Source organism: Pinus tabuliformis, chromosome Q (genome assembly GCF_031772625.1).
Source record: "Pinus tabuliformis cultivar Carrire ecotype Pingquan chromosome Q, CPIR1, whole genome shotgun sequence".
Taxonomy (NCBI): Eukaryota; Viridiplantae; Streptophyta; class Pinopsida; order Pinales; family Pinaceae; genus Pinus; species Pinus tabuliformis.
The window spans coordinates 263360378-263502955 of record NC_142296.1 but is presented as its reverse complement, the minus strand read 5'-3'; the positions used below and the strand labels follow the sequence as shown (position 1 = coordinate 263502955).

The 142578-nt window shown below is 39.4% G+C and overlaps 1 protein-coding gene across 1 annotated transcript; it reads right to left on the bottom strand.

Moving 5' to 3' along the window:
- Positions 1 to 35048: 35048 nt before the first annotated feature.
- LOC149219186 (uncharacterized) lies at positions 35049 to 68964 on the bottom strand. The gene is made up of 7 exons (XM_089386733.1): positions 68688 to 68964; positions 68389 to 68442; positions 68110 to 68166; positions 38400 to 38546; positions 38101 to 38154; positions 37808 to 37878; positions 35049 to 36299 (listed from the first exon to the last, which is right to left on the bottom strand). The coding sequence occupies exons 1-7, from the start codon at positions 68962 to 68964 to the stop codon at positions 35391 to 35393; spliced, it is 1569 nt and encodes a 522-aa protein (XP_089242859.1). The 3' UTR covers positions 35049 to 35390.
- Positions 68965 to 142578: the final 73614 nt, after the last annotated feature.

Below are 142578 nucleotides of genomic sequence, written 5' to 3'. Positions count from 1 at the left end.
GTTGATAAGTGTACCCAGGGTACAGTTGATACTGATAAAATGGCTGCTACACAGCAGGACCGAATTGGCTGTCCCTAGTACGGTTGATACTGATAAATTGGCTGCTGCATAGCAGGACCGAATTGGTACTGTCCCTGGTACGGTTGATAAGTGAATTGTGGTTGACTTGTGACAACCGTACTTAAACCAGGTTGTCCTACAGGCATTTGAACCGAAGTTTGAATCGTAGATCCAGACGGTGGTAAAGATGTCTGAGGAGTAGATACAGAAAAGTAGAAACAAGAGATGTCGATACTCCAGAAGTAGGTGGGGTAGATTGAACAGATGTTGCGGCAGTTGTAGTAGTCGTTTGAGGCAGGTACAAGGTGTACTAGGCCAGACTGAGAAACTACCGAAGGTACAGAAGTTTGAATGTTGGACTGGACTGGTTGCTGGGATGAACCAGAAAACTAAGGGTTGTCCAGTTTGAGATGACAACTGTACACTTGGCTGCAACACCTGTTGGGTTTGCGATGGATCCCACACTATATTCTTCCGGGTACTGACCCATAACTGGTTGAGATTACTGAGGACCATAACTAGGTTGAGTGGTAGGATTGATAATTCAAAGGTACATTTCCGTTCTTGAACAAACGTTTGACCTTAGGGTGGTTGGAAACCTTGGTTCGAGTATTGACCTTGGGGTTGATACCCTTGAGGCACATACTGATACTGGGGTTGACCTTGAGGTATAAATTGATACTGGGGTTGACCTTGGGGTACATATTGAGTCTGGGGTTGACCTTGAGGAACATACTGTCCCATAGGTATGTACTGTCCTTGAGGTTGCCCCCCAGATGCAAATTGTGTACCTTGAGGTTGCCCCCCAGGCGTTAATTGAGGCTACCCCCCAGGCAATAACTGGCCACCTTGAGGTTGAGGATTGGGAATAGAAACCTGACATCATAAGAATGTCTTCTACGCTCAACGATTTGTACCATTGCTTCCAGTTAATAACCCTTGCTCAATGGGTTGAGGAGATGCTCCCAAAAAGGTACCAGAAAGAGACTGATACCCAGAGGGAACAGATGGACCGCCGTACAAAAAGGATTCGGCGATTGAGTAAACATGGACGACTGTCTTGACATATTTACGGGAGTTAAAAACCTCTAGGTGTTGAGTGATAAGGAGCATGAAGTGGTGAAAAACTTAACCCTGAGTTTTCTAAATAATTAGTCAAAGAAAGATACCAAGAACTGCTGCTAGGTGGACTGTAAAAAATTGATTCACGCTCCCTTAGTTCAATAAACTGTTGATTTTCAGGGATAGGGATGCCTACTTCTTCTTCTTCCGGAGCAAGTTCTTCAATAGCAATAAGTCCATAAGGAAGATCTTGAGTGATTACTCTTTCTACCCTAGGTGAACTAGGACCACTAAAAGTTGGAGAAACAAACCCGATGTCAGAGTAGCAGCAAATTCAATTTCAGGCTCAGATATTTCAGGTTCCTCACCTATATCAGTAGTAGATGAAAAGTTACCAGCAATTTTGGAAACAGACACTGACTGCGGATTATAGTCTGCTACTGGCGTTTGAAAATCAGGATTTACTATCAAAGAAGATTCTCCTTCTTTCGGTGACCCAACTCTACTGTCTCTAGGAGTTACGAGGACTTTCAAGCCTTCAAGCTGGCTTGGTACTTCCTAAGGAGGTTGGCCCCGAAGTCTATGGGACTTCCTCAGTAACTCAACCACGTTTACAATCTCAGAGACTGGCCCTGAAGTCTACGGGACTGTCTTAGTAATTCAGCCACAGTTAAAAACTTTTAACTACTTCACACGCAAACAAAGTAAAATCTCAATGAAAAGCACCTAAAGTCTCTAAAGAACCAAAAAAATTTGAATCACACGCATAAAGAATCTAGGAGATCAAACACACACAAATAGTAACTTTCGGACTGAAAACACTAGTTGGTGATGAAATCCAACATCGCAGAGTTCAATACAGAAATGGTGGTTGGAACAGTTACCCCGACAACCTACTTAATGAACAGACTGGCACAATTTCCTCCACTTGACCATCTCGAGTGAAGTGAACCCCCCAGAAAATCCAAGTGAGTCTAGTTGACGTCTGCTCCAGGTACAGTGGGATCTTCCCACCACTGTCACCTCAGGAAGAGTCCTAAAGAATATGGCCACTAAGGTTACCAACTGAGACAAATACACCTGGGGGAACAGTCTACGATCCGATACGCACGCAAGGGCAGAGTAGCAAGCTCAATCCCTTTGAAGGCTCCTTGACATAATCTAAGGTTTACCAACAAGTGACCCCAGGCTCCTCGACAATGGTTAATCCGAGGTTTACCGTTTTTAATAGGTGAATATCTGGCGTCGTTCCAATGAGGAAGGATTGATTCCCACACTGGTTCGGACACGATCTCGTGCTTCTCCTTTAAGAGGAGCTTTCCCAGAGCATAAATGCAACAATTGGATTTCTTCCCTACCACAAGATACAACTACTTGTTTTGTTTTTACTGTCTTGGAGAGTTAATTACTCTCCTACTCCAAGACACTAGCCTAAGCTACGTTGGTGTATCAGAACCCTAGCAATACAAATGTTACTAGGTGAATTTTACTTTAAGCGTTAATTTTAGTGGTTTTTGTTTAAGTCCAAAGGTGCGGAGATGAAAATCGCGGTATGAAGACTCGACTCAAAATCACTAAAAATGCACCTAAGATGATCTAAACAATCTTTTTCTCTTCGATGAACTTCTAAACTAAGAAAGAGTTTGAGAATGCAAATACTTTGTAAACACAAATCTTTCTCAATTAAACAAATTAAAACAAGAGCTTTTCCGTTCCAAAGCACTCAAACGAGACAACTAGTTATTTCACAAAAAATTCCTTTTTCATTTCAAAGCACTCAATCACTATAAAAACAAACTTTTTTTTCAAAAGAGATTTTTTATATTTTTTGATAAAAGACTCAAAACTAATGAAAATGACTAACTTTGAGATCTACAAACTATAAAAATCTATTTGAAGTCAAAGCCTACTAAAAGTCTTTTTAAGGATGTTTTACTTAGCTAGATGCAAGCTAAGGACTAATTTATGAAGAATCACAAATCAGTCAAGAACAACCAATTTTGTTTTCTTTTTGAAAATGAAAATCCAAACTCTCAAACACAAGCTTTTCGAAGTTTTGTAAAGAGAAAACTCAAAGCGGATTCCTCAAACAAGGGGAGATTTCATAAATGGTTAGACTCATAAGAAAGCTGGTAGACACTAAGGTGATCTGAAGTCCCTACAGCCTCTAAGCTCAGAGCCACTACACAACCAAAATGAAAAACAAACCAACAAGCAAAACTCCTAGGAATTTCACCTAAAACCCTAATACTAACGAAACCAATCCAAGGAAAGCTTCTGACAAGTTATATGTAGGTCTGGGCAGTGGATAACAATTTCTAAAAACAAACTAAGCTGACTAAAAGAGGAAATTTTAGGGTTTTCAAATTTTTGACAGGGTCCCCAAGCCCACAGTTGGCACAGGTGCGGTCCCGCTCTGTGCTAAAAGACAAGCTGCGGGTAAGTACGCACTGTGTCAAACAACTAGGGTGCGGTTCTCTCCCAAAGCTATGAAAAACTAAAAATAACCCTGGATCTACAAACTCTACCCAATTTTACACACAACAAGCCAAAAACAGAAACAAAATAGAGTTTCTCAGGTCAAAGTAAAAACAAGGAAAACAATCAAGTCCCCAGTGGAGTCGCCATTTTGTCACACAGAATAAGTCGATCTTGCGGACAAGATAGACCTTCCTAGAATCTAAAGAAGACCTAATGACAAGCAAACCAACCAGACACTATCTTTCTCTAAATATGCTTTGATAAACAATAGCAAACAAGTGTTTTTAGGGCCTACCTTAGGTCCAACGCAAGCTTGTGGATGCCCTCGCTTCTTCGATCCAAATGAGCTCCTTTTCGCGAATCTGCAAACACAAACAAGGCAAACAAATTAAATAGCACCTGAAAAGCCAATTGCATAAACATATTTAACATGAAATTCAAGGAGTCCATGAAACAAATAACATAAGATACTTGTTGAGAAAAATGAGTTTGATTGTATTAATTCAAAAGAAGAAGAACTTTACAACCTTTGCCTTGACGCTGTACAAGCTCCTCCCAGGGTCCAGAAAGAAATCTCCTCTACTTTGACAAGTTTCACTCACTCCCCAATGAAACCAAAAAGGTATTTGATCTCTCCTCTTTAGGCTTAACTAGGAAGTCTTGATTTCACCAGCATTTACCCTAAAAAATGTTCAGCTTCTAACCTCCCTAGCAACCAGCCCAATGCCTGTATTTATAGTGCAATGGAGGGAGGTTACTAGGTCCTCCTTCAAAGGGATAAAGCCCTCCTTCAAAGGGATAGCTCCTCTCATCAAGGGATTAGCTCCTTCTCTTTTGGTATGCATGAACCACCTCATAGCGAACAATCCACATCAAAATTCCTTCTAGAAACCTCTAGAATTAACCCAAAGTGAGTTTTTTAAGATAAAACTTGCGCCTTTTGACTTTCACAGGGGTTCGCACCTACACCGTTAGGGACAGAGCAGGTAGGTCCGCAATTTTGTACACAGAAGGTGCGGGACCGCAGGTGACCATGAGAGAAAGTGCGGAACCAGAGTTACATTGATTTTTAATGTCTTTCTCTCATTTCCAAAGCTTGATTTGAAGAACTGAGGTCTGAAACCTGCTTAGGAGGAAAGTACAAGTGATGATAGACTCATACTGACTGCAAATAATCATGGTGACGATATTTTTGTGTAACACCAAGTATCATTAAATGATGTAAATAAATGTTTGAACAATGTACAGTTTGAAACTAGAACGATTCATTCTTATGCCAGAGAGTCATTAAACAAAATAGAAGGAGTAGAAGAAAAGTTAGTTGGTCATTTAGACACAACTAAACAAATTATATTTGGTTTAACTGGCAAAGTTGAAAATATAAGTCTGTCTAAAATTGAGAAGCCAGTTCCAAACTCCTTTCTTGTAAAAAGAAGCATAAGAATACAGGACCCTGTGAAATCTATAGACAGGTTTCCTGCATTATTTCCTAAAGAAGTAGCCATGTCTTCATCAGATACTCAGGCTACAAATAAAACCACAATTGCATCCCTCTTTAAGGATGAAGAAGTAGAAAAAGGAAAAGAACAGACAGACCAGATCTTTCCCATATATGAACCTCTTGAACATATGTTCAACAAATATCTTGCACCTGACATAGAAGGCAAAGGAAAACTTCCTAAAACACACACCTTTTTCCTTGATTCCCACAGAGAGTGGAATATAGATAACATGAGTATAGGCCAAATAAGGCAGATGATTGATATCATGTATACATAATATAAGCTCATGTGTCTGCGAGGGAAATCTGAAATTGATGCTTGTAGGACAATTATTTAGTGTTTTACAGGGACACTCCTCAGGTGGTGGGAGATAGAATCATCTCCAAAGCTCAGAGAAACAATGGAAGCAGAAGTGCTAAAAGATGAGAAAGGAGATGTGATACATAATCCTGATGGCACAGTTATCAGCAACATGATAGGGGCACTTACATGAATGATCTTGGAACATTGGAGTGGAAGTGAAACAGAGATCGCTGATAAAAATGAAGTCATTATGATGAATTTAAAGTGCCAAAAAATGTCTCAATATGATGACTTCCACAGGGATTGGATGAAGAGGATATATGAAGTCAAAGACTCAAAGAACCTGTTATGGAAACAGGTATATCTTGCAGCTCGGCCATCTAAATTTGTTGATTATATAAGAATGCAGGAAGTCTTTCAATTACTCTTTGAGTCATATACATGGGGAGAGATTTATTCTCTCACTACAAAGACACTGGTCAGTCTATGCACTAGCTCAAAGGTAAATAAGTCACTGGAAAAGCTTTCCAGACTGCCTGACAAAAAATCCATATGCAGTAAATATGGATTAACACTGGATGATCCTTTGGTAAAGAAAAGGAAGGCTAAGAAAAGAGCCAAAAGAGAGTTTAAAGAGACTTTCTACAAAAATCGAAGAAATTATCCACACTCCAAACGCAGATATTCAAGCCGAGGCGAGGCCAAGCCTCTGGAACAAAAAGAGGGTATTATAAAAATGTTCCCAAAACGCATTATTACAATCCCTCTGATATACATCTGCATACTCATAAGCAAGACAGATGGAATAAAATTACTTGTTGGTTGTGTGGGAAAACTGGACACACTTCCTCCCGATGTCCAGAGGGTGAAGCATCAAAACTAAACAAGGGAAAGAAGTCCCAAATCTTTGCCCAAAGAAACAAACAAGTAAAGCAAGAAGGAAGAAGACAAATTGTGTGCATGAAATGTGGTTCTCATGCTCACAGCACAGAACACTGCCCGAATGTCACCATCAGAGAAATAGCTCAGCAGCACCAAATTGAAGAGTTTTTTTATGCTTCTTTCAGTTCTTCATTTGCAGAAGAACTTCATGCTCATATCGAGTAATGTTTAGATTCAAATTCTTCAGACTGTTTATGTTCTGATTCTGAAGAATGTGCTTGCCATGTTCAGTATATTTCTGATTCTGAATATTTCAGCGACTCAAGTGAAGAAGAAGGAGAAAAGCCTAAGCCCCTGAAAGAAAAAGTCCTTATGGCCGTGACAGAAGAAGAAGAACTGAAGATTTTGTCACAAATTCGTGCCATGGAGGATGGAGAGATGAAAAATCGGCTGACGGAAGCTTTTATGGATCAGCTAAAAGCAAAAGCTTCAAACAACTCAGGTAAGAAATCTCTTTTTGTTGATGCATCATATGAGAAAAATACAAAATCATTTCAGAGGCATCAGCAGAAGCCTGATAGAGTAAGGTCCCTTACTTTAGGAGAAGTCAGTCGAGAAATTCATATCCTCAAGACTAAAATTTCTGAATTAACAGCTCAAATGGCAGAAATACAGAAAGGGAAATAGATGGCAAAAGAAGAAGATAATGATCAGCCATTGCATACTGCTTCTCATAGCAGTAATCAAGAAGTTCAAATTGCTGAAAGGAATGAAGGATCCAAATTTTGGGTTCAGGGATATGAGGTTACTTACTATCTCCTATCAGCAACATCATGTTCTGGTAAATATCTGTATAAAAGGGCAAATGTTTGAAATGGTTGCTCTTATTGATTCTGGAGCAGATATTAACATTTTAAATATGAAAAATATCCCAGCAAAATATTGGGTGACTGCAGAAAGAGAAGTGGTGGGATTGGGTAATAAAAAGCTTAGATATGAAGTACCCAAAGCATCTGTTTGCTTTGATAGCCACTGTGTTTATGTGAAGTTTGCAGTAGCTGGCATTCCAGTAGATTGCATACTTGGTAATATATTTCTTGCAGCAGTAGAACCTCATGGGTCACTCAGACTCAAAGGAGGAAAAGTTGAATATTTTATTTCTATCCCCACTTCAAAAGGGACAAGAAAGAAAATTGAACTTCCATATATCTCCAGTCCTAGAATTTCTACAATGGTACATACTGTGCAAAATCTGGATAGGGCCGAAGCTAGATTGTCGGATCTAAAAGATCTGAAATCTACTTTGAGGATCGAAGAACAGTTTAAAGCACCCCAGATCAAGACTAGAATTGGAGAATTGAAGACACAATTAGAAGAAGATTGCTGCTCAGAAGAACCTAATGCATTCTGGCATAGGAAGCAGCACACAATCGAGCTCCCTTACAAGGAAGGATACGCTGGTAAGCCTTGTAAGAGTAGAGCCATTCCAATGAGCAAAGAATACAGAGATCTTTGCCAAAAAGAAATTCAGCAACTCCTTAGTAGAGGACTAATAAGAGAATCTGATAGTCCCTAGAACTGTTATGGGTTCTATGTAAACAAAAGAGTTGAACAAATAGAGGCATCCCGAGACTAGTTATCAATTATAAGCCTCTCAATTTAGTCCTAGCTAATGACACCTATCCGATACCACACAAAGGAGACTTAATCAGAAGGATAGCAGGTGCCAAGAGTTTTTCCAAATTTGACCTGAAAGAAGGATTTTGGCAAGTGGCCATTGCTGAGAAAGATAAGTTTAAAACTGCCTTCAGCATACCAGCAAGACATTATGAATGGAATGTTATGCCTTTTGGACTCAAGAATGCTCCATCAAAATTTCAAAAGGTAATGGACGGTATTTTTAAGCCATATTTTGATTGGCTGATTGTATATATTGATGATGTATTAATATTTTCCAAGAACATCCAGGAACATTTTAAACATGTAAATATTTTTAAGAATTTGATTAAGCACAATGGCCTGGTGCTTAGCAAAAAGAAGATAGAGGTATTCCAAATCACTATCAAATTTTTGGGTCATACAATCTGCAATGGGCAGATAACTTTGCAGAAACATGCTTTAGAATTTGCAGATAAGTTTCCAGATGTCATTACAGAAAAGAACCAACTGCAAAGGTTCTTAGGCTGCCTAAACTACGTCAGCAACTTTTACCAGGACTGTGCCAGTGACAGAAGGATATTGAACAAACGGCTAAAGAAGAATCCTCTAGAATGGACAGAATTCCATACCAGAGCAGTCCAGAACATTAAAGCAAAGGTAAAATCTTTGCCTATTCTATACGTTGTTGATGATCTTGCCTACAAAATTGTTGAATCAGACGCAAGTAATATTGGATGGGGTGGAGTCTTAAAGCAAAAGGTTGGAAAAGAAGAACAAGTTGTTCAATTCGCCTCTGGAGTATGGAATCCAGCTGAACTGAACTACTCCATGATCGAGAAAGAGGTCAAGGCAGCATGGAACTGTATCAGTAAGTTTGAAGTTTATCTCATTAATAAACCTTTTCTTCTGAGAACTGATGCATCTGCTCTGCAAAAGGTGTTAACAAAAGACATCAAGAAGGTTGGAGAAGCCAAGTTTGCCGAATGGCAGGCTTTATTTGCAAAATTTGATTTTTCAGGTAGAGCACATCAAAGGAAAAGACAATAATCTGCCTGTTTTTTTAAGCAGAGAATACATTGAATCAAAATATCATGTCATGATGATTATCACAGAGTGGGACTAGCACCAGAAACAAGAAGTCTTGAGAACTGTCCCTGATGACCAAGACTGGGAGACCTATAAAATAAACTGGAAACTCACGTGGTAGCTCCAAAATACAAAGGTGTTAGATGCCAACCTACAGCCGCATACCGACCTCCAAAACTTTGTTCGAGAAAGAAAAGTTTACCCTAAAGGAGGAAAGTAGATTCATGATATGTTATATGATAAAGAAAGACAGGATGGTGATCTTGCACGACAGTCTTTGGAACAAAATTTTCACGACATTGCCACTATCTGGTGCCATGGTGGACGCAGCACAGGAATGTATGAAGGGTATGTCTGCATATATAGGACAAGAGATCTCTGGAATGAGCCAAGCCATGTTAGAACTCAGCCAGCTTCCAGATGGCCAAGAAATGATCCCAGGACCATATTTCCAGATACAATGTACAACTTTGCAGACTACAAGCAGCTCATGTGGGAATTTCTCAACCTCGACGACAAGGTCGAAACCTACTATACCAGAGTCAGATTTAGTGCCATTGGTCATTTCCAAGGATATCAGCAATGCAAATGGTTTAGAGACTGGTGGATTAACTATGGAATAAACAGAACTGCCATGGATCCTGTAGAACATGAAAAATATTGCAAAAATATTTGTAGACCATGTATTGAGCAATGTAGTACAACTGTAATCACCCTATTTATAACACTGTTAAACAAATGACTGAAGGTGAATGGTCAGTATACAAGTCATCTCCATATAATAATTCCCTTGAAGAATATATGAGAGAACACATGGAATGGCTTGTATTAACCAAAGTCCAGTATCAGATTGTACTAGGGAAGCCGATGATTGTCCGCAGGATCTACACAAAAGCCTGGGACACAATGCAGTATAAAAGGGACAGATTCCCTGATCTTACTATTTTCTGATGTAATAATGAGTACCAGTCACAAGGGCTTAATTGTGACCAGATTTCTTGTGAGCTTTGTTGTACCAAAGCATTCACAGTGTAAATAATTTACGGTCTATATTTGTCTGTGGGCTTTTACAAAAAGCATCCACTTTGTTATCTTTCGTAAGATTTACTTTTCCGGACAGGAATCTACGATCAGATGTCGCTTTGGCATTACCCAAAAGAAACTATTCCATCCATCGGACTGGAATCTTTGTGTGGACGTTGCCCTAGCACTATCCGAAAGTAATAATTCCATCCACCTTTAGGTCAGTTCACGGATGACCTACAGTGATGATTGTCCCCCTTCACTTCCTATATAAGGAGGGTAAGGCCCATTACAAAGGCATTCGCATTTGGAGTCAGTTAGAGTCTGTGTGTTTTGAGTCGAGTGCCTCTCCTACTCTGCATTTGCGGACATTCTGTCTGATCTGCTTGCAACACGAGAAGAACTCAAGTCCTTAGGTGATTTGGGAGCCTGCGCATCAGTGTGCTCGGCACTGGTGAGAACCTAAAGTGGCCGAATCATTTAGAAAGTCGTCCAGTCTGTAAATGAGTTGTGTCATATTCTGAGGCAGAGCCTATCTATCGCCAGGTAGCCTTCGGTAATGCTTGTTCCTTGAGAACGGCATAAAGTCCGATAAATGCGAAGATAGTCTATCTCTGTAAAGAATCTCTTTGTAATCAGTTTATCCATTCTGAAATAAAATGAGTACACCATTCTGCATCTGAATACCTTGTCTGCGCTTTAGCATTGTCTGCTGCGGTAGTAGTTGTCTCTGTGCTTTCATCCGAAGTTCGCAGGAAGTTTGCCAAAGGAACGAAGGGACGCCAAGGCCGTTGTTAGGCAAGGAAGCCATTGTTGAGGCCATAAGAGCGTGAAAGTTCTGAGTAGGTTCACCACTGGTTCACCAGGAGTTGGCTATCAGGGCCGAACGAAGAGACGCAGCAAGTAGCAAGCTCGTGACAGGAGCCCCTGCTTAATGAAACAATAACTCCACAAATATTAATCTAGTAAATAAACTGTGTCTCATTAATATAGTAGAGTAATATATGTCATTTATTAAATTTTGTACTGGGTTAAATCCAACCCGTACCCAAACCCAAATGCATGAACAATAACTCCACAAATATTAATATCTACTATATATTTGCTGGGATTGGTGGACTGTACACGATCCGTCAAATAATTTTAGTTGATGTTTAAAGGAGTTTGGAGTTGGCCATTATTTTCTGGGATAAGATCTGTATGCTTTCGGACAATGATATGTCCTCACAGACATATTTTACATGTTGCTGGCTTGCTTTCATGTTTGTATTTGGATTGATCGATGGACCAGTTTGGACTGGCAGCTAATTTGGCTTAAACTTGTAATGAAACGGATTGTTAAGTCGATTCTCATTGAAACAACACTATATTACAATTTATCAAAAATTCTATTGAATTTGTAAATAGATTCAACCATAACAATAGAATCCTTTTGCACCACAAATAGGGAAATGCATTGCACCAAACTCTGGATAAAGTTCCTGTAGTGCAACTATAAAGAACCAATTAGTTGGTGGAAAATACCTTTAGCGTGGCTTAGCTTTAAGTATTCTTAGAAAATGTTGCTCATGATAGGTCTCAAACTTGGTTTTTGCGCTGAACCTTACAAATGTGGAAAATTTTCAGAAGTAGGAACATACGATTGGGTAGCATATTTTCCTTTAAAGCAGGTTAATATAATGCTCTATAGTGGGCAGGAGGGCCTAGTAAAGCTACCCGCACATAGCAGGGATTAGTAACTTATCAAAATAATAGAGGATTGTCAAGTCATTTTAACGTAAGGTCTTTGGTGTCATGATAATGTTGATCTGGTAGTCTTTCTTTATTTAGAACATTTTGGTTTTGTTTGGCGGGGAGACAACTTCAGTTATGGATGTGTTTCATGTGTTTTTTTTACATTTGTGGTGTAGTGAAGTTTTTTGGGATATCAAGGATTTATTGATTAAATTTTAGAGATTTATTTCTAAAACCATCCATCTTAATAAGGAAGGGGTTTCAAATTTTCTACTTGGATTATTAGAAAAAATCTCCTTTAAGTGTTGGAAGAATGAATAGATTTTAGAACTAGACTATGAGATGATTCCATTCAAATGTATATTTTTTCATGTAGCTAATCATATTTTGTGAGATTTCTTAGAGAGGGGCTTAGCCACAAAATATGGATAGTAGTTAGTTTTGTTTCTTCTTCTCTTTCACAAAGTGAAATAACTTATGGTCTGCATTGTATACGAATTAATAATCTATCATGCAGATTAATCATGCAAAGATGTTAATTGTAGCATATTTAGCATAATTTTGTTTTGGATTTTAATTTAATTATTAAATTAATAGTAATATTTTAGAATATTTTTAATAGTAATTATAAATTAAAATTTAATTATTAGATTAATAGCTATAAATGAAGTAAATTTATTATAACGAGTTGAGCTATGCATTAAACCTCCCAAATTATGTGTATTGAATTACTATTTTTTGAACTTTTGTGAGTGAAAACGAAGCTTTATACGATTTATTAAACATGGCGGCTTAAAAGTATTTGAGGACCATAAAATATTGTGTGTGTTGAGTTGTGCTAGACTTACAATGACAAGGCTACTTTAACCTTACAATTTGTGCAAATTAACTTTAAGTTTCTTAATATTGCTTGGTCAAATGTATTTTATTACCATTTATTATAGTTTCCTAATGGGACAAATTACATTAATAAAAAAATTATGAAAATTAATCAAACAGATTTGAAGACTCTAAGAGTGATTTGGAGATGAAAAATGTTTTAATTACCTTTCATTGAAGCAACGAAACAATAAATATGAAATAATAGACCTGGTATATTTGGAGATAAATTGATAGTAGTAAATAAAAGCAAAATAAGTTTAAAAATCCATATTAAAATTGATTAATAAAATAATGATTCATAATAAAATGTTTATTAATACTAAGTTTTTAATAAATATTTGTATAATTTAAAATTAAAAAGTAATAAAAATCTTATAAAATTGTCAAATTATGTTAAATATAAAAAACATATTTTTAATGTCCATGAAATTCTCCATTAACTTTTATGTGTAATTGGAAATCAATTTGAAACATATAAACAATATTTCAATGTAATCTTTTTCCTAAATACAATTGTTTTATTATTACAAAATAAAATATATATACTTTTACATTTTATTATTTTATATTTTAATTTAAAATAATATAAATTAAATAACATATACTAACTACTATATAACTTTTATTATAAAAATTCCAACAATTATTATTATTTGCAAGTATCATATAAACAAGTGCCGCAAGCAGCTGTAGTCCCTGCTGATTTGACGGGGGACTGAACAAGTTTGACGGGACAGGGGACCGAACAAGTTTGACAGGAAACTAAGGAAGTTTTAATGAATTTCATTAACTATTGATTTGACCCAGGATTGAACTACTTTGAGAGGAGATTGAGGGCAACTCCTATTTCCACCTCTATAGCAAAGTTAATGCTATCTGACATGCAAGGGGAATAAGAGTTGCTTTGCATTTATATTTCCCTCAAAATTGACTTTGGCATGTTAATGCAAGGCAACTCCTATTCCCCTTGCATGTCAGACAACATTAACTTTGCTATAGAGGTGGAAATTGGAGTTGCCAGAGATTGAGGAAGTCTTAATGAATTTAGTTAATTTGTACTTCGAATAAATTTTGTTCATGTGTAATTTGAATGTATTTTTTTAATTAAAACTTCATATAAATGTACTATGATATATGGATTTGGTACCAAGTTTTATAATAAAAAAATTTCAAAATGCTTATATACATGGGATAATTTTAGCGATAACAGTTCATATGTGTTCTGGTCTTTGGAATTCATACCTAACAGTTCATATGTGTTCTGGTCTTTGGAATTCATACCTGGTTGTTTTCTAGTTCTTGCTCTTTGGAATTCATACTTGGTTGTTTTTCCCAATTGATCTTGGAATTCATACCCGGTTGGGATTATTTTAGCGATAACAGTTCATATGTGTCCTGGTCTTTGGAATTCATACTTGGTTGTTTTTCCCAATTGGTCTTGGTCTTGGAATTTATACCTGGTTGTTTTCTAGTGGGAATTCATACTTGGTTGTCTTTCCCAATTGGTCTTAGAATTCATACCTGGTTGCTTTCTGGTTGTTTTACCCATGTACTTTGTTATCTCGCCTATTGTGAAGAATTTTCCATGTCTTCAATCTCTTCATCCGTTACTGGTGTAGACAAAACGAGTATATGCTTCTAATGAGATGCAGTAATACCAAAAGCACCTGCAGTGGTACACTGTTAGCTCTGGCTAACTATTCCATGGCATAGATACAACCAATCCACTACCATTTCTAGACCATGTAGATATTCATTTTTATTATAATCACTCATTGACAGGACTATGCATCACATGGCTCAAGAGATAAATGAGTGGCTTATATTTCTAAATTAATAATCACGTACTTCCTCTCAAAGCTAGCCATACATGGTTGTCACTCTGAAATGTTTGCTTCTTGGTCAAATTACTTGGCTTTAGCCCTTGGGGCTAGGGTGCGAACATAGATGGGTCTATATGACACATGCTAAAATTAAAATATTAAACACATTTTCAATATATTGAAGCTCATGGCAGTTTATTCTTGTGATTATGTTCATTAAGCTTTGGAGTCAATATATTAAGTGGTCATTAGTAGAACAGGAACGGTCACTGTAAGTGTCTTTTCTAAAGAGCGGCTTACTCATTTAGTTACCTAAAATTGATCCAGGCCAGACGCCCTGCTAGGTGGGGCCTCTATTTCACTAAAAGTGGTGACCCCAGCTAGAGTAGTGTGAGCCAGCCATCATGGATGGAAGTAGAGTACCTACCTGGTAGGCAATAAATAAATATCAAAATAAATCAAAGCTCTTGTCAATTTTTTAAGCCACAACCGTGGATTTGGAGGAGTCGCTGGAGTGTCACATGAAATGCACGTAAGCTCAAGATAGTTCGTGTCGAATTCCTAGGAATCTCGCTGAGAGGGTAGACCACAACCGCCACAGAGGAAGCCCTGTTGTGGCAAAAAATGCCTATGCAGGACGATCCTATCCACCTAAGGTGTGACAGTGCCTTAGCAACAAACAGAGACAGCTATTCTAGTATTCTTCCTTTATGAATTAAGAATGAAGAGAGATGGATGGACTAACCGGTGTCTTCCGTTTGTCCCTTGATCCGGTTTCTCTTCTCTTGGAGAGTTCCCAGCTACTTGCCTTCTCGCTCGCCCAGCTTCAGGAGGTTTCTGCAAGATCACAAGAAGAGAACGCTACACAAGACATGGATTCATATTCATAACTAGTTCAGGATTAGAAATAAACTAAACATACTAATGCAACCATACATCAAAGATACATCAGTATATAGGAGAAACCAAGATAGCTTTATTGATGAATAACAAGGTTCAGGAAGAGATACAACCCAGAGGGCTCCAATCCAGCATCTCCTTCCCAGCAAATGGAATTCCTATCTTCACCCCCTTCAAAGCATTAAGCAACCAATGATTCCAATCTCAAACCAACAACAATTCTTTGCAATAACAAAATTCCAGCCCTTAGATCTCATGGAGGAGAGATCCATATATAGATGTTTGGAGAGAGGATGAGTCAACTTGAGATCTGATTAGTGTCCTCTCCTTCTGTCAGTTCTTGATTCCACTTGGAGGTTCTTGCTTCCACTTGGAGATTAGGAACCTCTTACTCATCACCAGTCGAATTCACTGAGGCAAGTGTCATTGAGGAAGATTCTGGAAGCTTCCTGGGTCTTGACACCTCTTGGAATGAACTTGCCATTTGTCAACTCTCGCTCAGCGCAGGTAGCCAGTGTTGGCTTTGACATTCAGCGCAGGTAGCTAGTGTTGGCTTTGACATTCAGCGCAGACAACTAGTGGAGCCACTGAATTGATCCTGAATTGACTTGTTTTTGAGCAGTTTCTGGTGGAGAACTTCTGTGAATTGCTGTGGTTTGTTAGCCTTGTTCCTCTAGGGGTAGGAACAACATGTTTAGGGACTTTGGATCCCTTAGATTATGGACATTTCATGCTTATAGCTGTAAGGCACAAAAATGTCTATAACAGTTGCCCCCTAAAGTATGAGGCCGTTTATCGGGTGAAATGCTTTATCAGGAGGATCCGAAGTTCATCCAATGCTGGGAGGAGACCTGTAATAAGATACAGTACAATACATTATTTTTCATACTGCTTTCATGATCTAGCTGAGGCGAGCATTCCCATGCTCAGCTTTATAAATTCATTTTTCTATACATAGAACAGACAATCGTCTGGTGGTAGACTGATAATTTTGATGAAATTATCATCCTTTGGATAGGATGATTATCTGCTGCAATGATGTACATGTCAATGTCTTTATCTTTCCTGAATATATATCGCAGCCCGGATGGATGAAACTAGATCCGGGGTCTTCAAACTCGTTCGATCTTCACTCTAAGTACAAGTCGATCCATGTGAGAAATGTTCTGAAGTCGAACATGGAAAGACATCGCTTGATTACCGGTCGATGATGTAAACCGTTAACAAGCGCGAGAGGAATCACCGATAATGATAATGACCCTCAAGGTACTGCAGTACAATTCACATGGTGTGAATAAAGGACTTGGCGTCGAACACCACGCAAAATCTTTCGGTTGAAGGTCATTGATGTATACCTGTCGCCGAAAGTGAGAAACTTGCCATTGAGGCATGCAAGCTTCAAAGTACTGAAGGGGTTGTTCCTAGATCAACTTCTTGGATAATGAGCTGATGTCGACAAGAAGCGATCCGTCAAAGGAGGGCCTTAATGAATCCCACATCAATGACATGGAACGGAGCTAATGATTTTGATGGAGGTGAAAACGATCTGTGACATATGATTCAGGGTGGCGGTCATGAAAGGATGAAGGATAATGTACGGCAGTGGATGGGACATGGTTGACTTTTCTGAACGACTTCTCTTGAACATATGGCGACACTGATGCGATGGATCGGTAGCATTACCCCAAATATGGATGGTATGGCGAGACCATGGATGTGACCGGTGAATGAAACAACCCAACCCGATTGTGGTACGGAGGAAAAGTGTCATGTTCAAGAGCGACTTGCTACCATCAAAGTTTTCTTGTGTTTCTCCCAATTTTTCCCAAGTCATTGCTGACCAGTACCTCTTTATTTTTGTCAAGCTTGAGGAGGATAACATATGCTTGTTCTATAACCTGCCCTTCGGGCAAGCCCATCGCTATGTTTTAACGAGCCTAGCGATAGTGAAACTCGTTCTCGTCTAAAGACAAGTTTGTCGCTATTTAATGATTTTAACGAGTCTAACGACAAAGATAACTCGGTCCTTTTCATTTTTAGAGAGTCTGAAAAGGTACATAAATTTAACTCCAAAAGTCCTTTTTCGTCATCTAATCCCTTAAGTCCGAAAAAGTATAAAACAATACAGAAGGGATGAGTTTTCGATAGTTTTAACGAGCCGAATCAAAACAAGTGCTCGATCTTTTTGTGCAATAATCCCTCAGGTCCAAAAAGATTAAAATCTAGAGGAGGGATAGCACTTCCTGTCCCTTTAACGAGCTGGAAGGCCAAGGACTCGGCAATCTTTTCATATTTTACGAGTCAGATGAAAAGAGATTAAAGAAGACTCGTCTTTTGAGGAACGAGTGATAAAATGGGTTAGCAGCTGATTCCAGGTACAGGTTGGAATTTTCCAATCACGGCAGTGTCACAAGGATGGCTAGTGAAATCACTCTTCGCAGCTGTTCCTCAAAATGGGTAAACAAACATATGGAGGTGAACGATCGGCCAATGGAAAAGTGGAGGTGACGGTGCAAACACGACCAAGGCTTTAATGGCTGATGATATTACATTCATAGTGGTTATTTACCGGAATAGTTCATTTTTTAACGAGCTTAAACGTGGGTGGAAACATTTGCTCGATCTTATGTTTATTTTTTAACGAGCATGAACTATGCGCTAAAACTGCTCGGATCTTGCGTTTATTTTTTAACGAGCATGAACTCTGTGCCAAAACTGCTCGAATCTTGCGTTTATTTTTTAACGAGCATGAACTGTGTGCTAAAACTGCTCGATGATAAGTTTGCATGCCCCCAGCATAACAACGCAAATCGAGGTGCATGCCCCCAAGCTTCATTGCATTCAACTTGGTGGTTGGAATGAAGGTTTACCTTTGAGATTTGGAAAGGAGATTGTTTCATTTTTTAATGAGGTTGACACAGTAAAAGAACTATCCTCATGACTCCTTGTTTCATTTTTTAACGAGGTTGACACGAGATTAGAACCGTCCTCGGAGCCCACTGTATTTACAGTATTTCTATTAGGGCGATGATCCACGCTGACAAAATGTTTAGGAATCTTTCGAATCCATTAGATATAGAAGATTTCATATTGTAGGTTTCCACTGTGGCCACTTCCGCCAGATTACTTGCAGGAGGTAGGGCAAAAGTACCCATTAAGGCAGGGTCTTTTAGGAGACCTACTCCAATATTTTGAAGCGAATGATTGCTTCCATGGATCATTGGAATGCTTCCCGTAACTTGTGAACTGTCGGGGAGGAAAGTTTGTTGGTCGACGACTGTAATTCTTCCTTGAAAGGGAAATGCAATCTTCGTGAAGTAGGTCGACACAACTGCGGCCATGGCATATATCCAGGGCCTTCCCAGTAGGATGTTGTAATCGAGGTTTCCATCAATTACTTCAACATCAATTCCTACTGTTTTGCCCCCTAGTTCAACTTGCAAGTTACTTAAAATCCCGTATGGAGTGTATGATCGTCCATCAAATGCTTTTAACGTCGTTGACGATCTCGACAAGGGTGGTGAACCTAAATTCTTCCAGCAACTCATCGACATAATACACGTAGATGCCCCCTCATCAATAATTGTTCGATGAACAGTTTTGTTGAGGGCTTTCACTTGGATAAGGAAAGCTAGTTGAGCTGGTAACTGAGGGTCATATCCTTTATGATCAAAGGCCACAAGATTGGAATCCCTTGGGCCAATCCCACCTATTGCTGATAATAAAGCTTGCTCTTGGGAGAGGCAAGTTTGCGGTACCTCAAGTGTCGACATAGCGGATGGCGATTGGGCCATGTCCTCTACTATATTATAATTCTGTGCTACTTTGGCACGAGGATTAAATGTCGATTTGTGTACTCCTCCCTTTGGCGACTTTATCATTGGTTCAGGAATGATGGGTGGCACAACTTCGGTCAAAGTTGTTGTCGAACTACTAGGTTGTTCATTAGCCTTGTTATTCGATAGCTGTGGATTCCCGTAATCTTTATTCCTTGTCAAAGCATCATTTTGCTGCTTTGAGACAGACAACATAAGCACTTGGGATCGGGAAGTATTTTGATTAGCAACCAGTTTGGTTCCCGGGTTTGGAAACGGATCAGTCAATACTGCTGAGGGTTTTGAACTCTTAAAGAGTTTCTTAACTTCAGCTATATGTGGACAATCTCTCGTCCAATGATCCTCATCGCATATATGACACCCCGCAGGGGGTTTCCTTTTTCTCCCTTTCTTTTTCTTCTTGCCCCCCAGTTGCTTCAGTTGTTTGCCCTTGTCGGTCGACGCGGCATTTACTTCCGAGGCAAGAATTTCCTCATTTGCATTTTGACTGGAAATCTTACGGTCCCTTTTAGATGTAGCCTTTTTCGATTTCGTGTCTGTCGTGCCAATCACGCCATCGATGGCATGAGAGTCATTGTTTGATTTAGGAGGTCCAGGAGGAATTGAGAATTCCAGTCTAGGGGCGTCAGGTATTTTGTCGTAGAGCGTGCCAGACTGAGTATAGACCAAGTCCAGATATTGCGCACGAGCGATGACTTGCTCTTCCGTTACGACTCCCCCCTTTGCCACATCTTCCGTGATTGTAGGAAGTAAGGATTTGATAAACCATTCAGCTAATAGCTAATCGGGAACGTACGTTTTTACCATCCTACGACGACGTCGCCACTCATGTATATGATCAGATATGTGAGTGGCCGTTGTCTGTTTGAAGTTGGTTAGGAGTTCCGTTCCCATTTCATACCTTATCGGTAATTGAAAATGGGTTAAGAAAGTCGTGGCTAAGGTACTGAAGTTGTTGAACGAAGCTCTAGGAAATTCAATATACCATTTTGCCGCTGGACCAGTTAACGTCCTCTGAAAAAGGCGAAGCCTAATCGAATCATCGTTTAGGGTGTTTGATGAACACCACAGATGAAATGTCATCACATGATTCGACGGATCTTCACCCGGATTTCCATTAAATTTAGGAATATCTGACGGAAGTTTATGCGGGATTGCTGGCCACCAAGGGGCATAAGCAATTGGATCATTCGTCAACTGGTTTAGATCTGGTAATTCTAGAGTTGCTACAAAGGGAAACTGTTGATTCAGGTTAGGCGAAGCATACCCAGGATAAGATGGAATCGCCTGAGCAGTGGGTCTTTGCATACCAGCATAATGTATTTGATGCTGGCAACTTTGACAAGGTTGATGGGCATAACCATTATAATATGGTTGTTGATAACCGCTTTGGAAATGCGATTGCCCATTACTTACAAAGACTTGTTGCTCAGGTCCTTGATATGATTGCTGGAATGGGGGTTGTTGAGTTTGAACCAGCTCTGGTTGTTGAACCATTTGCTGTTGACCAATACTGGATGATTGACCAAGATGAGGAGTCACAGTACTTGTTTGATCCTGAGTCACTCCAGATAAGGAGGCACTAACCTGAGGTTGTGATTGAGTCGTTGAGACAAGAGGCTGTTGTTTTGCAACGTGAGGTTGTTGGGGTTGACATACAACAGGTAGCGCTTGTACTTGCGACGCAGTAACCATAGCAGGTATAGTGGGAATATTCGACATAGGGTGGACTGGTTGCATTGAATATACAACCCTTGGTTGCTGAGGCAGTATTGGTACCCAACCGCTGGATGTAATTCCAGTTTGACCTAAACTTTGTTGTAAACTCCCATATGGTTGTTCTCCGGGAGGGAACAATGAAAAGGCATACTGCCCTCCATATGGTGGCAACCCAGTACTTAAAGGGCAGATTGGCCTTTGAAGACACATTGGATCAATTTGTTGAGTTTCAACATAAGAAATACCAGATGATAATCCGGATGAAGAAATAGGAACTAACCATGTCGTCGAAGCAGTCCCTGATGGGACTCCGGCTTGTTGTTGATAACTTGCTGGGACAGATGGTATACCATCGAACATCGTTGGGGTAGCAGCAGGAGGCTCTGCCGCTGCTGTGTCGGATGACACAGTCCTGGATGTCGACGGTTGTTCAGACATATCTAGTCTATCCAAAAGATTTTCTAGCGATTCTACAAGAACTTACGATGAAAAGAGACTAACTTCGAAGATCAATGAGGGAATGGTGATGATTATTCCATTTAAAATAAATTTTAACGACGCTTAGACACAACCTGCTTTTTCAATTTTAAAGAGTCGAGAAAAAGCAAAAGATGACTCTAGTCTCCTTCGATGTTTTAACGAGCCCGAAGTGACAAATGCTCGGATGGACTTTTTCCGTTATAGAGTCTGAAAAAGGCCAAAAGGAACTGCTCTGGAGTTCTAGGCAGAGGGTGTGCCAAACTTTTCGCAAAACCGCAGAATACTTTTTAAGGTACGGGCGGTCGATCTTCCCGAATGCTGTGTTCAGTGCATTGCGATCAGTAGGGCGACCGACACGGCTTCCTAAGGATAAAGGTTATATTCCTATGGGGGTCTCCCAATATATACGCGACGGTACATGGGAGCACAATCCGTACTGGCGCTATCTTCCCTCGGGAGGAATCACCCACCTTCAACGAGATCGACAGTCACCAGGCTTTACGACGCCAGAACACGTCTCTAGCCTAGACCTCTATGTTGTGCGTTATGTTGCAAAGCGTTGTTAAGTTCATTCAGTTTATTTTAAGTTGATCTTTTTAGAAGTTTGCCTTTCTGGATCACCACGAGATGTATGATACAATTCCTAAATGCAGTATAAAGATGATAAGCAAGCTTTATATCTTTTCAGCTTTGAAAATCCTAGCTACTAAGGGAAAAGAAAGACACCATCTTTTCTCAAAGAGCAATCAACACACTCTAATGCACTTTTCCTAAATCAAATATGCAAACTATCAAGATGCAAATGCACAATGCAGGTGTTTGTTTTCCGCTTTCTTAGTATTGATGCCTACAAAGAAAGCTTTTTGTACAACTTTGAATTTGTTTTTAAATGACAAATACAAACAAGTTTACTTTTTCGAAATCAGAAAGGGTAGAAGGGAATACAACACTTTAAGACTTTCGAAATGAACACTTGTTTCGACACTTAAAAGAGACAAACTCAAACCACAAGAAAAAGTAAATGTATAATCAACTGTAAACATCCAATGAACTCTCTCCTAAGATCACAATCAACAGATCTGAATCAAGGGCTACAGGATGATTATTTCACTCTTGTAAAGGAAAATTGCAAATGACGCCACAAACACATAAAAACACTCACAGTCTTTTTGTACAAAAGGAGGCGGAATTTAAGCAGAGAAAAGGAGTTATCAGACTGGTACCTATGCTGGTTACAGGCTGCAAAAATGAGAGATCAAAACAAGGAAAAACAGAGCAGAGAACCCCAGCTGCACAAGGCCTAACTGGTTCAGCGCAACCTCAACACAGGGGTTTTGACATTCAGCGCAGGTAGCCTTCACGGGACCTGTGTTGAAATGCAGAACCTCTTCACAGGGGTCGCGCTAAAGGAGAAACGAGAGTTTTTCACTGGTTCTGGGTCACAGATTGCTATTTAATCTACTGTTTCAGGCCAAATAAAAGCAACAAGCAAGGTGCAATCAAAGGGATGCTTTGAGGGGGTACTAAGATCTATCAAAAAGGATCATCAAATCATTTGTGAGTCCATTGTTCAGATCATAGACAAGTCCAGTGATTGGATCAAAGCAGCAACTGTCTACTTTGCATCTGGGAATAGCGGATGCAATTCGATTGTTGCTGTCGAGTCTATGAAACAAACAATGATAGAAACACAAATAAAATGACTAAACAGATCTCCCCAGCGGAGTCACCAATTTGTTGTGGGGAAAAATGCCTATGCAAGACGATCCTATCTACCTAAGGTGTGACAGTGCCTTAGCAACAAATAGAGACAGCTATTCTAGTATTCTTCCTTTATGAATTAAGAATGAAGAGAGATGGATGGACTAACCGGTGTCTTCCATTTGTCCCTCGATCCGGTTTCTCTTCTCTTGGAGAGTTCCCAGCTACTTGCCTTCTCGCTCGCCCCGCTTCAGGAGGTTTCTGCAAGATCACAAGAAGAGAACGCTACACAAGACATGGATTCATATTCATAACTAGTTCAGGATTAGAAATAAACTAAACATACTAATGCAACCATACATCAAAGATACATCAGTATATAGGAGAAACCAAGATAGCTTTATTGATGAATAACAAGGTTCAGGAAGAGATACAACCCAGAGGGCTCCAATCCAGCATCTCCTTCCCAGCAAATGGAATTCCTATCTTCACCCCCTTCAAAGCATTAAGCACCCAATGATTCCAATCTCAAATCAACAACAATTCTTTGCAATAACAAAATTCCAGCCCTTAGATCTCATGGAGGAGAGATCCATATATAGATGTTTGGAGAGAGGATGAGTCAGCTTGAGATCTGACTAGTGTCCTCTCCCTCTGTCAGTTCTTGATTCCACTTGGAGGTTCTTGCTTCCACTTGGAGATTAGGAACCTCTTACTCATCACCAGTCGAATTCACTGAGGCAAGTGTCATTGAGGAAGATTCTGGAAGCTTCCTGGGTCTTGACACCTCTTGGAATGAACTTGCCATTTGTCAACTCTCGCTCAGCGCAGGTAGCCAGTGTTGGCTTTGACATTCAGCGCAGATAGCTAGTGTTGGCTTTGACATTCAGCGCAGACAGCTAGTGGAGCCACTGAATTGATCCTGAATTGACTTGTTTTTGAGCAGTTTCTGGTGGAGAACTTCTGTGAATTGTTGTGGTTTGTTAGCCTTGTTCCTCTAGGGGTAGGAACAACATGTTTAGGGACTTTGGATCCCTTATATTATGGACATTTCATGCTTATAGCTGTAAGGCACAAAAATGTCTATAACAAGCCCTTCCTATAACATGAATGGATTCTACCTTTCAAGAGACCCTCTCCCATAACATGGGATTACCCAACGAACACCCTCTTTGGAGAATTTGTCACCTTCTCTACTGCTCGCCAGATTAGGGAGACGAGGAAGGCTATGGAATTGGAAAAGGAATCAAGTTCACACTTTTCAATTTACCACTCCAAACATTTTATTTTCTTTATTCTTTCTTACCTGGTTTTTTCACATTAAAAGCTAGGAGAAAAAATTGAGACCTTAGTTTCTTGGTTTAGCATATGAAACGTACTTATGTAAATATGAGTCCGTATAAACCCGTATCACAATTAGAAATAGAAATAGCACAAACATAGACCTCCCCAGCCTACATTTTATATGCATGAACAATAGGGCTAAAGGGTGATTTCACTTCGAAATAATGTGAGAAAGAACAAGATACAAAGATACAAGGAGATTAATAACCATAGATAGATGGAGGAATCACTACTACGAGCTATCAAGAATGTCATGAAAAGAGATACATGTAATACATGCGTGTGACATTTAATATGTTGTAGGGTGTGTGACAGTTGCAAATTAAAAAAAAAAATTAAAGGAATCATTTCAAATTTTCTATTTAATTAAAAAACAATTACAATCTACAAAATGACATGTAGGATAGCCGCATATCTCTCAAGCCATGAGTCCCCGAACCACGTATCTCTCATTCCATGATCCCCCGAACCCCTGAACAACATAGTTATTTTCCTAAGTATAGTTTAGGCAGTATTGATTTACTGAAAGCAAAGGGGTTATGATTGCACTGATGCTGCTCCACCGACGCATTAGGCCATTGTAGCAGCTCCACCAACGCATTGCATTAGGCCATTTTAGGATTACATATTACAGGTTCAAGTCTAGTCTGTCAAAGATGATTTAGTGGCTCAAAATGGTGATTAATTCTTATGATATTGGAAAAACAACATCACATTTCTCTTCCTTCCCATTGGTGGGTGCATGCCTACAGCGAGGTGCTTTCAAATTTGTTGTGGGTGCTTTCAAAATTGAAAGCAAGTTTACAGGCTGAGCATGTCCACTGCTACCAAAGTGAAATTGATCCTAGCAACATTTTCTCATATGAGGCTTGTTCTCACAAGCCATGTGTGAAGCAAATGTTTTTGTACAAGGCTTGTTTTCACAAGCCATGTGTGAAGCCTTTGCTTTTAGGATTGAAATTCGTAACTGTTGTTGAAGAAAAAGGTGCTGCAAACTAGAGACAGAGGGAAACTCAAAACCTATGATCTGAATCCTGGTAGCTCTTTTCTCATTCATTGTCTCTTCTAGAGAAACCCTAAACATAATCATTCTCGAGCCCTTCGAAATGCATTGAATTCTTCCTGCTTCTTCCTTGTAAGAAGTGTAAGTTGTCTATGATGGCTGGAAATAAAGGATTGTGTTAGAACTAGTTGGTTGACATAGGCTCTGCGCATAAATTCTAAATGACACTTCTATAAAGGGAACTTATTTATTGTGAAGTAGAAGCTATTTTTAAACCTTTTTTTATCAATAGTTGATAGAACCAGACCTACAGTTTGCTTAGTTGAAGAGGGTTGCCCAGTTGAGGAGGGTTATGTAGGAATTTACAGGGTAAGTTCCTCAGACAGAACACCAGAAGGACACCGCTCACAACCAGATCGCAGATCAATACACCAATATTTTGACGTGGTTAAAACCCTCAAAGAGGGAAACAGTCCACGGCCTGAGCCAACGCGGCCACTTTAGGCAATTTATTAATAAAAGAATGAAAATTTACATATGTTTCTCTCATGCACGGATTACCCTACAAATGACCCTCCATGCGCTTTAAATAGAATTCATGGACCAATCGGGTGTCAAGCCACGGATCAAGTGTCGGTAATACCGAGGAGAGAATGAACCGTCGGATCACTACATATCGTGACCGTCAGATTGTAAGTTAAAAAATGTACAACAGTAAAGAAACACACTTTACCTAACTCTATACCTAACTCTATACTAGACCAAGTTGTACTTAACTATTTCCTATGTGTCGGAATATCCTAACATCCCCCCTTAAGAACAACTTGGGATAGGATTGAAGGATTTACAAATATGACACAATAGGAGAAGGAAGGAGGCACTAGAGCCTATCCCCCCTTAGTGACAACTTCCTGAACTCCAACCATAGATCAAAGTTTAGTGAACTTTGCCTCTGTGAAAGCCTTTGTGAAGATGTCTGCAACTTGATCATCTGTTGAACAATATTGCACTTCAAGAACATGGTCATGAATGAGCTTTCTGATGAAGTGCATGTGCAGTTCAATGTGTTTGCTGCGCTGATGTTGGACTGGATCTTTGCATAGCTGAATGGTTCTTTGATTATCACACCAAAGTGTATTCGGATGCTGCTGCTCAAAGCCAAACTCTGACAAGATCTGACGAAGCCACAAGGCTTCCTTACTAGCTTCTACGGCACCACGATACTCTGCTTCTGCTGATGAAAGAGAAATGGCACCTTGTTTCTTGCAAGCCCATGTAATAGGTCCTGAACCAAGAGTGAACACATAACCGGCAGTAGACTTCTGATCATCAGGGTCACCAGCCCAATCGGAATCAGTGAAACCAACCAATACAGGAGATGCTTCGCTACTGTAATGAATCCCAAACTGAACTGTACCTCGAACATAACGAAGTATTCTTTTAGCTGCTTTCCGATGACTTTCACGGGGGTTTTGCATGAACTGAGCAACAAGGCCAACAGCAAAGGAAAGGTCAGGACGAGTATGGGTTAGATACAAAAGTTTTCCTACAAGTTGACGGTATAAGGTAGCATCAACTTCAGGAGAAGTACAAGTGACTGAAAGTTTGACTCCAGACTGAAAGGATGAAGGGGATGGCTTACAGTCTTCCATGTGAAAATGACGTAGAATATCACAAGCATACTTGGACTGGGAAAGGGAAATACCCTCCTTGGATTGCAAGACTTGAAGACCGAGAAAATAGTGTAAGTGTCCTAAGTCTGTCATTTCAAATTTCCTTTTAAGGCTAGACTTCACATGGTTTATAAGGTTGGGATCACTTCCAGTAAGGATAAGATCATCAACATAAAGAACAAGGATGATAAGAGAGTTGCCCACTTTCTTGGTGTAGACAGTATTGTCAGAATGACACCTAGAAAAGCCAGATTCTAAAAGAAAGCTATCCATTTTGGCATACCAAGCCCGAGGAGCTTGCTTGAGAACATAAAGGGATTTCTTAAGTCGACATACAAGGCTGGAGTCTGTTTGTATGAAGCAAATGGGTTGTTACATATAGATTTCTTCATGCAAGTCCCCATGCAAGAAGGCAGATTTAACATCCATCTGATGGACTTCCCATTTGAAAGAGGCAACAAGGGAAAGAACAAGGCGGATAGAGTTCATTTTGGCAACAGGGGAGAAGGTTTCAGTGTAGTCAATGCCTTCAACCTGTGAAAAACCTTTAGCAGCAAGACGAGCTTTATGTTTATCAACTTTCCCATCTGGTCCATACTTGGTTCTGTAAACCCATTTGCATCTAACAAGTTTTCGTCCCTTTGGTAGAGGAACAAGATCCCATGTATCGTTTGCCAATAATGAATGATATTCTTCATTCATAGCTGCTTCCCAATCTGGATGGCCTGAAGCTTCTGAAAAGGTGTCAGGATCATAATTTACTAGAGCTTGAGCCAGTAAAGAAGAGGCTCTCTCGAACTGAGAACGTGTGCGTCGCTGATCTGTAGGATCACCGGCAAGATCACCTGCTGCATCGCGAGTAGCACGAACCCATTTTGGAAGCTCAGGAGCTGAAGGAGGATCCTGAGATGGTGGGGGAAGATTGTCATCCTCACTTTCATCATCTGAAGAAGAAATGTTTTCAAAGGTAGAAGAGATAGGGAGAGGTGGCACATCCGCCGGACTAGGCTCGCAGGCCGATATATTTTCATCAAATTTTACATCTCTTCTAATGATAACATTTTTGGACTTAAATGGAATAAGTCTATAGCCTTTGACATCTTCAGAATATCTAACAAAAGTACATTTTTCACTCTTAGGTTCTAAAGCTTTATGCTTTTCATCTGGAATATGGGCCCACGCTTCACTTCCAAAAACACGAAAGTGACTTACATCTGGTTTGATTGAGCTCCATGCTTCTTCTGGAGTGATATTCTTTAAAGCCTTAGTAGGAGTGCGATTTATTATGTAATTTGCACAGTTAATTGCTTCTGCCCAAAAACTAAGACCAAGTCCTTTAGATTGTAGCATATAATTAGCCATTTCCTTTAAGGTGCGATTCTTCCTTTCAGCTACACCATTTTGTTGTGGAGTATATGGAACAATATGTTGCATTTGAATTCCATTCTCAGTGCAATAGTTGATGAATGTGTTTTTAACATATTCTCCGCCATTATCAGATCTTAACTTAAGGATTTGATGTCCAGATTGTTTTTCAACAAAGGCCTTGAAGGCCAAAAAAGTGTTAAATACTTCACTCTTGAGTTTTAAGAAGTATACCCAAGTGCGTATGGAGAAATCATCAATGAAAGTTAAGAAATACTTGCAGCCAGAGAATGACACAACTGGAAGTGGACCACATAAATCACTATGCACAAGTTGTAAAGGGGCTGAGGCGTGCCAAGAGGCATGTTTTTCAAAACTGTCCCAATGATGTTTTCCGAGTACACATCCGGAACAAACACCATATTTGCAAGATACCATAGGAAGACCTGTCACCATATTTTCTTTACATAGATGCTAAAGGGAGCGATAGTTTAAGTGACCAAATTGCTCATGCCAAAGTTTGCTCACTTCATCGTTATGAGCAACAAATATTGAGGGAAGATTTGATGACCCAAAGTTGTGAAACTTATACAACCTTGTAGAATCATCAACAATGCCAGTAGCCAAAATCTGTTTAGGATCTCTTAAGTCCTTGATTACAACATCATGAGGTGAAAATTCAACGATTTTACCTTCACCTGAATGAGTTATCTGATATACAGATAGAAGGTTGCAGGACAAGGTTGGAACACATAATACATCATTAAACCGACCATTGTCTAGATGAACAATTCCAGTCCCTACAACATTAAGAGATCTATCATCACCAACATATATATTTTTGGTGTTACAATCATTTAAAGAAGAAAACATGGCTTTGTTTTTGGCCATGTGATAAGAAGCTCCAGAATCAATGAGCCACTCATGAGAATGAGAAGAAGAAGAAGAAGATGCATTTAATGCATAGCCAGACCGAGATGCTTGACAACCACATGCAGAAAGTGCCATTCCTGAAGATGAAGTTGAAGTTGAAGATTGCCCCAAATGGATGTTATGCTTCTTCATTGCTGCTTCCAAGGCTTCCATCTTCTTAAATCATTTTGATTCTAAGTGGCCATCTCGATTACAAAAATTGCAATGTCTATCAGTCTTCTTCCCTTTGATTTTATTTGTCTTATCATTTTGTTGAAATGATTTTTCATTTTGGGGCTGAAATTGCTTAGGACCCTTGTTTGGTTTAGGACCATTCTTTTTAGGATATGACTTCTTAGGATTCTTTGAATTTGGTTGCTGCTGGGCGGCTAACGCTTTCTTGGAAGAGTTTCCAAGATTAAGAAGACCAAGGTGTAAGAGTTTTTCTTGTTCTCTTATTAAAGAATCACAAAAAGAGTCAAAGGAAGGGGGCTTGTAGTCTGTTCCTTGAGAAATGAAGGCTTCTCTTGTAGAATGGAAGGTGGAAACAAACACAGAGTAGGCTGGTCCCAACTTTGTAAGAATGGAATAGATAAGGTTACTATCTTCTTTCTTAACTTTAACACCTTCCAAAAGATATCTAAGGGTCTTTAACTTGGACAAGAAATCTTCAATGCAAGAAAAATTATTAGGGTCCAATGTAAGCAACTCATTTTCAAGTTGATGGGCTCTAATTTCATTTTTAATCCCAAAAACTTTATTGATTTGTTTCATTGCTTCATCAGGAGTATCAATTTCTGCAATATGGAATCTAAGATCTGGAGAAATAGACATCCCTATCAATCCACGTGCTTGATCTTGCCTATTTTCCCATTTAGCAGCCTTATCTTCATCCTTCGGTTTCTTCTCTTGGCCTAAGGCTATTCTGTAGAGACCTTTACTTCTAAGTAAATCCTCAATGTAAACCAACCATTGGAAGTAGTTGGTGTTGTCAAGGGTAACTTGGTATTGACTTTCCATTTCAATGGAAACTGAAGCTAAAGATGCTGAAAATAAGTGTTCCAATGGATAGATCTCGAAAAATTAGGCTGGTTTAAAAAAAACGGCTCTGAAAACGGCTTCCGGATGAAGAAGTTATGGCTTTTTGAAAAACAAAGTTGTTGAAGTTGCCAACGAAGTGCAGGAATGTGCGGAAATGAAAAAATTCGCCCCCAAAAAATGGAGACTTGAACCCAAGACCTCTACTCTCTTAAAATAGCTTTGAACCAATTGATCTATACAAAAAATTTGAGAGAGAGAGAGAGAGAGGGGGGGGGGGTGCTTTGGGTTGCATGCTTGCTTTGAGAAAGCTCTTTTTCCCTACAAAACAAAAACCACAAAACCCAACATGGACATGCAAAGAAAACGAACCTTATGGCTCGAAGTTAGCTTTAGCCGAAAAACTAAATATTTTCAAAAATGAACCTTGCGGCTCAAAGTTAACTTTGGCCGGAAACTAAATATTTTCCTCAATGTTTCTGATTTTCCGAGATCACCCTAAGGCGCAGGGAAAAGAGCATACGCATGAGAAAAATCCTTCCTTTCTGTTTCTGATTTGCCCAGATCGCACAGAGTCGCAGGGCAAAGAGCATACGCAGAAATGAAAGGTATAGATCCGGTAATAAAAAGGCTAAATAAACCGAAACTGAAATAAACAGAGAGAAAATAACAGTAAACTGCAAATAAACAATGTATACCTCTAGATCTTAAAAATGAAGCAGCTAGGGCTACCTGAAACCTTTTCGCATGAAACGAAAGGGGTTCCTCACTGGAACAGATGCTCCCAACACAATAGAGCAGTTCACTCGGCCCGAAAGCAGTCAGAAACAACAGATCTAGGAAACGGCAGTCGGATGCAGTTCTACCGGCTTCAGATTTGGATCACCAACAGACGCGGCCCTCAAATAGCTTTGATACCATGTAGGAATTTACAGGGTAAGTTCCTCAGACAGAACACCAAAAGGACACCACTCACAACCAGATCGCAGATCAATACACTAGTATTTTGACGTGGTTAAAACCCTCAAACAGGGAAACATTCCACGGCCTGAGCCAACGCGGCCACTTCAGGCAATTTATTAATAAAAGAATGAAAATTTACATATGTTTCTCTCATGCACGGATTACCCTACAAATGACCCTCCATGCGCTTTAAATAGAATTCATGGACCAATCGGGTGTCAAGCCACGGATCAAGTGTCGGTAATACCGAGGAGAGAATGAACCGTCGGATCACTACATATCGTGACCATCGGATTGTAAGTTACAAAATGTACAACGGTAAAGAAACACACTTTACCTAACTCTATACTAGACCAAGTTGTACTTAACTATTTCCTATGTGTCGAAATATCCTAACAGGTTATGATTACAGATGGACATAAATCTCATCAGGCAAACCCCATCCAAAACGCCATCCATATCTATTCGTCATTGGGATGAGAATGGGGATTAACATCTATGCCGGATGAAGAGCAAATTGAAACTAGGGCAATTACCAAGATGCGGAAGCCAACTTGAAGGAAGGGCACGTAAATTATTTTCTAAACTTATTCAGCTAAATATCCATCTTAATTCACTTTATTTTACTATGCTTCTGAAAAAAAATTATTTTACTGTGTCTTGAAAAAAAATGATCAAGACATAATTTGAGCAGTAATTTATTTTACTTTGTTTCTAAAAATTTTGATAGGGAAATTTGAGCAATCGGTCTGTAAGACTTCACCAGATAAAATCATACACAACCTCAGTAGTAGCAATTTCAATCACCTGATAAAGTCATGGACAATGGATAAAGTCATGGAGAACTTCACTAATAGAAAACAATAAAATTTGAATTAGAACCATGGATTTAAATTTTACACCCTACCTTTCTCTTCCGAGTCAGGTATTTCGGCTCACAAAGCATTAGTGCTTACTATTACTATTGTAAAATCTTAACGCTATGTACAAAGTCCGGTTGGCCATGCCCCTACTACAGAGCCAAGAAACTTCAGGTTAAATCTCTCCTTCAGGTTAAATTTGTCTCCCTATTTCATCCATATTTGTTATATAACATATATCATTCATGAATTTTGTGTGAAAGATAACAAGTAATTGAAATTTTATGGAAACGCCTCTTTTAGAAGGATCCTGCTGATGCCATTGCCTCATTTTGGAAGCTATTAATATAGGGTACTGTATTGACAACCCGTTGAAGGATATGGTTGTCGACTTCTGGGACATGGCATCATCAACAACGCCCCTCTTTTTGAAGAATTTCTATGTAACAACAGTACATAATATCATTGAAAACCTCCCATCGAAAACATCTGTGTTCTGTTAAGTATTTCTATGTAATAGTCGTTGAAAGAGAATGTTAGATGAAGGCATCTCTAGGTATCTGTATTAGGCCATAAACTATCAATTCAACATTTTAAAATCTGGAAAATATCTCTATATTTATACCATTGTCCTCAACCTATTGTTGTGGTTGTTGATTCATATAGAAATCCAGTAAATTATCCATATATGTAAGAGCATATATGTTCAGTTTGAAGCAGTAGCAAAGCAATCCAAAAACCTTTAAATGAGAAGATATATGTAAAAGAAAACTGAATATATGTAAATGCATACCTTCAGTTTGTTTGCAGCAGCAACAAACTGATCCAGCAACAACGTCTTGTTGAGAATTTCTGTTGATTCCAAACAAAAATGAAACTGAACAGAACAGAGAATGATCCTCTATTTTTACCACAGCGGAACTAAAAATTTGTTTCCAGAGCACAGAGTTTAACACACACAAAAGAAACTTGTATTCATTTATAAGACTGACTATTACAAAAGATTCTTCCTCTATCATAGGGATTACACCAATTGAATTGCTTCAAATGCAGTAAAAAAAACTTCACTGTCTCCCTGGGAAATTACTCTGTCACTGCACTGCTGTGCATTTTAAAACAAAAATGCTCTGTCTTTGCTGAAAATACACTGTTGTGTCTTACAAAAGGAGAACTCTGTCACATCGCGCTACTGCATCTACACATACATTTCTATGTTCAATAATCAATAAAACAGGACATTACATTTTTACTGTCATACTTTGTGAAAATAAAAAACAATAAAATTAAAGGCTTTTACCAAAGTTTACCAACCACAGTAAATTTTTCATTTATTGTTTCACTGAGATTTGTTTGAAGAAAGTGAGATATGCGATTTGCGATCGGATCACATCACAACGTCGTGTCGGCAGAAGAAGAAAAGTGGAGCACAAACATATGGGTGCGATTTGCGATTTGCGATCGGATAGCATCACAGAATCGCAATCCGCAGAAAACACAGGGCGTAACAAAGGGCAATAGGGCGTGGATGTGATTTGCGATTTGCGATCAGATCGCATTGCGAAATTGCAAACGGTGCAAAACAGGATACATAGGGGTGCAATGGGTTAAAGTGCGATAGCGATCAAATCGCATTGCAAAGGGAAAGAAAGAACTAACAAATCCCAAGACGATTTTGGCACTGCAGTTGAAATTATCATTTCAACACGTCTAAATGGGAAGATATATGTAAAATAATATCTTCAGTCTACAGCAGCGGCATACCTTTAGTTTGCAAAGCGGTATTCCTTCAGTTGCAAAGCCCCATCTAAATGGGAAGCTTGAGACCTTGATTACAAGAAGAAATGGTTTTAGAGTTTTTAGTGTCATCAATAATGCGAGCCAGGTGCCAAAAACAATCTAGAGATAAAACAGATAGCTAACTAACTTCCAACATTCTGGAAGCGGTGCCAACAACAACGTGGAAGTAAAACAGAAAGCTAACTAGCTTTCAACATTGTGGAAGCAGTTCCGTGGAAGTGACAGTGACAATAAAATTTAAGAAATTATTATGTATTTTTTTATATTGTGGTTTTTTTTAACTTACTCGATCCAACATTTAAGAGATTATTATGTCCTTTTTATGTATTATTTTAACTTTGTTATTTTTAAATTTGTATAAAACAGTTTAGTTGTTTTATCCAAAGATTACAATACCTGTTAGCCAGCCAAAATCAAGATATGCAAAGTGTGCAATTAGATGCATGGACTCAAACTTAAGATATGGCAAAGTAAAATACAAATATCCAAAGTTTGCAATTACCTGCAAAATTAAATATATTGTAAAATAAAGTGCATTGGGACGTGTGAGTATTACCATAAAACTCCAAATCTTATTGACCAATAAAATTACATAATAAATTTTATATTATTTTCTAATATTAAAACTTTGGTTAAAGTTGTGATGCCCATAAATATTTTTGTCAAACAAAAGATTAATACCCCTTCAACGCTCTTTCGATGGCTAATTGTCCCAGGCAGGGTCTAATAAGACCTAAAATGCGATTGTCTTTAGATCCGTAAAAATATGACCTCCAATTTAATCCGTTACTTTGCATTAACAAAATAAAAAATAAAAATATTCATAAACCATAAAATATACCACTATAGTGTTAAGATTCTGACAATCATTATGTAATATTATTACTTGCAATTATCATGTACATAAGGCATAAAATGCAATTGTGTTTAGAACAGTAAAAACATGGCCTCCAATTTAATCTAGGTTACCTTGCATTAACGAGATAAGAAAATTTTCTTTCTGTATAAACTTGCACAAAAATGTCTATTTTGTCTAGAATTACACTTTATGTATCTTAGGATATATCAACAATACATGACTACATAATGATGGCTGTTTCTTATATTTATTCGGCGTTTGTTCAGCGTGTTTTCAAAGCTGGCAAGGGCAAAGAATCCCCATCCTTCTATTGAATACGTCACATGCATACCTTAACCCTGTGGTCTGAATTTTATTGTTTATGCACAGGCTACAGCTACATCGGAGGCCCATGGCCGCCCACCTTATAAACTTCCAAATGGGAAGTATCATTTGCAGACAAACTACACCTCGGTCTGCGTTACCAGCATCCCGAAGATAACTAAAGACAGCAACCCAGCAAGGAATGCCGCAGGCACGGTCCTCTGCAGCTCGGCGATTCCATGCCAAAAAAGTCCAGGGCCTTGGCTAAATATGAAGTAAAACATAACGAGCGACAAGAGAGCTGTCCGTTTTTCTTTGATGACGTGCTTCGTTTTTTCCGTGGCAGTTGAGCTGTAATATTGCTCCTGTAACGCAGATATAACGTGGACCAGGTACCCAATCAGGTTTACATACACAAGCACACAGAAGAAGAAGGTGAGTATCGGAATTGAATTGAAAAGAAACTCTCTTGAATGCAAATATTTATCGAATCCCACGCTGTACATAACCAGAAAGAAGGCCAACATGTAGACCGTGGTATGGACCAAGACGACTGTAAAAAACCAGAAGAGAGTTACTGCCAGGTGCTTCCAAAACCTTGGAACGACGGCCTCAGTATTTGGAAAGGAAACTCCTTTGGCTATGTAAATGGAGGCTGCCGTGTACATCACCGCCGCAGTCGACAACAGCCAAAATTCAAACACAACGTTCGTCGTCCCGAGCTGTTGAAAGCCCGTGGATACCAAGGTTATTATCTGCAGCGTCCGATTGCCGGGGAGGAAGTCGACCGGTTCAACCCGTTGAAAGACTCGATTCAATTTGTTGAGCCCTAGAGGCCCTTGATTGGATTTATAAAGCACCAGAGGGCCGGGCATCAGGCATAGCACCAGAGTTGCAAAAGACAGAGGGAGAAGCAGCGTGAAAGTGAGAGTGCGCACTAGGTCACGGCGGGAGGAGCAGAGAAGGGTATTGAAGACCTCTTCCTCAATGTCGAGTAACTGGAGCTCCTCTTCCCCTCTCTCCATGGCTTTTGCTTTGACCGCGGATATCTATCGGAAACCCTGAAACCTTAACAAAGTATTGCCCGGCCGCCTCCTGCTTTTGCTAAATCAAGTTTCCTGGTGGGATTCTTTTATGGGTGATAAATGCAAGCGACGGGGCAGGTTTAGGCAACCTCGCTTCCGTGTGGATGGAACGACTCTAAGTCTTCAATTTTTTGTTTTTTAAACTTGTAACAGGAGTAGTGCACACGGAACGACTCTAAGTATTCAATTTTTTGCTTTTTAAACTTGTAACAGTAGTGCACACGGAACGACTCTAAGTCTTCAATTTTTTGCTTTTAAAACTTGTAACAGGAGTAGTGCACATGGAACGACTCTAAGTCTTCAATTTTTGCTTTTTAAACTTGTAACAGGAGTAGTGGAGTGTAGAATCTTTTATTGTTTATGGAAATGTCATGAGTGGAGTGCAGAATCTTTTATTGTTTATGGAAATTTCACTTTCATGCCAAGATTGTTTGTCTGCACTTATTTGTCTGTGTCAGGCTATGAATTTTTCATTCCGTATATGGATTTAATCCAAAATATACAATTCAGAGGGCGTGGATTTAATCTGTAACCATTATTATGAACAATTCTAAAACAGAAATAGTATGATGCAGGAGCATCTAAAATGCCTAAGAATAATGTAATGACTTTTAATTAGGAGCAGTAGTAATTAGTTAGAATAGTTTGTTTCCCAAACAGCTATATTACGGTTGTAAATGCATGTAAAACAGAATGTGCTAACTAGCTATGGAGAAGTCCCGTATATGAAATAACTGATATAACCAACAACACAACTAACAGCAGTTACAAAACTGTTTGAAAACAGTGTTACAAAAGGTGTGAAACAAACCATTACAGGGGTTCGACTTTGTATGGAAAAAGAACAACTGATATAACCAACAACACAACTAACAGCAGTTACAAAACTGTTTGAAAACAGTGTTACAAAAGGTGTGAAACAAACCATTACAGGGGTTCGACTTTGTATGGAAAAAGAACAGAGAGATTAATATAAACATTCGGTGCACATATATTCCTATCGTGTCCTCAATGATTGTGTAATTTCACTAGTAAATTATTATACAAATACTGTTGAATGTACTGCTACAGGTTCTGGACCCAGAGGAGAAGATAAACCAGTTGGACGACAAGTAACAGCACGAGTCCATATAACCAGACAATAAAAGAAAGACCTCGTAACAGGTATGTGGAAAATACAACGCAAGTCTTAACTATTCATCATTAAATTCATATGAATACATAATACAGTCGGCCAAAATTTCCATATATGTTTACATACTGTCCGAAATAGAAGACTGGACTAAATCCACAGTCGTAAGACATTAACTCCAACAGCAAACAAGAAACCAACTTCCCGTATGACCCAGAATCACAACCCACGTCGTGCCCAACGACTAAAGAAGAGTTAAGTACAGACAAAGAGCAGCCTAAGGCCAGCAAACCAAGTTCAGCAACAAAGTCGAAACACCCCTATAAACAAGCTACCAAACAACAGAGAAACTACCCGTGTTTGCCCGAACAGCCGAGAGCTCAAACACCGGAACCCTCGAAACGGTCTCACCTGCAAGAGAATGAACAGGAGTGGTTAGACCCAAGCAACAGCATCAACTGAGTTAAGAAGAAATTGAAGGAAACGAGAAAACGAAAGGGAACGGCACCATACCTGTTCGGTGAGCCATAGCCTCCATTCAACCCCGAGAAGACCCCTGCTCACGAAGGAGCCAAGACATCAGGTACAGGTAAAGGAGGGTTGCAAAAATTCCGGCATAAAACAAAAACTTACCAAATGAGTTTGCAGAGACCCCAACTGAGGACGCCGCCATCGGATTGCCAAAGACTGTGAAAAAAGTTGAACCAGTGTTGGAATAAATAGCAAACATTACATAACTGTCGTATAGCTTAAACCCTCACTAGAAGCAAGCAACAACACACAGAGGCGGAAGCTATTAACAAAGTAATTGTAACCACTCGCAGGATACAAATAGCACACACAGAGACGGGGACCCTTGAAAGAAAAACAAAACCCCAAATCACAATAGTAATTGACATGCAAGCCGAGGAATAGTGCCATGCAGAACTTACCAAAGTATTCACAAAGCGCCGGAAGAGCAGAGGCATACCAGGCCAGGAACCAACGACCGAATTCGAAAGGGGAACCAAGAGCCACAACCAGCAAACCGTGCAGACAAGTCGCAGGAATCCACATCCAAAACAAACAAACCATCGAAGCTGCAGAGCTCACAGAGCAAAAGACCAGGCGAAAGAACGAGAATGAAATAAGCGCGAAGGAGTAAAAACCCCAAACCTGGGCGGATTCGTGGGATCCCAAGGAGGGACAGGTGTTCAACGGGTAAGCCATTAAGGTACAGACCCTCATAAAACAAAATTAATACGGCGCCGATTGCAAATCAACCAACATAAATATCAAAAAATCCAAAACATTATTATATTCATTACGGTCGCATAACACCTCAGCACATCGGAGCGGGACCACGTGGTCTAGCCCCATCAAGTGGCATCAGAGCAGCATTTTAAGGAAACAGGGGAAGATGGAAGTACAAAGACGAGGACGAGGAAGAGGTGCACGCAGAGTAGCAGACGAGGGCTTGAGAGAACAGTTGAGAATCCTTACTGCTCGCTTGGAAGCAGTAGAGGCAGGTAGGTGAAGGGACCCGGAACTTGGGGATGATAGTGAAGACGAGGCAACAACTGTTACAGACGGGTCAGAGGAAGAAGCCCCGGAGTTAAGACTGTTGAGATCAGTACTGTTAGCCAGCAGCAAACCCAAACCTGAGATCCCTAACTATGATGGCAGTCTGTCCGCCGATGTTTTGCTGGATTGGGTGAGTGAGTTAGACAAGTATTTTGAAAATGAGGAGATCAGTGAGGACAAAAGAGTTAGATTTGCTGCGACTAAGTTAAAAGGACACGCTGCCCTATGGTGGGATAGTGTCCAAGCGGACAGAAGACGGATGAACAAGTTGCCGATAAGAAAGTGGCCAAGGATGGTGGCAAAATTGAAGGGCAGGTTTTTGCCTAAAGACTACCAGGTTGAACTTTATCGACGAGTACAGAATTTAAGGCAGAAAGGTATGACTGTAAAGGAGTACACCGAGGAATTTTATCGAGTAAATTTACGTGCTGGTTATACGGATGATACTCCAGAAAAAACAGCGAGGTACGTAAATGGCTTGAGGTTGGAAATATTGGACGAGATCAGTATTCTCTCTCCCCGAAATATTGAAGAAGCCTTTCAGAGTGCTGTAAAGGCTGAAGAGAAAATTAACAGGAAACAGAACAACAGGAGAGGGAGAGGAAATGGCAGAGGACGAGGACAGTCCTACGGCAGAGGGAGAACTGCCACTAACAACGAAGAAGGCAGCAGTTCCAGGGCTTCAGGGACAACAGAGAAGGGAGATAGCACTAGAGGAGGTCAGCCATATCAGCGAGGAAGAGCAAATGGTCGCGAAAGAGGGAATAATGTCTAGTGCTACAAGTGCCATAAGTGGGGGCACAGATCCTTCGAATGCCCAGACGCTGAGCACGCTAGCCAGAGGGGAGCATTTGTTGCGCAGCCTGAGGAAGCTGAAGCACAACCCCGGGAGATAGAAAACATGGCAGAAATAGGGGAAGCTTTAATTTTGAACAAAGTTCTGTTGAAGCCAGCCAAGGAGATGGCTGAACAGACCCAGCGAAAGGCGCTGTTTCGAACAGTTTGCAAATCACATGGGAAGTGTTGTAAATTGATTATAGACAGCGGGAGTACAGACAATTTGGTTGCCACCGAAATGGTGGAAAAGCTGGGACTGAAGCGGCTTAAACACCCCACACCTTACAAGGTGTCGTGGCTACAGAAAGGCCACCAGCTACTAGTTGATGAACAGTGCGAGGTTGAATTTCACATTGGCAAATATCAAGACACGGTGGTCTGCGATATTATGCCAATGGACGTGTGCCATATACTGCTAGGGAGACCGTGGCAGTATGATCGGAAGGTGACGCACGATGGACGGACGAATTGTTATAAATTTGTGAAAGATGGGGTCAAACATACGCTTGTACCCATCAAAGAGGAGGATGCAGCAGAATCAAGTGGAACAAAGGCACTGTTAATTGGAGGAAAACAGTTTGTGAAGCAGATTGAGGAAAATGAGGTCAATTATGCGATTGTAAGGAGGACAAAACCGATGTTGCTAAACACAGAAAAATCAGAACTGCCTGTAGAAATTCAGGAGCTGTTAAAAGAATTTCAAGACATTGTAGTTGACGATCTACCAGATAAGTTGCCTCCCAAGAGGAGTATTAGCCATCATATTGATTTTATACCTGGAGCAAGCTTGCCAAACAAGGCAGCGTATAGGATGAGTCCGAAAGACAATGAAGAAATTCGTAAACAAGTGCAGGAGTTGCTGGATAAGGGACTGATCAGAGAAAGTTTGAGCCCTTGTGCAGTACCAACAATACTTGCACCTAAGAAGGGTGGAGAATGGCGAATGTGTACAGATTCACAGGCTATTAATAAAATCACTATTCGATATAGATTTCCCTTACCCAGGATGGACGACATGATGGATTGTCTTAGCGGAGCAGCTTATTTTACAAAGATTGATCTGAAGAGTGGTTATCATCAGATCAGGATTAGGGAAGGAGATGAGTGGAAAACAACTTTCAAGACTAATGAAGGGTTGTATGAATGGCTGGTCATGCCATTTGGATTGAGCAACGCTCCTAGTACCTTTATGAGATTGATGAATGAGATGTTAAAGGAATTTATTGGCAAGTTCGTGATAGTTTATCTTGATGATATCTTAATTTTCAGCAGAACGAAAAGAGAGCATCTTCAACATGTTCGAAGGGTGTTAGAGAAGTTACAGCAGAACAAACTGCTGATAAACTTAAAGAAATGCACTTTCCTGCAGAAGGAGCTGGTCTATCTGGGGTTTGTAGTTACAGAAAATGGATTGAAAATGGACCCCGAGAAGATTGCAGCAATTATAAATTGGCCATCACCGAAGAGCTTATTTGAGGTACGTAGTTTCCACGGACTGGCAAGTTTTTATCGAAAATTTATTAGAAATTTCAGTGAAATCTACGCACCAATGTTAGAGACCATCAAAAAGGCCAGTCAGCCTTTTTGCTTGACCAAGATGGTAGAAGACAGTTTTCAGCTTTTGAAGCGGAAGATCATGGAGAGGCCAATCTTGAGGCTGTCCGATTTCAATAAACTTTTTCAAGTTCGGTATGACGCAAGTGGAATAGCTATTGGCACTGTGCTCAGTCAGGAAGACAGACCAGTGGCATTTTTTAGTGAAAAACTAAACGAGAGCCGGCAGAAATATTCCTCGTATGACAAGGAATTTTATGCAGTGGTCCAAGCTTTAAAACATTGGAGGCACTACCTACTGGGCAATGAGTTCGTCTTATTTTCTGATAATTCGGCATTACAATATGTAATGCAGCAGCACAAGTTAAACCATAAGCACGCCAAATGGGTAGAATACTTGCAGAGTTTCACTTTCGTGTTAAAACACATAAGTGGGCAAGCCAACAAAGTGGCGGATGCCTTGAGCAGAAGAGCCTTGCTCTTACAAGAGAGTAGCATACAGGTGCTGGGATTCGAACATTTGAAAGATTTGTACCAAACTGACACAGATTTCAAGGAAGCTTTTGAAGCCTGCCAAAATCCCGTATTAAGGAATGCAAGCCCATGGTTGGACTATAATTTACAGGAAGGATTATTGTTCAGAGGTGGGCAGTTATGTATCCCGGACTGTTCAATGAGGGAGAATATTGTACGGGAGAAGCATAGTGGTGGATTAGCGGGACATTTTGGCATCAACAAAACTTTGGAGCAACTCGGACATTTTTATTATTGGCCTAAAATGAGCAGGGATGTACAGAGATATGTAAACAGGTGTAAAGTCTGCCAACTGTCGAAAGGACACAGTCAAAATACTGGACTTTACACACCACTACCTGTTCCAAGCAGGCCATGGGACTCAGTCAGCATTGACTTTGTCCTAGGACTGCCTAGAACACAGCGGGGATATGATTCAGTAATGGTGGTGGTAGACAGATTTTCGAAAATGGCTCATTTTATTCCTTGCCGGAAAACTAGTGATGCCACGTATGTGGCACACCTATTTTTCACGGAAGTTGTTAGACTACATGGCCTACCGAGATCTATCATTTCAGACAGGGATGTAAAATTCACAGGACATTTTTGGCGCACCCTGTGGAAAAAGTTGGGCACGCAACTGAATTTCAGCTCTGCGTATCATCCGCAGACTGATGGACAAACGGAAGTGGTGAACAGGAGCTTGGGGAATTTATTACGAAGTTTAACTGGAGAAAATTCACGATTATGGGATCGAGCTCTCGCCCAGGCAGAATTCGCTTATAACGATTCGCCCAATCGTAGCACCGGACACAGCCCATTTCAGATTTTGTATGGCATGCATCCTCGGGGAATACATGAACTGCGAGATTTGGGAAAGTTGGAATGGAGAAGCGCGGATGGGGAAGACTTTGCTGAAGCAATGAGCGAACTTCATGAAAAAGTCAAAGTAAGGTTGCAGGACAGCGTACAGAAATACAAGCAGCAAGCAGATTCAAAGCGAAGAGAGGTGCATTTTAATGTTGGAGATGAGGTCCTTGCGCACCTGCACCGGGAACGGTTTCCTAAGGGCACGTATAATAAGCTAAAATATAAGAAAATTGGTCCATGCAAGATCTTACGTAAATTTTCAGCCAACGCTTACGAGATTCAGCTGCCACCTGACATAGGCATATCACCTATTTTCAATGTGGTAGATCTGTTCCCATATTGTTGGATAGGTAAATCCCCTCTGCGGACAGAGGTGATCCCACTAGCCTAAAACAAAACTAGCCACAATCAATTCACGCTGCTACGCAAGTTCCTAGTTGTACATCAAAGGTGAATTAAGAAGACCAACCTGGAGTCCAACGCTAATGTCGAAGCAGAGTTGAGATTCCCGCTCCCTTGCTCCAGCAGGTCACAATCCTTGCGATCCTCGCGAACGGACACCTGCACATGCAAAGGAAGAAACATATACAAGCATAAAATCCACCAAAGTACAACTATATTTCAGTCAGAAAGGAAATAAATCAAACATCATTATAGTAGACAATGAGATTGGAACCATAACAGCAGTCGTTCATTAATGAATAATAGACGGGAAAAGTTACAACCAAGGTTCTGACGTTGAACCTCTCCTCTGGCTGGGCGAGCAGCTATGTGTGTCTTGCAATACACCTCCTCTCCGGCAGCATAACCTCTCTATGCTTCACTATCACTCACGACTGTTGTGGGGAAAAATGCCTATTTAGGACGATCCTATCCACCTAAGGTGTGACAGCGCCTTAGCAACAAACAAATACAGCTATCATGACTTCTTCCTTTATGAAATATGAAAGAGAGGAGATCGGCAGACTTACCGTTGTCTTGCGTTTGTCCCTCGAACTAGATCCTCTTCTCTTTGTGTATCCACAGCTACTTGCCTCCTCGCTTGATCAAGAGAACAGCTACTTGAATCCCATGAGATCACAAGAGAACAGCTACCTGTGACAAGAGAACAGCTACTTGCGACAAGAGAAGAACACAATACAAAGGCAAATATACATATTCATAAATGATTCAGGATTAGAAGTAAATCAAATATACTAATGCAATCATACAAAATACACCAGCATATAGGAAAGAATCAAGATAGCTTTATTGAAAGTAACAGGATTCAGGAAGAGATACAACCCATAGGGTTCCAACCCAGCATCTCCTTCCCAGCAGAATGGAATTCCTTCTTCAGCTCCTTTCAAAGCATAACACACCCAATGTTTCTAGCCACAAACCAACAGCAATTCTTTGCAAATACCAAATTCCAGCCTCCCTTGACCTCATGGAGAGAGATCTATATATAGGGATATTGGAGAGAGGATGAGTCAGCTTGAGACTGGTCTGAGACTGACTAGTGTCCTCTCCCACTTCAGTTCTTGAGTCCACTTGGAGGTTCTTGCTTCCACTTGGAGATTTGGAACCTCTTACTCATCACCAGTCGAATTCCCTGATCCAAGTGTCATTTTAGAAGCTTCCTGGGCATTGACACCTTGAGGAATGACTCTGCCACTTGTCCAAACTCGCTCAGCGCAGGTAGCCTTCTTTGCAGTTGACATTCAACGCAGGTAGACAATGGAGCAGTTGACATTCAGCGCAGATGCTCAGTGGAGCAGTTGACATGATCCAGAATTGCCTTGTTTTGAGTGTTTTCAGGTGGAGAACTTTTGTGAATTGCTGTGGTTACTTGGCCTTGTTCCTCTAGGGGTAGGAACAACATGTTTAGGGACTTTGGATCCCTTAGTTTATGGACATTTCATGCTCAATGATGCAAGGCACAAAAATGTCTATAACAGTTGCCCCCTAAAGTATGAGGCCGTTTATCGGGTGAAATGCTTTATCCAGGAGGGTCCGAAGTTCATCCATCTGCTGGGAGGAGACCTGTAATAAAATACAATACAATACATTATGATTCATACTGCTTTCATGATCTAGCTGAGGCGGGCATTCCCATGCTCAGCTTTATAAATTCATTTTTGTACATAGAACAGACGATCGTCTGATGGTAGACTGATAATTTTGGTGAAAATTATCATCCTTTGAGTAGGATGATCATCTGCTGTAATGATGTACATTTCAAATGTCTTTATTTTTTCCTGAATATATATCGCAGCCCGGATGGATGAAACTAGATCCGGGGTCTTCAAACGCGTTCGATCTTCACTCTAAGTACAAGTCGATCCATGTGAGAATTGCGCTGAAGTCGAACATGGAAGGACATCGCTTGATTGCCGGTCAGTGATGTAAACCGTTAACAAGCGCGAGAGGAATCACCGATAATGATAATGACCCTCAAGGTACTGCAGTACAATTCACGTGGTGTGAATAAAGGACTTGGTGTCGAACACCACGCAAAATCTTCTGGTCGAAGGTCATTGATGTATACCTGTCGCCGGAAGTGAGAAACTTGCCATTGAGGCATGCAAGCTTCAAAGTACTGAAGGGGTTGTTCCTAGATCAACTCCTTGGATAATGAGCTGATGTCGACAAGGAGCGATCCGTCAAAGGAGGGCATTAATGAATCCCACATCAGTGACACGGAACGGAGCTAATGATTTTAATAAAGGTGAAAACAATCTGTGACATATGATTCAGGGTGGCGGTAATGAATGGATGAAGGATAATGTATGGCAGTGGATGGGACCCGGTTGACTCTTTCTGAATGACTTCTCTTGAACATATGGCGACACTGATGCGATGGATTGGTAGCATTACCCCAAATATGGATGGTATGGCAAGACCATGGTGATGTGACCGGTGAATGAAACAACCCAACCCGATTGTGGTACGGAGGAAAAGTGTCATGTTCAAGAGCGACCTGCTACCATAAAAGTTTTCTTGATTTTTCCCAATTTTTCCCCAGTCATTGCTGACCAGTACCTCTTTATTTTTGTCAAGCTTGAGGAGGATAACATATGCTTGTTCTATAACCTGCCCTTCGGGCAAGCCCATCGCTATGTTTTAACGAGCTTAGCGATAGTGAAACTCGTTCTCGTCTAAAGACAAGTTTGTCGCTATTTAATAATTTTAACGAGTCTAAGGACAAGGATAACTCGGTCCTTTTCATTTTTAGAGAGTCTGAAAAGGTACATAAAGTTAACTCCAAAATTCCTTTTTCGTCATCTAATCCCTTAAGTTCGAAAAAGTATAAAACAATACATAAGGGATGAGTTTTCGATATCTTTAACGAGCCGAACAAAACACGCGCTCGATCTTTTTGTGCAATAATCCCTCAGGTCCAAAAAGTAAAATCTAGAGTAGGGATAGCTCTTCCGGTCACTTTAACGAGCTGGAAGGCCAAAACTCGACTATCTTTTCATATTTTACAAGTCAATTGAAAAGAGCTTAAAGAAGACTCGTCTTTTGAGGAACGAGTGATAAACAGGGATAGCAACTGATTCGCGGTACAGGTTGGAATTTTCCAATCACGGCAGTGTCACAAGGATGGCTAGGTGAAATCACTCTTCGCAGCTGTTCCTCAAAATGGGTAAACAATCATATGGAGGTGAACGATCGGCCAAATGAAAGTGGAGGTGGCAGGTGCAAACACGACCAAGGCTTTTATGGCTGATAAATTTACGATCACAGCGGTTATTTACCGGGGTAGGTTCATTTTTTAGATAAAAATGAGCTTAAACTCTGGAGGAAACATTGCTCACTGCTTATATTTATTTTTTAACGAGCATGAAGACTGCGTTAAAACTGCTCGGATCTTGCGTTTATTTTTTAACGAGCATGAACTTTATGCTAAAACTGCTCGATTACCCAGTCATAAGATAAGAGTGTCTCATGAAAGATCCCATTTTTTATAGAGCTTGCGCCTTACCAAAGCTATGCTCACTCTCCTTTCTTTATGCAAGTTCGGAAACGGCTAATCCTACGAGTTTAAAGGGTTAGACCTACAGGTTTAAAGGGAGGACCTAAAAATTTAAAAAATAAATAGTCGCCCCTTGCTTGCACTCCAAAAGTTTGCATGCCCCCAGGTATAAAACAGAGTTTCAAGGTTACCTCTACTTACCCTCCGCCAAAACATTTGTTTTAATCGAGAGAGGCTTACCTCTTTCAGGTTACCCAAAGATTGTCTCGTTACTATTTCAAACAAGACACTTCCTCGGCAATGTCTACCGAAATAGACAAGGGTGAATGACCTTTGTCAAACACGTAACTTTGACAAAAGAATCTTATTCTAGAACAACCCCTCTTCCATCCACGGACGGGGTACAGACTAGTCATATTCTCCCTCGGAAACCTACCCTATACCCAAAGTTTCCCTGCCGAAGCAGGCCAGGATGCATGCCCCCTGGGTTCCGATCATATCCTCCTGGATTACTCGCGCTCATCAGGAGGACGGACCGTGGGTTGAGACACTTCTTGCATGAATAGACCATTTAGGGATGGTACATGACTATTTGCGATGCGTGATCCGGGAAACGAAAGTTGGTCCTCGAGCTTGACCATTCTTCCTTCATGCGGAAAACACCTTACTCTAAAGAGTGAGGAGACTACAACTCCCATGCAATATATATAGTCTCGTCCAAGGAGTAGGTTATAATCCAAGGGTCCTTGAACGACCATCACGTTCATTTGAACGGTCTTCCCTTTCAATGTTATAGGCACATTTGGGAGGATCCCTAAAGGTCGACTGGTTCCTTTATCAAAACCTGATAGATTTCTCATCTCAGGTAAAAGCGCTGGCGAACCAAGCGCTTTCCAAGAAATAGAGGAAAGGATACTCACAGATGCACCCTCATCAATGATAGTGCCAGCCATTACCATTCTGTATATTTGACAAATAATTCTGAATGGTACACTGGCTGGCAACCGGGGTCTGCCTAGTTGGTTCCAATCAAAGGACACAACCAGGTTGCTTGGTGGTGGGACCGAATACACGGCCGGATAGCGCTCTGATGAACTTCCTTCCTGCGACAAAGGAATGGTGGCATTGCCCCCTTGATCATCAGAGTCAGTGCTGATGAAGAGAACTTGGACGGTGTCGTCTGTATTCTCCTCTGTGATGGTGTCATTCAAAGATGGAGCCTCTGAAGGCAAAACCGGGTCAACTGTCGTATCAACCTTTTGACTTTTGTCAGGCATGGATCCAGACGGTTCTTCTTCAATGACAGGTGCTTCGGCTGACCATCTAAGTGGATCAGCCGGATTCTCAACTAGTGAGGGACTTGGCAGGAGTCTTTGATATCCAGGAGGAAGATTCGCTCGTAAAATCGGGCGATCTTCCAGGACTCTTTTTGCCTCATCTAAGAAGGGACAATGGTGGATGGCGTGATCGCCTTCACACAGTTTGCAGGGAAATTTAACTTTTCCATTCTGTCCTGGAGCTTCACTCCCACTAGTTGACGGTGAGCAGTCGACATGGCTATCAGAGGTCGATGCTCCCGAATTGTGCAAACGGGGGGACCAGTCTCTTAGTATCCGTGGGATACAGGGACAATCTCTATGGAAGTGGTCTCCCCTGCATATGACTCATGGCGATTTAGGCCTTACGAGTGCGGTGTGTAGATTTTTGTTAGATGACACTTGTTTGCCCCCAGTCGCCTTAGGCTCCTTCTTCTTCTTTTCTTTCTTCTTCTTCTCCTTCTTCTCCTTAGGAACCCGATTTTTCGATCGACCAGTTCCGTCAAGCGAAGAGGAAGGAGGGGAGGAAGATGAAGTGGAAGGATGGGAGGCAACTCTTGTCTGATCTAACTGTTGACTCGACTGTTCAGGAGTGGTGGTATTCTGAACGACATTGGTCGAAAAGAGCCAAACTGGTAGGCCAATTGTCAGTCCTGGAAGCGACAATGTGGCCATGTGGGGCGCACCAACATCTCCCCAAGAGGAGAAGGGACTAGGATTTCCACCCAAGGGAACTCCTTGGTTGGTGTGCTCCATCTTTTCAACCTAAAGATCAACGCAGGAATTAAAGGGTGATTGTTCCGTTTAAAATAAATTATTGACGACGCTTTTAGACACAACTTGCTTTTTCAGTTTTAAAGAGTCGAGAAAAAGCTAAAGATGACTCTAGTCTCCTTCGATGTTTTAACGAGCCCGAAGTGACAAATGCTCGGATGGACTTTTTCTGTTATAGAGTCTGAAAAAGGCCAAAAGAAACTGCTCTGGAGATCTAGGCAGAGGGTGTGCCAAACTTTTCGCAAAACCACAGAATACTTTTTACGGTACGGGTGGTCGATCTTCGTGAATGCCGTGTTCACTGCATTGCGATCAGTAGGGCGGTCGACACGGCTTCCTAAGGATAAAAGATATATGCCTATAGGGGTCTCCCAATATATACGCGACGGTACGTGGGAGCACAATCCGTATTAGCGCCACCAACTCTCAGGAGGAATCACCCACCTTCTTCAAGATCGACAGTCACTATGTTTAACGATGCCAGAACACGTCTCTAGCCTAGAACTCTATGTTGTGCGTTATGTTACAAAGCGTTGTTAGATTCATTCAGTTTATTTTAGGTTGATCTTTTTAAAGTTTGCCTTTCAAGGTTCACCACGAGATGTATGATACAAATTCCTAAATGCAGTCTAAGATGATAAGCAAGCTTTATTATCTTTCAACTTTGAAAATCCTAGCTACTAAGGGAAAAGAGAGCGACTATCTTTTCTCAAAGAGTAATCGGCACACTCTAATGCACTTTCCCTAAATCCAACATGCAAACTATCAAATGCAAAATGCACAATGCAGGTGTTTGTTTTCACTTTCTTAGTATAAATGCCTACAAAGAAAGCTTTTTGCACAACTTTGAATTTGCTTTTGCAATGATAAAAAATAAACAAGTTCACTTTCTTCGAAATCAACAAGGGTAGAAGAGATTACAATCACTTTGCGATTTTCGAAATAAAGACTTGTTTTGATACTTTGAAAGAGACAAATTCAAACCAATAAGCAAAAGTAAAACTATAATCAATCTGAACAACCAGCCAATGAACTCTCTTCTAAGATCACTCTCTATCAGATCTGAATCAAAGGCTACAGAAAGACTACTTTACTTATGCAAAGGAAGACTGTAAATGACGCCACAAACACATAAAAACATTCACAATATTTTTGTACAAAAATTGGGGCGGAATTCAAGCAAAGAAAAGGGTTATCAGACTAGTACCTACTTGGTTAAAGGCTGAGAAAACAGAGATCAAAACAGGGCAAAAAGGACAAAGAACCCCAGCTACACAAGGCCACACTGGTTCAGCACAGGTCCAACACTGTCAGTTTGACATTCAGCGCAGGTAGCCCCTTCAGGACCTGCGTTGAAATGCAGACTGCCTTCACAGTGCCTGCGCTGAAGAGAGAAACTCTCGTTTCCCTCGGTTTCTGGGTCACAAAATGCTCAAAAATCAACTGTTTCAGGCCAAATCAGAAACATAAGCAAGGTATAAACAGAGGGATGCTTTGATAGGGTACTAAAGACTATCACAAGGATCAATCAAATCATTTGTGGATCTAGTTTAGATCATAGACAAGTCCAACACACTGGATCAAAGCAGCAACTTTTACTTTGCATCCGGGAAAGATGCAGTTAAGTAGTAGCTGTCAAGTCTATGAAGTAAACAAATGACGGAAATAAAAATGAAATGAATAAACAAGCTCTTCCCCAGTGGAGTCGGCAATTTGTTGTGGGGAAAAATGCCTATTTAGGACGATCCTATCCACCTAAGGTGTGACAGCGCCTTAGCAACAAACGAATACAGCTATCATGACTTCTTCCTTTATGAAATATGAAAGAGAGGAGATCGGAAGACTTACCGTTGTCTTGCGGTTGTCCCTCGAACTAGATCCTCTTCTCTTTGTGTATCCACAACTACTTGCCTCCTCGCTTGATCAAGAGAACAGCTACTTGAATCCCACGAGATCACAAGAGAACAGCTACCTGTGACAAGAGAACAGCTACTTGCGACAAGAGAAGAACACAATACAAAGGCAAATATACATATTCATAAATGATTCAGGATTAGAAGTAAATCAAATATACTAATGCAATCATACAAAATACACCAGCATATAGGAAAGAATCAAGATAGCTTTATTGAAAGTAACAGGATTCAAGAAGAGATACAACCCATAGGGCTCCAACCCAGCATCTCCTTCCCAGCAGAATGGAATTCCTTCTTCAGCTCCTTTCAAAGCATAACACACCCAATGTTTCTAGCCACAAACCAACAGCAATTGTTTGCAAATACCAAATTCCAGCCTCCCTTGACCTCATGGAGAGAGATCTATATATAGGGATATTGGAGAGAGGATGAGTCAGCTTAAGACTGGTTTGAGACTGACTAGTGTCCTCTCCCACTTCAGTTCTTGAGTCCACTTGGAGGTTCTTGCTTCCACTTGGAGATTTGGAACCTCTTACTCATCACCAGTCGAATTCCCTGATCCAAGTGTCATTTTGGAAGCTTCCTGGGCATTGACAGCTTGAGGAATGACTCTGCCACTTGTCCAAACTCGCTCAGCACAGGTAGCCTTCTTTTCAATTGACATTCAACACAGGTAGACAGTGGAGAAGTTGACATTGAGCGCAGATGCTCAGTGGAGCAGTTGACATGATCCAGAATTGCCTTGTTTTGAGTGTTTTTAGGTGGAGAACTTTTGTGAATTGCTGTGGTTACTTGGCCTTGTTCCTCTAGGGGTAGGAACAACATGTTTAGGGACTTTGGATCCCTTAGTTTATGGACATTTCATGCTCAATGATGCAAGGCACAAAAATGTCTATAACAACGACAAGCATAATCACAACTAGCATTACTCAAAAACTAGCTTGTCTAATGCATGAGGACAAACATTTATAGATGGAGAAGGGAGGAAGATTCAATGAACCAGGACACCCATTATGGATTGGCATTATCTCTGAAAGGATAGATGTCAAGGATAGATGATGACTCTCGACCTCTATCCGATGGATTTTACCCTCAAAAGACTTCGTGATCTGAAGGGAAAAAACATATGGGCGCGCGTTTGTCAAAAATCATTACCAAACTGGGTTGGCGCGGGTGTTGTTCTGTGACAGAGCGCCAATGGTCGCACCCCCTTTTGAGGATCTCAGTGATTGGCGCAGGTAGGACACTGTGGACCTGCGCCAATGGAAAAAGAGCACTTTTCAGGGATAATTTGCAGAAGGTGTCTTCAGGGAACATGAAGTACATACTCAGGGGAACATAATGCAAGTGTTTTTGGGTTATGTCACTGCTCACAGGTCCCGAAATGCATCCTCCAATGTACGGGAACGGGGCGATAGGGACGGTGACCAATGGTGACAAATTACTGTGTAACAGATGCCCCCTAAAGCATGAGGCCCGAGAGGGAGAGAGGGGTGAAATGCTTTACAAGAACATATATAACTGCTGCCGAGGATCTGCATTGAGAGATACGAATGATAGTTCAATTACATGATGTACGTGGTATGGTCGCAGCCATCCATAAGAGAGTACATAAATAATCTAGATCCATAGTATGGACGCAGCCATCTGGTTAGGATCAATGAATAGACTCAGGCATGGTCGCAGCCATCCAGTGAATGAGTCATGTATCAAGAATCACGCCTGGATTACAACAGACACAATCCAGGGTCTTGCGCTCCATCTCGACCTGAACAAGAGTACAAGTTCAAGCATGCGAATATTTGAGCTGAAGTCGAACATGCATGAACATCGTCTGATTACCAGTCAATAGTGGAAACTGTTAGCAGATGCGAGAGGTACCACCAATAATGACAATGGCCCTCAAGGTACTATAGGTACAATCTACGGCGTGCAAATTAATGAGCTGGCGTCGAACACCCGTAGAATCATTCGATCGGAGGCCAATGATGAAAACCTCACGTCGAACATGAAGAACCTGCCATTGAGGCATGTAAGCTCCAAGGCACCGGAAGGGAGTCTCTAGATCAGCTTCCTGGATAATGAGCTGAAGTCGACAGCAAGTGACCTTGATCGAAGGTAGGCCATAATGTTTCCCACATCATCGACACGAGACAGAGAGATAATGTTGTGAATCAAGATCATGTGAACTACCAGATGGAGGTTGTTTCTTTTCAGAGGTCAACTTCTCTTGAACATATCGACGACACGACGTGGAATTGGCAGTATTTGACATCAATGGATCAGAGGTCATGATGATGAGGAAATGAGCAGATGAGAGGTCAAATAGGATTACCCAAATCCATGGAGGCCAATGAAAAATGAGATGAGATATCCCCACCCAGACACGAAAGCAGACAAGTGCCATGTTCAAGAGCGACATACTGCCGACACGACAATAATTATGGTTCCAAAATTTTCTTTTTCCCCACCATTTCTGGTGAGTACCCCGATTATTTTTAACAAGCTTGATGGGGATAGCATATGCTTGTGGTGTGTCATTTCGACAAAATCCGATGTCATCAGGTTTTAACGAGTCTGACAAAGGAAGAACTCGGCGTCTTTTCATGTTTAGAGAGTTTGAAAAGACAGCAGAAAAGGAAACTCCAGGGGTGTCCTTTTTCGTAAAGTTGTGTCTCTCGAGCCCGAAAAAGTATAAAACAATGCTCGAAAGAACCGCCCGACCATTACGATCGAGGAGTACTTTTCATAAATAGTGATTTCGACCTGAAAAAGTAAAAAAGCGGTCAAAATCACGTCGTTTCGTGACCATTAACGAGTTTGAAACGACAAAACCCGGTAATCTTTTTATGTTTTAACGGTCGACAAAAAGAACTTAAAACGACCACCCCTTATTAACGTTTAACGAGTCAAGAGGAGTAACTCGGCAATCTTTTCCTCTTTAAACGGTCAGAAAAAGAGTTGAAAGTAGACCTCCATTTTATCCTTTTTAACGAGTCAAAAGGGAAAAAATACTCGGCAATCTTTTCATATTTTACGAGTCAGAAAAGAGCTTAAAGGAGACTCGTCCTAGAGGAACGAGTGGTATAACGGGTAGCAACTGGTTCCGGTAATGGTGGAACTGCTCAAAACATATAATGGTCAAGAGGCTGGCTAATAAAACCACTCATCGCTGCGGTTCCTTAGGAAAGGATAAACAACCAAGTGAAAGCATATGATCAGCCAAAGAGATGGTGGTGATGGAATGAAACAACCAAGGCTCATCTAACAGAATTTAGCAGATAAAAGGCAATCACGAGATGTAAATCAGGTATGGGTTCATTTTTACATAAGCTTGAACCATGGAGAACTCTGCTTAGATTCGGTTTCATGTTTACACAAGCTTGAAACGAAAAAATATGCTTGTTATAAGTTCGCATGCCCCCAACATAATGACGCAAATCGAGGTACATGCCCCCCAAGCTTCATTGCATTCAACGAGGTGGATGGAATGAAGGTTCACTCTCGAGATCTAGGAAAGACTCGACTCGTATTTTACGAGATCTTAATCAAAAGACTCGATTTGGAAAGGGAGTTGTTTCATTTTTTAATGAGGTTGACGTAGTAAAAGAACTATCGTCATAACCCTTGTTCCATTTTTTAACGAGGCCGTCACAAATCAAAACTATCCTCGGACACCTAGTTTCATTTTTTAAGGAGCTTGACACAAGAAAACGAACTTTGCTCCGACCAGTACCAGTTTCATTTTTTTTTTTTAAGGAGCTTTACACAGGAAAGGAACTATGCTCCCTCTCGACTTCATCATAATGAATGGGAAGCGGAGGCTTCCAAGGGTGCCACTCCGGAAGGAAGGCCAACATCTTGGAAATCAGGGCCCAATGCCGCCAGGACACTATGCACGACAGCGGCATCGTTGGTTACAGGCATGGGATAGGTGGCCACGTAGTTGACCTGCGGTGGGGCAGATGCAACTGGTGGATGAAAACCAGGAGGGGATGACGACTGCGCAGGGGGGACCCGTGGACGAACGAATGATAATTGATCGATAGTCACAATTCTTCCATCGTGTGGAAAGCAAACCACACGGAAAAGTGAAGAAATAAGGGCCCCCATGGCATAAACATAGTCACGACCAAGGAGAAGATTGAAATCTAAAGCACCTTGGGTAACCGATACGTCTATATAGACGGTCTTGCCTCCCAAAGTAATAGGGAACTTTGGAAGGATCCCTAATGGTTGGCTAGCTCCTCCGTCAAAAGTCGTCAGATTCGATGCTACTGGCACAAGATGTGGGGAACCCAAAGCTTGCCAAGTAGTGGCAGACATAAGACTAACAGATGCACCCTCATCCAAAGCAGTGCCAGGTATTGCCTTGTCATAGGCGTGTACCGTGACCCAGAAAGGCACATGGGATGGGAGGCGGAAGGTAGTCAAACGTCTCCAGTCGAAAGAAACGACTGAACTACTTGGTGGGGGAATCGTATGATTGCCCCCCTGCTCTAAAGGGATCGAAGCAGGACTCTCGGGAGCAGTTGGGATAGGAGAGTCATTTCCGTACTCATGAGAATCTGAGGAGATGAGAAGAACATGGGAATGATGCTCTTCCGAAACAGAGTGGTCGACGGGTGGTGAACTCGAGTCGTCACTCTTTCCGATCAATGGTTGGTCTGGAACAGGCTTGGCAGAGCCAGGTTCAGGAAGAGGAGGCTGGACAAGAGAAGAATCTTGGTCGATCTCTTTGTCAGCAGGGCAACGATCTGCGACTGCAGAGAGACGTTGATAACCAGTGGGAAGTTGGGTTGAGGGAGCTGTAAGACTTTCCAATACAATAGAGGCTCTATCCATGAATGGACAAAGGTGAAGGGGATGATTGCCTTCACAAAGTCTACAAGGGATTCGAATCTTCCCTTTTCCCTTACCATTTCCAGGTGATAAGGTAACATCGCCATGATCTCCAGAGGACGATGCAGGGCGGTCCGGATCGTGAGACCATACTTCTAAAACCCTGGGAATGCCAGGACAATCGTGGAGAAGATGGTCTTCCTTGCACAACTTACAAGGAAATTTGACCTTCCGCGGAGGAGCACAAGGTGGCTCGACTTGAGTTATACTTTTAACCTCTCGTTTAGGAGTCTTCTTCTTCTTCGTCTTCTTCTTCTTCTTCTTAGCCACCTGGTTACTTGAATCCAGACTTTCGCCAGGCGAAGTAGAAGATGAGGACGCAGCAATAGGCGAAGAAGTGGAGAGGTCCACCTTGGAATCAACATGATGTTGTTCGGGTGGAGGAGAGGGTGGAACAGGAGTCATCACACTCGGGACCACCGAGGTTGAAAACAACCATACGGGCAAACCGATGGTTAACCCAGGCAAAGACAAAGTTGCTATATACTGAGCACCAACATTTCCAAAAGAAGGAAATGGACTAGGGTTTCCATCTGGGGGAACACCTTGGCCGGTGGACTCAGGGAAGGATGCCATTGAACTAGAAAGAACCCTACTCAAGCTAACGCAAGCAAGATCTAACCGGGTAGTATGTTATCGTGGCAAATAAATTTTAAGACAATGAACTTGACCTTTTCATATTTTAAGAGTCGAGAAAAGGACAAAAAGATGACTCTAGTCTCCTTCGAATATTTAATGAGCACGAAGTGACAAGAAGCTCACTGGCACCTTTTCTTTTAGAGAGTCCGAAAAGGATCAAAAGTGACTGCTCTGGAGAACTAGGCAAGAGGTTTACCAAACAATCCGTAAAACTGCTTATACACCTTGGCAATCAGATGAAAACCAAGGACTTCCCATACGGCAGTCAATCTTCCCGAATGCTGTGTTCAGTGCATTACGGCTTGTAAGGCGGCAGACTCGGCTTCCTATGGATAAAAGGTTTTAATCCTATAGGGGTCTCCCAATGTATACGCGACGGTACGTGGGAGCACAATCCGTACTGGCACCTATCGTTTCACCGTGGAGGAATCACCCAACCACTCGACGGTAAGCTACCAGGTTTAAAGACGCCAGAACACGTCTCTAACCTAGACCTCTAGAATGTTTGCGTTAGGTTCCAATGCGTTGTTATGTTCATTCAGTTTATTTTAAAGTTTATCTTCAATTATGTTTCAGTTTTTTGGTCCTACTGTATGTGATCTCTCAAAACTTCCTAAATGCAAACTACATGCCAAAATTATGTCATTTCATTCAATGAATTCTATCTACAGGAGGGTTGAGATCTTTACACAAACGAAATGATCACTCAGCAAACAACAAAGATCCTAATGCAGCTAATAACAAGAAATGAAAATTTTTTCTTTTTCTTTTTAAAAGCAACAAATAACAATAAATGCTAACTAATATGATGCAAAAGATCTTTTGTTTTTCTTTCTTTTAAGATGGCATGATGCATTTAAACAAATCTTAAGAGATATTCACAAGTATAAACAAACCAAGTTCACTCAATGAAATAGAACCAATTCTGAAACACCAAGATGAACTATCCAAGCAAGGAGAAACACAAAGACTTTTAATGAACCATGTGATCTAAGTTCAAATGAAGTCAAATAAAATCCAACAAGCTAGAAGTGAACTGCTCGAAGCACAGAATAACAAGCTTTAACAACCACTAGATATGTGCAAAAAACAACCAAAAGGTTGACTGGAAAATCAAAGAACCGGCACTTCCCACAGAAGGCTCGACATGCAAAGTCACTAGATGTTCTAGGGCTGGAATACAAAGTCGATAGAAATAAGCAAACAACTGAAGGATAAATGCACAACCAGTCAAACAGAGTTTCAACACACTCCCAGAAGCTGCAAAAGATATAAAAAGACAAAAATACGAGTTGAAAGAGCTTCCAACAAACACACAGGCAAAATTCACAGGGGTGGCGCGACTGTTAGCCTGCAACTTGCGCTACCAAAAGATTGGCGCAGGTTGTTGTTGGGAAACATGCGCCAACTGGCACGACTGTCAGAGTAAAAAACGCGCCAACAAAGCTTGCCGGCTTAAAAAATAAATAACACGACCCCAGGTCGGGCCGACAGCATTCAGATGGATCAAACAGTAAATAACAATCTCAAAACCGACCCAGAAAGCTCATTCACTCAAGCAAGCAAGAGAAAATTAACATGCAAGACAAACTCCAAATAGCTTCTCCCCAGTGGAGTCGCCAAATTGTTGGATAGGTAAATCCCCTCTGCGGACAGAGGTGATCCCACTAGCCTAAAACAGAACTAGCCACAATCAATTCACGCTGCTACGCAAGTTCCTAGTTGTACATCAAAGGTGAATTAAGAAGACCAACCTGGAGTCCAACGCTAATGTCGAAGCAGAGTTGAGATTCCCACTCCCTTGCTCCAGCAGGTCACAATCCTTGCGATCCTCGCGAACGGACACCTGCACATGCAAAGGAAGAAACAGATACAAGCATAAAATCCACCAAAGTACAACTATATTTCAGTCAGAAAGGAAATAAATCAAACATCATTATAGTAGACAATGAGATTGGAACCATAACAACAGTCGTTCATTAATGAATAATAGACGGGAAAAGTTACAACCAAGGTTCTGACGTTGAACCTTTCCTCTGGATGGGCGAGCAGCTATGTGTGTCTTGCAATACACCTCCTCTCCGGCAGCATAACCTCTCTATGCTTCACTATCACTCACGACAAGCATAATCACAACTAGCATTACTCAAAACTAGCTTGTCTAATGCATGAGGACAGACATTTATAGATGGAGAAGGGAGGAAGATTCAATGAACCAGGACACCCATTGTGGATTGGCATTATCTCTGAAAGGATAGATGTCAAGGATAGATGATGACTCTCGACCTCTATCCGATGGATTTTACCCTCAAAAGACTTCGTGATCTGAAGGGAAAAAACATATGGGCGCGCGTTTGTCAAAAATCATTACCAAACTAGGTTGGCGCGGGTGTTGTTCTGTGACAGAGCGCCAATGGTCGCACCCCCTTTTGAGGATCTCAGTGATTGGCGCAGGTAGGACACTGTGGACCTGCGCCAATGGAAAAAGAGCACTTTTCAGGGATAATTTGCAGAAGGTGTCTTCAGGGAACATGAAGTACATACTCAGGGGAACATAATGCAAGTGTTTTTGGGTTATGTCACTGCTCACAGGTCCCGGAATGCGTCCTCCAATGTACGGGAACGGGGCGATAGGGATGGTGACCAATGGTGAAAAATTACTGTGTAACACATATAATGCCCAGGCAGAGGATGATAGTGTGGTATGGCCAGAACGGGACACCCAACTTGGAGAAAATTCTTGGAAGAAACAATTGCCTTCGGCCCAGTTGTTATAGACATTTTTGTGCCTTGCAGCTATAAGCATGAAATGTCCATAATCTAAGGGATCCAAAGTCCCTAAACATGTTGTTCCTACCCCTAGAGGAACAAGGCTAACAAACCACAGCAATTCACAGAAGTTCTCCACAAGAAACTGCTCAAAAACAAGTCAATTCAGGATCAATTCAGTGGCTCCACTAGCTGTCTGCGCTGAAATGCAAAGTCAACACTGGCTACCTGCACTGCAACGCAGGTAGAAGCACTACCAGGGTGCGCTGAGCGGGAATTGACAAATGGCAAGTTCATTCCAAGAGGTGTCAAGACCCAGGAAGCTTCCAGAATCTTCCTCAATGACACTTGCCTCAGTGAATTCGACTAGTGATGAGTAAGAGGTTCCTAATCTCCAAGTGGAAGCAAGAACCTCCAAGTGGAATCAAGAACTGACAGAGGGAGAGGACACTAGTCAAATCTCAAGCTGACTCATCCTCTCTCCAAACATCTATATATGGATCTCTCCTCCATGAGATCTGGGGGCTAGAATTTTGTTATTGCAAAGAATTGCTGTTGGTTTGAGATTGGAATCATTGGGTGCTTAATGCTTTGAGGGAAGGTGAAGATAGGAATTTCATTTGCTGGGAAGGAGATGCTGGATTGGAGCCCTCTAGGTTGTATCTCTTCCTGAACCTTGTTATTCATCAATAAAGCTATCTTGGTTTCTCCTATATACTGGTGTATCTTTGATGTATGATTGCATTAGTATGTTTAGTTTATTTCTAATCCTCAACTAGTTATGAATATGAATCTATGTCTTTGTGTAGTGTTCTCTTCTTGTGATCTTGCAGAAACCTCTTGAAGCTGGGCAAGCGAGAAGGCAAGTAGTTGGGAACTCCCAAAGAGAAGAGGAACCGGATCAAGGGACAAACGGAAGACACCGTTTAGTCCATCCATCTCTCTTCATTCTTAATTCATAAAGGAAGAATACTAGAATAGGTGTTTCTGTTTGTTGCTAAGGCACTGTCACACCTTAGGTGGATAGGATCGTCCTACATGGGCATTTTTCCCCACAACAAATTGGTGACTCCGTTGGGGAGATCTGTTTAGTCATTTTATTTGTGTCTCTATCATTGTTTGTTTCATAGACTCAACAGCAACAATCGAACTGCATCTGCTATTCTCAGATGCAAAGTAGACAGCTGCTGCTTTGATCCAATCACTGGATTTGTCTATGATCTGAACAATGGACTCACAAATGATTTGATGATCCTTTGTGATAGATCTTAGTCCTCCCTCAAAGCATCCCTTTGATTGTACCTTGCTTGTTGCTTTGATTTGGCCTGAAAATGTAGATTAAATAGCAAACTGTGACCCAGAACCCAGTGAGAAACTCTCGTTTCTCCTTCAGCGCAGACCCTGTGAAGAGGTTCTGCATTTCAACGCAGGTCCCGTGAAGGCTACCTGCGCTGAATGTCAAAACCCCTGTGTTGAGGGTGCGCTGATCCAGTTAGGCCTTGTGCAGCTGGGGTTCTCTGCTCTGTTTTGCCTTGTTTTGATCTCTGATTTTTGCAGCCTGTAACCAGCATAGGTACCTGTCTGATAACTCCTTTTCTCTGCTTAAATTCCGCCTCCTTTTGTACAAAAATACTGTGAATGTTTTTATGTGTTTGTGGCGTCATTTACAGTTTTCCTTTGCAAGAGTGAAATAGTCATCCTGTAGCCCTTGATTCAGATCTGTTGATTGTGATCATAGGAGAGAGTTCATTGGCTGTTTATAGTTGATTATACATTTACTTTTGCTTTTGGTTTGAGTTTATTTTTTTTTTAAGTGTCAAAACAAGTATTCATTTCGGAAATCGTTAAGTGTTGTAATCTCTTCTACCCTCTCTGATTTCGAAAAATTAAACTTGTTTTTATTTGTCATTTAAAAGCAAATTCAAAGTTGTACAAAAAAGCTTTCTTTGTAGGCATCAATACTAAGAAAGCGGAAAACAAACACCTGCATTGTGCATTTGCATCTTGATAGTTTGCATGTTTGATTTAGGAAAAGTGCATTAGAGTGTGCTGATTGCTCTTTGAGAAAAGATGGTGTCTTTCTTTTCCCTTTGTAGCTAGCATTTTCATAGTTGAAAAGATATAAAGAGCTTGCTTATCATCTTTAGACTGCATTTAGGAATTGTATCATACATCTCGTGGTGAACCTCAAAAGGCAAACTTCTAAAAAGATCAACCTAAAATAAATTGAATGAACTTAACAACGCTTTGCAACATAACACACAACATAGAGGTCTAGGCTAGAGACGTGTTCCGGCGTCGTAAAGCCTGGTGACTGTCGATCTCGTTGATGGTGGGTGATTCCTCCTGAGGGACGATAGCGCCAGTACGGATTGTGCTCCCACGTACCGTTGCGTATATATTGGGAGACCCCTATAGGCATAAAACCTTTATCCTTAGGAAGCCGTGTCGGCCGCCCTACTGATTGCAATGCACTGAACACAGCATTCAGGAAGATCGACCGCCCGTACCTTAAAAAGTATTCTGCGGTTTTGCGAAAAGTTTGGCACACCCTCTACCTAGAACTCCAGAGCAGTTCCTTTTGGCCTTTTTCAGACTCTATAACGGAAAAAGTCCATCCGAGCATTTGTCACTTCGGGCTCGTTAAAACATCGAAGGACACTAGAGTCATCTTTAGCTTTTTCTCGACTCTTTAAAATTGAAAAAGCAAGTTGTGTCTAAAGCGTCGTTAAAATTTATTTTAAACGGAACAATCACCCCTTCTTCCTGCGTTGATCTTTAGGTTGAGAAAATGGAGCACACCAACCAAGGAATTCCCCTTGGTGGAAATCCTAGTCCCTTCTCCTCTTGGGGAGATGTTGGCGCGCCCCATATGGCCACATTGTCGCTTCCAGGACTGACAATTGGCTTGCCGGTCTGGCTCTTCTCAACCAATGTCGTTCAGAACACCACTATTCCTGAATAGTCGAATCAACAGTTAGACCAGACCAGAGTTACCCACCAGCCTTCTACTTCATCTAATTCTTCCTCTCCTCCTTCCTCTTCGCTTGACGGAACTGGTAAAATAAAAAACCAAGTTCCTAAGGAGAAGAAGGAAAAGAAGAAGAAAAAGAAGAAGAAGAAGGAGCCAAAAGCGACTGGGGGAAAACAAGTGTCGTCTAACAAAAATCCACACACAGCACTGACTAGGCCTAAATCTCCATGTGTCATATGCAAGGGAGACCACTTCCACAGAGATTGTCCCTGCATCCCTCGGATACTAAGGGACTGGTCTCCCCGTTTGCACAATTCGGTGGCGTCAACCTCTGATAGCCATGTTGACAGCACACCGTCAACTAGTGAAAGTGAAGCCACGGGACAGAGAAGGAAAGTTAGATTTCCTTGCAAACTGTGTGAAGGCGACCATGCCATCCACCGTTGTCCCTTCTTAGATGAGGCTAAAAGAGTTTTGGAAGATTGCCCGGTTTTACCAGTGCAACTTCCTCCTGGATATCAAAAACTCCTGCCAAGTCCTTCACCAGTTGAGAACCCGGCTGGCTCACTCAGGTGGTCAGCCGAAGCACCTATCATTGAGGATGAACCGTCTGAATCCATACCTGACGAAAATCGAAAGGTTAAGGCAGCAGTTGACCCGGTTTTGCCTTCAGAGGCTCTATCTTCAAATGATACCATCACAGAGGAGAATAAAGACGACACCGTCCAAATTCTCTTCATTAACACAGACTCCGACGAACAAGGGGGAAATTTGCCCATTCCTTTATCGCAGGAAGGAACTTCGTCAGAGTCATACCTGGCCATCTATTCGGTCCCACCACCAAGCAACCTAGTTGTCTCGTTCGACTGGAACCAACTAGGCAGACCCAGTTTGCCAGCAAGCATACCATTCAGAATTATCGTTCAAATATATAGAATGGTAATGGCTGGCACCATCATTGATGAGGGGGCATCTGTGAGTATCCTTTCCTCTATTTCTTGGAAAGCGCTTGGTTCGCCAGTGCTTTTGCCTGAAATGAGAAATCTGACAGGCTTTGATAAAGGAACCAGTCGACCTTTAGGGATCCTCCCCAATGTACCTATCACATTGAAAGGGAAGACCGTTCAAATGAACGTGATGGTCATTCAAGGACCCTTGGATTATAACCTACTCCTTGGACGAGACTATATATATTGCATGGGAGCCATCGTCTCCTCACTCTTTAGAATAATGTGTTTTCCGCACGAAGGAAGAGTGGTCAAGCTCGTGGACTAGCTTTCATTTCCCAGATCACGCATCGCAAATAGTCGTATACCATCCCAAAATGGTCTCTTCACGCAAGAAATGTCTCAACCCACGGTCCGTCCTCCCGATGAGCGCGAGTGATTCGGAAAGATATGACTGGAACCCAGGGGGCATGCGTCCTGGTCTGCTTCGGCAGGAAAACTTTGGGTATAGGGTAGGTTTCCGCGGGAGAATATGACTAGTCTGTGCCCCGCCCATGCTGGAAGAGGGTTATTCTAGAATAAGATTCTTTTGTCAAAGTTATGTGAGTTGACAGACGGAGTCTCTCACCTTTGTCTATCTTGGTAGATATCGCCGAAGAAGTGTTTTGTTTGAAAGATTAATAGAACAATCTTTGGGTAACCTGAGAGAGGTAGGCCTCTCCCGGTAAAACAAATTTTTTATTGGACTAAGAAGGGGTAACCTTGAAATCGTACTTTATGCCTGGGGGCATGCAAACCTTTTGGAGTGCAAGCAAGGGGCGGCTATTTATTTTTTTAAATTTTTAGGACCTCTAACCCTTTAAACTCGTAGGATTAGTCGTTTCCAAACTTGCATAACGAAAGGATCCGGAGCAAAGCTTTGTAAGATCAAAGCTCCATAAAAAATAGCATCTTCAATGAGACATTCTTATCATATGACTGGATTAATCGAGCAGTTTTAGCACACAGTTCATGCTCGTTAAAAAATAAACGCAAGATCCGAGCAGTTTTAGCGCATAGTTCATGCTCGTTAAAAAATAAACATAAGATCGAGCAAATGTTTCCACCTGCGTTTAAGCTCGTTAAAAAATGAACTACCCCGGTAAATAACCACAGTGAATGTAATATCATCAGCCATTAAAGCCTTGGTCGTGTTTGCATCGTCACCTCCACTTTTCATTGGCCGATCGTTCACCTCCATATGATTGTTTACCCATTTTGAGGAACAACTACGAAGAGTGATTTCACCTAGCCATCCTTGTGACACTGCCGTGATTGGAAAATTCCAACCCGTACCTGGAATCAGCTGCTAACCCGTTTTATCACTCGTTCCTCAAAAGACGAGTCTTCTTTAAGCTCTTTTCATCTGACTCATAAAATATGAAAAGATTGCCGAGTTTTGGCCTTCCAGCTCGTTAAAGCGACTGGAAGTGCTATCCCTCCTCTAGATTTTAATCTTTTTGGACCTGAGGGATTATTGCACAAAAAGATCAAGCGCTTGTTTTGTTCGGCTCGTTAAAACTATCGAAAACTCATCCCTTCTGTATTGTTTTATACTTTTTTGGACTTAAGGGATTAGATGACGAAAAATGACTTCCGGAGTTGACTTTACGTACCTTTTCAGACGGTCTAAAAATGAAAAGGACCGAGTTATCCTTGTCGTTAGACTCGTTAAATGCATTAAATAGCGACAAACTTGTCTTTAGACGAGAACGAGTTTCACTATCACTAGGCTCGTTAAAACATAGCGATGGGCTTGCCCGAAGGGCAAGTTATAGAACAAGCATATGTTATCCTCCTCAAGCTTGACAAAAATAAAGAGGTACTGGTTAGCAATGACTAGGGAAAAATTGGGAGAAACTCAAGAAAACTTTGATGGTAGCAAGTCGCTCTTGAAAATGACACTTTTACTCCGTACCACAATCGGGTTGGGTTGTTTCATTCACCGGTCACATCACCATGGTCTCGCCATACCATCCATATTTGGGGTAATGCTACTGATCCATCGCATAAGTGTCACCATATGTTCAAGAGAAGTCGTTCAGAAAAGTCAACCATGTCCCATCCACTGCCGTACATTATCCTTCATCCTTTCATGACCGCCACCCTGAATCATATGTCATCAGATCGTTTTCACCTCCATCAAAATCATTTTCTCCGTTCCGTGTCACTGATGTGGGATTCATTAAGACCCTCCTTTGACGGATCGCTTCTTGTCGACATCAGCTCATTATCCAAGAAGTTGATCTAGGAACAACCCCTTCAGTACTTTGAAGCTTGCATGCCTCAATGGCAAGTTTCTCACTTCCGGCGACAGGCATACATCAATGACCTTCGACCGAAAGATTTTGCGTGGTGTTCGACGCCAAGTCCTTTATTCACACCACGTGAATTGTACTGCAGTACCTTGAGGGTCATTATCATTATCGGTGATTCCTCTCGCGCTTGTTAACGGTTTACCTCATTGACCGGTAATCAAGCGATGTCTTTCCATGTTCGACTTCAGAACATTTCTCACATGGATCGACTTGTACTTAGAGTGAAGATCGAACAAGTTTGAAGACCCCGGATCTAGTTTCATCCGTCCGGGCTGCGATATATATTCAGAAAAGATAAAGACATTGACATGTACATCATTGCAGCAGATAATCATCCTACCCAAAGGATGATAATTTCATCAAAATTAGCAGTCTACCATCAGACAATTGTCTGTTCTATGTACAGAAAAATGAATTTATAAAGCTGAGCATGGGAATGCCCGCCTCAGCTAGATCATGAAAGCAGCATGAAAAATAATGTATTGTATTGTATTGTATTACAGGTCTCCTCCCAGCAATGAATGAACTTCGGATCCTCCTGATAAAGCATTTCACCCGATAAACAGCCTCATACTTTAGGGGGCAACTGTTATAGACATTTTTGTGCCTTGCATCTATAAGCATGAAATGTCCATAATCTAAGGGATCCAAAGTCCCTAAACATGTTGTTCCTACCCCTAGAGGAACAAGGCTAACAAACCACAGCAATTCACAGAAGTTCTCCACCAGAAACTGCTCAAAAACAAGTCAATTCAGGATCAATTCAGTGGCTCCACTAGCTGTCTGCACTGAAATGCAAAGTCAACACTGGCTACCTGCACTGCAACGCAGGTAGAAGCACTACCAGGGTGCGCTGAGCGGGAATTGACAAATGGCAAGTTCATTCCAAGAGGTGTCAAGACCCAGGAAGCTTCCAGAATCTTCCTCAATGACACTTGCCTCAGTGAATTCGACTAGTGATGAGTAAGAGGTTCCTAATCTCCAAGTGGAAGCAAGAACCTCCAAGTGGAATCAAGAACTGACAGAGGGAGAGGACACTAGTCAGATCTCAAGCTGACTCATCCTCTCTCCAAACATCTATATATGGATCTCTTCTCCATGAGATCTGGGGGCTGGAATTTTGTTATTGCAAAGAATTGCTGTTGGTTTGAGATTGGAATCATTGGGTGCTTAATGCTTTGAGGGAAGGTGAAGATAGGAATTTCATTTGCTGGGAAGGAGATGCTGGATTGGAGCCCTCTGGGTTGTATCTCTTCCTGAACCTTGTTATTCATCAATAAAGCTATCTTGGTTTCTCCTATATACTGGTGTATCTTTGATGTATGATTGCATTAGTATGTTTAGTTTATTTCTAATCCTCAACTAGTTATGAATATGAATCTATGTCTTTGTTTAGTGTTCTCTTCTTGTGATCTTGCAGAAACCTCTTGAAGCTGGGCAAGCGAGAAGGCAAGTAGTTGGGAACTCCCAAAGAGAAGAGGAACCAGATCAAGGGACAAACGGAAGACACCGGTTAGTCCATCCATCTCTCTTCATTCTTAATTCATAAAGGAAGAATACTAGAATAGCTGTTTCTGTTTGTTGCTAAGGCACTGTCACACCTTAAGTGGATAGGATCGTCCTGCATAGGCATTTTTCCCCACAACACCAGTCCCATGAGATTGAAGGGATCCTCAGTACCCAGGTAGCCAAGAAGACACGTAGGAAAGAATATCTATGTTACCTCGTCAAGTGGAGAGACCGTCCAATGGAGGACAGCTCATGGCTCGACGCGGCGCAGATACAGAAGGCTGGCTATTCGGTGGAGGAACTCATGGAACGGAGCCATGAATTTCTTTTACCCCGGGAGCCTGATGCAGGAGCATCTGGCTAACAGGGCAATGGTTTCTGAAAAGGACAGAGAACACAGTTCGCTGGATGGACAGTATATCTGTCTTTATTTTTATTTTACTTTTCTTTTTAAATTGCCTAAGAATAATGTAATGACTTTTAATTAGGAGCAGTAGTAATTAGTTAGAATCATTTGTTTCCCAAACAACTATATTACGGTTGTAAATGCATGTAAAACAGAATGTTCTAACTAGCTATGGAGAAGTCTCGTATATGAAATAACTGATATAACCAACAACACAACTAACAGCAGTTACAAAACTGTTTGAAAACAGTGTTACAGAAGGTGTGAAACAAACCATTACAGGGGTTCGACTTTGTATGGAAAAAGAACAGAGAGATTAATATAAACTTTCGGTGCACATATATTCCTATCATGTCCTCAATGATTGTGTAATTTCACTAGTAAATTATTATACAAATATTGTTGAATGTACTGCTACAGGTTCTGGACCCAGAGGAGAAGATAAACCAGTTGGACGACAAGTAACAGCACGAGTCCATATAACCAAACAATAAAAGAAAGACCTCGTAACGGGTATGTGGAAAATACAACGCAAGTCTTAACTATTCATCATTAAATTCATATGAATACATAATACAGTCAGCCAAAATTTCCATATATGTTTACATACTGTCCGGAATAGAAGACTGGACTAAATCGACAGACGTAAGACATTAAATCCAACAACAAACAAGAAACCAACTTCCCTTATGACCGAGAATCACAACCCACGTCGTGCCTAGCGATTAAAGAAGAGTTAAGTACAAGCAGAGAGCAGCCTAAGGCCAGCAAACCAAGTTCAGCAACAAAGTCGAAAGACCCCTATAAACAAGCTACCAAACAACAGAGAAACTACCCATGTTTGCCCGAACAACCGAGAGCTCAAACACCGGAACCCTCGAAACGGTCTCACCTGCAAGAGAATGAACAGGAGTGGTTAGACCCAAGCAACAACATCAACTGAGTTAAGAAGAAATTGATGGAAACAAGAAAACGAAAGAGAACGACACCATACCTGTTTGGTGAGCCATAGCCTCCATTCAACCCCGAGAAGACCCCTGGTCACGAAGGAGCCAAGACATCAGGTATAGGTAAAGGAGGATTGCAAAAATTTCGGCATAAAACAAAAACTTACCGAATGAGTTTGCAGAGACCCCAACTAAGGACAGCGCCATCGGATTGCCAAAGACTGTGAAAAACGTTGAACCAGTGTTGGAATAAATAACAAACATTACATAACTGTCGTATAGCTTAAACCCTCACTAGAAGCAAACAGCAACACACAGAGGCGGAAGCTATTAACAGAGTAATTGTAACCACTCGCAGGATACAAATAGCACACACAGAGACGGGGACCCTTGAAAGAAAAACAAAACCCCAAATCACAATAGTAATCGACATGCAAGCCGAGGAATAGTGCCATGCAGAACTTACCAAAGTATTCATAAAACGCCGGAAGAGCAGAGGCATACCAGGCCGGGAACCAACGACCGAAGTCGAAAGGGGAACCAGGAGCCACAACCAGCAAACCGTGCAAACAAGTCACAGGAACCCACATCCAAAACAAACAAACCACCGAAGTTGCAGAGCTCGCAGAGCAAAAGACCAGGCGAAACAACGAGAATGAAATGAGCGCGAAGGAGTAAAAACCCCAAACCTGGGCGGATTCGTGGGATCCCGAGGAGGGACAGGTGTTCAACGGGTAAGCCATTAAGGTACAGACCTTCATAAAACAAAATCAATACGGCGCCGATTGCAAATCAACCAACATAAATATCCAAAAATCCAAAACATTATTATATTCATTACGATCGCATAACACCTCAGCACATCGCAGTGGGACCACGTGGGCTGGCCCCATCATAGTCTCTAACATATAACTCACACGACACCACAATTTTTTCAATTACACGTTAGAAATACATTACTAACAAAAAAAAATGTGTCAATTCCAAGCTAAAACAAGAAACTTTTTGTATTGATATTTTACTTATTTGAAAAGAATAAGTCTATTTTATAATTTTCTCTTCATTTTATTTTAGAGGGTAAGGGACAAATTGTTTTTTCATCTCGTTGATGTATTTGGCTTTTTTTTCCTCACAATAAATGCTCCCACGCCTCGAGAAACCCCTCGCTAAATAGATTATCCTAAGACATAGTTGTTTGTATAGCTTTCCTTGTTGTCTTTGAAGGTCTCTAATTCTAAACTTTCCTTGTTGTCTTTGAAGGTCTCTCATTTTAAAATGAAATGCTTTTCAATTTCTACTTTTCCTGAAGAACAAAAAATACATACTCTTTCCTCCAACACTTCTTTTGACCTTTTCCAACCCCTGTTTCACAATCAAGTTGATGAGAATTACTTGAGCAATAAGAATTTTGGCTCTCCAAAAAATATTGGCCTCTATAGTACTTTTCCTTTCTCCCTAGCTCCTTAACCCAAATAAGTTTATGGAACTTATCCATAACAATTTTTTTATTATCTCTTTACTATTTATGGGGCACGTGTTCAAGCAAATACCCAATTTACTAAACCATTTGTTATTTTGTTGCGTCAAGTCTTCTTTTTTTTGCACAATATGTCATTAAAGACAACCTTAGGCCATCTGCTCTTTTCCATTTGTTTGTTTAAATACCTTATGACTAGCACCATAACAATTGCTTCAATAGGAGCAACCCCCGCTTCACTCAACAAGATAGCATAAGGAACTGCAGTTTTTAATTTTGAATTTGTTGTAATCAAAAAGCTTCTGAATTTTCTCAATTTGTTTCCACTGCATGTCGGATGCACTATTGGCCCACAATTCACAACCATAGAGAATCATCTGAATCACTAGAAGCCCAAAAAGAGTTTGAGTAGTTTTCCAGTTCCATAACTCTGTCTCTCTACACATATTTTGAAAAACATAAAATGTTTTCCAACCCCCCCATAGTTCTTTTCTTTTTACAACCAATCCTAGACTTTTGTTGAAATCCATTCTGTGGTACTTGCAATCTGCAACTTCTTCCATAACATTGCCTTCAAAGTAGAACTTATGTTGGTTATGTTTTCTTTTTTATAGAAAACCACTACTTTCGTTTTGCTAATATTGACTTGCATTCCTACCCTTCCACAAACTTTCTCAAAGGGATAGTAATTGCTTTTGCAAATCTAAATATAAAAGATGCCTTATAACATACTTATCCAAATAGATACCATCACCTCAAGCGTGTGGATATATAAACCAAAAAAATAGTTTCTAATCTTCCAAGAAAATAATGTCTAATTTTACTAAAATAATGTCGAGTTTTTAATCTTGGAGGATAATTTCTAGTTTCATCAGTTTGATGCTAATTTTACTTTTACCAAGGCAACATCCAGTTCAATGTCAACAAGGTGACGTGGAGTCTCTTACATGTAGCATCTGCACTGGCACAAGGAAAATACCGGCAGAGGTTGATGATATATAGACAAAGGAGTCGTCTATGGAGGTGGAGGAATTGTAGTTAAAAGTGGTCCGAATCTCCTTAGAAAAAATTCAAAAAATCTTGTAGAGACTGTTTGAATCATATTTTTGATGTGGAAAAAGATTCAGCACCATCAAAAACGTTTAGAACACCTAAAATTATGATATTTGATAGCCTTTACTTAGATTTACAAAAATCCCTGTCAGATTTTTTCAAAATATAACTGAAATTTCTATAACTTTCAAACCAAAAAAACATAATATACTAAAGCTATAAAAAAAATATTTTATACATAAATAATTAAGTAATTATTCAATTAATTAAATTAGATAATTGTGTTATGAAAATGGTAATGGGTATAATTTTTTCGGGGAATTTTGAAGATAATTTTTAGTGATTTTTTTTTTTTTTTCTATTTATTATTCAAATTGGAAGTCAAAGATTGTGACTTGATATATAATTATAAAATCAAATCGATTATAATATGAAAAATCTATAATAAATCATTTTATAAATAAATATGTCAAATTTTAAAATATTTTTCATTTAACAATTATCCATCATGATATTTTATGAGAATAATGATGCTAATTTATTATGCTAATTATGTTAAAGTACATATGGAAGATGATAATTGCTTTGATCAGTATCACATATGGAAAATGATCTTTGATCATTGTCATTGTATAAAATATATTTTTTATTATTTATAAATTATTTAAAAACATATATTATATCTTTAAATAATATGTTTGAGATGAGAATTTTTTTATGAAGTATAAAATTATCTTTTATAACATATTAATATATTTAGAAATTAAATAAATATATTTATTCTCATTATTATAATTTTTATTAAATAAATATATTTATTCTCATTATTATAATTTTTAATTTTTAATTATATGTAATTTTGAAAAAAACACAATAATAAAAACAAATATAATATTAAAATAAAAATAAATATATTTAGAAATTAATATATTTTGAAATTAAAATAAATATTTGTACTCCCATTATTATAATTTTTAATTATATACAATTTTGAAAAAAACACAACCATGGAAATAAATATAATATTAAAAGTATTTGATTTATTTTCGTTTTTATATAGAAAATTCTAATTTGAATATAAACAAAAATTATAATTTATATATTCAAAACATATAGGTTATTTAAAAAATATGGTTAGATTATTTACGTTGAAAAAAAAAAAATGGATTCCAAATCATGGATAAGAATACCTAATTTCTTTATCATTAATTTTCCATATATCTTATATATCTTATATAATCTTTTTTATTTTTTTAATTAAGTGATAATTTTAACAATGAGTTTTTCATAAATGTGAGAAATTAAAATAAAAAGAAAAACAATTTAAAATTCGTGAGAAATTAAAATAAAAAGAAAAACAAGTCATCCATGTTAAAGAATGGGTTTAAAATTAGTATTATAATCAATTATTTTAATCTAATAAATTAGTTTGAATTTTCATCATTTAAATACATGTGATATTTGTTTGTTTTTTTTTTAATTAGCGTTATTAATAAAAAAATGATATATTATTAAAAAAAAAAATTTAAAATGAAATAAAGATTAGTGTGAAGTATAAAAGTTTTTCTCTTTTTCATATTTGTATTGGTTGCATGTTTTCCTTTTGAGTAAGTTTGGGTTATAATTTTTTGTTGAAATCTATTTATAAATGCCCATACTCATTATATTAGAAAAAATGCAAGAAAGTCTCATTCATTGAGAAAGAAGCATATTGATCCCTTTATTAATGGAAATCAATATTCTTCTACCTAAAATCATAATGTTATGGTTTCTTTATTGTTCCTTCACTAGTTAGGGATTTCTTTATAGAAATATGGTGTCAATTTTAAGAGACAAGATTGTGAATTTTCACAGTTAGAACTACTAAGTGCGATAAGGTATTAATTACCCTATAATTGGAAACAAGAGTGATTAAATAAATTATTATCAAATTATCAACTAGAAGCTAATAAGCTTGTGAGGTCTCATGTATAATAAATGCAAGAATAAAAATTTTATTTAGTTAATTAGACAATCCTAATATGTTTCTAATCTATGAAAGAAATTTTCTGTTACATAAATAAAACACACACCATACTTACGAATAGGTAAACACACACATCTAAAACTATAGGGACTTGATTCTTTAGAGTCTAGCTTCATCACGATTCTGCTATACCCACTAGATAAAAACCATTCCACTAAAAGGAAAAATCTCAAGTGGTCAACATCTCGTTCAATATTTGAAAGTATCAACCATGGAAAATTTTAGGGGCTAATCTTCACCCAGTGGGCTAATTTTCCATGATTTTTCCACAAAATGATTCGCCAATTTCCAATTTTTATAAAAGACAATTCGCCCAGATTTTAGAATATAAAATTATTTTACCTTAAAAATCGCCAACATTATATACAGGCTACATATATAATCATTATAAATTTGAATAATTTTACAAATATATCAATAAACATTTTATAGTTTGCATATTAGGGATTAGTGAGATTCGCCAATGTTTGAAACTTCAAGAAAATTTTACATCCTTAAAATTTTCCTACTATCAACTGCTTGTGAGGTTTGGACAGGTTTAACACCTTTTTTTTTAATATTTATGTTGGAATTAATGGAGAAAGCTAATCTTAGATTATTGTTATGATGATGATAGGATTGAGACTCAAATATTAGACCTCAGATCCTAATATCTGGGAAGTGGTTGAAACCATCATGTTAGTGTGAAAGACTATATGTACTAGGTTGTTCTCCTGATTGAATAAAGTGTCTGTATGAGTGTTTATACACTCTCCAGGTATCTCACCTAGAGAGTCATTTAGGTAATAAACTCAATTTTTATCATGGTGTCAGAGCTATAGGACGGAGGGACCTGTACGCTGAGTGGAGGATTTGAAAGGCGCGACTAACGCGAAATCGTCGTAAGTGTTAGGTTTGTCGTGTACAGTTGTGAAGACCTTCACGAATCTTTGGTGTACAATCGTGCCGACCTTGGTACAATGTGGGTTGTCGTCTGCATGGGATTAGAGGCCTGAGACCTGCAAGAAGCTTGTGTGTTGTTTGAAAAGCCTGTGTGCTTTGAAAAACAACTGAGAGCCTCTTAGTATCGCTACGAATTGTCATGTGAAGGCCGCAGGAAGAAGTGCTGAGATTTGCACGGAGGTCGCTTCGTGGAGGTCTATCGTGGAGGATCACCATGGAGGAACATCTGCAAAGACCTTCCGTGGAGGATCGCCGACGTGGGTTTCATCATAAAAATTGTGGAGGTAGCCACTGATTGGACTGGCGTGTTGTTAATTGGAGGAGGTCGACAGAGTAAAGGTGCCTTGCTCCTGCATAATCTGCTAGTTGAGAGGCGAACGACTCGATTCACTGCATGAGCTTTGATTTGGGGCATCACAATTTAAAAAAAAAAGACCGAGAGACGAGTAATCTTGGCTAATCGCTGGTGTGGTAAGGGTTGTTGACTGCTGACCCACAGCATAAGTATGGTTGCGAAGAAAACCTGGTGAATCGACCTTTTTTTTAAACTCTGGAAATTTTTTATTTGAATACAACCCATGTTGACGAGGAAATGCATTCCACAGTGGATGTTGTGATGAGTTGTCGATTTGAAGAACATCTGTGAAGGCTGTGGTAATCCACCATGGTGGTGTGAAGGAAGGTTGTGGTAAAGGCCGTGGTAACAAATCACTAGAGAAACATCATTTTTTTCACTGTCATGGTGGAGGTCATTGATCTACGAACTATCATGGAGATTGCACAAGGGTGTGAGAACTCCAGAGCTGGGGCTGTGGTGGAAGCCATGGTAGAGGCCGTGAAATTTGTACTGCCAGCCTCCTCAGACGTTACGTGAAGGAACTGAATTAAAGGATGGAACTATCGATAGATTGGGCGTTGACCTATTGATTAAAGTCGAGTATCTATACAATGACTGCGCTACCATTCATTTGTATTTCTTAGGTGGGGGACGAAGTAGCTCAAGGCCAACAAACCATTGTGCATCCCAACCATCTGCAGGGTTGAAGACCATACTTGTCACGCCCCCAGGCCGGCGGTAGTCTTTCAACTGCTCTTGGCGAGGTGTGGCACCACCGAACACTTTCTTTTCACCAATACTTATGTTCGTGGACTACGCCTAACCACTTATCCTACTTAGTTTGTGTTTCGAAACCAGGTATTATTAATGTTTCCTTTATACCAATGAACACCCATACACATTCATTATCATCAGCAATTATAAATGAAGAACACGATTGCATAGTATAAAGGGAGGGGCAACTCCCCGAACAATGAGTCTACCCGAAATATATATTATACAACTTTACAACAATTACAATGCTTTACAAGTATACTTGGAAACACCAAGTTTCATACTTAGCCAATTTTACATCAAGGTCACACCTTCGTGTGCCAACCAAGTTCCATGCCTGAGTTGGGTGGGTGCATCCTCACATCGGACCACCAACCGCACTCCTCAACCAAACTTCGTTCACCTTGTACGACGGGTGGGCGACCTCACCCGAGTCACCCGTTCACCCTTTGCATGACGGGCAGACGACCTCACCCAAGTCACCCTTCGTTTACTTCCGCATGGTGGGTGGGCGACCTCACCGAAGTCCTCTTCTCCACCTCCACGTTTAGCCTTGCACGACGGGCGGGCGCTCACTCGATTCACCCAAGAACCCGTGCACGCCTTTACCAAATCCCGGGTACCTACCTTCTCGCGCCTTCGTTCAAACAGTGGGCACCTTTGCCTGTGCCCTCACCCAAGAACCAAGACTCGTGCGTTATCTCCGTACGGCCTTGCCCAAGGATGGGCACATAGAGTTGTGCCTCTCCTATTTGTTGCAGCTTCACTTCTTAACTCACACTTCTCCTTGCTCTACAAATGAGTGCATTCGAATTGATGTTTTCAAGCCTTCATCGCACCATTTACTTATACCAATGGTTGGGAAAGTCACACTGCCCAAGCCGACTTGCCAAACGCCCACATACATGTCTGTTCTCCTTTGGTTATTGTTGGTCATCCAGCAAACTTTTCCTATGTCGCCACAATCATGTAAGTCGGCCATGGGTGTATTCCAATGCTTCCCCACGGCATATAAACTCTCGCTCAACCTTCCTTATGCATCTTATAACATATGTCTCCATGCATATTAAGTCAGAGCTCGCATTTCTTCATCCAACCGCTCATTCACCAAGTCGAGCTGTCGCACTTCTCACCGACGGTTGTGTCAAGGACCGCAGGTCCTTACAATACTCCTTTCATACGTTGACCATATCGTTGCGTGCAGAGCCATACTGACATTGATCTCATGGTATCTTCCATTGTGCGCAGAGTCATACTAGCCATACAGTCTCTCTTGTGTGTGATCGACCATATCCTTGATGTGATGCAACAAGAAGCTAAGGGGTGAATGAAATCTGCAGATTGGACCAGTGATTATATGCCACAATAAAAAATGCGAAAGTTCTCGCTGATTTGAACCCATTTTTAGAAATATGTGTTATTTCTAATTACATACATCAGAATTAGATATCGATAGCGTTTCCAGCATGTGAGAGGTCGTTTTGTTGCTTGTCGCTAAAGCCGAGGGCACAAAGACTTGCGTGGCACAAAATCCACAGTCTATAAGGTTCTACAGTTGAAGAGCTGCCAAAGGGAGAAGTTTCTCACCTACGTGGTAACGAGGTTGTTGGAGCTCGTTAGAGGACCGTGTGGAGTCGAAAAGAAATCTTGAAGCAAGATAAAGTGAGATAAGCTGGACTTTAACAACATGTCTATATTTTTAGATATTTTTGATTTTGATGATGATGATTTTCTCATGTGGGCATTTGGAGGCATTAGCATGAGTAGTATGTTTGAGTTAGAAGAAATTTCAGAAAAATAATGTGGTTCTGTTGATGACCACGAGAATCAAGAGGCACAATATGTTGTGCAACATCCTGAGATTGAAGACACATGAGCTGATCTTCAGGAAGGGTGTGAAGAGGAACAAAGTGTTGAAGATCAATTGGACGAGCCACATGAAGTTGATTGCAAAGACTTGGCAGAAGAAGACAAAGCTGGAGAGAACGTTCAGATGGTTGACACAGGGAATAGTGAAAGGGAAAATTCTCCTATCCAGCCTGGGATAATCTTGAGAAGGGTGAGAATAAGAATTCAAGCTTTCCATCACTGGGGAAGAAATGAGGTGAAGATACATCACTACCTCATGGCGAGGAAAGTGAAGATGAAGCCTCGATTCAAGATGAACAAGTATGGACTCTCAAGCAAGAAGACTAAGACGAAAACTCTGTTACCAATTTTTTTTTCATGTTTTAATTGTAAGCCTAGCTGAGACTAGACTAGCAGGCATATGTTATTGTTCTGTGCCCTTTCTCCATTAAGGGGGCTGTTGGAATTAATGGAGAAAGCTAAACTTAGATTATTGTTATGATGATGATAGGATTGAGACTTTAATCTTAGACCTCGAATCCTAATATCTAGGGAGTGGTTGAAACCATCCTATTAGTGTGAAAGCCTATATGTACTAGGTTGTTCTCCTGATTGAATAGAGTGTGTGTATGAGTGTTTATACACTCTCCAGGTATCTCACCTGGAGAGCCATCTAGGTAATAAACTCATTTTTTTATCAATTTAAACAATAGAAATCATGAATGTTGAACACGAAATGAAATTGTAGAAAGTAAATGGTTAAGATTTTAAAATTGACATAAACCTACAATCTAAAAAAAAGCTACCAAAAGATCCATAATCCCAATTCTCTAGAGTGGGCCCCCTCTAGAAAATAGGATGATGGGATTTGCGAGAGCAGTAAACTTGAATTACATTAAGAAAAATACAGAATGGAAAAAAATATTTTTGAAGACTATTTTATTCTACAACTCCAACTTCTATTATGTTGATCCACCTCGTACAAGTGATTACCCCACTTTTTATAGAGTCTATGGTATTCTTCTTGTTAAATTTAATGAACCAAATTTGTAACTAAATCCTATCCTAGATTCAAGCAATGCTCCTTAAATCAGTGACATGATTGGTTGAACGTCCCTAGAGTAGTTGCAATCTTGAAGGGGAGCACAACCTTCTTATTAATGGATAAATAAATGCCTTTAACCACAAATACAAATTATCCCTACATTTTCATGCATCAATTTCTTGGAAGCTAGGGTGAATTGATTGCCCAAGACATGGAAATACGTAGTAGTGGATAAAGTGCCTAGATTTGTTGCTATAGTTATGAATTTGAAGTGGGATTCAACTCTTGGATGATGACCCATTAATTTCTTTTGCATATTTATATTCTTTATTTGTTGTGCCATTAAATGATTTGGACAATATGGGTACCATACTTTATTTTCATAAGACTGATTCAATGGATTGTTTACATGCTATTAAATTATAAGATTTTGATGTTTGTTGATGGCTTCAGGAAAGAATGGGCTTGAATGCAATGCCTTCGGATAAAAAATGGGATCTCTATCACTTACAATAAAAAAATAGCATGAGTTGTAATGGTCCATGGGTATATATTTACAAGCATTGGAATATCAAACCATTAGCTCAAAGGAAAAATGTCAATAATATATGATTATTTTCAAGTTCATCAATAATAAAAGATCACCCTTTAGATATGAACTAGGATATTCAATAACATGTGTTCTATGGTAACATGACTAGTTCTGTAGCAACTTCGTAAACTCATGAGAACCCCACAATTATAGTAATGTAGCAACCCCATTGCCACCCTTTTTAAAATATTGTTACAAGCATCTTCATGTAAAACCAATGTAAATTTATATAAATAGTAAAAATAGAAATGATGATTGGCTTGAGAGGGATAATGATTCAGAGTATGTGGAGGAGAAGGGGGAGGATTGATTTAGAAGTCGTGGCCTACAATCTAACCAACCTAAGTACTTTTCTAAATTAAAAACCCCATAGGTAGTATTGTCATGCATTAAAGCCTGCGAATGGGACCCATTTCCAAGAAGGGAGAGACAATAAGCATACGCTAAAATCCTATATGGGTTGTCACTATGAAAAAAGGCACAAGGACACACTGAAAATTATGGTGGTATATGGAGTTGAAGAGGCAGGACCACCGACACCATCACCATGGTAGAACAAGCTCGGTCAAACACACCATGGGATAGAGAATTTTGGGGGAAAAATAGTTCAACAAGGGGAGGCACCGAGGGGGTGGACAAAGATTTAAAAGTAAAATAGGGCCTGTAGAGACACGAAGAGAACCTCAGGAAGAGGAGTGTTGGCCAAAATGCAACGATAGGCTGAAAAAAAAAGAAGGAAAAAATAATTATTGTTGAAGAGTACAGGTGGAGAAAGTGCTCTCAACTCCTGTGTGCTTCAAGTGGAGCCATAGTGATGCTCTGAACTCTTGATCTTTTGAATTACAGGTGGAGACCAAATATATGGATTCCCATGGTGTCCATAAGGTGGAACTACTAGTGTGTTCTAGATTCCTGTAGGAGATAGGTGTAGGCACTAGGTTCTGGAGAAGCTTAGACTTATAGATTCCTATGGTATTATTGAGGGTGGGGACTTATAAGCTTTGGATTCCCTAAACTAGTTGTTAGTGGAGTTTTAGTAACTCTAGATTCCTCAAACGAGTTGTGGGGTGGTGTTGTAGATGTACTGGATCCCCTCGTTAGGTCCCTATAATACTAGCGTATCCCCCATATTGTTATTATTGTACCCCATAGAAACCCACAATTTTTATTTTTCTGCCCTTACATTATTATTGTTATGTAGGCCATGATCATGGTGTGACTTTTTAGACCCCTGTATATACCAAAAAGGTCTTTTCATTTGTGTCATCCAAGAGTTGTTCATTTATGTGTTGTAAAAAGAAGATCCACTCGAGTTATTCATTTATATGTTGTAAAAGGAAGATCCACTATATGTACTGCGGTATTATCAAAATAGAGAACTACAATTAAAATGGTTAGTCTGTAGTTACGGTAAAGACAAGCCAAGTTTTTTTTTTTTTTTTGATTGTTTCCGCACTGACAGACATGCAATAAGTGGTCTTACATGCCACCATTATTTCCAGTGGAACCTCTGCATTGCAGCTATGCACGGTACTTTACGCCCATTCTCCATGTACATTGTCCTCTGCTCTATAATTTTATGAAATCTGCTAACATATTTTCTTTCGTGCTTAGTGAGAGTACGTCCCACAGTCTAATGGTAACTATTTTCATTTTTTGTTTTGTTGAAGTTTCTTCTTTAAAATTTGTTCGCATTGCAATTAGCCAGACCCACTGCAAGTTAGAGATGTTTCTTGAACGGTGAACCACTTGTCATAAGCCCTTTTCTTCAGGTAAGCTACTACCACAGGTGATATTATTCTGTCCAGAAGACTCCAACGATTGGCTTTAACTGCATATTCATGACTACAGGTAACAACTTCGTGATCGACCCACAATCCCATTGCTTTTCACAATTTCTTTTAAGTGTTACGTTTCGTAGGCACCGCCCTATTACCGAAGGTAGATGTACGCAACAACATTGTATCTGGTTTCATTCATGTTCATCTTTCTTATGACTTTTCAGGAATATTATATTCCTTACATGGACGATTGTTGTGCCCACAACAAGTCAGAAACAATGAATAATCAATTGTTTAGAGGATGCTAACAGTTAAGGTTTGATAATTTCATTTGTGTTAAGTCATTGTTATTTTGAATGTAGATGACATGAACATTTAGAAATTCTATGATAGTAGTAGCTCGTAAAATAATTGATTATCATTTATTTATCAAATTTCCAAATGCTTTAACATTTTACAATCAAATTAGGCTGAGTTGACTTTTTATTTTTATTTTCTAAATTGTATGACTCGTCCTTATCAGTTATGAGCGTTCGATGTGAAAATCCAGAGGATTCTTTTAAGGGCAATTCTCCACACTCCTTCCTCAATTTTAAGAGTGTATTATTGAAGTAATTATTTTAAGAATGTATTATTGGTCCTTGTCTTTATTGGAGTAAACCTAATTTGATCTACTTTTTAGTTTGAGGACTCGACTCATAAAACTAGCGTCTCTTGGTAGATGACTCTGTCCACATGTTTTATGTTTCTTCGTTTTTACCTACTATTAGCGTTCCATGCCAAAATAGGGTAATTCTTGTAAGTGCAATTCTAAACACTAGCTTTTCTATTTTCAAGGTCTGTATTATTGTTTTATCAGAGAAAAGTATATAGGTAGTTTGTAGTTGTCGATCATGCTCTCTCCACTATGTATTTTGTAACGTAAAAGAAAACCGATTATTTTCTTTTCTACAGTTTGCACTCAATATGCTTAACAAAAGGAGAGATCGTGCTGTGACTTTGTTTGCCTTCATGTGTGTCCACTTTCATTTTTCTCAATCCTTATCATAAGAAAGGTTTAAAGTTGAAATAGTTATTGTTGGCAGGAAATAGAATTATTTTTCAGATATTGAAAGTTTAAAAAAAATTTATTAAATTTGAAATGAAAACAATGCAATTTATTGTGAGCGAGTTGTCAAAACCTTCTCATCTTCTGCTCATTTTTGTTTTCTGTTTTTGGTAAGTTGGAACTTATGGGAGAAACCGGTGACCTATCACATGGAGTGCCTTAACAATGCACCCTTCACCGTTATTCCAAAACCTCATGGGCCTGATTCTTATTCCTTTTTTTTTTTTTGTAAGCTGGGGTGGGACTCTCCGATTTACATGTCCATTATGTACCCCTCTACGGGGGAAGGGTAGCCCAAGATTTGAACCCAAGACTTCCGGTTCGGTGAGACTTCATTTCCACGGCCCTTGCCGCTTGAGCTACCCCATATGGACCTGATTCTTATTCCTTTCACTTTGTCTATCACTACACATTTTCAAAGGGAAAATCAAGTACAATATTTGGGTGTCGGTGAGCTCAAGTTCATAGGCTTAGGAGGTTAAGGTTGCATATCCTCAACCTCATTGTCTCTTTAATCTATTCTGATAACAAAGGTGCAAATGACAAGGAACAAACTCTTCCCTCTCATCATGAATTACAAAAATCAAGTTAGTTCTTTTACAGTCGCATGTTTTGATGATTACTGGTTACGACACTTTCCGTTTGGACATTTGCATTTCTCTGGTTTAACATTGTCTCAGCAAAAACAGATGGTTACAAGATTACCTCCCATCAAAGAACTCTCCAGTGCTTGTGAGTGTTGTATCTTGGGAAAAAAACACCATGATTTTTTTTTAAAGGAGTTGCATATAGAGCAAAGAGACCACTAGAGTTGGTTCATACATACTCGTGTGAATCTATACAGACACAGTCGATTAAAAAAATTTATTACTTCCTCACATATATTGATGATTTCAGCGAAAAGACGAGCGTTTATTTTCTAACGCAGAACTCTGAAACTTTTGTAAAGTTCAAATAATTCAAATCCTTAGTAGAGAACGAGAGTGATCGTCAGATCAAGGTATTGAGATTAGATCGCGGTGGAAAATATGATTCGAAGGGATTTCATGTATACTACAAACAATATGGAATCAGAAGGCAGTTCACAAATAGATACACACTGCTACAGAATGGTGTAGCAAAGAGAAAGAACAAAACAATTATGAACATGGAAAGAAGCAAGTTGAAAAGAAGAAACTTGTCAAACGAGTACTTGGTGAAAGGAGTTGTATGCGTTGTTTATGTGATAAATATATTTATTACAAAGAGTGTGTTGAACAGAATTCCACAAGAAGCATGGTTAGCTATGCCTTGTAGCGTGTCTAATATCAGATTGTTTGCAAGTGTAGCTTATTCACATGTAACTAAAGAGGTAAGAGGTAAGTTAGATGATAAAAGTGAAAATTTCATATTTATTGGTTATAGTGAGCAATAAAAAACATATAAATTGTATAACCCTGTTACTAGACTCACTATAATCAATAGAGATGCTATGTTCAAAGAACAAGGCTCATGGAATGGGAGTGTAGATAAAATCGTTGATGCAAGAGTACCACTCATGGAAGAAGAGGATGTTGCAAAAAATGAGAAGCAAAAATAACATGGTATCTTCAAACATATCAACAAATCAAACTATTCTCAGGTATCAATCAGGTGATGAATCAAGCAATGGTAAGAGAAAAATGAGAATTATGCTTCAGATATTTATGATGATTTGAATGTTAGTTCAAATTTTGCGTTGTTGTTTTTTCAACCTTCATCTTATGAAAAAGTTATCAAAGATGAGAATTGGGTGCAAGTTATATATAAAGAAATAGAATCTATAAAAAAGAATGATACTTGGGATTTGGTTGATTTACCAAAAGATAAAAATCTCATTGTTGTGAAATGGGTGTATAAGACAAAGTTGAATGAAAAAAGAGAAATTGACAGATTTAAAACAAGGCTTATAGTAAAAGGGTTCTTGTAGCAACTAGGGATAGGCTTTGGAGAAACCCTTGCTCCAGTAGCAAGATTGGATATGGTAAGAGCACTCTTGACAACAACAACTCAAAATAAGTGGAAAGTGTATCAGATGGATGTGTAATCAACTTTCTTGAATGGTATTTTGGAAGGAAAAATCTATGTGCAACAACCCCCACGTTATGAAGTTGAAAGTAAAAAAGACAAAGTTTACAGATTGAAGAAAACACTTTATGGACTCAAACAAGCACCAAGAACCTAGTCTATTAGCATTGGAAGTTACATGATCAAGAATGGATTTTGCATAAGCAACATTGAACCAAATTTGTACACAAAGGTAAATGAGTATGGCCAAATTTTGATTGTTTGTTTGTATGGGGATGATATGATTTATACTGGTAATCTTGAACTAGACGAGTTTAAAGCAGCAATGAAGAAAGAATTTGAAATGAAAAATATTTGGTGTTATAAAATATTTTCTTGGCATCGAAGTTGAGCAATCACAGAAAGAGATTATTATTTGTCAAAATAAATACTAAAGAATTGTTGAAAAGATTCAAAATGAAAAATTGTAAACATGCTCCTGCACCAATAGTGACAAGTACAAAGTTAAGTAAGGATGATGAAGGATCAGATGTCAACCCAACTCTTTTCAAAAGATTGGTTAGAAACCTTGTGTATCTCACAACTACCAGACCAAATATTATGCATGGAGTTAGTTTGATTTATATATTTATTGGGTCTCCAAAATACTCACATTAGAAATTTGTCAAAAGGATTTTGAGATGCATAGCAAGAACTATAGATTGTGGCATATTTTATGCAAGCACAAAGAAGAGAGATTTGGTTGGATACATTGATAGTGATTTTGCAGCGAGTTTGGATGATAGGAAAATCACTTCTAGTTATGTGTTTCATCTTGGTTCAAGTGTGATATCATGGACATCTAAGAAGTGGCCTATTGTGACACTTTCATTAGTGGAAGCAAAATATGTAGCAACATGTCAAGAAGTATGGTTACCAAGAGTTTTGGATGGACTTAAGCAGAAACAAGAAGGATCAGCCACGATTTATTGTGGCAACACCTTAGCCATTGCATTATCCAAGCATAGTGTGTTTCATCAAAAGAGCATACATATTGATATAAGATATCTTTTTATTAGGGATCTTTAGAGCTATGGAAAAGTTTATTTAAAGCCTTGTAAATCGAGTGATTAATTGGCCGATATATTCACTAAACCATTAACAAAAGATGTATTTGAGCTTCATAGAGGAAATTTAGGTGTTGTAAGCGTAGCTGAAACATAGACCAACAAACATGTTTGAGTTTTCATCAGTCATGTCTTAGTTTAGCAGTTGTAAATAAGGGGGATTTTTAAAAATAGCTAATTACTCCCACATGCAGAGTAGTCCAAATTTAGATTTTGAGTCAACTGGTTTTAGTGTGAGTTAATTTGAATCAAGTGAGTATTAGTTCGAGTTCAATCTTATATTTGGAAAGATTAAATTTAGTAAGTGTTTTCATGTTCAGAATTAATTGAGTCAAAAGTTTAAAAAGTATAAATACCCCTCATTGGGTTTATTGTAATCAAGCCAAATTTGTGTAGTCAATTGAAGATCAGCTGTTTATGTGTTTTGTGTGTATGAATTTTTGTTTTAATTTGTATCTTTCCTCCTTTACATTTCCAATAACCGAAATCCTTTATAGCCAATTCTTAACACTGAGTTTTTCATTTTTTTATGGCGAGTATTATTGTTTTATAGATGGCACTAGGACAAGTTCTCTATTTATTTCCATGCCTTTAAGACGAGCACACTAAAGACACTATGGAAAAGCCCTATTTTTTCAACAAAAGGCATGTTTGATACTCTTTGCATTCTCTTGGCTAAATATTTACTTCCATTCTTTATTTGAATAGTCATTTTAAAGTAGTGTATTATTTATTTTTTTGGAGTTCAAGTTGAATTTTTAATTCCTCTATGAATATCCATTTGTGGACTGAAGTTTAGAAATTATAGGAGTAACTGGCGATTAAAAAGCATGTGATCGGTGATGTTTAGAGATTATAAGAGGATTACACACAATTCTTTGAATTTTCAAAGTCTTGTGCCTTTAGTTATCACATCTGAAGTGTCAAAATATTTATGAAATTTTCCACTCATGAATTGCATAGGTTCTGTAACTAATATTGGAAATGGGTAGACAATCCTTTCATTGACAAACTATTATAGAAATTTCGTCATTTTCCAGCCTTCTTGTAGTTGCTCACAAATGGGTGGAAATTTCATACACAACCAAAGGCTAAACCTTCATATAATTTGCACATGTTCTAGAAATGATAACATTGACCATCTAGGTAGGCACATGACAACTGCGACTCTAGTGCCAGCTACCACCCGTGTCAGTGCCTTGCATTACGGTGTCAAATCCGAGGAGTTTTCTTCTTTACTACATGCACATGCAGAGGGGCCAGGTTGGTTGAACGGTGAGACACCCAAACCCTTCTAGCTACAACATTTTATTTTTAAATAATTCCCAAAGCATACAAAGTCAAAGAAGCGAATCTTATTAACGTCCCCTTCAAGATAGGAAACCATCCGGTGAAGGACTTGGTTCCATTCCTCTTGTACAATTATGACAGTGTGTGTTGTTGAACTTATTTAATTTGATTGTAAGAATTTGGAGACATTACAATTAACTTCTCTACTATCCATTGGATTATAAGATATTTCTAGAATCTATAACAGGCATAAAGATATAAGATATTTCTGGAATCTATAACCGGCATAAAGATGTTTGGTAGAGTAACTAAACTTAAAATTTTGATGGAGCATATTTTATATGCTTCAACTGGTTAAAAATAGATCATTTAAATATTTACGACTTGTTTATTTTGTAATAGGATTTCTAAAATTTTAATCTAATTTAATTTAATTATTAGTATTTATTAAGTGGATAGTAGCCATTTGAATTTCACTTATATGTTTATTTTGGAACAGTATTTCTGAAATTTTGATTTAATTCAAATTAATCATTAATAATTTAAATGGGTGGTTAGTTTAAATTAATCATTAATAATTTAAATGGGTGGTAGGTTAGTTCAAATTAATTATTAATAATTTAAATGGGTGATAGGAATTTAAGTTTTGCTGCATATCAATGAATTTTTAATAATAATTAAGATGGAGAATTGAAATTTACTCAAAATTTGCCATGCCTTTCTTACTTTTCAATTTAATTAAAAAATTATCATATTCACAAGTGTAAAATTCTATTTCTATTTGAATTTTACTTACAATATTAATTTTTTATTAAGCTATGCATTTTACATTTTCAATTTTTATAAATACAACTTAATCAAATCTATTTTATCTTTTTGCTACTTTTAAAACTATTTTATAATTACCAACCTAGATCCATCATAACCGTGGATCTATCAAGAGCCGAGAGGGATCAATTTTCTCGAATGCAAACCTTTCGTCAACTTTTGTACTAAAAAAAGAACGATGTAAATTTTGAAACGAGAACTCATACTCTTACCCGTTTTGTAGAGATAGCAAAAAAGTGACCCGATTTTGAAAAGTGGTGATGCAGAGCACACGTGTTTTTTAGAACATAGTTTTTGGCACTATAATTTTTTTTATGTACATTGCGTTTTAGAATGGTCGTGTTTTCGATGCTAATTTAAAAAAGTGGTAATTCTACATCAGGCCCTTTTTTAAAAGGCTTTTCTTTTTTAATGTATGAAATGTAAATAATTATTTTGTAAATTTAATAATTTTTGAAGTGGTCGTTTTCTTCATATTTTCTTGTTTTTATTTTAATTTTGATTTTTTTGTAGTGAGGTTTTTATTGTTTTGCATTTTTAAATAAAAAAGTCAATATTTTGAATTTTCCATATTCTACATATTTATACATTCTTAATTAATTTTTCAATCCACATGAAATAATTGTTTCTAAAAAACGATATTTTTTAACAATGAGCATAAAAATAACCATTTTTAACATAAATATAACTAAAAAACTACATGTTTTGATAATTTTTTGCTAGAATTGACATGTCAAATTCACAATTTTTATACAAAAATTTTAACTAAAAATAGTTAAATAATAATTTTTTTTTTTTTTTTAATGAATTTCATGTCAAAAAAATAATAATAATCATTTTTTTTTCAAAAAGTAATAATAACTTAAAAGTTAATGCAAAAATCACATATTACAAATATTGAACACATAACAACCTTAATTGAGTGTTTATTCTTCTCATAAAATGTAAAGTCAAAACATTACAAGTATATCTACTTAATAGTTACAAAAAATGAGTTTGATTTTCAAGCATAACTTAAATTTAATCAATAATGTCACGTAACCCAAACTCTTCGTCCTCTAGAGTTTCATCATTATCTTCTTCCACAATATTTTCTACTTCCTTTTGCTCATTTTCCTCTTCTAATGGATCTTTGATGTCTGCGAATCTCCCAATGTATGTCTTTCCAAACATTCCATGTAATAGTGGTTGGGGTTCCTTTGCCTTTTTTGCCACACATGATTCACTAAAATCCTCTTTTCAACTCAATTTCTTACATTGCGTTTGGAAGAAATTGAAAAGCATTAATTCTTTGCTGAATGAAATTGCACTATATTGGATCTTTTTCAATTGTAATGCAATTTCTTCATTTTTGAAGGAAACATGCTAGTGTTGTACCTAATTATCAAGAACAAAAGAAATAATGAAGTAAATTAGTACAATGACATATTAATTAAAAAATAACATATTGAAATTCAATTCTATATAATAAAACTTACCTGAGCCGAAACATAAATGTAGAACCCAATCTCCTTCATTTGAACATATGTCTATAAGATAGTTAATCAATAACTATGGTTTTTGATAAATATTAACTATCTCTCCTTTTGTTTTTTTGTCTTCATATGTTAGCTTTCTCACAACAGCATCATAAGTCAGTGTTTAGCTATGACTCTTTCTGTTTACCCGATTAAAAATCATTAACATATAGCTATCATCTTTTGCCCAACTATCAATATGAATGAACTCAAAATCATTTATAAATTGTTGATCTTCACGGTTAAGAAGATTTGACTTTTGCTTGTAACATGAAATAGTAAAAGTTTAATTAACTTGTACATAAATTAATTTTTCAACATTAATCAAATATAAATTTTAAACGTCTTACCATGTAAGCTGCATCCTTGAATTTTTTTCCCCTTGAAGCTTGACAATATCATTGCCAATTGTGTGTCTGAATGAAATGTCACAAATCTCCATAATAGTGATGGCGTGACTTCTACAAATCCCGCAACCACTTTACTAAGAGCTTGATAAGTATAAGGGTCACTATCATAGTCAATGTTTGGAATATTGAAACCATGGGGAATATCTGCAATAACTAGGGCATAATTCCTTTTAGTTACGAGTTTAGCAATGTCTTCACAGTCGCCTTGTATTACTTGATATTGAATACTGTCTAACCCATTCCAAATGAAATGAGTAAGAGTTGGATCAAGTTCAACATTCTTAATACGTTGCTTCCTCAATCTTTCGATCTTTATTTTTTCAATAAAGGTTTTGAAACTATCTGGTGCTCCATTATCATCATTCTTCATCTTTTGTAAAATAAACAAATATAGGTGTAAGTTATAAATTAAAAATAGTACACAAATGAATAAAAATGAATGTATAAATCAAGATACCTTTTTAAATGCAAGATAAAAAGCTTTTAATGTTGATGTAGAACTTGAATCTAGATAGTTGTGTACAACATCATCCCAACTATCTTCGTTCAACAATCTAACCATTTGTTCTTGAATTTTCATGTAAACTTTGTGACTGCATAGATAAAGTAACAAGAAGTTAATATAATGAGATGTATAACAAATACTACCAAGAACAATATGTTTTATTTAAAAGAAAATTATAATCTAGAAATAAATAAAAATAATTCAACAAACTTACTTTTGAAATTCTTCAGACATTTCCTCTAGTGATAATTCGCCTGACCTCACACGAGATAATATTGTTTGACAATTTTTTCATCTTTCACTCCTTGCATTGCTCTCCAAGGTGTGATAGCCATATCATCTAGAAGCTATTTCATTTCAGGAGCTGATTTACTGATGCTACATATCAATGGCTTAGACTTTTTGACCTTCTGGTTTTTAATGCCAATGTTTTCCCACATGCTAAAAATCTCATCAATAAACTTCCAAACATCTCCCGTTCTAAATGCCAATTGGAAAATGTTATCAACAACTCTGAATAAATCACTAATTTTCTTGCCTTTTCCACCTTTTGAATTGTTTTTCTCTTCAATTTGATAGCCTATTTCCATACAACATTCCTTTTGGAAATCTGCAGTAACATTTATCCTATTCCCACCACATTTTTCTTAAAATTCACTATGAATAAATGTAACCCTTTGGATGAAAGTCATAGACATCCTATATTCATTATCTGAATTATGATCCCATGCCACTAACTTTGCTTCTGTATCTGATAAACTAGCATAAATGATACATTTCATTGTTTCAAAACGTGGGTTATTAGGATATTCCTGCATCAATTATCTTTGAGCTTCTACAGAATGGTACCCCCCAAGCACATAATAATTGTATTCAAAACATTTTGACTTATCAAATGCTTCTTTGTTGGGAACTTGAAGTGGATCAACAAGAAGCACATAACTAACTACATGAGCATATGGATTGTACCTCATCAATGTCTTCAAGTTGTGAACATGCAGATGATGTGGCTTTCTGACTTGAAATTGACATTGTCCTTCACTTGCCTTATAGGTTTGTCTGACATTAAGCTGAAATGTATGACCATCATCAATTAAGTTTCTCTTTGTCAAATTCTGTCGAATGGAATTTTGTTTTGTTTTTATAATGCCATCCTCTAAATCAGTTCTTGGTGTAATGATTTCTCTGCTTTCTTTTGAAGTTTCACTAGGTTCTTGACTGCTGGTAATGACTACTTCAAAATTTTCAACTTTACTTTTCTTCGTCATAACATTCTCAACAGATTTATTCTTGGGCATTGTTACTTTTGGTCTTTTACGACTCTTCTCAGTTCTAATGTCATCTTCAGTAACCGCAACATATGCTTCACTGTCAATTTCAACTTCATCGTCCTCAAAAATAACTTGTCTACCATTTCTAGATTTATCCACTAGAGGTCTTTTTTTCTGATCCTTTGGATGTAGTTTTGTAGCATCATCAATTACTACATTTTTCTTGTTTTCCATATCTTCTTTTGACACTGAGTAAAAACTGTTGACAACTTTTGTGATGTCATGCTCTATAAAATGAATGCCTCCCAACCTAATTGAACAACTTTCAACAAAATTATGCCAAACAAAATGTCAAATGTCAATAAAAACAAAGTTAAAAAAATATGGCGAGACACTTTCAAGAATGCAAAATACAAATATATATATAACAATACTTACGATGTTTTGTTTCATCTCATTTACAATTTGTTTACACAACTTTGTAGATACCTCTCTCGTGCCATATAATGAATATGATAGTCGATATTTAATCCTTTCATGCGACTTGGGAGCTTTTATATGTAAACGACTTCAGTGTCCGGTACCGAACACATATCTATGTCTCTTCCCATCACCTCATAAATTCCATTATCATTTGGTATATCAATATATAGATATATATTCACATTTTGGCTTTCTCTTTCTTTCACATACCAGATTCTTGATGGAAAATTCACCTCTTTTCAATTCTTCCAGTATGAAATCATCTTCTTATCATTTGAGGCACTTGAAAGTTTTGTAGCCATGAGCTTAGGTGGAGTTCGTTCACCAATGTTTTTGAAGATGCACCTTTAAGAGTCTTTGGTCTAGAAAGATTCACAGAAATCTTCTTTGATGCCATTTTCCTGAAAAATAGAAACACATAAATCAGTAAATAACGAAAACATATTAATTTAAATTAACAACGAAAATATATTATAAATTTTTTATTTGTATAATCAGATAATTGAAATTAAAAAAATATTAACACTAAGAAAATGTAGAAACGCACCGACACCACCTCGTCCATCCGCGGAGTGGCAGGCGGACAGGCGGGCCACCATGGTGGTGCAGGATCGGGTTGCGGCAGCGCCACACCGCACCACCCAAGCAGCCTGCCCACCCCTCGGGGGTGGCTAGGAAATTCTTGGAATTGCCCAGCCACCCTTGACGGGTGGGTGGGCGGGCGGGCAGGTGGGTGGGCGGGTGAGGGAGGGCAGGGTGAGCAGGCGGGTAGGGTGGGCGGGCAAGAGGGCGGGCGCGGGCAAGTGAGGGCGGGTGAGGGCAAGCGAGGCTAGTTAGGGCGGGAGGGTGGGTTGGGCAAACGGGGTGGGTGAGGGCGGGCTCGATCGGGGGGCGAGTGAGGGCGGGCGGGGTGAGTGAGCGGGCAGGGCTAGTGAGGGCAGGGCGGGTGAGGGCGAGTGGGAGGCGACGGGGGTGGCGGGTGAGGGCAGGTGAGCGGGCAGCTAGGGCGAGTGGGGACGGTTGGGCGGGCGGGGAAGGTGAGGGAAGACGGGGTGGGGTAGGCAGAGGCGAGCGGGGTGGGCGGGCAAGGGAGGTGTGGGCGGGCGGGTGGGGCTGCGGCACCCACCCCGCGCCACACCGGTAGCCAGCCCGCCACAAGGGTTGGGCAATTAGTGCACCCCACACCACCCCGGCGGCCTGGAATCGCCTAACCCCCGCTGCGGGTGGGCGAGCTGCCAGGGTGGCGCAGGGTGGGGCTGCACCCGCGTGGCCGCGCAGTGGTTGGGCGATTCCTGGAATCACCCAACCACCGCGCAGCCGGGCAGGCGGGCTGCTGGGGTGGCGCGAGGTGGGTTGGGTGAGCAGGTGAGGGCGACGGTTGGGCGGGTGAGCACAGGCGAGGGCGGGTTGAGTGGGCGAGGGAGGTCGGGTGAGGGAAAGGGCAGGGTGGGCGAGCGAGGGTGGGGTCGGGAGGGCGGACGACGTGTGAGGGTGGGCAGGAGGGGTTGGGAGAGTGTGAGGGGTTGGGCAGGAGGAGTGGGGCGAGCGAGCAAGGTTGGGCGGGGAGGAAGGGGTGGATGGAAGGGAGAGGGCTGGGGCGGGTGGGTGAGAGGGCAGTCAAGGGCGGGGTGGGTGGATGAGGCGCGCGGGTGAGAGGGCGAGCAGGGAGTGAGGGCGGGCAAGAGGGGGAGGGTGGCCGGGTGGGGGGGGAGTGCGAGGGCGGGTGGGGAAGGTGGGCGAGCGGTGCGGGTGGGACATGAGGGGGTGGGGGCGTGGGTGCAGTGTGGGGTGTGGGGTGAGGGCAGGTGGGGTAGGAGGTAGGACGAGGGGAGGGGCGGCGGGGCGGTGTGTGAGGGGGCGGGTGGGGTGTGAGGGGGTGGGGAGTGTGGGGGACGGGGCAGGTGGTATGCAGTGTGAGGGGGTGGGGAGGTAGGTGGCATGAGGGGCGGAGGGGGCGGTGAGTAGGGTGGGAAGTGTGTGGGAGGGGGCGCGTGGGGTAGGGGGTGTGTGAGGGTGAGGGGGAAAGGCGGCGGGAGGGTCTGTGAGGGGGCAGGTGGGGCATGAGGGGGTGGGGAAGCGGGTGCGGTGGGTAGTGCGGGGCAGGGGGCATCTGGGGTGGGGTGTGGGATGAGGGAGAGAGTGGGTGGGGGGTGTGTGGGGGCGGCGGTGTGCGAGGGTTGGGCAACGGGTAGGCCAAGAGGGGGTGTGGAGGCGGGTGGAGCTGTGGCGGCTCGCCTGCCTACCGCAGGGGTTGGGAAATTCTGAAAATCACCCAACCCCCGTGGGGGGTGGGCAGGCTGCCGGGGTGGGCGCCGTAGCCTCGCCCGCCCACCCTACACCACCTCAGCGGCCCACCTAGGGTGGTTGTTGGGCGATTCCTAGAATCGTTCAACAGCCGTGGGCGGGCTGTTGTGGTGCCACGGGGTGGGCTGCCATCATGAGTTTTGTCGGGCCCACCATGCTCACGACGGATGTATTGGTTAATTTGGCTCAGAAAAAAGTATTATTTAAAAAAAAAATCTACTTCATTAAACTAATTTAATATGAAAATTTTTAAGGAAAAAAATTTAACTTACCTTTCAATTGCGAGAATTCTTCATTGAATATGTGGTTGATAGCAATGTAGCTGCTCTACAAATTCATAAGTCTTTTAACAAACTCCAGAAAACCTTGATATGATGTGAGTAATAGTGATAATGGAATTTAGTATATAGCTGAAATTACGGAGATGTTTTATCATATGGTTAATGTTGAATAATTTGTTTTAAAAAAAATTAACATGTTAATTTTTTTATGGTGACGAAGGAAAATATGATAAAGCGAATATTATAGAATTGTTTTACAATGGGGTGAATGTGGGATTAATTTGTTTTAAAATGTATTATAAAAATAAAAAAAAGCATTCAATTGTTTAGTAAATATTATATACTTTAACTATTAAAATAATTAATGTAGAAGTTGTAGTTTACAATTTTAACTTTAATGATTTATTTCATAAAAAAATTTAGTTTACATTTTTCAATAAATTGTAGGATAAAATAATGAAGAGAAATAAATCTAACTTTTTGGAGGGAAATATTTTCGCGAAACTTTTTGGAGGGAAAATTTCATTCTCTAAGCTATATAATATCTTTAGGAGACTCTCCATTTGTATCATTCAGCATCTTCTATTTGAAAGGGATGGATTGTCCTGATAGCGAAGTTTCAATTTATACACCATCAACATCTTCATCGTGTAACAACTCTATTGATATTGATGAATATGGCGGGAATTCTTCCACTATGAATAGAAAGTCAATTCTTCCACTTAGTCCTGATCCTAAGGACTATGAGAGTAGCACTGATGAAAGAGGGGATGGAGAATTTCAAATAAATAAAGAGTCACATATTCCACTTAGTCCTAATTCTAAGGACTATGAAAGCAGGAGTGATGGTCAACTTGATGACAAATTTTGAAAGAATGGAGTGTCACGGTGTCCACTTAGTCCTAATTCTAAGGACTATGAGAGCAACAATGATGAAGAACATGATGGTGAAGTTCAAAAGAATGGAGTGTCATGATCTCCACTTAGTCTTAATTCTAAGGACTATGAGAGCAACAGTGATGAAGAGCATGATGGTGAAGTTCAAAAGAATGGAGTGTCACGGTGTCCACTTAATCCTAATTCTGAGGACTATGAGAGCAACAGTGTTGAAGAGCATAATGGCGAATTTCAAAAGAATAGAACGTCACGGTGTCCACTTAGTCCTAATTCTAAGGATTATGAGAGCAACAGTGATGAAGAGCATGATGGTGAAGTTCAAAATAATGGAGTGTCACGGTGTCCACTTAGTCCTAATTCTGAGGACTATGAGACAAACAGTGTTGAAGAGAATGATGGCGAATTTCAAAAGAATGGAGTGTCATGGTGTCCACTTAGTCCTAATTCTAAGGACTATGAGAGTAGTAGTGATGAAGAGTGTGATAACGAATTTCAAAAGAATGGAGTGTCAAAGTGTCGACTTAGTCGTAATTCTAAGGACTATGAGAGCAATAGTGATGAAGAGCATGATGATGAATTTCAAAAGTATGGAGTGTCACGGTGTCCAGTTAGTCCTTATTCTAAGGACTATGAGAGCAACAATTATGAAGAGCGGGATGATGAATTTCAAAATATTGGAGTGTCACAGTGTCCACTTAGTCCTAATTTTAAGGACTATGAGAGCAATAGTGATGAAAAGCATGATGATTAATTTCAAAGGAATGGAGTGTCATAGTGTCCTCTTAGTCCTAATTCTAAGGACTATGAGAGAAGCAGTGATGAAGGATAGGATGATGCAATTAGTCATAATTCTAATGAGTATAAAGGTAGCAATGACAAAGGACAGGAAGTAGCATCTTCAATAAGTAAACAGTCACATTTTCAACGTAGTCCTAATTCTATGGACTATGAGAGCAACATTGAAAATGCACATGAGGAAGAATATCCATTAAACATTGAGTCAAATTTTCCATTCAGTCCGAATTCTAAGGACTATGATAGTAGCACTGAAGAAGGGGAAGATGAAGAATATCCTCCAAGTAAATATTTGAAAAGCACAACTGATCATAGTGTGGATAACCTTCCTCTTAATGATGATGAAAATGCTTATACAAATGATGATCCAATGATGGAGATGTTTCCAATAAATATTGTATCAAGGAGTAGGAGCAGACCTTTTCGTATCAATGCAAGTTGTTCTAGCTATACGAGGGGTAGAGTAGAATATCTGACGAGAAGAAGTTCTATCAACGCTCTCATTTCAAGTGAATGTTGCCAAAAAGATTGCTTGAAACATATGGATTTCAAATTTGCATTAGAGAGCAGGAAGAGATATTTATCAATGAATAAAAGCATGCAAAATTCATATTTAGTTGGATGCATGCAATCTACATTGTCAGGTTATGATTATCATATTAGGACTTTATTTATCTGTAGAAAAGCTTTCAAAATGTTTCATTCGATTGGGAATTTTTGTCTCTCGAAAATTCAAGAAAATTTGGAAAAGGATTCTACATTTTATTCAGAAGTACGTCATAAAAGACAGTTTGGGCCATTATCAAATACTGCAATGTCATGGATGAAAGATTTCTTTTCAAAGCATGAAGAGGGTATGCCATATAGAGAGACAATACATATTCCAAATATTTTTTCAAGACAAGAAATCTACAACTTATACAAAGAATATGCAGAAGGTGCTGAGGGACATGGCTGGCTTATTACATATCAATATTTTGTGAAGGTATGGAAGAAAGAATTCAACAATGTCCGTATTCCTAAGAAGACAAGGATGGGGATTTGCAGTACATGTGCTTCTCTTAAATAAAAAAGGGACAAATGTGAAGGGTCAGAAAGAGGCAAGCATTCATAACTTTAACTTTTAAAATTGTATAGTCATCAACTATGAAAACATATTTCTTAATGGCTTTTTTTTTATGTTGTGTAGATTCAATTGTCAAAGAACTTTAGGAACATTGTGAACAACAAACAAACAAAAGGAAGAAGTTGTACAAGCATTGAAAGAAGTGTTATGATAATCCGAATAAATATTTGGGTTTGATAATTGATGGTATGGACCAGAAGAAAACACTTTTACCACATTTTGTTCACACACCCAAAAATTTACAAGAGGAAAATTTTATTTAGTTTTACTTGGTCGGTTGTATGGTCTTCAATGGGAAAATGTTGCCAAGGGTGTACTTCACAGCTCCAAATATTCATAATGATGCAAATCTAACCATAACCATAATTCATGATGTGCTTTCTCATTGGTCTAATCTTCCTGAAGTTTTGTATCTACAATTGGACAACACTTGCCGTGAAAACAAAAATCAGGTTGTTTTTGGATATCTAAACATGCTTGTTGAATTGAAAATTTTTCCAAAGGTAAAGGTTGGTTTCTTTCTTGTTGGGCATACTCATGACCATATTGATCAGATGTTCAGTCCTTTTTCAGTCACATTGAGGAGGAAGGAAGTTGGGAACTTGCCATCACTAATTGAATGTATTAAGAAATCATACATGCAAAAGCCTACTTTTGATGTGTTGGAAGAAACTGTTGACATGCGAAGGTTTATTCTGGGATCATATGGTGAGGGGAAATGCATTGAACAACTTAATGACATTAGCTTCCAACGTCAATTTTGTATCAAAAAAATTGATGGGAAAACATTAATATGGGGCAAGAAGTATTCAACTACTACAAAACGGGCACCGTCATCAGGTTTGCAATTTTTGAAGTTCATTCCAGATCATCCAATATTTGCATCAAGGATATTGTTATTACAATCAGTTGGTGAAGTTCATAATGCACGCAGACAAAATAGAGATATAAATTATTCTAATTTCCTAGAATAAATTAAAAAATGTATTAGATATACATATGAGTACTTTGACATTGCTGATTCAGTTTGGTGGGAGTCATTTTTAAATAATCAAAGTGATATCATTTCAACAACAACAAATGAAGATATACCTTTGAAAAATACATTTATTTGGCCACAAAATGTGTCGAATGGACATGAGGAAATAAACATTATTGAATAGCAACAATCTCAAGGTAATATTAATCCTTCACAGGTAGAGGAAAGAGAGATGTATATTGGTTCCAAAAGATCTCATGCACAATGTGAAGCCATGGAAGACCTTTATAGGGGTTCAGTATAGGATATTAAGGAGGGTTTCATGATCACAGTGCTAGTAGATGGAGATCCCAATGGCTATCCATTCTGGGTTGCTAAAGTTATAAAGGTCTTTAAAGAAAATGATGATGTTACAATTGTTGAAGTACATTGGTATGCCACAAATACACACCCATTCAATGGTGTGTATAAGCCAGAGATGATAGTTGACAAAAAAAATGGCGGAAAGAGAAAAATAAAGGGTACAAATATAAATCGCTGCCACACAGACATATTAAAATTGGAGGATGTTGACATACTTGTTTATGACTTCAATTTAACAAAGAGAGGAACTCTTCGCTTCAAGACAATAGAGATTCTAAAAAGGTTGTTACCAGAAGGAACAGTGTTGAGATGGGAGTCTGCTGCAACCAGTTGTAGATCTAGAAGAATTTTGAAACCTAAAACGATGGGCATGCATGTGGACTCAGATGGGGCACTAGTTGTTGAAAGAGAAGAATATGGAACATCTTCGTCAACATCCAGTCACTCATCTGAAGATGTGAATTCTGATGGTGTGCAAGAAAATATGAGTGATTTTGAATAATTGTTTAATACAATTTATATAACGGATGTATGCATCATATCTTGAAATAAAATTTATGATTTCCATATGGTGTTAAATGAGAAGTTATGAGGCATTTTTATGTTGTTGGATTATATGTCTTAATTATGATAATTTTTATTGTTTAAAATATCTACAATACAATATTAAATTAGAGATATAACGTATGTTTTATTCAATATACAAATAATGACTTTTGAATTCATTTAGTGATGTAATTTGTTCATAATGTCATGGTTTTTTAATTTTATAGTTGAAAAAATTTCAATTTCTTTTGTATCTAGCATGGTATGGTTGAGAACATGTTGAATTTATACTTAGGAAAGAAAAATGATATTCTACCAAAAACATTAATGTGTTTTTTCCTCATAAACAAATTTGTTTGGCACATAAAAATTTGATTTTACTAGCATTTTTTAAAAATTTTGAAGATTGACCCTAAAAAAAAAAATCATCATTCCAGTATCTTCACTTTTTCGTTTTTAAGCTGTATTTTGCACGAAAATTTCGTTTTCACTGCCATTTTTAAAACATGTTCAAAATTGACCCTAAAAAACAAAAATCATCATTCTAGTATACACATTTTTCATTTTTAGCACTGTTTTTTTTTATATTTTTTTAGGGTTTTTTGGCCAGAGTTCCTATTTTGAGTTTGTATTTCTCGTTTCAAAGTTTACGTTGTTAAAGTTTGCACCTAGAGAAATTTGATCCCTATCAGCGCTTGATAGATTTCGGGTTAGGATGGATCGAGGATGATTATATAATACTATGTAATATCTATATTTGTATCCATGTGTCTTTTTCTTATTCCCTCTCTCTATCTCACCCCCAAACATACACACACTCTCTTTATATCTATCTCTCTATCCCTCCCTCTTCCTCTCCCCCTCTCCACCTCTCTCTCCCTCTCCTCTCTCTCTTTCCTTCCGCTCTCCTCTCTCTTTCACTCTCTCTCCATCTCTTCCCTTTCACTGCCTCTCTCTCCACCTTTCTCCCTCTATGTCTTTCTTCTTCCCTCCCTCTCTCCCCCTTCCAACTCCATCTCTCTCTCTCTCTCCTTCTCTCTCTTGAGTCCTCTCTCTCTTCCTCCCTCTCCTTATCATTCTCTCCTACCTCCCTTTGTCTCTCACCCACTCATCGCTCTCCCTCTCCACCATCCCTCTCACTTTTTCATTATTTCACTCCCTCTCTCCTCTTCTCTCTCCCCTTCATCTTTGTGTCTCCCTCTCTCTCTCTTCCCTCCTCTCCTCTCTCCCTATCTCTCCCTTATTACTCCCTCTCTCTCTCAACCTCTATCTCTCTATGTATTTATTTTTTCCTCCCTCTCTCTCCCCCTCTCCTTCTTTCTCTCCCCTCCTCTCTCACTCCCTTCCTCTCTCTCCCACCTTCCTCTCTTTCTCTTCCCCATCTCTCACCCCCCCCCCTCCAATTATATTGTGTTTAAGAAAGTATCTAAATTAAAAAAAATCAATTGGTTGTAAAATATTAAGTTATGTTTTTTGGGCATGTGGTATTGATAAGTCATGGTATTGTAACAAATCATATTTAAATGTTAATAAGATCACGAAAAAGTGGAGGTGAATATCCATGGTTAAGAATCATGTCATATTATTATAAATATTACTTTATTTACTTAAAGAATGTATTAACTTTAAGAATCCGACTTTATATTGCTTTTAATTTTTGTTTTTTTTTTTGTAACTTGGTAGGATTACATCTTTGTCATGTCCAACTTCTTACCTAGGGGATAACACAAGATTTGAACTCAAGACTTCTGGTGAGACTTCATTTACAGGGCCATTGCCGATTGAGCTACCCCAAACGAGCTTTCACTTTTTGTTTATTGCGTTTAATTTTTTATTTTTTTAATTGAGCTGACGTATAAATTTTAAATGTTTATATTAAATTTTAAACATTTACACCTACACATCTATGCCAATACTAGACTCGCATTAATATTAGATTAAATTTGTTAAATGTTAAATGCTAAACATTTACGCTTAACATCTACCCATAACATCTGACTCACATTGATATTAGATTAAATTTGTTAAATGTTAAATGTTAAACATTTACGCTGAACATCTACCCATAACACCTCTCTGTTAGAAAATTATATATTACAGAGCAATGGAACACATAAAATATTGCAGAAATATAAACACAGAAAACGCATAAAACAAGAGAGACACATATATAAAAGGTTCACCCAGTTTGGGCTACGTCTACGGAGAAAAAACCAGTCCTTCCTTTTATTATTATCCAGTAAACTGAAGAGATACAACTTACAGCAGATCCGCTGTGACATCCTCTTCGCTCTCAATCTCCTCTCTCTTCCTCACTCAGAATACAAATATACGTAGACGCAATACAATTCCCTCATATATACTAAGGGGGTTGCCTTCTAGGTCAAAAAACCCTAAATTAAACATAACTTCTACCGTCAGATCATCCGCCTAATGAACGGCCCAGACTGACTAGAAATTACTAGACTTTTACAAGGCAATTATACATCTAGTTTTAGCTTCAGGGGCGCTGCCCCTGAACCCCCTCCGAGGAACCGCTAGCCCCCAAACCCTCCAGCTGGGAGGGATTAGCCCCCCTGGACCCCCGCGGGGGGGACAAGTCCCCCCTGCACCCCCCCCACATGGAGGGGTGTACTGTCTTCCTGGGGTATACATCCGGCTAAAACCTTTGAATACAGAAGATAATCAGGCTCCACAACCAACAATCTCCCACTTGAAGACTGATTATAGCAACTCCACCGCTGCTTCATTTGCTAGATAATGACTCCACTTTGGACCTAACTATTTCTCATCTTCTTCATCATACTTGAAGACCAATTGAAACTGAGCAGATTCTCAGTTTCTCCCTGGTTACAACTTTTGTTAACATATCTGCAGAATTCTAGCTAGTGTGTACCTTTTCCAGCTTCAATTGTCCATCTTCCAATGTTGATCGTATGAAATGGTACTTGAGCTATATATGTTTAGTCTTGGAATGAAATGCAGAGTTCTTTGCAAGATGTATGGCACTCTAGCTATCACTGTATAACCTGCCCAACTCCTGCTTCTTACCCAATTCATCCAGTATCATTTGTAACCAATCATTTCTTTACTAGCCTCTGTAGCAGAAACATACTCTGCTTATGTTGTTGAAAGTGCAACAACACTTTGGCTTTTTGAAACCCAACTGACAGTTGTTCCACCTACAGTAAATACATATCATGTAGTGCTCCTCCTGTTATCTCTGTCACCTACCATATCTTCATCGACATATTCCTGTAGAGCAATGTTTGAACCACCAAAGCATAATGCTTGATTTGTGGTGCCTCTCAAATACCTGAGAATCCATTTCACTGCCATCCAATGTTCTTTTCCTGGATTGCTCATGTACCTACTTACAACTCCCACTTCATGTGCAATATCAGGCCTTGTGCAGACCATTGCATACATTAAACTTCCAGCTGTTGATGCATATGGAACTTTAGACATATGAGCCATTTCTTCTCGAGTCTTGGGACACGCCTCCTTACTTAATTTGAAATGGCTAGCCAAAGCTATACTGACTGGTTTTGCATTCTACATATTAAACCTTTTCAACACCTTTTCTATATACTCACTTTGAGACAATGTTAATTTGCGATTCTTCCTGTCTCTAGTTATTCTCATACCAAGGATTTTTTTGCAGCACCCAAATCCTTCATTGCAAATGAGTTTGCCAATTTCCTTTTGAGCACATTTATTTCCTGCATGTTAGAACCTGCAACAAGCATGTCATCTACATACAATAACAATATAATATAGCTGCCATCATTTTTCCTTTTGAGATAAACACAATGGTCAGAGTGACATCTAGTATAACCTTGTTCAGACATAAACGTGTCAAATTTTAGATACCACTGCCTTGGAGCCTCTTTTAAGCCATACAAGCTCTTCTTCAACCTGCACTCTAGTTTCTCCTTCCCTTTTACCTCATATCCTTGTGGCTTCTACATATATATCTCTTCCTCCAAATCCCCATGGAGAAAGGCCATCTTTACATCTAACTGCTCAAGATGCAAATCTTTAGCTGCTACTAGACTTAGAATAGTTCTGATTGATGTCATTTTCACAACAGGAGAAAATATCTCATCAAAGTCTATACCCTTTTTCTGTGCAAACCCTTTCACCACAAGTCTAGTTTTATATCTTTTTCTACTTCCATCTTCTTCCTTCAACTTGTAAACCCATTAATTCTACAATGTTGTTTTACCTACAGGCAACCTAACTAAGTCCCAAGTCTGGTTATGTGCTAAGGAGTCCATCTCTTCTTTCATGGCTTGCTCCCACTTCTTCCTGGTTTCTACCTACACTGCTTCTTCATAACATTCTGGTTGACCAGAATCAGTCAACAATACATAATATAATGAAGGAGAGTATCGTTCAGGGGTCTACTTATCCTGGTAGATCTTCTAACACCACTTTCAGGTGTTTGAAGTGCTTGTCATTGTTGTGCTTGTTGTTCTGGTTGTTGATCATTATGATTTTCAGGCACCATCACTTTTCCTATGATATTGTCAAGCACTGTGTATTCTCTGTTTTCTTTTTCCTGTTTCTTTTCCTGCAGTTGATTCTTATACAAGACCTTTTCATTGAATATTACATCTCTGCTCCTAATGATTTTTTGATTTTCATAATCATATAAGCAATAACCAAAATCATTAACAACATATCCAATAAAGGTACATTTCTTTGATTTTGCCTCAAGCTTTGTTCTATTTTCTTTGTTAATGTGGACAAATGTTTCACAACCAAAAGTCTTTAAAAATGAGTAGTTTAGTTTTTTACCTGTCCATGCCTCCTTTGGAATACCACCATCCAAGGAACTTGAAGGCTCTCTGTTTATTAGATAAACAATAGTATCTACAGCTTCTGCGCAAAATTGTAAAGGCAATCCTACATGCAATCTCATGCACCTTGCACCCTCCATGATTTTCCTATTCATCCTTTCTGACACACCATTTTCTTGTGGTGTTCCTGGAACTATCTTCTCTGTAGAAATTCCATTCTCTGAACAGTACCTATCAAACTCTTTGTTGCAATATTCACCTCCATTGTCTGATCTGAGACAATTCAACCTTTTTCTTGTCTCATTTTCAACCAAAGCTTTCCATTTCTTGAAAATATCAAATACATCAGATTTATTTCGAATACAATAAATCCAGGTTTTTCTGGTTGCATCATCAATAAAAGTAATATAATAATGAGAGCCACCAAGAGATGATACCTGAGCATGTCCCCATACCTCTGTATGCACAAGCTCTAATTTTTTGATCTTCTTTTCTCTCCCAACTCTAAGGAAGTTGACTCTCTTCTGTTTTCCATAAAAAAAATTCTCACAGAAGTCCAAATCAACATTCTTCAAACCCAACAACAAATTCCTTGAGTGAAGAATCTTCATCCCCTTCTCACTCGTGTCCGAGCCTATGATGCCATAATGCTGCATCCACTCCTTTGGAAGTTAAAGCATTAACATAGTTAGAAATACCATTGCATAAATACAATGTACCAACCCTTTCGCCTTTTGCTATTACCAGGGCTTTTTTGGTGACCTTGCAAGCTTTATCTGTAAAAGTTGTCACACAACCTTCACCACTTAACTGCCTGATCCGGATTTAAACAGGAACGTAACCAATTATAGAGATAACCATATACACAAAGATGCAGCGGAAATAATACTTCATTTCATTAATGGAAAATACTGAAATATGCTTAAAAACAATAATGGAAATAAACCAGCTAGGGCGATGGTAGCTTATCTCTGAGAAGATATGTGGTGGCTACATGCCTCTGAACTGTTCTGAACTGCATTACAATGAGGCTCGAAGGCCTATTTATTGTTGAGAAACAATGGAAAACCCTTCACATCCCGAAACCTAACCCTAGAAGATGAAACGCCAAATTGTGGGCCCCGTTTGGGTAAATTGGCACATCAATTTCTCGGGGTCGTAACTTTGGCATACGATCTTCGTTTGACGCGTACGATAGCTCGTTAGAAAGATCTATCCGAGTACTACCACTTTCGTAGGCAATATTGGTCCATGGACCCATGTTGCTTTAGATATCCAAAAAAATGTCGTTTAGGGCCTCGAAACGACTCCGGAAGTTCAGGACCCAAAAAACTGCTAAAAATAGTAAACTGTGCTACAATTTAGGAAATTGAAAAGACTCAAAGAGACAGTTATGGGGGTCCAAATGGGCTAGGTGGGTGGCCACCAACATCCACCTGGATCACTGCCCTGTTGAGATTATATTTTTCTTTAGATCTGGAACATGTCTTACCTCCTTTAGTAGCCATTGGTTTTCATTCTGTTGTTTTACAAGATTTATCATCACCCAAACGAACTTGTCCAAAATCTCCTTGAACATAGTCATGAAAATATTTCTTATCAGGTGTGGCACGGAATGAAGACCGTGAATCTACCACTTAGGCATCAATAATATTTTCTAATGAAAGAATCAAAGCATCTTGCAACACATCCCCTGTTACATTCACTTCATGATTAGTTTCTTGCTACGCATCTCCTTCTTTTCCCTTTTGAGACTTGCAATATTTCTTCAGGTGTCCTTTCTTCCTGGATTTCCAGCACACTATCTCCGATCTAGACTTGGATCTGCCTTTTCTTGACTTATTATGATATCCTGGGCTCTTTCCTCTTTCCATTTTTCTTCCCCTAGTTTCTGCAGTTAAAGCATTGCCTGATGTCTCACTGGAGCTTTTCCATCGCATTTCCTTGCTAAGGATTGCACCGACAACATCATCAAACTTTAAAGAATTAGATCAAGAGACAAAGTTACTAATGGCCATAACTAAGCCATTCCAACTTTCCAGCAATGAGCACAGAAATAACAGAGCCCTAACTTCATCATCAAAATTTACCCCTACAGAACTTAACTAACTTGTAACTGTATTAAAATCATTTAAATGGTCTGCAACAGATCCACCTTCTGACATCTTCATATTAAATAAACGCTTCATAAGAAATACCTTATTTGAGGCCGAGGATTTTTCATATAATTTGGCCAGTGCCGACATTAAACCCTCTGTTGTCATTTCCTTTGAAATATTAAATGCTACCGACGCCGCTAGGCACACCCGTATTGTTCCAAGTTCCTTTCTGTCGAGAATATCCCATTCTGTGTCTGTCATACATATCGGCTTCTTTGTCTTTCCACTCAATGATAGGTACAGATCTCTCTGATACAGATAATCTTCCATCTGCATCTTCCACAGTTGGTAGTTTTCGTCGTTGAATTTTTCGACCCTAAACCTACCCTCTTCCGCCATTTCTCCCACTCGAACTACGAACCCTTCTCTCCTGCGAATTTATCAGCCAAATAGACCTTCAACTCTGATACCAATTGTTAGAAAATTATATATTACAGGGCAATGGAACACATAAAATATTGCAAGAATATAAACATAAAAAATGCATAAAACAAGAGAGACACAAATATATGTGGTTCACCTAGTTTGGGCTACGTCCATGGAGAAACAACCAGTCCTTTCTTTTATTATTATCCAGCAAACTGAAGAGATACAACCTACAGCAGATCCGCTGTAACACCCTCTTCGCTCTCAATCTCCTCTCTCTTCCTCACTCAAAATACAAAGATACATAGACGCAATGCAATTCCCTCATATATAGTGAGGGGGTTTCTTTCTAGGGCAGAAAACCTTAAATTAAACATAACTTCTACTGTCAGATCATCCGCTTAATGAACGGCTCAGATTGACTAGAAATTACTAGACTTTTACAAGGCAATTTTACATCTATTTTTAGCTTCAGGGGCGCTACCTCCAAACCCCCACCAAGGGACCGCTGGCCCCCGGACCCCCTAGCTGACAGGAATTAGCCCCTTGGACCCCCGCGGGGGGACAAGTCTCCTCGCGTGGAGGGGTGTACAGCCTTCCTGGAGTACACGTCCAGCTGAAACCTTTGAATACAGAAGATAATGAGACTCCAATCCAACACTCTCGATACAATAAATAATACATCATAACCCTATTTTATATTTATTTCTTATATATTTTATTATGTTAAAAAAACCCTCTTTATCATTTATATTTCTTATTCTGGTTTGTCATTATTTAGGAAAAGGTAAAGTTTCTCCTAGGCCAATGTAAATAAAACTTAATCAAAATCTCTTTTATCTTTCTTACGGCTCTTTAAAACTCTTTTATAATTATAAATAATACATCCCATCTGTAATCTATTTCTTATATATTTTATTGTTTCTTAAAGAGCAATCCTCTTTATAATTTATATTTCTAATTTTTGTTTTTTATTATTTATAAAGTGGTTGACTTTCTTCCCTACCTAATACAAACCATATTTTTAATTTATATTTATATTTTTTGTTTTTTATTATTTATGAAAGGGTGCACTATCCCTTACTTAATACAAACCATAGATTGAAAGTTTTGTCTTCACGAGTATGCTAATTTAGCCAATTATATTTTTTGTTTTTTATTATTTATGAAAGGGTGCACTATCCCTTACTTAATACAAACCATAGATTGAAAGTTTTGTCTTCACGAGTATGCTAATTTAGCCAATGTCCAAATTTCCCAAGTGGACAAGAGTTGGATCGTGGAGTTATTCTTTAAAAAAATTACATTTTAATATAATAATAATTAAAAAAACATTTACTATAATAATAATTAATATGGTCAATTTTTTTTAAAGTTTGGTATACTTGTTTATTGGTTTATGATTGGGAAAATTAAATCAGTGACCCTATTATAAAGTTTTTGTTCGTATTATTATATTGTCAAAAATGGTGAAATAAGCTCACAAAAATAAATTAGTGACACATATATGATTTTTTTGCTCGTATTATTATATTGTCAAAAATAGTGAAATAAATTCACACATATTTTACTAGGTAGAGAATTATTATTATGGCTATATTTATATCTAGTTTATTTGACAAGTTTATTATTCACTGAAAGTAAAACCAAAAAATTAAATCTGAACTTGTTAACTTAAGGGAGAGTCCATTTGATGTGTATTCGAATTCTCTACTTTTACCTCAAAGTCTTAGAAATACATGTTTGCAAACTTTTTAGCCAACAGAGATACCTTGTTGTCCAGATTTTTATTGCAATTGGAGGGCATCAATGCAAAACAGAATCTCTTATTGAACTTCACTTCTCTTCACCAAAACATTTCCCATAACTCTATTTACTTCCTAGTAAAAGGAAGCTATTTAGAGATATTTGTTGCACCGACCTTGATTTGTACTAGTGTCAAGTTCCCTTTGTCCCACATATTCTTCTATCTCCTCAACCTAAATGAATTATCTGTACACCTTGGTTTTTGTTTCTATGACATCGATTTCATTCCTAGGAGTTTGTTCCCAATATATTGTTACCTATTTCTTTGCATTTAGTTGTGCTCAAATTCATGAATGACCTGATGCCTGTGCTAAAAACAATGACCCTTATCAATTGTAATACAAGGCATGGTTTTAGGTAGACACGTAGTGGGAGTAAAGAGGCAGTGCGACCAAAGGGTAAAGAACCACTAAGGATTGATGGAGAAACTAAACGTTCATAGAGATAGGTGCAATGTGAACACAAGAATCCAATAAATACAGTTGACCCTCTAAATCATTAGGGGGGAAGAGACTAGGATGACAAGCTAATGATCCCAAGGGGAAGCAACCATAGAAGTATAAGAAATAGTCTAGATTTTCCCAAAACTAGATGCAAAGTAAATGTGAAGAGTCGATCAATACTATAAACTCGTCGAAGGAATGAGAAGGAAGAGACTAAGGAGTTAGGATGATTGTTGTAGACTAGAAATGAAGAGACCAAGAAGAAATCCAAAACAAGAAAATCTACCAAAGTGGTTCAGTGATTTTTATTTATGCAAAATTCCAAGGGTAGTGAAGGGTGAGCCAATGAATCGTATTCATTTTTGCAAGTGCAACTAGAAACCATGTTGAGAAACACTATAGATGTGTGAGGAAATGAGGAAACTTATAATCATAATGAAATCTAAGAGGAAACAACAATAATGAAAGCATTAAACCATGTATATCCTTTGTTAATACTTATGTTTAGTACATGTAGATTATAGTGTAATTAAATGCCACATGTCCAGGCTTCGATGTGTGAGCGTAGGGCCAATGAAAAATAAAGATCATAATTGCATGAGGTTTTCTAAGTGACACACCATACAAATATTCTCAATCTTGCTATAAAAAGGCTAAGGATTTTTATTTTATTAGATTCTAGGCATTTGAGCACCAATGTATGTTGAGGGGTATAGGGTCATAATTAATCCATTCATTAGCTAGGTAGTCAACTAGTTTGTTCTCAAATCTTCAGGGATGTGAGGGTATAGTGATGGGAATTTGGGATATTAGGCTCCTTAATTGAACCAACCCACTTTCTATTTGCGAAGTATTGGAGATTTTAGATGGTGAAGATCCTTACTAAAACTTTCTCAATAATTTGATGATTAGTTGTGAATCTCCCTTCACCATTAATCTCATGAATTTCGACTTGAGGACCAAGTTATAAGGAAAAGAGCTCTGTTATGTTGTTGCTTTTAATTCCTAAATCCCTAACAAATATTTGAATGATGTTTCCTATACGGTCCCTAAAAAATCCCCTAAAGATTCGCAGGCCAAGTTTTTCCTCTGGTGTACTATTAAAGTTGAGCTTAATAAAGTTTGGAGGGGCTAGTTCCTAATGATCAAGAATTGTGATAGTTAACGAACTTGACTAAAGTGTCTTGAAAGAATTAGAAGAGTGCAACTCAAGGAATTTTATGATTAAATTATCTTGGTCATTCTATTTCCAATCGTGATTAGTCCATGGGGTGATGAGTATGGATTCCTTTATATTGATTTTTATTTTTCTCCACACAAAATTTCAACTTTTGGGAAACATTTTTAAGGATGCGCCAATTATTTTATTTCCAAATTTCCCAAAGGAGGAATCCAGTTAAAATTTTCCACACTCTATTGATAATAAGGTGATTGAAAGACAATGGTTTTCACTTGGCTATGGTGTCAGTAAATCTCACTTTATTTCTATCCTATTGTCTAAATAGGGAAGCTTCTTCATCCCATCAAGCTAATGCAAATGGATAGGTGTTTAGGAGATGTTCATTTTTCTATTCTATTTATTGACATAGGTAACAAATAGAGGGGCCCTAAAATCCTTTTCCATGAAGTTTATCCCAAGTAATAAATTTCGCATGACTTAGAAGCTAACGAGACTTTTATTTACCTTTCTAATTTCTCAAAAAGAGAACCTGAATACTATTTATTTAATTGTCAACCCATGGCTCATATGGAACTTGCTAATTATTATGCATTGTATATGCAAGCTACACACCCTAATTCCACTAGTATGTTTTGTGGTTGTAGTATCAATGATTAATTTTGTAGAGGGAGTATAGATAGTTCACAAGCTTGGAAAGGTTCTACAAATTTTAAGGTAAGATGACTACAGATACTTGCAAGAAGATAAACACACTTGCAGGAAATTGAATATCACACTTGCATATTGAAATAACATACTTCTACCTAGTGAGCTTATGAAGTTTACCATTGCTACCCCAACATAGGTAGAAATACTAACCTAATTTTACAAGAATGAAAATTTTAAACTTATACCTAATGGGGTTAGGAAGGCTAATTTTGTAACCCCCTAACACAGGTAGAGAAAATCACAAAGGCAAGAAATAAGCTAAATGACTCCAAAATTATTTTCCTAAGAATTCCAAGATTCTCAATTGATCACTCGAACCAATATTTTTTCTTGTATTTGCAAAATGATCTCCATATCTTTGATTTTCTTGGATTAACGTTACCATATGTGGATCCATAGTTTTTATATGAAGTAGTAAAAATATGTAACAACATGGCTCAAAATTATGGCGTTGACTCGTACTTCCAATGGATCAAGGCTTCAATGTTGGATCTCTGTTCTAGTGTTGTAGCTTTTGCGTGGGTATGTGTGTTGGGGTATCCATGTTGCAGGAATCATATCATAGCACCCATGCACCCATGTTGCAACCATGGCCAAAATACGTCCTATGAAAATATCACAACCTACACAACAACTTGTTTTTCACATCGTCTCTACAAATAAACTCAAAGATAAATGAAAATATGGTATTTTATAATATTTTATAATAAATTCACGTCAAACATTAAATGGATGTAATGGAAACACGTTAAGTTTAAATCCCGCACAATAATTGTTTAATACAAGGTTCAAGTAAGTAAGGAAGGGTTAAAAGCATGGGAAATATGGTATAAAAAGATGCCATTTCTAGAGCCTAGCCAAAAGTGTTGCAAGTCCTCTTGCATCCCCCCAGCCAAAAGTGTTGCAAGTCCTCTTGTAACCCAATACCTTGATATCAGTTAAACTAAAGGACACTTCTATTTTTTCACTACATACCTTTGTTTGTCATTAACATTTTCATTTACCTCAAATGCAAGGTATGGATTGTCATAAAGCATCCGATCAAACTTCAACATTAGTATCCCAAAAAAATTATGCTGAGCTTGCCTCAATTGGATGGAGTTGCAACAAACTTATACAAGGAGTTGTAACAAGAGTGTTGTAGAAGCAGAAGCAAGCTTCTTTTAGCCATTCTCTACATATTATTTTTTTTATAAAGTTTTGCAAGCATACTTGTCATATTTCATTCATTTTTGTTAAAAAAACCATGATCATTTGAAGCATTGATATTAGGATATATAAAAATATGTTAACCCTTGTATAACGGCTATATTAATCCTAAAACACCTTATTAGTCCCTAGAGGGGGATTGATTACAATTCTATTTTTATATTGTTATGTAGTCTAGAACCTTTTCTAGTCCCATTTTACTCCTATATCCTTTGTATCCTTTATCTCCCACACACACACACACTAAGGAGACCTAGTCATAGAATCATCAAATATTGTCTTGTACATTCTATTAATTGTAAAAAAAGGTTTCCCCCTAAAACATGACTATAATTATTGGTTTCTTATCATTTGTAAGGTACACAATTCATAACACTTAGTATCAAAGCTCACAATTCTAGGTTTTTGCTACTTCAAATAGGTTAGTTCAACATTTTCACTATAACTTTTTTCCTACGAGGTTCCAAATAGTGAAAATTGGACCACATAAATTCAAAATCTTAGTAAAATTCTAGTTCAAAATTAGATCTTGGTTTACTATATTTTCAGAGACATGCTCCAAGGATGTTAGGGCTCCTAAATGCTCCTGAAATTAGCCTCAAACAAGTTAGTTTGAAATTTTCATTATAACTTTTATTATGTGGTTTAAATTTATGAAAATTGGTGTTATAACATCATTCAACGCTCATGTAGATCTAATACTCTTTTATGGCCCTAGGTAGTCCCTTTTCCTGTGCAGACTTGAATTTATACTAAAAAATAGTATTTCAAAATACATACACGACTCTACCTATACAAGAATGTGTACATACATAGGTCCCATAATACTATACCCGCGTATACATTTTACAATATGAAAAAATAAAAAATGTTATTTTTTGGGCGGGTTTAATAGGTTTTACCGAGAGCCCGACTACAGGAGACCATGGCCTAATTGAAATAACCAATTTGAGGTGGTATATATACACCCCTTGGCTAGGCCTAATTACAACAAGAGAATAAGGATATTGACATTATACTCGGTTTCTATCAGATCAAGTATGCTTTTCCTGTGTCTCCTCCACTCCTAGTTTCTAGGAAACCTCAATTTCCTTTGCAGAGATGCTGAGTATCCTTATCTAGCATCTTCTTGCACCATTTAGAGAGGTTGTCTTCATGGCTTGGGCTGGACGGATCCGGAGGAAGGCTTTGTCGGTGTCTTTGGCTTGGATCAGGTTGTATATTTCCTATACTTATTGTTGTTAATCAATAAATAATCTCATTTCTTGCTCCCAATATATGTTCTAATCTTATGCATGATAGTCTATATGTTTATATATTATGATCTAACATATTCTTATGTATGCACATTGAATTATCTATTATGTATATGCTTTGGTGATTGATTTGCAGATCTACACATCTTGGAGAAAGTAGAGGGTTTGGAACCTATGAGAACATCTTCAAATGTAGGACCTCAAGTTATGTCTCCAAATCCAACTTTAATAATCTATATGTTTGGCATGCTTGTTTGAGTGTTCTTTGTTGATTATCTTACCCTACTCTGTTGAGGCTTTCAACCCTTTCCTTAGGGAACTTTTCCCGGCAACAATTGAACCACATTGATTCAAAATATTGGAGAACATATATTTCAAATTTAAGATCTTGGTTCGATATAATTTTGGATATATGATCTAAGGAATTTTGAGTTCCTAAATGATCCTAAAATTATTTTCAAACAGGTCAATTTGGAATTTGCACGATAATTTTTCTCTTCATTGGATTCATAAAGTGAAACTTTGATCATATTAAGTAGAAATCCTAGGGAACATCTAGTTCAATTTTCAAAATTTGGTTTGTTATAACTTCAAATTTATACCTTGTGTAAGTTAAGGTTTATGAACAATGCTAAAATAAATTTTAAACAAGTCAACTTGATATTTTTCTATATTTCTTTTCTGAGATTTTCATACTGTGAAATATTTAATAATTTTAGGAGAAATAAAGAAGTACCTTAGAGAGAAATTTCAAAATTATATTTGAATACTTAGATAGGTGGCACACTATATAAGTTTTTCTTTGAGAAGAGGCCAAAAATCCATAATTTTTGGGAAAGTTGCAATAACTTTCCCTTAGTACATCAAATTTCATTCACAATTGTGGAATTGTAGAAAAGGCATATTAGAGTATTACAAGCAAAAGTTTTAGACCTCGAAGGACTTGAATATTAGGTATATCAAGAAAAAACTCAACCATTTATATATTGTCCATATCAAGGTACATATTAACTTACAAGTTACCTAAATATTGCTTATTAGATCCCATTTTTTTGGTGACTAAATGTTGTGATAAAGAGAAATACTATTAATATTTTCCAACATTGCACCAAATAAAGTTGCTACACCAATTAAATATATTGAAGGATCATCCTTGAATGATGGAGAAAGTGAGAACTTAGAATTTAGGTTATTTCAAAAATAATTTAGACAATGATCAATACTTGTGAAATTGACATTAAAGAAAATTTTAAAGGGGCAATGTAGTAGGATGAGTATTACTTGCAAATAAAAGAGTGTTCATAGCAAGAGTTAGAGGGAACATTGAGTAAAAACTACTTCCTCACAGAAGATGGACTATTAAAGTTCAAATGAAGGTGGTACATACCTTGTTTGTGCGACTTGAAGAAGCTCATCTTAGATGAATATCATAAAATACCATATTGTGGTCATCATGCTTACCAAAATATGATGACAACCATAAAAGAGTTATATTATTAACTAGGTATGAAAAAGGATGTGGCCGAATATATTGCTTGATTCTTTGAGTTATAGCAAGTAAATTTGGAATGTAGACACCCAACAGAATTTTTATAGCCAATCTCATTCTTGAATGGAAGTGGGAAGTCATTTCTATGGATTTTATAAATAGACTACCAAGGAAATTTGGGAAGCATGATGCCAGAATGGTGGTGGTGGATAACCGAAGAAAAGTAGTTAATTTTATAAATATTAAATCCAATTACAAGGAAAACAATATTAGCTGAATTTTTTATGAAGGAAATATTTATATTACATGGTATACCCAACAAGATCATCTCAAATCAGAATGAAAAAATTATTTCAAAGTTTTGGAAAGCATTGTTCATTGTTTTTGGGATAAATTTACCTTTCAATACCATGTGTCATCCTCAAACAGATGGGAAAACTTAAAGAGTTAATAGAGTGTTAGAAGACATGCTCAGAATGTATATTATGCATAACTGTAAGAGGTGGGAAGAGTTTCTTCCTTTGGTAGAGTTTTCCTACAACAATGGTTACTAAGAATCATTGAAAATGAGTCTCCTTAAGGATATGGATGGCAGGAAATGTAACGCACCCATCAGTTAGAATGATTCAAAGAATATGGTACTTCGACTTGATATGTTGAAGGAAATGGAATAGGAAATAGTTGATATAAGGTAGAATTTAAAAGCAACTCAAGACAGGAAAAAGGGCCATGTTGATCAATAGATAATGCACAAGGAGTTCCAAGTGGGGGAACATGTTTACTTTCGCATCAAGCCAAAGAAAATTTCACCGAAAATTGGGTCTTGTGCAAATCTAACACCCAAATTTTGTGGACCATTTCAAATTATCAAGAGAGTGGCAAGAGTTGCCTAGAGATTAGCCTTGCCACCCACAATGAATGCACATGATGTATTCCATCTTTCCTTGCTTAAAAAGTATGTAAATTATGCTAATCATGTTGTTGATTGTTATGTGATACATGTGGAATCTGGGGGAGAATTCCAAACAGAGCCACCAACCATTTTGGATCTAAGGTATATTACACTATGGAATCGAGTAATTGAGTAGGTCAAGGTGAAGTGGAAGCACTTCGGACTAGATGAAGCCACTTGAGAAATGGATGATCAGATGAGGGTATCATACCCGTTTTTGTTTGCTTGATAAGAAAACGTAAATGTAAATTTAAATTTAAAAAGGAATTTTGTATTTAAATCTCACAATGAATTCTATGCTTAGGTATAGAACACCGAGGATGGTGTTCCTCTAAGGGGGTTGGATATGAAATATCCATTTTGTCATCACTCTTGTAAATATTGCTATGAATTATAATTCATATAAATAATATGGAAATTTAAAATATTGACTGGCTGAGGGAAGTGGAGATGGATTCAGAGGTCTAGGTAGGAGGAGTTTCTTGTAAACCAAATCCATTGCATTGATTTCACCACCTATTTCCCTGATGGATTTATGGCATTGTTGGTGTAAGAATTGAATTTAGGAATAATCTCTCTGAGTGAAGGATGAACCATGATGTAGCAACCTTGGGTTAAGTTTCCATGTAAATAAATCAAACCAAGGTCATGGGGCACATATTCCAAGTTGAATGAGGGGAAAAACATTACATTGTGATCCACTTGTGGTTAGTTATTTATTTAGTTGCTATGGAAGTGGGCAATGGAATTTGAAAGAGGCAAAAGATAATAAATAGAAAATTATTTATTACAGGCTAGTAAGAACATGTGGAAAAGTGAAAAATAAATAAAAGAAACTGAAATAAATTCCACTTCATCAAGTGGGGAAGAGGAAGAGACAATAAAAGGTGAAAAATAGAAAAATAATATGCATGCAAAGGAAAATGAAAGGAAAATAAAAGAAATTGAAGAGAAATCATTCTAGCATTCTCTTTTGGGAAAAAGGGGAGGGAAAGAGAAGAGAACACTACAACAAGAGACATAGATCACTTAGAGAGAGTTCTTGGACACAAGGAATAAGCAAGGAAAACAAGCAACATAAGAGGAGTTCGAGTGGCATCCAAGAAGAAGACTATGGTAGCAATAAGCAAGGGCAGAAAAGAGCAACAAACGAGACAATTTTTGCAGGTAATAGTGTGCATGTTGGTTTATCTTGTTGGGATTATAATGTATGATTTATGCATTAGTTTATTGGTCATTTTATGTCATTGACATGGATATTTTCTTGGATTAACAATGATGTATAGCCATTCCTATCCCATTTTCTAGATATCCATTATGTAGTGGGTTCCCTGCTTAGTTAAGCTTTGGATTACCAATAGATTTTTTGGATCCTAGTTGACGTGGTCTTAGGAAAATCCCAAGGGTTGAGAGTGGAGATGGTTTTATCTGGGAAGCTCTTTATAAGTGGGTGGAGAAAGGAAAATTCCTTTGGTTATGGTGAAGAAATTCATAGGCATCCAAGCTTGTATGGTTTTGGTGATTTCTCCACCCGGTATTAGGTGAAATCACTATGGTATGAGGGTGGAGGTGGTTTCTTATGGACTTCATGTTTTGGTTTATCCCATGTGATCCCAAAGTCATGCTTGGAATATGGCACGAGGTTGATTGGGCTAAAAGAGAGATTTGTTTTAGTCCCAATATATGGTCAAGTGGTACGTGGAAGTCCTTGACTTGGTTGGCACTATGCTTATGCTATTATGTGTTATTATTTATTGAGATCAATGAGCACAAGTTTTAGTTTAATGTACGACTATATGACTAGTTCGTAATGGTTTCATTCTGGTTAATTGTTTTTTACATGAATGATATAATTCTTATTATATGATGTGCTATTGTTATTGATCTTGCTCATGGTTTCACAAGCTATCGAACAATTATATGAATGCTTGAGTTAGTAAGTGATTGTTGAAACTAGCTTGAGATGGTAATTAGCCTTCTTGATGAACATCTAATGAAACTAATGAAACAATGAATAATTATGCATTCATCACCAACATGTACCATGTTTACCAAGTGTTTGTAGAAATCACTAACATGTGTTTTGTAAGTTTGAGCAAGATTAAAACTTGGAAACAAAGTTTGAAGCCTACTATAGACTGTTTATAAAGTTATGGGGAGTTCTGGGCAATTGGTCTATAGGATAGCCCTAAAAATATAGAACAAAGTCTCCATATGCATTATCTTAACTAGAAAATCTCGATTGTAGTCACATGGATGACGTGTTGTGTGTGCGGTCAAAGCCCTATGGCCGCACTGACTGGCCTTCATGCATGTAGCTAGGCTGTAAGTTAAGTTAAGAAGTAGTCTGAGCTCACTGAGATGGCCACCAGTGGGATCAAGCTATCAAGTGTGTGATCATATGTCCTGAGTGTTTCAGTAGGTTTTCTACAAGTTGGAAGGTAGGCCCCATTTCTATAATTGAATCTTGGAAGTTGGGTCACTCATAGTAATTCTCAGCTTATGTTTACCTTGATAAGTACGTAAAAGTGGGTAAATATTGGGTGAGGTATTATAGAGTGCTATCAGAGTAGGTTCACATCACTGGACCTTGAGGTAAATTCAGATTTTTATGCATGCATATCAGTTGTCTATATGTTTACCATGCATGCATGTCAGCTATTTATTGTTATTTTTATTACATCCATGTACATGATGTGCTTGTGATGTTATTATCCTATTAATCTGGATTACCCTACGCATATGCAGTAGCCTCACTAGTAATAAATTGAGGTAATGCTTTTGATTATGCCTTTTGTTTTATCTATCATTGGTATGTTACAGGAAATAGAAGACCAATAGACGAAGAGAAGAATGGTGCATTACCATTCATATGACTCCTTGTATAGACCAAAAGATAAATCAATGGGATGGGAGAGACATGGAGAGGGAGACTCTCTTGATCTAGTATATACATTGAGAAGTTTGAAGGCATAGATCATAAGTTGTAAAGTTGATAATGAGAGGCTGATTGAGGCCAAAGAATGGCCTACAAAAGCTCAAGAATAGAAAATTGAGGTTAATGCATTTATTCTTCAAAGGCTTTCACAGTTATAGAGGCACGGATATTTGGGGACTAGTCATGGAGATAGACAAGAAGAAAACACTAATGGTGCAAATGGAAGCTAATCTTAGAAAAGGTACAGAATGGACATGGATGGTACATTAAAGAGTGTCCAACTCTTGGATACACCTAAGAGGAGGGATAGTATGCATGGACCTTATTCTAGCTCTACCTCTAGGAGACATCACTGCTAGCATCATTATAGGAGGAGTGAGAAGGGGTATTTTTCAGAGAAATTTAGTAAATCCAAGCCTCCTATTTTTTTATGGTGAGATGACTAAATCAGAAGATGAAGAAGCATGGCTACTTGGAATGAGGAAAGTTTTTAGACTTCATGATTACTCAGAGAATATGAAGGCCAAGATAGATATTTTAGGTCTCAAAGGAAAAGTAGATATCTAGTGGGAAAATATCAATCATGTCAGAGGCATCAGAGAAGAGAAGTTGACTTGGGAATAATTTCAAAGACTATTCAGGAAGGAGTACCTATTTGAGAGGCATTATGATGGAAAGGCCAAGGAATTATATGAGCTCAAGATGGGTTCCATGTCAGATGAAGAATATACAACCATATTTCTAGAGCTACTGATATATATTCCATATCTCAAGGAAGAGAAAGCAAAGATCCAAATGTTCATCAGTGGATTGCCATTATCACTTAAATACTGAATTGAGTTTAATGAACCTTAGTCATTAGAAGAATCCATTAGGAAGTTGAAGCATTGTTATGAACATTCAAAGTGGAAGCCCGAGTTCAAGTGTGACTGGAAGGGTGATGAGAATACTAAAGGAAAATGGCCCAAGAAGCGAGGAATATCTCAGGTTGCAAGTGAGAAGGAAAATATGGCTCCTCATAAGAAATCCAACACAACTAAGAAGGGTCATGGGTCTCAACCTGTGGAGTAGTAGAATAAAGGTAGTGAAAAAGAACCATTAAAGTATTGGACTTGTGGTGAAGACCATCATAAGAGAGATTTTCCTATGTATAAGGATGTCAGGCCTCTTATCTATATTGCTCAGGAGGCGCAAACAGTTGGGGATGTAGTTCAGAGCATTCCCCAGATCTATGCAATGGTTGAAAATAGGAAAGAAGACCACCATGAATCCATTATCAAGATTTAAGGTAAGTTTTAAGATCGAGTTGTTTCTATTTTGTTTGATCAAATGCCAAATTATAGCTATATTAGTCTTGAACTAGTGGATCAATGTCATTTGAATAATGAAGTGCATGCAAAATCTTGGTTGGTGCAGTTTCCTAGAAGGACAAAGAGAAGATTTTATGATTGGGCAAAGTCTTGTGCATTTCAACTTAATAGTATGCCTACAACAACAAATCTTAATTTTCTTCCTTTAGGTGCATATAATATGCTTTTGGGTATGGATCTGTTGTTTATACATAAGGCCAAGTTAAAATGATATGAGAAGGTCATTGAGTGCTTGGATGAGGATGGAGAAAAGAGAGTCTTGCAAGGAAAACAAATCCTACATTATTGAGGATTTTTACAACCCTAAAAGCTAAGCAAAACCATAGGAAATTATGTTTATTGTTCACAGTGCATGTTTCCAGTGAAAAAGGGAAGGAGGATGATAATGGTGAAATCCTTAGGAGGTATCCTATCTTGAAGAAATTTGAAGATGTGTTTCTTATAGAGATTCCAGAGTTCCATCCTCATAGATAAGTTGATTTCTCTATTGAGTTGATTACAAGAGTAGCACCAAGGCACCTTACGCTATGAGCACACCTGAGTTGGTGGAACTGAATTTGTAGCTTAAAAATATGATTGATAAAGGATACATAAGGCCAAGTGTATCTCCTTGGGGTGTAGCAATGTCTTTTGTAATGAAGAAGGATGATACTCTCAGATTATGCATTGATTACAAGAAGATGAACAAGGTGACCATTAAGAACAGGTATCCATTGCCCCAGATTGATTATTTTTTTGATCAGTTGAAGGGAGCTGCAGTATTCTCGAAGATTGATCTGAGATAAGGATATCACCAGGTGCATATCAAGGAAGAATACCTATTAAAATGTTTATTTGGTCCTATATATACTCTATATAGCATTTAAAAATACAATTCAAGCAATGAAAAATAACACATCATATTTTGCACTCTAAACAAGTTTGAACGTGAAGAAATTTGACTCCTCGCGGCTCATGTTAGATCGATATTTATGGATCTATGCTGGTTACAATAATTGGAGCATATGTAGATGAGAGAAAAAACCATGCTCCCAACCACTAGAACTATTAAGCCTAAACAAGTGATCCAGGGGATCAAATTAGTGCTCAAAATTCAGAATGTGCAAAAGAGATTGAAACCTATATGATTGGATAGATCTCTGTGATTTGAATCCAATGCAACTCGTTTCACTCAAAACTGATATAGGATGCTCCCGATATCGAGTTATAATCGAATTCCCAAATAAGTAAATTTTGGCAAAAAGAACATGTGACAACACAATTTGGACCAATGGCAAGTTACCACATGGCCTCACTAGAGTTGTAAAAAAAATCAGATTTCTAATGTTCAGAAATTTTTATAATTTCTCCAAGGATCCGATTTTTTATTATTTAAGGTTGTTCACTGTGTAATTGGGTCCAATAATGGAGGGACACATGAGCCAACCAGGGGTTGACACGTGGCCTTCGAAGGTTGGTTAAAAAATTTATTATGGAGGTTAAGCAGCTGACGAGAATCAAACTAATGACCTCTCACCAAGAAACCATAGGCCTAACCACTAGACCGTCGCATGTTTCTTATCATATATGGTGCAAAAACTATATAAGTGGTTTCTATGTGGCGCCATTAAGGGAGAGGCTTGGGTTAAGCCCTAGCCCGTGGCCACTGAAACGCCCATGGGACCATAGGCAGAAGGGCCAAGGGGCAAGGCCTTAGCTCAGGCCAAAACCACCACACCCAAGCACATTATCGTTGGAGCCCAACCCACAATACCGAAGCAGAAGGTCAGATGGGGCTACTCCCGAGGTCACATGACCCCATATACAACCATGGGTGTGAAAATTTAGAGCTAGGGGACCAGCCCTATGTCACTGGGACCTAATGCGACTAGGAGTGTGGCTAAACCAAAGGGCGCAGAGTTAGGCACTGGAATCTCGACCCCAATGTGGTCATATGTGTCAATGTGACCGAAATTTTTAAGACTGGGGACTTAGTGGGCGGATTAACAATCCTACAATTTCACTCATTGGGTGGGATTGTAGGCTAGATTTGTGCGTCGGTTCTGGGTTTTGGGTGCTCAAGCTAGATTTGGGTCGAATTGTAGGATGAATAGTTATAGAATTTTGGAAAAACTTGTAACAGGAATACCTTCTCAATTTTTGGCCAAATGAGGTGCAGAAAATGCGGAGTTAGGGGGCCAGCCCCAGGTCATCGGGACTGAATGCGACTAGGAGTGTAACTAAACCAAAGAGCGTGAATTTAGGCCCTAGAATATTGGCCCCCAATGTGGTTGTATGCGCCAACATGACCAAAATTTTCAAGACTTGGGGCTTAATGGGCGGATTAATGATCCTACAATTTTTCTCTTTGGGTAAGATTGTAGACTAGATTTGCATGCCGATTCCAGGGTTTGGGTGCTCAAGCTATATTTTGGAAAAAAAAGGACAGGTCATTGGACAACTTGGGCCAGTGGTAGGCTGCCACATGGCCTCCCCAGATTAGTAAAAAAAACATATTTCTAATGTTCATAAATTTTTCTAATTTCTCCAAGGATCCAGATTTTTTATTATTTAAGGTTCTTGAATGTGTAATTGGGTCCAATAATGGAGGGCCATGTGGGCCAATCAAGGGTTTCCACATGGCCTTCGAAGTGTTGGCATAAAAGTTTCAACAGGGAGGGACCCTGGGTTTAGGCGCGAAGGGCCAACAATGGTTCGTTGTAGTCTAGGACAACGCCGGAATTTTCACCTTACCCAAAGGGTAAGGAGTCTCACCCTAGGCATGTTGCAACCAGAAATAAGAAGGGGTTCACCATGGGGTCAAGGGTATATCAACCATCAATATGTAAGCAGTGTCACATGTATATTCGGGACAACAACATATTGTTCAATGCAACGAAGCTACCACATACATAGTTGTTAGGACTCCAAATTGACCACTTTTGACCTTGTATTTTTGCTATAATATTACCCTCTTCAGTCCATAAGTTGAAAGCTTTGATTATATAATGACCTAATCATTCCAAGGTATGAAGTAACTCTCCGCATTACTATATGTTTAATCATTCATTACATATTCATGTTATCTTTATAATTAATCTTTGGAGAAGTTAACCAAGTTGCTAAGTAACCGTTGAACTGTCTAAAGTCTGCATAAATTATAATTCGTAGTTGCTGCAACACCAGAAACAGCAACTACGTAGTTGCTGCAACACTAGAAACAGCAACTACGCAGTCGCTGCAACACCAGCAACAACGACTATCTAAAGCAGGGAAAACATTATTTTTCAACAACTGGAATACCGGAAATGACAAACAGCAACTATCAGAAGATCGGCAGAGTTCCATGCTGACACAGCACGATCAGCAACTGTCCAGAAAGGGTAAAACACAGTTACAGTTGCTAAAACACTAGGAACATCATGAGTTTACTAAATCAACAACAATGGAGAAGCGGCAAAGGATAGTACGAGGATTCCAAGAAGACGGTTGAAGTTTGTTTACCATCTTTGTAACAGTAAGAGACCCAAGAAAGAATACACCATCACACTGTTGTAACGGCATCCTGTAACAAGGATGGATTTCTTATTTTTGACAAAAAGGTTAAACTGAATGAACTATGACAGTCTATTGTAATAGATGTCTCCTCTATAAAGAGGAGACATCTACATTAGAAAGGGGGGAGAAAAAGGAAACAAGTTGTAAGGGAAATTTTGAAAAACAAAAGCAAGTCTGAATCTTCATTGTAACTGGACATTTTGGCATATGAATAAAAGGTTGTTCTGAGCATCTAATCCGGCATCTGTGTTCTGGGGAATCTCGTGAGAGGGATAGGGCCCACCTTCTTCACAAGATTCACCCATTTATTTTCTGTTAGTGTGTGAGTGTGTTTGATAATTTCCTTTTGCTGATACTCTGTTTTGTTAATTGCTTGATATTGTAAAAGAATACTTCATCGGTGATTTCGAATTGCAGTGTGTATTAGCCACCTGGTTACAGGGGCAGGTGCTGAACATCCTTACCCTGAGGATAGGGTCCTGATCCTCTGCTAACAGAGCAACCATTATTTTTCTTTGCAGATTTGTATTCTTAGTTAATTGCTTTCATTTCATCTCTGCAATATACTTTAACTGCTATAACATAGAGTAAGGAAGTTTGACAGAAAATAGAATTGTGTATACTACAGCTTTTAATGCTTTTAGAATTAAGTACATACAGTACGAGGTCACCTTTGAAATAAAATGACTTTCCCGGGTTGACAAATTAATGTGGTACTCGACTGTTTAATCAATAAACAATTCAAGTAGCCAACATTTTGGCGCCGTTGTCGGGGAAGGCGACTAGAGATTTTAAAAGCATTAATGATTTCTTTTTAAGAATAACAGGTGCATGAGAGGACGCAGGAAACCTAATTTCACAGGCGGCAAAGGCGGGGGAGGAAGAAAGACCTTCATTGACGAAATTATTTCAAAGGCCGAGACATCACAGAGGACGAGTTCCCGGAGACCTCAGATCCAGTATTCCTCACAAACAGATCGATAGATGGAGGAAGTACTAGGACCTGAAAGGAAGCTGGAAGTACCAGAGCACACTGAGGAACTGGTAGAAGAACCTGAAGAGACAGAAGATACAGAAGATAGAGCAAGCGATTCAGGAAAAAGACCAATGGAGGATAACAGAGCAGAAGGAAGGGGGGAAAACTCACTCTCTACCCTGGAGTTCCCTATTGGGGAACTCCCGAGAGGGGCAACCCCTATGAAGAACATTCCACTTTCAGCATTACCCAACTTTCATGGGTTATCCTCTGAAGACCCGGATGAATTCCTCTTTGAATTTGATATACTATGTAGGAGTTATGATTATGTGAGCCCTAATCAGAAACTAAAACTGTTTCCAGCAACACTGAAAGGGAATGCGTTAAGGTGGTTTATGAGCTTAGGAGCTCAGGCAATCACTACCTGGGATCAGATGAAAGAAAGTTTTCTGGCCAAATATCAGGATTACTGCCGAACAAGAGAAAGGAAGGAAGAGTTGTTTAAAATGGTTCAGAAGGAGGATGAGAATCTGGAGGACTTTGTGGAAAGACTGCAGTATAATCTGCAGCGGTCTGACCACCCTACCATGAGTAAAGATATTCTGAAAACAATACTGTTGAAAGGGGTACGAGATGACTGCTTGGACATGTTGAATATGCTTGGAAAAGGGGACATTTCCAAGGAACCATTTGATGAAATTATCAACCTCTGTATGAGATGTTCAAGAGGAGCAGTAAGCAGACCAAAAAGCAGGGACAACATATATTCAAGAGTCCAGAAGTCAGCAAGTGGAGGAGCAACAAGGGCTGAAATAGGTAATTTGTTGGAAGAATTTAAAACTGAAATGTTAAGCTCTTTTGCTTCACAAATTGATGCTCTGCAGGTAAAAAAGAAACAGGCAGAAGTAGAAGCTTCCCTAGCTATTTTTTGTTCTAAATGCAGAGAAAAACACCCACTCAGGGAATGCCCACTAGATAAGGTACCAGTCTGCACGATCTGTGAAAAGGACCATGAGACCCAGCAATGCCCCTCTCTGCCTGGAATAAAAGCAGCACTGCAGTCAACTGAAGAAGAGGCTGAAGCAGTGTACCTGATGACACAGAGGAGGCAATGGCCACAAAGACAAGGTATGAATTCTAACACAGCATTTAGTCATTGGAATAATCATTCTCCTTTTCAAACAAATTACCCACCCATGAACCAAATGCAGTACCCACCCTTTAATACGATGAATTTTCTACCCATGCAGCAACCAAGTCTTCCTTTTCCTGATCCTACAATATGGAATCCTTGGGCTCCCCAGCAATTGTATTTTAATAAATGGAATCCGAACTGGGCAGGCCAGCAGATGCCATTTCCTCAGCATCAACAGTCTCTTTCCTTACCATCCAATGCTCCTCCGAATAACCAAGCAATTAGACCACAGCTGCCTGTGCAACCCAACCCCAACCTAAATAACAATAAAGCTCTGCAAGTAATTGATATTCAAAATTAGCCTGTCTCCCCCATGCAATGTAACAATATCCATCTTCGTTCAGGGAGAATTGTTGAACCCATCATTGATGACATTACTGACTCTGATAAAGAGGAAGTTGGAAAAGAAAAACCAGCTAACAATAATGTTGAAACAGTTGAATCAGCATCTAACAACAATGCTCAAACAGCAGATCCGCCATTCCCTGAACGTCTGGCTCTCACCAAAACGCTTGAGCAACCTGCTTTTAACCTTTTAGGCGAACTGCAGAATTTATATGTTAAAATTCCATTGTTTCAAGCGCTAAGAGATGTTCCCATTTATGCTAGGACTGTTAGAGATATCTGCATAAAAAAACCTGGAAGAAAAGCTAAGGACCCCCTCACAGTTCATGTGATGGGAGAACTGACTGCTTTAATGATAGAAAAAGATCCTCCTGTGAAATATGGTGACCCTGGTCACCCTACAGTAACAGTTCAGGTTGGAAAAACTTTTGTCTCTAAAGTTCTAGTAGATTTAGGTGTTGCAATAAACATTATGATGCTTGAAACAGCACAATTGCTGCAGTTAAAAAACTTTATTAGGGAAACTCCAACCATTCTAGAGCTGGCTGATCGCTCTACAATTAAACCTAAAGGAGTCATTGAAGACCTAATAATTTCTGTAGAATCCTGGAATTACCCAACTGATTTTGTGGTGTTACAAACTAAAACAAAGTTGGGGGGTCATCCACTGATTCTAGGAAGACCTTGGCTAGCTATAGCAGATGCTTTCGTCAGTTGTAGATCAGGATCAATGACCATCTCTAATGGGAAGGAAACCAAATAGCTTGCCCTTTATCCTCATGCTACACCCATGATTAATAATGACAACTCTGTATGGGTAGATTATGAGGATGAAGAAACCCAACCTATCTTGACTATCGGACAAGATTTAACTTTCAAACATTCTACCGAAGATGAATTAATCAGTAGCTTCATTTCTGAACCTTCTTCGGTCAACCCAAAAATGTATAATCACTTCACTGTAATCTTGGAATCTGAATCTCAGCAGAACCTGAAAACTAAAAATTTATCTCAGACAATAGTAGGCAGCGCCTCTGTCAGCTATTGATCTCTCTCCTCTGTCACCTCGTATAGCTATTGTTTTTGCTACTCATTCTCTCTGGCTAGATCATCATGTATATTTTGGGCTCTTTGTGTCACTTGTTGAATAAATGCAAAAATTTGTGCAGAATACCAGTTCTACAAGGTGTCGGCTTGCGTTATGCTTGGTTCTGGAAAAAATTTCCGAATTGGTAGGCCGCTGGCAATGGATTTCTCAGAATGGGAGGTGGGCGAATGAATTGATTGTGATTTTGGGGTGAACTAGGAAGTGGGAGGAACGATATTAGGGTTAGGGACCACAAGGAAACTTATAGCAAACAATGGATGGTACGGTTCGCCCTCCTCCTATAGAAGAGTTATAGTTGGTCCTTTCTCCTAGAGTGGGTCTGACCCAAAAAGTAGAGAGACTAGCGAGGTCTGCTGGGTGCCACTGGTAGAGGTGGCCCCTCTAAATTGCTCTATTGATTCGACCTCCATTTCTACAGTTGCTAGTCGTGTGTCGGAGGGGAGGGTTTCCGACAGGGTTGTGGAAGTGGAGGCAGTGTGGGGGGAAGATTCTCGCGACTGAGGTAGGATAGTAGAGGTATGTTGGGGGTGGGGGGGGGGTTATTTAATAACTGGGGATTTAGAGACTGATTGTTTGACCTCATCAATAAGGTCAAAAATGTGAATTTTCTAGGTGGTTCTCAGCCTTTTAATGGTCGAGTTCTGAATTAATCTTTTCTTTTTGGGTTTCGGGACTGTTGGTTGGGATGGGGTTCGAGCGCCCCCAGTGGGGATTGCCATAGCTAACGAAGTTGTAATAATTGGTGAAAACATAGTAGAACCTTGAAATTGCATGGTTTGGTTAGCCTCACCGGAGTACTCATCGAAGCTTGCAATCAGCTGCCTTATCGCAAACATTTTTTGTTCCATTTGCAGCACCATCGGGTGAATGTCATCTTCAGCTGGCCTCTTTCTATTGCTTTCCCCTACTTCTCCCTCTTGCAACTATGGCTTCAAGCCATTGAACAAATATTGTTACTTCCCCTCTGTAATTTCGCAGGCGACCCTTGGCCATGAGCCAATCTTGCTATGGAGTTCCTCTTCAGTCAGAAATTTTTTTTGTGGCCTCATCTTGAAAGTGTCAGGATGGACACACCATAGTCAAAGGTAAGTGAGCTCATGCAAGGCTCCAAACTAGATTTCGTCAGAGAACTAATCCAGGATTGGTTTGGTTATCCTCTTTGTCGACCTGATTGCAATCAGAATCATCTCATACCATACATTGAAATCTACCTCATTAATTTCTTTACTACTTGGATCCCCTGAAGCTCTCCATGGCTCATACCGGAGTGCTAACAGTTGTCCTTTACTGATATGTAGAATTTCCCTCCCCCTTGGTGGCCGCCATTTCCACATCACCAGAGACATCAGTATATATCCAAATAGGAAATTGGTACTCCACCTGTAGATATCTTCAAATCCTTCGAAGAGCTCGTTTAATATGAAAGTAGACCATTTGAGCACGTCTCCATTGCAGCAATGCTCTGCAACCGAAATTTCATCTAGAGTGCATTCATTCCTTGCAAAGTGTCTTAGTCTTACCTGCTATGATGTAGCAAGTGAACCTTATCTCAATTTTGCTGATCATGTCAATTTTGGCTCACCTTCTGCCTTGCTTCATTCCATATTTTGCTTAATAATCATCTTCTCCTTGCTTCTTTTCTCTTTTGGTGCTTACCTGGAATGTTGTGTTTACCGCATTCCCTCTGGTTGAAAGCCTTGTGAGACGATGAATATCGTCTACGTGAATTGGGTACTCCTTATCGAGCCATAGGGACCCCCCATGCATTCTGTTGGCTAGTAATTTGGTACACTACATTGCAGCCAGTTGAGTGCCGAAGACTGGTAAACTTCTCAAATTGATCAGCGTCGACCTCTGCAATCCTCTGAAATCCTCCCTGACTCTGGTTGTTCTAGTGCCATCTTCCTTCTGAATTTCTTCTGTATAGACCTCCCTTTTTAGCGTTGGAAACTAGAAGTAATTAGTAAGGTCATTTTCAACTAAGGTAGACTTGTCATATTTCCCATATAGATTTTCCAACAGTGCAATTCGCTCATCTAGTTTATCGTCTGGAACTAAGAGAATTCCTTTTTCCATTTCTATATGTCTTTGATAGAAAATCATCACCTGAGGCTTCACACTCCTGCGCTTCTGCTGCTATTATTCAGAGCGGAATTGGATTTTCTTTGCTACCTGCACTTGAAATTTTGTAGCTTGCTTCATTATCTTGCAAATTAAGTAGCCAAGCTTGACACGACGTTTCTTGATTGGACTTTGGCAACTTTCCCCATATATCCTAAACATGCTTTGTCATCGTCGGCTGACCTAGACCGGACAATTATGACGTGGATTGGGAAAGGACAGAGTGGGCCGCATGGCTTATTAACTTTACCATAATGGAGGTATTTATTAACTAAATTTGTTCCTATCAGGAAAAGATTTTATGGCTTCCACTTGACAGTTGCATTATTAGCTACTTATTATGGAAATGACTACTCGTACAACAGAAAGGATGGATACAACATGTGATTATTAAGACTGGAAAAATGTTCGCCTACGTGTAACTTAAGAACTGGAAATGCATGTGCCTACGAGTGACTATTAAATCTACATATGCCCCCCAATGACAAATGGGTTGCGGTATTATGACAATTTTCTGCAACCTTATTAACGTTTTTTCTTATTCTTCCTAAAAGGATGATAAAATATACAAAATTCAAATGAATGTTGAAATGACTTGGCTAACTTTTATTAACTACAACCTACTTGCGGGCTCATTTCCAAGACACCCTTAACTTGAGATTGTGTTCATTGGCATGTGGAAGGGCTTCAGTCGTGCGATGTTTACCAACCTTGTAGCATATCTCCATCCAATTGTGCCAACCTTAACGCTCCAAAATCTCTAATTTCTGCAACTATGAATGGGCCCAGCCAATGCATGTGCAGTTTACTCGAGAACTTTTGGAACTTGCTATCATATAATAATAAGTGATATCCAACTTTGAATGTCTTCTTCCTGATATGCCTTTCATGCCAAGATTTTTTCCTTATCTGCTCTACTGACTGGTGAAATTCGACCAAGAATTTGGATTCTTCGAGTTCCATTAGTTGAAACAATGTAAACTTTGAAATGGGAACTATAAACTCAAAACGGGAACTCTGGCCAAAAAACCCCAAAAAAACAAAAAAACAGTGCTAAAAACGAAAAGTGTGTATACTGGAACGATGTTTTTATTTTTTAGGCGTCAATTTTGAACATGTTTTAAAAATGGCAGTGACTATGAAATTTACTATGAAATTTTCGTGCAAAATTTAGCTTCAAAATGAAAGTGATGACACTCGAACAATGATTTTTTTTTAGGGTCAATTTTCAAAATTTAAAAAAATTCTAATAAAACCAAATTTTTATGTGTCAAACAAAGTTGTTTATGAGGGAAAAAACACACTAATGTTTTTGGTAGAATATCATTTTCTTTCCTAAATATAAATTTAACATGTTTTCAACCATAACATGCTAGATACAAAAAAAATTGAAATTTTTTCAACTATAAAATTAAAAAACCATGACATTATGAACAAATTACATCACTAAATGAATTCAAAAGTCATTCTTTGTATATTGAATAAAACATACATTATATCTCTAATTTAATATTGCATTGTAGATATTTTAAACAATAAAATTTATCATAATTAAGACATATAATCCAACAACATAAAAATGCCTCATAACTTCTCATTTAACAACATATGGAAAACATTAATTTTATTTGAAGATACGATGCATACATCAGTTATATAAACTGTCTTAAACAATTATTCAAAATCACTCATATTTTCTTTCACACCATCAGAATTCACATCTTCAGATGAGTGACTGGATGCTGACGAAGATGTTCCATATTCTTCTCTTTCATCAACTAGTGCCCCATCTGAGTCCACATGCATGCCCAACATTTCAGGTTCCAAAATTCTTCTAGATCTATGACAGGTTTTAGCTGACTCCCATGTCAACACTGTTCCTTCTGGTAACAACCTTTCCAGAATCTCTATCGTCTTGAAGCGCAGAGTTCCTTTCTTTGTTAAATTGAAGTCATAAACAAGTATGTCAACATCCTCCAATTTTAATATGTCTATGTGGCGGCGATTTACATTTGTACCCTTTCTTTTTCTTTTTCCGCCATTTTTTTTGTCAACTACCATCTTTGGCTTATACACACCATTGAATGGGTGTGTATTTGTGGCATACCAATGTACTTCAACACTTGTAACATCCTCATTTTCTGTAAAGACCTTTATAACTTTAGCAACCCAAAATGGATAGCCATTGGGATCTCCATCTGCTAGCACTGCAATCATGTAACCCTCCTTAATATCCTGTACTGAACCCCTATAAAGGTCTTCCATGGCTTCACGTTGTGCATGAGATCTTCTGGAACCAATATACATCTCTCTTTCCGCTGCCTGTGAAGAATTAATAATACCTTGAGATTGTTGTTGTTCAACAATGTTTACTTCCTCATGTTCATTCGACACATTTTGTGGCCAAATAAATGGATTTTTCAAAGGTATATCTTCATTTGTTGTTGTCAAAATGATATCACTTTGATTATTGAAAAATGACTCCCACCAAACTGAATTAGCAATGTCAAAGTACTCATATGTATATCTAATACATTTTTTAATTTCTTCCAAGCAATCAGAATAATTTATAGCTCTGTTCTCTCTGCGTGCATTCTGAACTTCACGAAATGATTGTAATAACAATATTTTTGATGCAAATATTGGATGATATGGAATGAACTTCAAAAATTTCAAACCTGATGACGGTGCCCATTCTGTAGTAGTTGAATACTTCTTGCCCCATATTAGTGTTTTCCCATCAATTTTTTTGATACGAAATTGATGTTGGAAGCTAATGTCATTAAGTTGTTCAATGCATTTCCCCTCACCATATGATCCCAGAATAAACCTTCGCATGTCAACAGTTTCTTCCAACACATCAAAAGTAGGCTCTCGCATGTATGATTTCTTAATACATTCAATTAGTGATGGCAAGCTCCCAACTTCCTTCCTCCTCAATATGACTGAAAAAACGACTGAACATATGATCAATATGGTCATGAGTGTGCCCAACAAGAAGGAAACCAACCTTTACCTTTTGAAAAATTCTCAATTCAACAAGCATGTTTAGATATCCAAAAACAACCTGATTTTTGTTTTCACGGCAAGTGTTGTCCAATTGTAGATACAAAACTTCGGGAAGATTACCAAACCAATGAGAAATCACATCATGAATTATGGTTATGGTCAGATTTGCATCATTATGAATATTTAGAGCTATGAAGTACACCCTTGGCAACATTTTCCAATTGAAGACCATACAACCGACCAAGTGAAATTGAATAAAGTTTTCCTCCTGTAAATTTTTGGGTGTGCGAACAAAATGTGGTAAAAGTGTTTTCTTCTGGTCCATACCATCAATTATCAAACCCAAATATTTATTCGGTATCATAACACTTCTTTCGATGCTTGTACAACTTCTTCCATTCATTTGTTTGTTGTTCGCGATGCTCCTGAAGTTCTTTGACAATTAAATCTACACAACATAAAAGAGATTTATTAAGAAATATGTTTTCATAGCTAATGACTATACAATTTTAAAAGCTAAAGTTATGAACGCTTACCTCTTTTTGAGCCTTCACATTTGTCCCTTTTTTATTTAAGAGAATCACATGTACTGCAAATCCCCATCCTTGCTTCTTAGGAATACGGACATTGTTGAATTCTTTCTTCCATACCTTCACAAAATATTGATATGTAATAAACTGGCCATGTCCCTCAACACCTTCTGCATATTCTTTGTATAAGTTGTAGATTTCTTGTCTTGAAAAATTATCTGGAATATGTATTGTCTCTCTTTTTGGCATACACTCTCCATGCTTTGAAAAGAAATCTTTCATCCATGACATTGCAGTATTTGATAATGGACCAAACTATCTTTTATGACGTACTTTTGAATAAAATGTGGGATCCTTTTCCAATTTTTCTTGAATTCTCGAGAGACGAAAATTCCCAATCAAATGAAACATTTTGAAACCTTTTCTACAGATAAAAAAAGTTCCAATATGATAATCATAACCTGACAATGTAGATTGCATGAAACCAACTAAATATGAATTTTGCATGCTTTTATTCATTGGCAAATACCTCTTCCTGCTTTCTAATGCAAATTTGAAATCCATATGTTTCAAGCAATCTTTTTGGCAACATTCACTTGAAATGAGAGTACTGATAGAACTTCTTCTCGTCAGATATTCTGCTCTACCCTTTGTATAACTAGAACAACTTGCATTAATACGAAAAGGTCTACTCCTACTCCTTGATACAATATTTCTTGGCAACATCTCCATCATTGGATCATCATTTGTATAAGGCTTTTCATCATCATTAAGAGGAATGTTATCCACACTATGATCAGCTCTGCTTTTCAAATATTGACTTGGAGGATATTCTTCATATTCCACTTCTTCAGTGCTACTGTCGTAGTCCTTAGAATTCGGACTGAATGGAAAATCTGACTTGATGTATATTCTTCCTCATATGCATTTCCAGTGCTACTCTCATAGTCCATAGAATTAGGACTACGTTGAAAATGTGACTGTTTACGTATTGAAGATGCTACATCCCATCCTTTGTCACTACTACCTTTATACTCATTAGAATTAGGACTAAGTGCATCATCCTGTCCTTCATCACTACTGCTCTCATAGTCCTTAGAATTAGGACTAAGAGGACACAGTGACACTCCATTCTTTTGAAATTCATCATCACGCTCTTCATAACTATTTCTCTCATAGTCCGCAAAATTAGGACTAAGTGGACACTGTGGTACTCCAATCTTTTGAAATTCATCATCCCACTCTTCATCACTGCTGCTCTCATAGTCCTTAGAATTAGGACTAACTGGACACCGTGACACTCCATACTTTTGAAAATCAACATCATGCTTTTCATCACTACTGCTCTCATAGTCCTTAGAATTAGGACTAAGTGGACACTTTGACACTCCATACTTTTGAAAATCAACATCATGCTTTTCATCAATGTTGCTCTCATAGTCCTTAGAATTAGGATTAAGTGGACACCATGACACTCCATTCTTTTGAAATTTGCCATCATGCGCTTCAAAATTACTGCTCTCATAGTCCTCAGAATTAGGACTAAGTGGACACTGTGGCACTCCATTCTTTTGAACTTCACCATCATGCTCTTCAAAACTGCTGCTCTCATAGTCCTCAGAATTAGGACTAAGTGGACACCATGGCACTCCATTCTTTTGAACTTCACCATCATGCTCTTCAAAACTGCTGCTCTCATAGTCCTCAGAATTAGGACTAAGTGGACACCGTGGCACTCCATTCTTTTGAACTTCACCATCATGCTCTTCAAAACTGTTGCTCTCATAGTCCTCAGAATTACGACTAAGTGGACATCGTGGCACTCTGTTCTTAAGAACCTCACCATCATGCTCTTCATCACTGCAGCTTTCATAGTCCTTAGAAGTAGGACTGAGTGGAATCTGTGACTCTTTATTTATTTGAAATTCTCCATCCCCTCTTTCATTAGTGCTGCTCTCATAGTCCTTTGAATCAGGACTAAGTGGAAGAATTGACTTTCTATTCATAGTGGAAGAATTCCGCTATATTAATCAATATGAATAGAGTTGTTACGCGATGAAGAATTTGATGGTGTATAAATCGAAACTTCACTATCAGAACAATCCATCCCTTTCAAATAGAAGATGTTGAATGATACAAATGGAGAGTCTCCTAAAGATATTATATAGCTTAAAGAATGAAATTTTCCCTCCAAAAAGTTTTGTGAAAATATTTCCCTCCAAAAAGTCTGTTAAATTTATTTACCTTCATTATTTTGTTCTACAATTTATTGAAAAATGTAAACTAAATTTTTTTATGAAATAAATCATCAAAATTAAAATTGTACACTATAACTTCTACATTAATTATTTTAATAGTTAAACTATATAATATTCGCTTTACAATTCTACAATATTCGCTTTATAATATTTTAAAACAAATTATCCCACATTCAACCCATTGTAAAACAAATCTATAATATTCACTTTATAATATTGTAAAACAAATTATCCCATATTAACCATACAGTAAAACATCTCCGTAATTTCACTTATATATTAAAATTTCATTATCACTATTACTCACATCACATCCAGGCTTTCTGAAAATCATTGAAAGACTCGTGAATTTGTGGAGCAGCTAAATCGCTATCAACAACATATTCAACAAAGAATTCTCGCAATTGAAAGGTAAGTTAATTTTTTTTCCTTGAAAACTTTTATATTAAATTAGTTTAATGAAAAAGATTTTTTTTTTTTAAATTAATAATTTTCCTGAGCCAAAATAACAATTACATCCATCGTGAGCATGGTGGGCCCGATCAAACTCATTTGCTTAATACCCGTGGGTGGACCGCTGTGGTGTCGCGGGGTGGGCGGGGAGGTCGGGCGGGGTGTGAGGGCATGGGGGAGCGTGGGCGGCCCAGTGGCTCGCCCGCCTGTCGTGGGGTTGGGCCCCTGCCCCCTTAACCCCCTCAATGCCACCCTCATCCCTTACCATCAACCCCCCCTCCCCGGCCCGGGCGCCCTTGCCCTCGCCCTCGCCCGCCCCACCCCTTCGGGCGCCCACCCTACCCCCCATTCACCCGCCTACCCGCTCGGCCCGGGCGTCCTCACCTGCCCCCCCGCCCGACGCCCTCACCGGCCACCCCTTCGGGTGCCCTCACCCACCCGCCCGCCCCATCCCTCTGAGCGCCCTCACCCGCCCCCCTGCCTAGTGCCCTCACCCGCCCGCCCGCCCCACCCCTTCGGGCGCCCTCACCCACCCGCCCGCCTCACCCCTCCCAGTGCCCTCCCTCCCCCCCCCTTCACCCGCCCGCCCGCCCGGCCCGGGCGCCCTCACCCGCCCCGGCATCCTCACCAGCCACCCCTTCGGGTGCCCTCACCCACCTGCCCGCCCCATCCCTCCGGGCACCCTCACCCGCCCCCCTGCCTGGCACCCTCACCCGCCCTCCCGCCCCACCCCTTCGGGCGCCCTCACCCACCCGCCTGCCCCACCACTCCGAGCGCCCTCCCTACCCCCCACTTCACCCGCCCGACCGCCTGGCCCGGGCGCCCTCACCCACCCCCCCGCCAGGCGACCTCATCCACCCGCCCACCCCACCCTTCCAGGCGCCCTCACCCACCCCTCCGGGTGCCCTCCCTACCCCCCCCCCCCTTCACCCGTCCGCCCCACCCGGGCTGCCCGTGCCCCCGCCTGCCGGGCGGGGGCACAGGCGGCCCGGGTGGTGCCTGCACGAGCTGCAAATCGCCCTGCCGCCTACCGGGCGGGGGCACGGGTGACTCGAGTGGCGCCTGCACGAGGCAGGGCATGCGGGTGAAGGGGGGGTAGGGAGGGCGCCCGGAGTGATGGGGCGGGTGGGCGGGTGAGGGCGCTCGGAGGGGTGTGGCGGGCGGGTGGGTGAGGGCGTCGGGCGGGGGGGCGGGTGAGGGCGCCGAATCCGGGCGGGCGGGCAAGTGAAGGGGTGGGTAGGGAGGGCGCCCGGAGGGGTGGGGCGGGTGGGTGGGTGAGGGCACCCGGAGGGGTGGGGTGGGCGGGCGGTGAGGGTGCCGGGCGAGGGGGCGGGTGAGGGCGCCGGGAGGGATGGGGCGAGCGGGTGGGTGAGGGCGCCGGGCGGGGGGGCGGGTGAGGGCGCCCGGGCCGGGCGGGGGGGGCGGGTGAGGGCATCGGGCGGGGGAGCTGGTGAGGGCGCCTAGAGGGGTGGGGCGACCGGGTGGGTGAGGGCGCCGTGCGGGGGGGCGGGATAGGGCGCCCGGAGGGATGGGGCAGGTGGGTGGGTGAGGGCGCCTGGAGGGGTGGCCGATGAGGGCACCCGGGGGGGTGGGGAAGGCAGGCGGGTGAGGGTGCCCGGAGGGGTGGGGCGGGCGGGTGGGGGGGTAGGGAGGGTTGGGGCAGGCGGGTGAGGGCACCCGAGCCAGGGAGGGTTGGGAGGGTTGGGGGGCGGGCGAGGGAGCAGGTGAGGGCGCCTGGAGGGGTGGGCAAGTGGGTGAGGAGGGTGGTAGGGAGGGGTGGGGCGGGCGAGTGAGGGGGGGTAGGGAGGGTTGGGGCAGGCGGGTGAGGGCACCCGGGCTGGGGAGGGTTGGGGGGGTTGGACCGGGGCGCCCGGGCAGTGGGGCGGGTAAGGGCGCGAAGTGTTAATGGGAAAAGTGTCTACTCAGAATGACCCTATCCCACTAAGGTGTGACAGTGACCTTAGAAACAAACAGAGAAAACTACTTTCGTATTCTTCTTTATGAACTATAAACGAAGAGGAATAGGATGAACCAACCTGTGTCTTGCGCTAGTCCTTTGATCCAATCTCTCTCATGTTTGATAGCTTCCAGCTACCTGCTCTCTTACTTGCCCAGCTTCACCAAGTTCCTGTAAGATCACAGAAGAAGAAAACTACACAAAGACATGGATTTATATTCATAAATAACTTAGGATCAGATTTAAGCTAAACATACAAATGTAACAAATATCAATGATACACAAGCATGTAGGAGAAACTCAAATAGTTTTATTGATATAACAAGAAGGTCCAGGAGGAGTTACAACCGATGATTCCTGATCCAGCATCAACCTCCCAACATAGAAGTCCCCTCTTCACCTCCAGCAAAGCATAAATCACCCAATACTCTGATATCTATCTCAAAACCAACAGCAATTCTCTGCAATGTACAAAATTCCAGCCTCCGGATCTCTGGGATGAGGGATCCATATATAGATGTATGCAAATAGGATGAGTCAGCTTATGATTTGACTAGTGGCCTCTCTCTGTCAGTTCTTGCTTCCACTTGGAGACTGAGAGCCTCTTACTCATCCTTGGTCGAACTCAGTGAGGCAAGTGTCATTGGGGAAGATTCTGGAAGCTTCAATTGTCTGTCCACCTCGCGGAATGACATTGCCATTTGTCATTTCCCGCTCAACGCACCCTGGTAGTGCATTTAGGTGCGTTGCAACGCACCTAGCTAGTGTACTTGGGTGCTATGCAACACAGCTAGCTTGTGGAGCAGCTGAAATGATCCTGATTTGACTGATTCTTAGCAGTTTCTGGTGGAGAACTTCTGGGAGAAGCTGTAATTTGTTGACCTTGTTCCTTTAGGGGCCGGAACAACACTTTTAGGGACTTAGGATCCCTTGGTTTATGGACATTTCATGCTTAGAGCTGTAAGGCACAAAAATGTCTATAACAGTTGCCCCCTAAAGTATGAGGCCGTTTATCGGGTGAAATGCTTTATTAGGAGGATCTGAAGTTCTTTCAATGCTGGGAGGAGACCTGTAATAAGATACAATACAATACATTATCTTCATACTGTTTTCATGATCTAGCTGAGGCGGGCATTCCCATGCTCAGCTTTATAAATTCATTTTCATGTACATAGGACAGACAATCGTCTGATGGTAGACTGATGATTCTGATAGAGCCATCATCCTTTTGGTAGGATGATTATCTGTGCTGCAGTGTTGTACATTTCAATGTATTTATTTTCCTGAATATATATCGCAGCCCGGATGGATGAAACTAGATCCAGGGTCTTCAATCTCGTCCGATCTTCACTCGAAGTACAAGTCGATCCATGTGAGAAATGTTTTGAAGTCGAACATGGAAAGACATCGCTTGATCACCAGTCAATGATGTAAATTGTTAACAAGCGCGAGAGGAATCACCGATAATGATGATGACCCTCAAGGTACTGCAGTACAATTCATGTGGTGTGAATAAAGGACTTGGCGTCGAACACCACGCAAAATATTTCGGTCGAAGGTCATTGACGTATACCTATCGCCGGAAGTGAGAAACTTGCCATTGAGGCATGCAAGCTTCAAAGTACTGAAGGGGGTGTTCCTAGATCAACTTCTTGGATAATGAGCTGGTGTCGAAAAGAAGCGATCCGTCAAAGGAGGGCCTTAATGAATCCCACATCAATGACACGAAACGGAGCAAATGATTTTGATGGAGGTAAAAACAATCTGATGATATATGGTTCAGGATGGCGGTCATGAAAGAATGAAGTATAATGTATGGTAGTGGATGGGACACGGGTGACTTCTCTGGGTGACTTCTCTTGAACATGTCGGCGACATTTATGTGATGGATTGGTAGCATTTACCCCAAATGTGGATGGTATGGCGTGACCATGGTGAAGTGACCGGCGAATGAAACAACCCAACCCAACTCAGGCACGGAGTGGAAGTGTCATGTTCAAGAGCGACTTGCTACCAATAAAGATTCTTTGAGTTTTCTTCCCAATTTTTCCCCAGTCATTGCTGACCAGTACCTCTTTATTTTTGTCAAGCTTGAGGAGGATAACATATGCTTGTTCTATAATTTTCCCTTCGGGCAAACCCATCACTATGTTTTAACGAGCCTAGTGATAGTGAAACTCGTTCTCATCTAAAGACAAGTTTGTCGCTATTAATATTTTTAACGAGTTTAACGACAAAGATAACTCGGTCCTTTTCATTTTTAGAGAGTCTGAAAAGGTACGTAAAGGTCACTCCAAAATTCCTTTTTCGTCATCTAATCCCTTAAGTCCGAAAAAGTATAAAACAATACAGAAGGGATGAATTTTCGATGATTTTAACGAGCCGAACAAAACAAGCGCTCGATCTTTTTGTGCAATAATCCCTCAGGTCCAAAAAGATTAAAATCTAAAGGAGGGATAGCACTTCCGGTCGCTTTAACGAGCTGGAAGGCCAAAACTCGGAAATCTTTTCATTTTTACGAGTCAGTTGAAAAGAGCTTAAAGAAGACTCATCTTTTGAGGAACGAGTGATAAAATGGGTAGCAGCTGATTCCAGGTAAGGCTTGGAATTTTCCAATCACGGCAGTGTCACAAGGATGGCTAGTGAAATCACTCTTCGGAGCTGTTCCTCAAAATGGGTAAACAATCAAATGGAGGTGAATGATCGGCCAATGGAAAAGTGGAGGTGACAGTGCAAACACGACCAAGGCTTTAATGGCTGAAATGCTTCATTCACGGTGGTTATTTACCGGGGAATAGTTCATTTTTTAACGAGCTTAAATGCGGGTGGAAACATTTGCTCATGTCTTATGTTTATTTTTTAACGATCTTGAACTATGTGCTAAAAATGCTCGATTAATCCAGTCATATGATAAGAATGTCTCATATAAAAATGGCAATTTTTAGATTTTTGCCCCACATCCTTTCTTTATGTAAGTTAGGAAACGACTAATCCAAAAAACAGATAAATAATCGCTCTTTTCTTGCACTCCAAAAGGTTTGCATGCCCCCAGGTATAAAATATGGTTTCAAGGTTACCCCTCAATTTGTAGACAAAACATTTGTTCTATCAGGAAAGGCCTACCTCTTACAGGTTACCCAAAGATTGTTCTATTCGCTGTGCAAACAAAACACTTCTTCGGCGATGTGTATCGAGATAAACAAAGGTGAGTGACGACGTCCGCCACTCACATAGCTTTGACAAGAGAATCTTATTCTAGAATAACCCCTCTTCCACCGACGGACGGGGTACAGACTAGTCATATTCTCCCGCGGAAACCTACCCTATACCCGAAGTTTTCCTGCCGAAGCAGACCAGGACGCATGCCCCCTGGGTTTCAATCATATCCCTCCGAATTACTCGCGCTCATCGGGAGGACGAACTGGGGATTGCGACATTTCTTGCGTGAAGAGACCATTTAGGGATGGTATATGACTATTTGCTATGCGTGATCCGGGAAATGAAAGCTGGTCCACGAGCTTGACCACTCTTCCTTCATGTAGAAAACACATTACTCTAAAGAGTGAGGAGACGATGGCTCCCATGCAATAAATATAGTCTTGTCCAAGGAGTAGGTTATAATCCAAGGGTCCTTGAATAACCATTACGTTCATTTAAACTGTCTTCCTTCTCAATTTTATGGGCACATCGGGAAGGATCCCTAAAGGTCAACTGGTTCCTTTATCAAAGCCTGTCAGATTTCTCATCTCAGGCAACAGCGATGGCGAACCAAGTGCTTTCCAAGTAGTAGAGGAAAGGATACTCACAGAAGCCCCCTCATCTATGATGGTACCAGCCATGACCATTCTATATATTTGAACGATGATTCGGAATGGTATGCTTGCTGGTAAACGGGGTCTGCCTAGTTGATTCCAGTCGAAGGAGACAACTAGGTTGCTTGGAGGTGGGACCGAGTAGACGGCCGGGTATGGCTCTGACGAACTTCCCTCCTGCGGTAAGGGAATGGGTAGATTGCCCCCATGTTCGTCGGAGTCTGTGTTGATGAAGAGAATTTGGACAGTGTCATCCTTGTTTTCTTCAGTGACTGTACCATCCGAAGATAGAACCTCTGAAGGCAAGACCGGGTCAACTGCCACCTCGACCTTTTGACTTTCGTCTGGTATGGATTCAGATGGTTTATCTTCGATGATAGGCGCTTCAGCCGATCACTTGAGCGGGCCAGCTGGATTCTCAACTAGCGACAGACTCGACAAGAGTTTTTTATATCCAGGAGGAAGTCGTAACGGTGAAACCGGATGATCATCCAAAACTCTTTTCGCTTCATCTAAGAAGGGACAATGGTGGACGGCATGATTTCCTTCGCACAGTTTACAAGGAAATCTAGCTTTCCCTTTTTGTCCTGGGGCTTCACTTTCGCTAGTTAACGGTGTGCTTTCAACATGATCATCAGAGGTTGATGACACCGGATTGTGCAAACGAGGAGACCAGTCCCTTAGTATCCGAGGGATGCAAGGACAATCTCTGTGAAAGTGGTCTCCTTTGCAAATGACACATGGCAATTTAGGCCTGGTCGGTGCAGTGTGTGGATTTTCGTTAGACGACACTCGTTTTCCCCCATTCGCCTTTGGCTCATTCTTCTTCTTCTCTTTCTTCTTCTTCTCCTTCTTCTCCTTAGGAACTTGACTTTTGGCTTTGCCAGCCCCATCAAGTGAAGAGGAAGGAGGAGAGGAAGAATTAGAGGAAGTAGAAGGTTGGTGGGCAACTCTGGACTCGTCTAATTGCTGATTCGATTGTTCAGGAATGGTGGTGTTCTGAACGACATTGGTTGAGAAGAGCCAGACTGGAAAGCCAATTGTCAGTCCTGGAAGCGACAATGTGGCCATATGGGGTGCACCAACATCTCCCCAAGAGGAGAAGGGACTAGGATTTCCACCAAGGGGAATTCCTTGGTTGGTAGACTCCATTTTCTCAACCTAAGATCAACGTAGGAAAAGGGTATGAATATTCCATTTAAAATAAATTTTTAGACGCTTTGACACAACTTGTTTTTTCAGTTTTTAAGAGTCGAGAAAAAACAAAAGATGACTCTAGTCTCCTTCAATTTTTAATGAGCCTGAAGTGACAAGTGCTCAGATGGACCTTTTCCATTAAGGAGTCTGAAAAGGAACGAAAGGGACTGCTCTGGAGATCTAGGTAGAGGGAGTACCAAACCAATCGCAAAACTGCAGAATACTTTTTACGGTACGGCAGTCAATCTTCCCTAATGCTATGTTCAGTGCATTGCGATCAGTAGGGCGACCGACATGGCTTCCTATGGATAAAAGGTTTTAAGCCTATAGGGGTCTCCCAATATATACTCGACCGTACATGGGAGCACAAGTCTGTACTGGCACTTATCGTCTCAAAGTGGAGGAATCACCCAACCATCAGTGAGGACAACAGTTACCAGGCTTTACGACGCCGGAATACGTCTCTAGACTAGACCTCTAAATGTTGTGCGTTAAGTTCCAAAGCGTTGTTAGATTCATTCAATTTATTTTAAGTTGATCTTTCTTATGAAGTTTGCCTTTTGGGTTCACCACGAGATGTAGATGTAATTCCTAAAATGCAATCTAAAGATGATAAGCAAACTTTTATCTCTTTTTAGCAATGAAAATCCTAGCTACAAGGGGAAAAGAAAGACACAATCTTTTCTCAAAGAGCAAAGAGCACACTGTAAATGCACTTTTCCTAAATCAAGCCAAACAAACTGTCAATATGCAAATGCACATGTGCATGTATTTGTTTTCACTTTCTTAATATTGATGCCTAAAAATAAAGTTGATGTACAAATCTGAATTTGCTTTCAAGTGACAAACACAAACAAGCTTCTTTTCGAAATCAAAAGGTAGAGATTATTACGACACTTTATGATTTTGAAATAAATACTCGTTTCGACACTAGAAAGTCACAAATTCAAACCAAAGGCAAAAGTAAAAGCATAATCGACTGTCAACAGCAAATAAACTTTATCCTAAGATCAAAATCGACACTTACGACAGATTTAAATCAAAGGACGACAGTATGACTATTCTACTTTTTCAATGGAAAACTGTAAATGACGTAACAAACACACAAAAACATCTACAGTCTTTTTGTACAAAGGAGGCGGAATTAAGGCAAAGAAAAGGGGTTTTTAAACAGACACATACACTGATCACAGGCTGCAAAAATCAGAGACAAAACTGAAAAAATGAAGCAAAGAACCTCAGCTGCACAAGGCTAGGCTGATCAGCGCACCTGTTACACAGAGAAACTGGATTGCAGCGCAGGTAGCCCTCTTGGGAACTACGTTGAAATGCAGAATCTCTTCACAGAGCCTGCGCTGGGGAAGAAACGAGAATTCTATCCAGGTTCTGGGTCACGGTTTGGATTTTAATCTATGGTTTTTGGCCGAGTAAAAGCAATCAGTAATGCA

Excerpts from the sequence above, each read along its gene's own strand:
- LOC149219186 (XM_089386733.1), bottom strand. The coding sequence starts at position 68,964 with ATGGCTTACCCGTTGAACACCTGTCCCTCCTCGGGATCCCACGAATCC. Across the intron at positions 68,443-68,687 it reads GGCGTTTTATGAATACTTTG|TCTTTGGCAATCCGATGGCG; the intron begins GTAAGTTCTGCA and ends CGTTTTTCACAG. Across the intron at positions 38,547-68,109 it reads GGTTGTTCGGGCAAACATGG|CTTCGATGGTTTGTTTGTTT; the intron begins GTAGTTTCTCTG and ends TGAGCTCTGCAG.